Genomic DNA, 121,896 nt, shown 5'->3' on the forward strand with positions numbered 1-121,896 from the left:
ACAAGCTGACGGCCCACCTGATGGAAAGTGGTAACCGTCGCCTATAGACATGAGCAGTACCATGGACATAACAGAGTATACTGTTTCGCCCATGATACCCCCATGCGTTGCCATTCCTGAGGACTCAGGTGTTATTCCTCTGTACCCAGTAAATTCACGCCATATCCCACCCTTCAAACCGAAACACAGCCATGCAAACACAACTGCTTCACGGTTGAAACACGAATGGGACAGAGGTACCCCAAGCAATCGACTTTTGGAGAAACAATATTTGACATGGAAGAAAAAAACATATCTGGCAACCCTGCTGTGTGTGCAGTCGTGACTGATAGTCTCGTTCGATAGTATGTCACAAGCTTTTACTTGGTCATTACACATACAGATACTAAGATAGTAAAGTAGATAAACTGACCACAGACAAACCCCATCAAAGTAAACAAGACATCTTGATATATTTATGTCAATAATTGTTTATTATAGGTTAACACTAAGCTATTCAAATATATAGTACTGCTATAAATGATTCATTTAGGCATGTGGTTCTCAAACATATTCCGTTTATCGCCCACTTTGAGGTTAAAATATTTTGTTCTTCTTCTTATGATGCCTCTCAAATTAGTGAAGGTTATTTTTATAGATGATCATCGAATGGTAATCCCCCTGTGCTGTTGATATGTAATGGCGAGGGACCAGTGATGCGAGGATAGGTGAGGCTGAAGTAGCTTAGTTAGCCTATCGTGATGAATTCTATAATAATTTACTGAAAATCAATTTTCACTAGTTGGGATAGGAAAAACGGATTTGTTAGCAATGGAGTCTATCTATGCCATTGTTAGCAATATACTCCATTAGATTAAACTCCACGCGGTTCCTCTTGGAACCATCGTGATTGATTTATTGTTGAATTCGTCACGACGGGCCAACTGACCTGCTCACTGATGCCCCGCCAGTGTTTACCGATAACGCAGGCGGTATAATCATTCCATTAAAAAAAAAAAAAACTTGGAAAAGTTAATATTTTGTTATTTTATTTTTTCTAGTGGCCACATCGTCGTTACCGTTGTTATCGCCCACTTTGAGAATCACTGTGTTAGGTGTTTTAATAGAGCTACTAGTTACCTACGTAGTATGCTTCATTAAATTCTAATCTCTCATAGTCTAGTTATTATTACAGGATAGTTCGTGGCTCAGAGGTGGATATTTTAGCTTTACGTAAGTAAATAATGTCCCGAGTTCGATTCAAGAATGAGTTAATATTGACATAGACTTTAAAAATTTACATAAGAAATTATTTTAATCTTCGTTCGTGTGAGATATGTTCATTGAGAGGAGATGTAGTAATTAATTAATTATTTAATATATTTTTCTCAAACATGCTTGAAAATGTGAGCATTATTTTGACAATCTTCTTAGAGATAAATCAAAATTGCCGTACTGTCTAAATTCATGCGGGCAGTGGCAGGCAAAAGTTGTATGAAAATCCATATCTGTCGTGTTTTGCGGCCAGATAAATTACTATGTAAACTCATATCTGTCCTGTAATTTAAAAATGGAATGACCTTTTACTTCGAAACATGGCTACCAAGGAGGTAACTAATAAAAGGTTTTTTTTTTTAATTTCGAACGGGCTTGCAAATAGAAGGCTGTTTATTAAAAAAAACAAAGGCATTTCAGGCACCATAATGTTTATGGTGCCTGAAAAATTATTATTGTTGAGATATTGATTGTTTGAGAAAAGTACTATACAAGCCTTGTCCACAACTAGGCATTGATGGACTCACGTATGTGCGCCTCGGCTACGCCTCGGCCCACATTTGCACGTTCGTTCATCAATGCCTCAGTTGCTGGCCGCTGCAGTAATGTACTATTAATTTCAACGCAAATAAAAATGGAATGGTATTTGACTAATCACAAAATTAAAGTGTATATTAAGATTTTTTCAGGGTCGGCGACGCGCACGTGACACCCCTAGTGTTGCAGACGTCCACAGCTTACAGTGACCGTTTACTATTAGACGGGCTGAATGCTTCTTTTGCCACCTTTATGGTTTAAAAAAATGTATAACTTGATTAAAATGGAACTGACCACAATCTATTGAAAAAAAGAATTATAAAACCCGGATAATTATTAAATGACTTAATAATGTAATATTTATAAAAAAAAACTATTTATAAAACTTTATAAAACGACTTGATGAATGTAAATAAATAAAAAAATAAAATAAAAAAATGTAACATGCAAAAGAATTTAAATACAGACCCCCATCCTGATAAAGTTGCTCATTGTTTTGTCAATGTAATTTTTTTTATCATTATTTCAGCCGTTAACTGTCCACTGCTGGACATAAGCCTTCTTCATAAGGGGAGTTTTGTCAGTAGTTACCACGCTTGGCAGGCGGGTTGGCAACCGCAGTTAGGCTTTCAGAGATGTTTTAAGAAGGACGCTGCTGTCTATCCTTTAACCTCCCTTAGTCGCCTCTTACGACACCCACGGGAAAAGAAGGGGTGGGTTATTCTATGCCGAGGCACATACGGCTTTAGTGTAATATTTTCTTGTAATTGTTTGTATTTATAATAAGTTTACTATTGTAATCTTATGGAGGAAACAATAAAGAGTGTGCATCTATCTGTCTAACTTTATACATAAATTAGTGACTGAATGCAACATATGATGATTTTTTTTATGCAACTTGTAATGGCAAACAAGCTGACGGCCCACCTGATGGAAAATAGTAACCGTCGCCTATAGACATGAGCAGTGCCATGAACATAATATACTATACTCTTTCGTCCATGAAACCCCTCATGCGCTGCCATTCCTGAGGACTCAGATGTTATTTCTCTGTACCCTGTAAATGAAGTGCCATATCCCACCTTTCAAACCGAAACAAAGTCATGCAAACACAACTGCTTCCCGGTAGAAATACAAATGGGACAGAGGTACCCAAGCAAACGACTTTTTTACAAAGTCTTCCTCGGGTAAACTGCAACCTGCCAGACATGTTACCCACAAAAAGTTTTTGGAATACTGACCAGTATTCCAAAAACAAAATGTGTTAACAAAATCTAGAATATTAGAGCGTGCTCGGGAAAGGAACAGTTTTTAAAATTTAAGCTGCACCCATTTCAGGAACTCCGAGCCGGCGAATTATTAATTGATTCCAAATTACGGAAATTATTTATTCTTAATCCTGGAACAGAGGGCCTTTGGGAAGTTTTGGTAGAATAAGCTGTTCCTTTTTTTTAGTTCAATTTACTACAATCAAACTTAAAGTAAACAAATTAATAGTTTAAGAGCTTTGGTTTGCTACCACTATAATTAATGTGTATCTATGAAATTTGTAATTTTGTAATTAAACATAGAATATTGTTTAAAAAAGCAAGTGATATAAACTATAGTTTAAAAAAAAAGACCCTGACAGACTTGTATTGACAGAAATACTAAAATCAGACAAATATAAAAAAAAAAAACTTCTTTACTATGTGCGTTCGCATAAAAAATATCAAATGAATTTAAAGATTTGAATATCACTTTATTTGGAAAATGATTATATAACTGGCTAAAGTATTTTTATTGATAATAAAAAAATAAATAAAAAAAAAACAGAATTTTTATGACATAAAAGATATCCTTGTAAACATTTTTGACATTTAGTATATAAAACAAAACATTTACATGTGTATGTATGTATGGCGAAACATGTACTTGTGGTGCTCTATATATATATATATATATATATATATATATATATATATATATATATATATATATATGGGGATTAACGTCGCCATTAATAACAATTCCTACCCGTCCAATCAAAAAGGTTAACTGACGTATCCCATAATTAATTTTTTTTCCATTGAAAACAGTCTCTTAAATATAATATAAATTTAAAATATATAATTTTCGAGGCATAATATTCGTTCACGCTAATTATCGAGTCCGCTCAACCGAATTTAATGACATTTTGTAAATGTTTGTAGCTCTAACTTCAGAGATAGGACGAAAAAATGGAACCGGTAGAGGGAAGTAAGAGAGGAACAACAGTGTACCTAAATAGTTCATGTAAAACCATAGACCATTGTAACTGTATCAGGATAAAATATTGATTAAAAAAATATAAATTAAAATTAACTAATTAAAAAACTATAATCATAATATGAATCACGAAATATATCAGCCACTTTCTACCATCGTGCGGCTCGCCATCGACAGCGAGTTCATCCTCATGTCCCACAGCCTCAACGGTCGCGTACTGCGCGGTTTCAGAGATGTTTCCTCCCACGAACACTCAGGTTGTGGAATTTGCTCCCTGCCGAGGTATTCCCAAGAGACTACAGAATGGGGTTCTTCAAAAGGGGGGTAAAGAGGTTTCTTCAGGGTCGGCAACGCACGCGTAATGCCTCTGGTATTGCACGTGTTCATAGGCTACGGTAATCACTTACCATCAGGTGGGCCGTATGCTTGTTTGCTACCTCAGTGGTATAAAAAAATCAACTAAGTATTCATTTAAATTCAAATTAAAATAATTTTTATTCAAATAGATTTGTTTACAAACATTTTTAAATCGTCATTTGTTAGGATTCACCGTACCTTCAAAAGCATAAACGAAACCCTTACAGGATTACTTCGTTGTCCATCTGTTCGTACGTCCGTCCGTCCATCCGTCTGTCAAGACCCTTTTTCTTAGGAACGCCTGGAGGTACTCCACTCTCCATAGTCAGGCCTGCAATCTTTTAAAGCAGTGAAAAAAATCAAGCTTCTAAATCGACGCAATCAAAAGATACGGCCGTTTATGTTCCATTTATATCGCATATTTTGACATTCGCAAAGGGAATCAAAACCTATAGGGTACTTCCCGTTGACCTAGAATCATGAAATTTGGCAAGAACAATGTCATGTTTCACAAGTAAAGAAAAAAAAAATCCGAAAGATGTAAAATTGTAGTTATTTCCAAAAAAAAGATTTAAATTATATGATTTTGTACGGAACCTACGTTGCGCCGTCTGATTCGCATTTGATCGGCTTTTTTAATCTACTGTGGTACTGTTTTCATTTGAACGAATTCTGAATAATAATCATATGTACTCGAGTATAATGTATTTCGTTTAAGTCGTACTCAGGGCTCTAACGGTTAGGGATACTGGTGGTTCTTAGACCCCCCCCCCCCCCAAAAGGGAGGGAGAAAACAATATGTGTTTGGCCAGAAAGTATTTATCCTAAGAAATAGATGTTTAAATAATGACCTTGTACCTTTATGTATATATATATTTATCACAATGTAACAAACACAAGATAAAATGGGCCTTACAGTAGGCGAATCTGTATCGTGGGCACCCGACAAAGGTTAACAAATCACAATGTATTATAATATAATATTTTAATATGTACTTTACGCTACTGTATTTCACTTGAATTGTTTATATGCCATTATTTATTTTTATATTTCTGGTGCAATAAAGAGTTATATAAATAAATAAATAAATGTAGTTATAATAACAATAGTTATAGTAATAAATATTTAAATAAATAAATTTTCAAATTACGTTATAACAACATTCCGTTTACGTCATAACAGTGCGTTATTTATGCCCTAAAATACTATAATCCAATGAAATATAAATTTATAGTCGGGCATAATTTGAAAACTAGTGAAATTATATTTAAGTTGTGCTAGTATAAATCTCTTGAATCGAGTGGAACGTATGATTATTCAGTTATAATCCGTTTACACGGGTCCAGTGGGCTCCGGCGAGCACCTAATTAAAAGTTAAACACCTAACTCAGATATATAGCCGCCCCTTAAATTTGAAATTTGGCAAATTTTAATATATTATTTTGCGAGATCATTTTGAGAAACAGAGTAGTGATGTTTATGGAACATACGTCACAGATGGTAGGCTTGGCACCTGACTGCGTTTATGTAGCACCCATAGATTAGATAGAGTGCGAGTGGGGTTGCCTATACATACATATTGGTTCCATAGAAGTTTAATCGAAATCAGTTTGGTAGTTTTGTTTTTAAATCGATTAACAACTGAAGTCGATTTTTTTTAGTGAGACACATCTTCAATCCTTAGATTATATAGATAGAGTGTCTCCATACAAATGCTTCGGAAAAAAAAAAGGTCTACTTTTTCATACAATTTTTCGTGATAAATAGTTATGAGTGATACCTTTATAAATTCTATATTTATTTCGTGTTATAATTTCTACATCTTTTTAATGCGTAAATACTCATTTTATTATTTATATATTAAATATTACGTCAAGATACATTTTATGCATAAGTATAAAGAACACTGATTAAAAAAAACGAGTCAGCTAATTTGACAATTAGCTGACAAAAGTTGACCCGTTTTTGAGGCTCAATGCTCTATCTATATAATCTAATATAAATTCTATTATTAGACGTTAATTCTAAAAATATATAAATAACATCAATGTATGTTAACAAATATCTAAATACAGTTAATTCTGTGATATTGAAGTTTAAGATGGTAACACACACACACACACACACACACACACACACACACACACACACACACACACACACACACACGCACACGCACACGCACACGCACACACAGCTTTCTTTTTTCCAAAGGTTTTTGGGACGGGTTCTCTGAGAAAACCGGCAAATTAGTCGAGAATGAAGTACAAATAATAAAAGATATAATAATAATAAAAGAACAAGTAGATAAATAAAAGCAATGTACATATAAAGTGATCGCTGGCAATCCTTTATCGCTGGCTATCAGCATATGTTTTACTGGGTACATATAGTGGAGATTACCGAGTCCATCATCCCAATAGGCCGGAGTGGGGCTGCCCATTCGGTGTTTATCCACAAACAAGCAAGCAAGTAACAACTGCCGATATTACTTGTATTTTCCTCAGCTACTGCTTATCTACGGCCATTTTTGTGTGACACACGAACTACACGAATGGCAGATATGTTTGGAAATATATATATTTTTTATTGCACTAAAACATACAGTAACAACGATAAATTAATAACAATGTTAGCAAAGGCGAACTCATCTCTAAAAGAGATTTCTTCCAGTCAACCTAACATAGTGGCGTAGGAAATAATGAGTGGGCAGGAGTAGTGCTAAACAGAAGTTCAAATAAATATTTACATAAATTATAAAGACTTTTTAAATTTTTTTTTCTAAACGACATAAAAAAAGATGAGGTCCTAAGTACTATTATTATTATTTATTTATTTATAAATTGCTCACCACAGTCATACTATCCCAAAACGTGTAGTGAGCCATAGGTTTATTTTACAAACTGAAAAAAAATTAAACAACTTTTAAAAAATCTCTCTAATTTGTCATTAAAATATCAATATCTGGCTGCTGAGCAATCAGATAATTGAGCAGAGAAATAGCTTGATAAGTTGGAGCAAACTGAGCAGTACAGGTGCGAACCGGCGGTGCCGATAATAATCGTTAGACGTGCAATCGCATTATTATTATATATTTTCAACCAATCAATCAAGGTCTTCTCGTGCCCGTCAGATGCTGCGTGGGCGGGCGAGGTAGGGGCCTCGGGGTATACCCCTCTACCCCGGCTTCAACTCCGGAGGCGACGACATCCCGACCTGGAGGTATATATTTTCATATATTTTCATTTCGTCATTAATGAACCGATTTGGGTAATTCTTTTTTTATTTGAAAGAATTTCATATTGTTTCGATAGAAATTTTATCAGACTCGATTCGGTAGTTTAGTTTTAAATAAAAATAATTGGTTTTTCCAGAATTAAAGTAGGTATTTTTTGTTTTGTAGGTCACAATTTTAAATGATTTAGTTAAAGATCTAACCCCTTATTCATAAGAAAATGAAATATGTACTTAACTAACTTGAAGTATTTTTTATTTTTCCTAAACAAACCATTACAAAATATTGTAATTATATTAGAGGGCGAGTGATGGACAGCAGTGGACCGTGAACGGTTGAAATAATAATAATAAACACGATAATGTATGCCATCCGTCACGACTGTGTGTCAAGATCAGTAAGGGCAATCTCACAGACGAAGGGATGCGATACGAAATGCCCGCCTTCACCCAAGGGATCCCGACTATGGACACCACTCGAGAAATATCGGCCCAGAGAAAAATATTAACGCGATAGCGTGTACCGAGCGAATTAGGTTTTATTGCGACCCCTCGTATCAGTGACGTGGATCTGCTCTTTGTAGCTTGATGTTTTCGCAGATGCGAAACTATGTTATCATGCACTAGTGTTATTGTTATTAATATTGGACTGTATTTCGAAAGCTGTTTGATTTTAAATTGAATGAAATAAATTGCGCGCGATTTTGTTAACTTTTTTTCATAAAATATATTTTTTTTTATATTTTTCTATTTTCTTGATGATAAGCGGTTATCGTAGCCTATGAACGCCTGCAATACCAGAGGTATTACGGACGCGTTGCCGACCCTGTAGAAACCTATTTACCCCCCTTTTGAAGAACCCCATACTGTAGTCTCTTGGGAAAACCATTACATATTGTGTTCTAGAAGAAAAATCGACTTCATTTGTGTTAAAATAGGTTAATTTGATTTAAATGCTGAACTGATGTAAAAGCTAAATTACTAAATTGACTTTGATAATATTTCTATGGAATCAATCTTTTAATGTTTTGTTGCAAATAAAAATAGAATAAAAATAAAATATTCCAAATCGGTTTATATTTGACGGAGTTATGATGTAACATACTCGTATATAAAAAAAAAAGATTTATAACTAAATATCAAATATTCTTTCTAATTCGATTGGATTTCTTTAGTTTTGTCCAATCACAAACTTATGTCGGTTTTGACTACGTTTTGCCTAGTACCACATAGTGAAGGACGAAAAAAATGCCCTGCTTTATGCTTAACTTCTTCTACCCAGTTTCGCTATCTTTTTTTGATATATTTTATGTGCTGGTTGCTGCTGGTGGCTGCTAGTTGCTGTATGGTTTCATCACCATCGTCACATCAGCTGTTATATGTTCACTGCTGAATATACGCCTCCCCCTAAAGGTCCACCTACATTCATTATACCTTGAAATACATTTAAGGTCGTCACTTAATTTAGTAGGGGAGCGTCCTACACTGCGTTTGCCTCTTACGTAGTCATATGTATGTATGCTGTACGGTTTATAAATATTAAAACTATAAAAAAGAATATCCTATTTTCCAAGCACGTTTCATTTTTCTCTAAACACTTTTTCAAAGTATTATGGACAGAACTTTTTACCCAAAAATGTGAAATACACAATGGGGCGTCGCTAGCCTCAGAGGGTAGTGTTGGCAAAACCCTAATAAAAAAAGTAATATCAAGTAACACCATTGTCATATCCCATCCTTTAAACTGAAACACTGGTGTATAAAGAAAGACAGACCAGAGGGAGACTTTGTACAAAAGTCGATTTCTTGGGTACCTCTGTCCCATTCGTGTTTTAACCGTGAAGCAGTTGTGTTTGCATGGCTGTGTTTCGGTTTTAAGGGTGGGATCTTGGTGTGAATTTACTGGGTACAGAGGAATAACACCTGAGTCCTCAGGAAGGGCAACGCATGGGGGATATCATGGGCGAAATAGTATACTCTGTTATGTCCATGGTACTGCTCATGTCTATAGGCGACGGTTACCACTTTCCATCAGGTGGGTCGTCAGCTTGTTTGCCATTCTAAGTTGTATAAAAAAAATATAAATACGTATATCCAAATGTTGCCTGAAAGAGATCGCTTTTAGCGATAAGGTCGCCCATTGTTTTCTCATTGTGATTATTTCTTGTAATTGTTTATATCCAGAATAAGTTTACTATTGTTATCTTTTGGTGGAAACAATAAAGAGTATCTATCTATCTATCTATATTAGCCCAATAACAGATATATTAACTATCAGTTATCCAATATATAGTGGCGGGGTACCAGTAAGAGGTGATAGGTATGGATGAAAAGGCAGGTCGTCATCGTGACGAATTCAAAGTCACGATAGTTTTCAGGGGGAACCGCGTAGAGGTCGATCTGATAGGGTATATTGATAGCAATGGGGACTAACCTCCCCATTACTAACAATCCCTTTTGCCCCTCTCTAGTACATAAGCAGAATAAGTTTGTGAAAAAATCTCATTATTTCAGTTCTGAGTACCCTATTTCTTGTTAATTATTATCACTGATTTTAATCACAACTCCCTTGCTAATTATGGTAGTAGTTGCTTCACTTTCTCTCTCGCTTCCTTTTCATTCACACATAAATTTAAATTTAGAATTTAATTGGAATACTCTTACCACAATTGCAAATTATTGTCTGTACTTCAAACTTGTAATATATAAGATTATTTGTTAACCACAATGAAATTCAAAATGGCGTTTCCCGCCCTTTGTATCTAGTTAAATATGTGACACGTGCAAGAAATATAGGCGAATAGAAAAAACAACATTACGTATAATCCCTTGATCTCCGAGCGGATTAAATTTTATTGTTGTGTGTTCTTGAAATTGCGATACGTGTAATAGTCATAGCGTAGTTCTTTTTAAAGCCATTCCTAAAAAGAAAAGGTGACTCGTGTGTATTGTTTTTTTTTTTTCAAATCTATAGGCTGTTTTTTATGCAACTTGCAATGGAAAATAAGCTGCCTGCCTACCTGATGGAAAGTGGTAACCGTCGCCTATAGACATGAGCAGTACCATGAACATAACAGTACACACACATACTGTTTCGCCCATGATACCCCCCATGCGTTGCCATTCCTGAAGACTCAGGTGTTATTCCTTTGTACCTGGTAAATTCACTACCATATCCCACCCTTCAAACCGTATCGCAGCCATGCAAACATAGCTGCTTTATGGTAGAAACACGAATGGGAGAGAGGTGCCCAAGCAAATGACTTTTGTACAGTCTCCCTCTGGTAAAGGAAATAAAAAAAAATCCCATGGCAATGAAAATGAAAAAATATATATTATGGCAAATATTTCGTGTAATAAGTTGGTTTTATTAATTAAAATTATTAAAAAATTTAAATCGAGTGCACTAGTAGTGAGAGGTATAGCGGTGTTAAGACAGTCACAAGGTTTCTTTGGTACGGAAACGGATCCATAAAAAGTAAATATAAGTTTTTTTTTTAAATAATATCGTTATCTCTCTCTTCAGTCGTATACTTTTGACAGAGTGGTCGCGGTTTTTATAATGGTAGTGGATCGTCGATGAGGCCCTCCTTCGCGATTGAGGTCCTCGCAATGCGTCTCCATCTACTTCTGCTCACAGCCGAGCGAGAACGTTCCACAATAGACTGCTGTGTGGCCGTTTTGATGAGGTCAGTCCATCGCGTTGGTGATCTACCCCGAGAACGTTTGCCTTGTACCGCTTCTTGGACAATTAGACGTTCCATACAATCTTCATTCCGGATGATATGGCCGAAGTACTTGAGAATTCGTATTTGAACAGTCGACGATAATGTCTCTCTGATTTTCAGTATCGTTATAGGAACCTTTTTTTTTTTGTCTGATATTGCCCATGATCACCCACAACACCAGCGGCGATTTTGTGCTTTTAAAAAGAATATACTCTTTTCTTGAAGGTTATGTTTTATTGTAATATTTTCTTTAATCGACTTATAAAAAAAAAAGTTCTCAATTTGTTTGTATTTTCTTTTTTATATTTATTATCTCGTAACTCTGCCAGTTATAAACCGAATGGGGAAATTGTTTTTTTTTAATTGAAAGCATATACTCACAGATTGGTCCCGTAGTTTAAATATCAAAATCGGTTCGAATGTCTAGTTTTGTAATCTATTTACTAATACTATATATAATAATATAAACTATTTATATATAATAGTTTTGTCATAAATGCAGTCAAATTATTTTTGCGAGACACAATTTTAAATTTTTTGATAATCTTTTTATTCTGCGATAATTCTCAACAAATTCCTATTAATGGAGAATGCTATAGAAAAATATTTATCAAGACAATTAATTGTGATAAGGAAATAAACTTAAAAGTGTCTCAAAAATATTCTTTGAAGATAAAGAACAGATGCAATTTACATATTTTATCTTTGTCCTGTTTTTATCGCCTAACACCGCCGTTACTAATTACTGTTTTTTTTTAATACTTCAAATGATAAAAACGTAACTTGGCGTTCTAAATTCAATTTATTTCCATGTTTATGAGAAAAAAAATTTGTGTGGGTGTGTGTGTGTGTGTGCCTGTGCTTGACCGTGTGTGCACGGGGTCATCACTCCAAAACCTTTCTTGCCAATCAGTTGTCGGTTCTTTGAGCTATATGACCAACTCAGACCATTTACTTATTATAATTATAATAATACTGTATTGATTAAAAAAGTTTGAGTGAAATAAAGTGAACATGAACTGCTCGAAACTTTAGCAATTAGGTACGGCACGTTCGAAGTTTGTTTATTGATTTTTAAGGTTTTATACTTAGAGACTTCGCTTGTGACAACATATTTATTTCTAAGATCATATAGGCAGGTCATAAAAACAGGACAAAATTTAGTCAAATAAGTCACTTTGGTTGACTCGATTATGATACATATTTTTTTTAAACCAAAACAATGTGCGGCACATTTCAGTGTTGCTAGTAATTTGATTAAAAAAATCCCAGATGAGATTGATTTTTTTATCTGAAATAGAAAAAATTTACTTAACTTTGGTAAAACATTTGTATGGAGTGACTACATCTACATAATTTAAGAAAAAATAAATTTAATATATAATAATTAAAAAATAATATAGGAAAACAGATTTAACATATTGAAAAATAGATTTGCGATCGACATGGGCGATATCGAAATGGGCGATGACCTTTTTTCTGCCATCGATGTCAGAGAAACCCAATGTATAGATATTGGATCGGTATCCGTTCCCATGCCTACTAAGCAAATATATAATAACATCCAAAAAGAGCAACACGCAAGTTTCTTGCTCGTTCTTCTTGTGATGAGACAGCTTTCCGAACGAGCGGTAAATTAAAAAAAAAAATGTAATGACTATTCAAAAGTGCTTCAATGTAAGTTTATTTGAATAAATGATTTTCTATTCTATTCTATTCCAGTATACGGTCATTTATCAAAAATGATTATCGTTGCTTAACTCTATCAATCAATATGAACCTAAATTTTTATTAATATCTATATATTATTTGTTGTCAAGTACATTATAATATTAATTTTGGTACTCTTAAAAAAAATTTTACCATTGCTTAACCCTATTAATCGAATGCCAATTAATACTTTAGTACATTACTGCAGCAGCCAGCAACTGAGGCATTGATTGAGTCCATCAATGCCTAGTTGTGGCCAAGGTTTGTATAGTACTTTTCTCAAACAATACGCGGAAATTAAAAACACAATTTTACTTTTTAAGTTTAATGACAAATAACGATCAATAATAATTTTTCAGGCACCATAATGTTCCTTTGTTTTTTTTTTTAATAAACAGTTTTCTATTTGCAAGCCAGTTCGTAATTACAAAAAAAAAAACTTTTATTAGTTACCTCCTTAGTAGCCATGTTTCGAAGTAAAAGGTCATTCCATTTTAAGTTACAGGACAGATATGAGTTTACACAGTAATTTATCTGGCCGCAAAACACGACAGATATGGATTTTCATACAACTTTTGCCGGCCGCTGTCCGCATGTATCTGGCCTGTACGGTAATTTTGATTTATCTCAAGGAAAATTATCAAAATAATGCTCACATTTCCAAGCATGTTTAAGAAAAATAAATTAATTGACTGGTAGAGAATGCCATCAGGCATTAAGTCGGCCCTGTAGACATTTTCCAATGTGTGTAAAAGTATAAATAAATAAATAATACCTATATACACACAGCCACCATCATTAATCTATGAATACGTTAATATTTAGTGATGTCACTTTATAATTTAAAAAGGCAAAGACCAGTTCACAGTTCGATGTAGAACTGAACTGAGCAGTAACAAACTGTCGCGAACTCTAATTAGTGACGCGGAACTGTTCCGACGTACTCGTTCAGGATCGCGATGTTTTGGACGCGGCAGCTGCGATTTTCACATCGAATTTGAGTATTCGGTTCGAATATGTATTCAAAAATAAATATAATATATAAGAATATCTACAATATTGAGTTTCGAAAACATTCTTTATTGCACTTGTAAGTTACATATAAAATAATGTATTTATAAATGTTGTGAGCAAGGGTGGACTTATCTCTGACAGAGATCTCTTCCAGTCAACCTAATATAGTGAGAAAGCATGTCGTTAGCGAGCAGCTGAAGTTCTACAACTATTAATACATAAACAAATATACAGTTAAATAAAATATTAAAATATATAATAAAATATTACATAAATACATGGTATTTGGTCATTTGGAGAGGATGGACGAAAGAAGAATTACGAAAGAGATTTATCGAGCAAGAATGAATGGAGATGTCGGTAGGGGCCGCCCTAGACGGACGTATGTCGGCCAAATAGGCGACGTGCTGAAGAAGGGCCAAATTAAAAGTACCCGTAACCAGCGAGCGTGTATGAAAAGATTGATGAATGTGGAAGAAGCGAAAGAGATTTGTTTGATTCGAATTTGGCGTTTGGCGTTCCATTGTTTCTGCCTACCCTAATGGGAGACAGGCGTGACAGATATGTATGTATGTATGTACATAAATACCTATATATAATAAATTTACCTATATATTATTATATTACAATAAATTAATATAATACATTAGAAATTTAGTTTAATGATTTTAAGATTTGACAGTTCAATTAGAAAAATAAAAAATTATAACTTATTTACTGTGTAATAAGATTTTAAGACTCTCATAAAAAGTAAAGGATAAAAAATGGTTATTGTAGGTAATCCCTAAGAGATAGACATATACCATCCCGAATTTTTTTATAGACCTTCTTAACGTGTACGATACTGTAGTACATTATTTTGATCTATCTCGTAGGGTTCAACCAGCGTTTGCAATGTAGGCGCAAAAAATGTGTTTACTACATCACATTGGAAACCTTTTAAAATTATTAGTGTTTTTCTACTATATAATATATGTATTATACATGTAAATTTTCCTCTTAAATCACTCTATCTATAAAAAAAACCGCATCAAAATCCGTTGTGTAGTTTTAACGATCTAAGCATACATAGAGACAGACAGACGGGAAGCGATTATGTTTTACACTATATAGAGATGATATATAGTGATATTTAGATACGTAAAATCGAAGAAACTATAATCTAGCAATTAACAGTTTTTTTATGCAACTTATGGTTTTATGCAAACAGGTTAACTATATTTTAAGTTCCCTTAGTCGCCTCTTACGATACCCATGGAGGGAAGGGGTGGCCCATGGCCTAGACGGCTATGAAAAATAATATTAAAGACAAAAAGACAAGTTTTTACAAATAAAAACTAGATTTAACAAAGTGCATGTGGCATCCTTAAATTATAAAGATAGAGCATCGAGCCTCAAAAACGTGTCAACTTTTTGTCAGCTAATTGTTAAATTAGATGACTCGTTTTTTATTAGTGTTCTATATATTTACATATAACTTGTATTTTGACGTATTATTTAATAAATAAAATGAGTTTTTAAAGATTTAATTGTTAATTATAATTAACAGATTAAAAATATGCATAATTAATAAGACAAAATAAATATAGAAGTTATAAAGGAATCACTTATCACACAAAATTGTACGAAAAAGTTGAACTATATAATTTTTTTTTCTATTTAAGTTTTCTCGGAGCTTTTGTTTTTTTATGGAGACACTCTATTTATATAATGTAAGGTGATATCGCTAATATTGGTACATTTAATAATTAACAATATCCCATATCTAGATCATAGATGGTCGTGTACAGCGCGGTTTCAAAGATATTCTTTCCTACAAACTTTTAGGTTATGGAATGAGCTTCTTGTTGATGTTTTTCCAAGAGACTATAGCATGAGGTTCTTCAAGAAGGTGTAGAGATTCCTCCAGGATCAGCAACGCGCCCGTAATGCCCTTGATATTACAGGCGTTCACAGGCTACGGTAACCGCTTACCATCAAGTGGGTCGTTTACTTGTTTGCTACCTCAGTGGTATAAAGAAAAAACAATAATTTTGAAGTAATGTATGTACAAAGTCTCCTTCACCAGAGGGAGATTTGGTACAAAAGTCGATTGCTCGGGTACCTCTGTCCTATTCGTGTTTCAACCGTGAAGCAGTTGTTTGCATGCATGTGTTTCGGTTTGAAGAGTGGGATATGGCGTGAATTTACTAGGTACAGAGGAATAACACCTGAGTCCTCAGGAATGGCAACGCATGGGAGGTATCATGGGCGAAACAGTATACTCTATTATGTCCATGGTACTGCTCATGTCTATAGGCGACGGTTATCACTTTCCATCAGGTGGGCCGTCAGCTTGTTTGCCATTCTAAGTTGTATAAAACTATAAAACAGCACGTTGTAGGTAGGCAGTTACGTAGAATAATAAAAAAGAAAAACCTTCAAAGATGAATTATCAAAGAACCTTTGACTCAGCACACGTTTTGCGGAAATAGAAATAGGTTTATACGAGACTTTACTATTCATGAATACGGGATTAAGCTTCAAACCATACTAGCCTGCTTTTTGCGTCGGAGGCTAAAAATGACAGCTAGTAACTACATATAAAGATGGAATTAAACTTCTTATTCTCAACCGATTTAAAAAAAAAGGATAAAAACAAAAGTAAATACCTATATTATGTACAACATGAATATGTTATAGTATTTTTTATATAAATTTTGTATACCATCTAATGTAACCATGTTTAATGCAAATAAAGAATCAGAATTAAGAAAGAAGAATTGAACCCGCTAACAAGTTATTAAAGTAATCGCTTTATCCTTTTATATCCTATATATATTCCTAAACAGACCATATTCTAAAAAAAAATTCACTAATATTGTAAATGTGTTTGTTTATTTGTTACTTCTTAGATCTTAAACGGCTCAACCGATCATTATGAAATTTGGCAAAGACAACGCTTTTTTAATGGATGATAATGGAATGGCAACTCCACTTGCGCTAACGGTATACGCTGGCGGAATACCAGTGAGGAATGATAGGTGAGAATAAAAAAGCAGGTCAGTTAGCCCATAGTGATGAGTACATCTGGAATTCAGCACGATGGTTTCCAAGGGGAACCACGTGAACGTCAACCTGTCAGGGTATACACAATATATAGTACGTATATGTATACGTAATGTATAGTACGCAGTATACAGCAACGGGACTGATAGTCTGCATTACTAACTATCCCTTTCCCCCAAGACAACACTTACTACTTGGTACAGCGAAGAATATAGGCTACATTTTTTCCCGGTCAATTAAGATATCCCGAACACGTGGACGAAGTCGCGGGTTAAGACTAGTAGATAGATAATTGGATATTTGATTGTGCTTCCAATGAAAATTTTTTCGATTTTTTTTTAACTCCAAGACAAAACGGGTTCGTTAGAAAAGTTTTTAATAATTAACACAACGTAAAATACTGTAATAATCAGGTTAATTATTCAAAGAAAGAAATTAAAATTGGACTAAATACATATTATCAGACAAGTTATTATGAAATATTATGGGCGAAACAGTATACTTTGTTATGTCCATGGTACTGCTCATGTCTATAGGCGACGGTTACCACTATCCATCAGGTGGGCCATCAGCTTGTTTGCCATTCTAAGTTACATAAAAAAAACCTTTGGTGTGTGGCAAAAAGTTATGTTTTTTTTGTCATTGGGTACCTCTGTCCTATTCGTGTTTCAACCGTGAAGCAGTTGTGTTTGCATGGCTGTGTTTCGGTTTGAAGGGTGGGATATGGCGTGAATTTACTGGTTACAGAGGAATAACATCTGAGTCCTTAGGAATGGCCACGCATGGTAGGGTATCATGGGTGAAACAGTATACTCTGTTATGTCCATGGTACTGCTCATGTCTATATGCGACGGTTACCACTTTCCATCAGGTGGGCCGTCAGTTTGTTTGCCATTCTAAATTGTATAAAAAAAAACACTAACAGTACGAAGTAGCGGGGGAAAAGTTAATAAATTATAAATTGCCACATCTATACGTCTATCCAACGTTTAGATCCATGTCTGGAGTTTGGAAACAAGAAAATTAACTGGCTACAAATTCATTCATTGACATGGGACGCTCGGATCTACCTTCAAGTTGTCATTAATTACGAATATAACATTTTAATGCGGAACTGTGCCCGCCGTCGACCCGTCACAGTTGGCTTTTGATCTTTCATGTGTATTATATGATATATGGGGGGAAGGGGGGGGGGGGATTGCTTTATTGTGTGGTTGAAATTATGTACTCGTACGTGACTCGCCTCATAACTAACTATAAGACTTTATATATCGTGATATCGTGAACAATTAGTTGGGAAGATGCTCCAAGAAACTTAATATAAACAATGAAAATCAGTATCCTTCTTCTGATGCAATATTACTTGTTTTATATTATTTAATTACTATTTGACAATGTGTACTGATGTAAGAGGAGTCATTAATTAATAAATAATGATGTAAATATATGAAAATACTTTTTCGTGGCTGTTGTAACAGGCGATTAATATACAGGTGATAATGTTATAGTCGATTATCAATCGACAGCAGCGTCACTTTTAAAATACTACCAAAAGTTAACAGCGGTTGCCAATCCACCTGCCAAGCATAGCAACTACTGCCAAATCTCGCCAATAAAGTGGGAAGAGGTTACGTTAATCCCCCCCATTCCGGTAACGTAACCTCGCTCGCGCTAACGGTATACGCTGACAGTGAAGGATGATAGGTGAGAATGAAAAGGCAGGCAGGCAGGAAATCAGCACGATGTATTCCAGAGGAAACCGCGAGGAGGTCGACCTGACAAGGTATAATGTTAGCAATTGGACTGGTAGTCCACATTACTAAAAATCCTTTCCCACCGATGGGGTAGTATTAGATCCCATTACTAACAATCTCTTTCCCCTTAGATTGACCGTTAGCTTATAGTCTAATTTACGGTACATAAATACATACGGCATTTCCTATGGCGGTCTTCATAGTTCTATATGCCATACATTGTCTATGACGTGAATACCTAACGGAAAATAATAATTTTAAAAGTTTATTCCAAATTCAACAGCGATTAATTTTAATTCGTTCCAAGAAATCACCACCGGCCCTTATTCTACTTTCAGTGGATGTAAATTATGCCGAGGGCCAGACCGCTTTGTCTAACGTGTAGTATTATATTATCTGTGCTCTAACCAACCTAGTTTAATTATGATTACCCACGGCAATAGACTTGTCTCTTTGTATGCACGAGTAATAACATTTATACGTTGCCCTTGAAATGTTAATGAGCTTAGGATACCTATATTTTTTTTTTATACAACTTAGAATGGCAAACAAGCTGATAGTCCACCTGATGGAAAGTGGTAACCGTCGCCTGTAGACATGAGCAGTACCATGGACATAACAGAGTATACTGTTTCGCCCATGATACCCCTCATGCGTTGCCATTCCTGAGGACTCAGGTGTTATTATATTGTTATATATCACCCTTCAAACCGAAATACAGCCATGCAAATACAACTGCTTCACGGTAGAAACACGAATGGGACAGAGGTACCCAAGCAATCGACTTTTGTACAAAGTCTCTCTCTGGTAATTTATTTATTCATTAAGAATACTTATAACATTATAACAACAAAAGCCATGTTATAAATCTAGTGTGCTAACATACAAAGTTATAATAAATGTATTTAACCCGACTCTAGATATTTCTGAGCCGCTTCTAATATCTTTTTTTTTTATTTTATACCACTGAAGTGGCAAACAAGCATATGGCCCACCTGATGGTAAGTGGCTATCGTAGCCTATGAACGCATGCAATACCAGAGGTATTACGCGCTCGTTGCCGACCCTGAAGAAACCTCTTTACCCCCCTTTTGAAGAACCCCATGCTGTAGTTTCTTGGGAAAACCTCGGCAGGGAGCTCATTCCATAACCTGAGTGTTCGTGGGAGGAAACATCACTGAAACCGTTTTTGGCAGGTTGCTACTAAATATATCAATGATGTTTATAATATTATTTAATAACACCTGAGTCCTCAGGAATGGCAACGCATGGGGGTATCGTATATAGTCCAAGGTAGTGCTATGTCTGTAGGCGACGGTTACCACTTTCCATCAGGTGAGCTTGTTTGCCATTTTTATAAAAAAAAACCGTATATACATATCTGTGTTGTGATATTTTTTCCCAATATATTATAGAATAGGAAATCTGGCGGAAAAACCTTAGTCCATTTACCGTCTCTAAAATTGACTATTCAGTGAGTTCGGACCGTGTAATAAGGCCCTCGTGATACCAACTTGGTTTTTATCAGTGGAAAGTTCACCTTTGTGAGCAGTTTAATATTATCAACTCAAAGTTTTGCCCGTACTAAACGCCGCCCGATTTGGTAGTGAAATGACCAGAATACTCTCTGTGAGGACTAATTTCGACCTAATGAACTTTACTGGATAGAATAGTTGATAGCTATATCGTAATTATGGTATAATGTTGTATTGAAATAATAGTGGTGGTGGTAATTATTGAGGGATGATTAGTATGATGATGTTGGTAGTGACATTTTTATTTATTTATTTCTATAAAAAAATACATCATTAGAATAGAATAGAATAAAATAGAACCGAATAGAATGGAATAGAACGGAATAGAATGGAATAGAATAGAATGGAATGGAATAGAAGAATGGAATAGAATGGTATAGAATGGAATTGAATGGAATTAAATGGAATAGAATGTAATTGAATGGAATTGCAGGGAATTGCATGGAATTGAATAAAATAAAATACAAAACTTTTGTTGTCAGAAAGACACAATTACGACAAAAAATACATTTATAAGAAGTGTCTCATATTAGGCAAGTAGGCAAACAACTTTATGAATTGAGAATAGATATCTTAAAAGATTGTCAGTCGCTTAGTGCTTTGGAGGATACGTGAAGACATCGTCCGATAAGCCATCTTGAGGACTTCGTGTGTAATGAGGGGGGCCTAGAAACTCTCGACACCAGAGGGCGCTAACCTCACACGACTAATAGAACAAGTGATAGTTACAAAAAAGAGCTTAAATTAACAAGTTATTATGAAGTAAATATACTTTTCAACCGACTTCAAAAATAAGGTGATTCTCAATTCGGTGGTATTTTTTATGTTTGTCTCCTCATAACACTGTCAGTTATAAACCGATTTAGAAAATTATTTTTTTATCTAAAAGGATATACTGAGAGATTTCATACAGGTCCCATAGAAATTTTATCAAATTTGGTTTAGTAGTTTAATTTGAAAAATCAAAAATTAAATTAGTTTGCCAGAATTGAAGTAGTTTTTTTTAAAGGCGTGCCATGTTAATGTAGACAGTCTATACCAATAACTGTCTTCAGATCATACTTGCATTGCTTTGTCCACTTTCATAACTCATTCCAGTATAATGGAGGGGGGAATTGTTAGTAATGCGCGCCCAGTCCCATTGCTAACAATATGCCCTATCAGGTCGACCTCCACGTGGTTTCCCCTGGAAACCATCGTGCTGAATCCAGGTGTATTCATCACGATGGTCTAACTGACCTGCTTCTTCATTATCCACCTATCATCTCTCTCTGGTGCCCCGCCAGCGTATATCGATAGTGCAGGCGGGGTCATTTATTTATTTATTTACCACTCCATTATCATCTATTATAAAAAAAAAGTATGATGGAGAATTTTGACTCTTCTCCCAGTCATCATAAGGTCTATCTGATATCTATATCCTTGAAAGATTGGCTTGTATAGTTAGATAGTTACTTAAGGTCGTGTAGTTGTATTAATGAATAAATAGTTAATATGACACGGTACAGTCAACATCAAATTTCAATGAATACATTCTTTCGTAATTCCTACATACCTGCATAAGTAACTCAATAAGTTTATAAGTCTGAATTAAAAAACAAATGCATAAATATGCTCAAAATTATAATCCTTAACGGAGTAGTCAGCATATGCTGGCTGTTGCGGTGGTAAAAGTTAATAGCTGGTATATTAGTGACTGTGTGATCTTTCAAATTAATTTATTTGAAATTATAACTGTTTATTTGTTTGTAACAAGAAAATTATGGTCAAAGATATAGAAAGATATATATATATATATATATATATATATATATATATATATATATATATATATATATATATATATATATATATATATATATATATATATATATATATATATATATATATATATATATATATATATATATATATATATATATATATATATATATATATATATATATATATAAACACACAGGAGGAAACACTATTTGATTGTAAAAAGAACCATCAACATTGGTTTCAAAAAAAGACATTACGTTAGTTACAACATTAGAAGAGATCATTGTTTCAATATTATTTACTTATATTTATAACAAGTTTACTATTGTAATTTTTTTGGAGGAAACAATAAAGAGTATCTATCTATCTATTATCATGTTCATAAAATTTTGTTGTCGACTGTACAATTGCAACGACTGCACCTTATATTATTATAATTACATTAAAATTATTTAAATGGCAATCGATAGAGAAGGTTTTGTTCGATATCTCTTTAGTGATGTGCTGAGTTTGAAATTATTGTCTTGCTAGTCGATAAATCTCTAATTTAATCAGACATTTATCGTACAAAAGTAGTTTTTTCAATGGTGATAATAGATTGTTAACTCAACCTGTGACATCGGTATACGCTGGCGGGGTACCAGTGAAGGACGATAGGTGAGAATAAAAAGGCAAGTCAGTTAGCCTATCGTGACGAATCCACGATGGTTTCCAGGGGGAACCGCGTAGAGGTCGACCTGATAGGGTGTATTGCTAGCAATGGGTCAGCTAGACCCCATTACTAACAATCTTTCTCCCCCTCAAATTTATTTAATATATTTTATATGAATCTATTACTGTCGAAGTTCTCCCAAGAGACAATAGTATGGAGTCCTTCAAAAGGGGGGTAAAGAGGTTTCTTCAGGGTCAGCAACGCGCGCGTAATACCTCTGGTATATTTATTTATTTATTTATTTATTTATTCTTTACTGCACAATAAAACTTTGTACAAGTGGCGAGCTTAATGCCACATGGCATTCTCTACCCGCTAACCATTAGGTAAAAACAGAAAGCGTATGAAGGGTAAATGTGGTGAAAAATATGTAACATAATTATAGCAACATACTGAAATAATTATACATAATAATACATAAGAAATACACATATAACACATAAATACTACTTATATCAATAATAATATATATACTTTTTTTTTAAATTCGGTTGTAGTTACTAATGGTTACCAATCTAGGGCTTTTCTTGGCTTTCTTGATTGAATGAATCCCTTTATAACAATTATGTTGAGAATCGTTAAATATAATACTGAGGTCTCTTGATCCGGTATAAATAAACCGAATAGGCTACAAATCTCTTTTGAGCACTAAACATCTTTACCGGTAGGTTCAAATGAAATATTACAAAGGCGTGCCTAAATTTTAGGTTTATATATATATATATATATATATATATATATATATATATATATATATATATATATATATATATATATATATATATATATATATATTAATAATTCTTTATTTAATAACAATTTACACCTAGTTACATCTACTAGCCACCGAACTAGGCTGAGCCTGTATCTGATAGGAGTTTTAGACTGTACATAAATTTTTACAAACATGCAACAATTTTACATATATACGAGTAATGAATTAATAATAATAACAATTTCAGTCAAAAAAACAAGTAACTATATACAACTCACAATTAATATATCTTTAAAATTCATTTATTTTATAAATACATTTTTCCAATGGAAGAACATGGAGTTTGATTTTTATTATTCTCCAATTTTGGATAGTTTTCATATCCATTGGTAATTTGTTATACAACTTCCTACCCTGAATTTGCGCTCTTTATTGACCACATTATTAAAAAAAGTCTGGTACAAAAGACCGACTTAAAACGCTATTAATATGTAGCATTCTCTTCTAGTCGATCTTTGGCAAAACAGAAATGTAATTATGCGGTGAAAAATATTGGAATTTGTAATACCAATTTTTTTATTAAACTCTTTTTTAAATACCAGAATTTTCGTTGTGTTTCCGATCAAATTATTTATAATATATATGGAAGAGACTTTTTTTTTAAAGTCGGTTGTACCTCTGTCCCATTCGTGTTTCAACCGTGAAGCAGCTGTGTTCGCAAATAATCTTAAATACGCTAATGTTTCTAAAGGAATCCGCACAGTTTGAATTTCCCGAACACGTTTCCCTTAACACCTATTTAATCTACCATAATATTAATAGTCTACATATGCAGTCAAATATGATTGATACATGCGATTGTCATTTGTATGCGTGGGCGATCTGCGAAGTAATTTCCGCGCGGTGTACCACTCGCTTTACAGTCCTAATTCGTCCTCTATTCAGGTTTCTTGTGTGCTCATTTTTTTCAATTTCAATTTCAATTTATTTTATTCGTTACAATATTGTATTGTGTTGAATATTTTTGCAAGTGACAAGAAGATATCGTAAAATATAACAAAACAAAAAAAAAACATGAAACAACAAAATAACCAATAATAATTGTCAAAAAATAACATTACAATCAATTTAAAAGTCATCAGTAAGGCATAAAATAATGAAAGAGTATTTTAAAATTCATCAATTGAGTAGATGCACCTTTCCAACAAAAGAGTATAAAGTTTTATTTTAAAAATTCTCCAATCTTTAATAGTTTTTAATGTGTAATTTATTATACAATTTAATTGAAATTTTGCGCCATGTTTCACTATATTTAGTTGGACATCATATGCAACATTTTTTCGTCTAGAAATCATGCGTATATTTCTCTCTTCTCTTTTCATTTGGCAGACGATTTAACATAGTCTGTAACCACAATCAATACATACAAACTGGGTTAAGAATACTATATTTTGTGAAAAAAGTCCTGCAAGACTACTGCGGAACAATAGTTTATTACTTTTTTGTCGAGCCCTTTCCACATTGTATATATCCCCACAGTTTAATGTATATATCAACCAATGAGTATATATATATATATTCAAAGCATAGCATGATGCATAACTGATTTAGTTATAGTCTAACTCTTTTTTAATTCAGTACAGAATCTATCTTCACACCTAGAAATTTTTCATTAACAACTTTAATATTATTACCATTCAGGTACACTTCCAAAGTATCCTTATTTTTAGAAGTTGACCTAAATAGTAAGAGCACATGTTTTGTCTATATTTAGTTTTAAATTGTTAACAGAAAACCATTCATCTAAGAGAGCTATAACATTATTGATTTTTATTTCTAGGTCCTTTATGTCCATGCGGAGATTATGGCATTGGTATTTCGGCATATATTATAATTGAGTATCATTTGCAACATTTTGTATATAATTAATAAGATCATTGATAAAGAGAATGAAAAATATTGGTCCCAATATAAAACTTTTTATGATGGTCAGTTTTGATGTATATATCATCTCCTGGTTATTTTCTATATTTCTTATTTCGACATATTGTTTTCTATTATTTAAATAAGATTTGAATAGTTTTATTTTATATAGTGTACATTTTTCATGATCAACTGTGTCAAATGAACTTAAATGGAAAAGCCCTGCTACCTTTTTTTTGATAATTTTCCAAAACATCATTATGAGTGTCTCTATAATTCTGCGGGATAGTTTTGATATCCAAACTGTTCGCTTAGTATATTATTTGATACTATATACAAGTCTATTTTTTAAAAGCTTTTCAAATATTTTGGAATGGGTTTGTAAGAGGGATATGGGTCTTTAATTTTTGGAATTATATTTGCAGTCATTTTTATTTATTGGTATAACACGAGCTACTTTAGTTGATCGGGAAAAATGCCTTCTTTCAAACACATGTTATAGAAATGAGCCAGTGGTTCCGCTAAAAGCTCAATATTCTCTTTAATGATAGATATTGGAATGTCATCATATCCACAAGATTTTTTAGTGTTCATATCTTTTACTACTTTTTTTATTTCAGTCGATTGGTTCAAGATAAGTTGTCTTGTACTCTATTTGTGTTGTCAAAATCTTTTCCGCTTTATATTTAGAGCTTATATTCAAAATTCGAAGATAATATTTTAACAATTTCCTGTGGGTTGTCAATTATTTTTGAAAAAGTTTAAATTTTTCATGGTCATGCATCTTTTTGTTTTTATTTCTTTGCTCATTTATTACATTCCAAATACCTTTTTTCATTATTTACATCTTGTATTTCTTTTTGTATGTAACGTTTCTTAGCATTTCTTACAACTCTTCTATATATTTTAATGTACTTGTCACGAAAATCTATAACACGCCACAATCTATCTTATTAATATTATATAAAACTCTTTTCATTGCGCTAGATACCTTTATTCCTTTTGAGATCCATTTAGCTTTATAAGTGTTAGTTATCCTAATTTTCTTTTTAGTTTTCTTAAAACAATGTTTGAATATATTATTAAATTTATTTATAAACGTATTTATGCTCATGTCACTCCACTTTATATTTACGAGCAAATCTTTGAAGTTTTGTTTATTTCTAGCGGAATAAGATCTTTGATTTTTTATTATAAATAATCTTTTGCTCTGTGCATGTTGAAATTTTTCTACTGAAAGATTACAAAAGATTCCTGCATGTCCGTCTGCCAATCCATTATGGTCAATGTAACTATCGGTGACAGAATCGTCTGTTAAATTTATTAATATGTTGTCAATGCATGACTGACTCTTATCTTTTATATGTTATGTCTTCAAAAAGGTGTTTAAAACCATAGCATTGTAGTAAATTTATGAATTCTCTTTTTTGTTTACTATTTTCTAATATATTTATATTAAAATCACCACAAATAATACATCTTTTGTTAAAAAAATAATCTAATAATTTTTCTAAGTATAACATAAACTTATCAAGATTCTTCATATGCAGTCAAATATGATTTGATAACTCAAAAAATTGACCTACTTAAATCCTTGCACACAGAGAGATTCAAATAGTATGCTCAGTATTGGGCGCCTCTCATTTTATTAGTTCTAGTATAGTAGGAAGCCAGTTGAAAATTCTGTAGATCCGAGCAGTGACACTATTTAAGAAGTGTTCGCTTATACAAATATAATGCGCTTTTACATAAATAGTCCAAATAAATTTCTAGGTCGTCTTTTTTATTATTTACACCACACATGTTTTGATGAAATATATTTATATTAATCATATCGCTACTGTTCATTTTTAATTTATATTTACATTTATTTATATAATTTTGACATTGATTATAGCAATATATATAAGTGAACTTAATGAGAAATGAAATTATAAAGATAAAATTGTACCTAGTTTGAAATTCAAACATGCTTATTATACGATTGTATTTATAATTTATAAAAGACTAGTTATTCTGATTCAAAGAAAGAGGGATTTATTAGGTATTTACAATTATTATGAAGGATATAAAAAAATGTTTGTAAAGTCGATCAAATAATATCTTTGAAAGCATTGTTAGCAATGGCTATCCTTGCTAGCAATATATCCGGTTGACCTCCATGTGGTCGCCTGTGGAAACTATTGTCTTGAATTCCTGGTATACGATGGGCTAACTGACCTATATTGGGGGTGGGGGAAAGGGATTGTTAGTAATCGAGACTGAGAATCCCATTGCTAGCAATATACCCAACCAGGTCGACCTCCCCCTCGGAAACTATCATGGTTAATTCTTGGTGAATTCATAATGATGGGCTAACTGGCCTGTTTTCATTCTCATCTATCACCCTTCTCTGGTGCTCCGCCAGCGTATCCCGTTAGCGCGGGCGGGGTTACCATACCATTTTCACCCATAAAAAAAATCTGACCTATATTTTCATTCTCACCTATGATTAGTTAATGGTGCCCCGCCAACGCATATAACGATATGTGCAGGTACATATAGTACAGGTGGGGTTATAATTTCATTATTAACTATCTAACAAAACGAATATTTATTTATAGTTATTAACATCATTGTGACATCGTTCTTTTAATTTTGACTGACAATTATTATTTATTTAAATGTATTTGAAAATTGTAATGTGATGACGATTAATGGTATAAAATGGACTTGATGTATAATGTGAACTATCTGTGTAACCACATATGTTTGTATGCCGTACAGGCTAAACATGTCGAACGTTATTATATTGTCAACATCTGCATGTATTTATACGCATGTTTTACAAATAAATAAATCTTGAATCTTGAATCTTGAATCAAAAAAAAAAAAAAAAACTAAAACTATATTCTTTCAGATGCAAAAAAAAAAAATTAAATCGATCCATAATTAACGAAATTATCAGGCAACAAATATAAAAAAAATTGACCTATTTTAGAATCTTCTCTTTTTTTTTTTAAGTCGTTTGAAAAAAGAGTGTGTAAAAAAACAACCATCCATCATCAAAAACACACCGACGAGTGACGGAATATTTCGTAGAAACATTTGATTTGAAAATGTTTGAATTTAGAATGCAGAATATAAAAAAAAACAAATCGATTACTGAGAACGATCGTTTAAACAGCACATCACCATGAAAGCGAAAATTAGAGACGTTACCGGATGCGAGTAACCTTTGGGCGCCATAAAATACTATCATCTGGTGTTAGCTGGCATGTGACCCCCATCGTGATAGGTTGTTCTAGTGTGTCACGTGGATTTAAACAGTTCAAGTTAGCAAATTAGCTGCGGATTCCTTACTAGTTACGTTTGTTATCTGCCTAATTAACTACAAATTGTTCAATGTACGAATGTGTATGTACCATAGATGAATGATTATTTTCAATATTTATGGATTACGTAATGTTTGTTCCTTGGCCATGGTTGTAGCTAGGGAGGGGCATTAAGGGGCAATGCCCTATTTTAAAAGCCCTAAGAAAATTAGACAGTTTCGCTTTTTCAAAGTCACTTAATTATGGCTTTTCCCTTACCAAAAAGTTCTTTTGCCCTACCTTAAACTTGAGTCTAGCTACAACACTGTCCTTGGCGGTTGTCGATTATTGAGGTTAAGTAATGCTGAATAGCCTGACTAAGGGAAGGCGAGGGATGGGCAGCAGCGTTCCTCTTAAAATGTCCCTAAAACCTTGACTGCGGTTGCCAATCCGTCTGCCAAGCGTGGCAACTGCTGGTAAAACCCCCCAAGGGGCCTCCCCCTTCAGCTGTGGATAGTTAAAGGCTGATATGATGATGATGAATGCTGAAGTGTTTAGATGGAGGGATGAGCGTGTGATGACTAGTTTGGCATTTCCATAATTTCTACTGATATAAATATTTATTATATATATATATAATGTAAATATCATATTTATTTTACTATCCACTGCTGTACATAAGCCTTCTCCATAAGGAGAGTTTTGCCAGTAGTTGCCACGTTTGGCAGGCGGGTTGGCATCCGCATTTAGGCTTTTAGAGATGTCTTAACAGGGACGCTGCTGCTTATCCCTCTACCATTAAGTTCATTACTCGACTCTTACGACATCCACAGGAAAGTAATGGGTGACTAGATATTATATTTACAAACATAAATATCAATTCAATATTTATATTTGTGCATATTTTTTTTAAAGTACAAAAGATTGTAATAAAAAATAATTATAAAAGAGTAACATTAAATCCTTATTAATATTATAAATGCGTGTTTGTTTGTTTGTTACTTTTTAGTACCTTAAGTAATCACTAAGAAATTTACCATAAATTGGTAAAGAAAATAAAAGGGCAACACTGAATTAATATTTAGTTAAAAGAATATTTTAAACATTTTTCCTTTGTCTATAAAAATAATAGAAATTACCGAAGAAAATATTCGAGGTCACTGACATCTCTATTCATAATTCGAAATGTTATATGAATTAGTATTTTCAGAAATGGATTCGTAGCGCGCTTCGTTTAAACTTCACAAACGGCGCGACGCAAAATACAATTAGGTGCTCCTAGACAGCCGACGGTTACATTAAGCTACTCGGAGCTAAAACGGTGTAACTCAGTTTTTATTGAAAGCAACTAAAAGTCCTTTTCAATTTTCAGCCTTTATAAAAATTATATTGAAGTCCTAAATAGTAGCCACGATGTGTTTTAGAATTATTTGCTAAGTAAATTAAAATAGATGGAATGCCTAGTCCAGCCATAAGTTTTGTTAAAAATGAAAATGCATTTTTTTTTTATTAAGTAATATAATATTCCAGTATAGGCCCCATAATATTTATTATAATGTTATATTTAAAAAGAAAATCTTCAAAATTTCGTTCTAAAACTAAAACGAAACATAAAGGCGAAGTGATTCGTTGGTATTCAAATTTTTGTGTAACAAAGCAAAAGAATCCACGAAACGAACCACTTTGAAGGGGAAACTTCGTTGTCGCGGACAAAAAAGGAAATAATTGAATCAACCTGTTTCTAAAAGCTGGGAAAATCCACTGTATGTACAGGTGTCCTATAAAATAGCCGATTGGATATGGACCATACATTTTTAAATTATTTGAAAAAGTTCTCACAATTTGAAAAAGTAAACGAATGAATGAATGATGAGTGTTAAATGAATAAGTTATAAAAAGATGATTAATGCAATAAGGAATATATGGATTATGAATAAGGGATGTGAGAAGTATATATTAAAGTATGAATAAATAACGAAATAATAAATAATGAGGGCTTAATAAAGAATTAACAATGAATGAATAATGAAAGAATGTTGAATGAATGATGAGTGAATAATGAATGAACGACGAATGAATGACGAATAAATGATAAATTAATGATGAATAAATAGATAATAATGAGAGAAAAGCGTTGAACGATAAGTGATGAACGATATATGAATGACGATTGTAATGATGTGAAATTTTAACGATATTTTAATTATGTTTAACAGTACACATGTCTTGCAAAAGTCATATAGTATGCAATAAAAAAATGTCATTCTTAGAATATAAAAGAATTATTTTTAAGATGAAATATAAATATGCAAATTGAATAGCTTTTAAATTCTTATAAAATACAATTGCAATTTGTGTTATATTTCAATAAAAATATGTATAAATATAGATTTTTTTTTTTATATTAAAATCAATGTAATTTAGTCAATTGTTCAGTGAAGCAATCATCATCACGGTTCAATTACTCATATATTTATTTTCTAATATACTTGATCAAGATTTAAAAAATATTTTAGTACTAGAGTTTACCTATGACTTCGTTTACGTGACAGGAATATGTTCACCGGCCCATATATACCCAAGATCACCAATCTCAAGATAAAAGTAACCTATTTCCTTCTCTATCTCAGGATAAAAGTAACCTAAATCCTTCTCTATCTCAGGATAAAAATAGCCTATATCCTTCTCTATCTCGGGATAAAAGTAGCCTATATCCTTTTCTATCTCGGGATAAAAAGTAGCCTATATCCTTTTCTATCTCGGGATAAAAAGTAGCCTATATCCTTCTCTATCTCAGGAAAAAAGTAATCTATATCCTTCTCTATCTCAGGATAAAAGTAACCTATATCCTTCTCTATCTCAGGAAAAAAGTAGCCTATATCCTTCTCTATCTCGGGATAAAAGTAGCCTATATCCTTTTCTATCTCGGGATAAAAAGTAGCCTATATCCTTCTCTATCTCAGGAAAAAAGTAATCTATATCCTTCTCTATCTCAGGATAAAAGTAACCTATATCCTTCTCTATCTCAGGAAAAAAGTAGCCTATATCCTTCTCTATCACGGGATAAAAGTAGCCTATATCCTTCTCTATCTCAGGATAAAAGTAGCCTATATCCTTCTCTATCTCAGGATAAAAGTAGCCTATATCCTTCTCTATCTCAGGATAAAAAGTAGCTTATATCCTTCTCTATCTAAGAAGGAGACTTTGTACAAAAGTCGATTGCTTGGGTACCTCTGTCCCATTCATGTTTCAACCGTGAAGCAGTTATGTTTGCATGGCTGTGTATAGTTTGAATGGTGGGAATGGCGTGAATTTACAGGACACAGAGGAATAACATCTGAGTCCTCAGGAATAGCAACGCATGAGGGGTATCATGGGCGAAATAGCATACTCTATTATGTCCATGCTACTGCTCATGTCTATTGGCGACGGTTACCACTTTCCATCAGGTGGGCCGTCAGCTTGTTTGCCATTCTAAGTTGTATAAAAAAAAAGAAAAAAAAAACTAGCCTATATCCTCTATCTCACGTTACGTAGTATGTGTATACAAAATTTCATAGTGACTGGTGACATAAAATTTAATAGCTTATATTAAGGGGCTAAGAGATAAAAAACAAACAAATAAACTTACTTTCACATTTATAACATTAGTAAGGATTTTTTATACATTCTAAAAATATATTGTATTATTTTATTTAGCAACTCCTTTTGGAATAAACTGGAGATACGAATGGTCATGTCCTCTGTTATTTTGGGCTTGAAAACTATTTTGTTAATTATATATTACTTCAATTTTTATTTTTAAATTGTGTATGGAACTCCATATCGTATCGTACAGAGCAAATTCTATTATTCCATTTTAGAATGGCCGTAAACTATGTTCCATACTTTTAAACTGAACATCACGAAAGCAACAAAACAAAGATTCGCCCATTCATGAATATTAAAAAGAGCAATTTCGTTGTCGAAACTCGTTATCGCCAGCTCTCCCGGCAAGCCCAAACATTAAATTCCAATTGGTACTAACTGTTCTGACTTAATCGAGTTAGTGAAACAACCATACATCCTAATTCCTGTTAGCAATTATGTTTTCCAATTTTCATTTTCCACTTTTGTTGCTTCCTTAATGGATTTCATGTGGAATTGGGTTCTGCTGTGTATTAATGAGATATGAATAATTAATTAGAATCCTATGTCATAAAGTCCGTTTCTAAAGAGGGTAAGGAGTTCACTGTCGTTTTTAGCAGTTTTAATTAGGGCGATGTGGGTGTTCGAACTGTCAGGAGTTACTGGAATTTATAATGAAATTAAAAAAAAAAAAACTTCTCCTCGTTCTATGCATGAGATGAATATTCACTTATGTAGATGGCTGTACAAGAAAATTCCTTGGACTATGAATAAAAATATACTTTAAAAACGGAAAAGATTGATATGAAATTTTGATTTTAAAAATCGAATTATATTATTCGATTTGTTAAATGAAAAATTTTTCGTAAGTGGTTTTGTTTTGCACGCTCGTTGGAATTTACAAATGGAATGTTAAGATTTTAAGCCTAGTTTTTTTTTTAGTTAAAATGTTCAAAGAAATGTTTCCATAAGTTGTTACAGAAGTCGTCCGCGCTAAGAATTGAAGTTTCACGGATTCTATTAATAAAAGTATTATTTAAAAATGGTGTTTATGTATACTACATACATAGAACTTGTTTGCTGATAATGCAGCTTTTTATATCTGAAAGTATTTTTAAAATCGATTGAGTATCCATTTTAAAAAGTATTTCCTCTTTATAATATTAGTACAGACAGATTTTCAAATGCAAAATCGATTGTATCCGTGTGGTTCTGGTTTAGAATAGGCCACCCCTTCCTTTCCCGTGGGTGTCGTAAGAATCGACTAAGGGGGGTCGAGGGATGGGCAGCAGCGTCCCTCTTAAAACACAATGGGACAATGGGACTGGTAGCTCGCATTACTAACAATCCCTTTCCCCTTATTATTTTGTTTGCCATTTTTGTTTTTCTTTTTACTGATAAAATCGTTAATTTTTTTCCTCCAAGTAAATTCAATCAGTCCTCACAATAGGATATTAGTGTAAAATATTTCTCTGTCCCATTCGTGTTTCAACCGTGAAGCAGTTGTGTTTGCATGGCTGTGTTTCGGTTTGAAGGGTGGGATATGGCGTGAATTTACTGGGTACAGAGGAATAACACCTGAGTCCTCAGGAATGGCAACGCGGGGGGTATCATGGGCGAAACAGTATACTCTGTTATGTCCATGGTACTGCTCATGTCTATAGGCGACGGTTACCACTTTCCATCAGGTGGGCCGTCAGCTTGTTTGCCATTCTAAGTTGTATAAAAAAAAAAAAAAAAATTTCTTTTTTACACAAAACGTTCTTGTAAATAATAATAATAAATAAAGGTAAATAGTTTCACGTCAAGTTGAATTATTGAGAGCAAAGCAGACATCCATTCCATAAGTTTGTTAAAGATAGAATGAGATAGGGCTGCAACTAGGTTTTTGTTTTCTTGTCTTAAATCATATTTTATATTTATTTATTTGAAAATTACTCACCACACTTACAGTCTCCTAAAACATGTAGTGAGTTTTACAAACTTACAAATTTTGTACAACATTTTAAAAATATACCAATTTTGTCATTAAATATGTCAATATCTGGCTGCTGAGCGATCAGAGAATTGAGCAGAGAAATAGCTTGATAAGTGGGAGCAAACTGTATAACAAACTATATATATTGTGCTGTATGGTTTCGGCATAGAGTGAGCCACACCTTCCTTTCCCGTGGGTGTCGTGAGAGACGACTAAGGAAACGTAATAGTCGAGGGAGGGGCAGCAGCGTTTTAAAACAAGACCAAAAACTAAACTGTTGTTGCCAACCCGCTTGCCAAGTGTGCTAGTTCCACTTCTTTATGGGTACTGCTGGGGAGGCCTATGTTCAGCAGTGGACAGATAACGGCCGATATGATGACGATGCACAACCACATTGCAATATCATACTTTTAATCTACTTTAAAAATTGCAAATCTATACTTAAAACCTACTTTAAGCCGATTTAAAAAATAGATAATCTATACTTATAATAAATCTGTAGAGAGGTCAATTATGTACATGGAATATATTTCCAAAATAACTATCAGCGGATGATTAGTGATCGATACTGATGCCAAAAATGCAACCAGTAAAATTTTTGTCTGTCTGTCTGTATGTTCGTTATAGAAACAAAAACTACTTGACGGATTTTAACGAAACTTGGTACAATTATTCTTCATACTCCGGGCAGGTTATGGTATACTTTTCATCATGCTACAATCAATAGGAGCAGAGCAGTGAAGGGAAATGTTGAAAAAACAGGAAAAGTTACTCCATTTTTAAGCTTCCGTCGCGTGTGCAGCCTTAATGGCCACTTTTTTAAATGTAAAAATGTCCACCCGCGGAACGTCGGGACGGGCCGCTAGTTCTTAATATGACTCTGTTTTAAGAGATTTCCAAAAGAATATTTTTTTTATACCACTGAGGTGGCAAACAAGCATATGGCCCACCTATTGGTAAGTGGTTACCGTAGCCTATGAACACCTGCAATACCAGAGGCATTACGCGTGCGTTGCCGACCCTGAAGAAACCTCTTTACCTCCCTTTTGAAGAATCCCATGCTGTAGTCTCTTGGGAATACCTCGGCAGGGAGCAAATTCCACAACCTGAGTGTTCGTGGGAGGAAACATCTCTGAAACCGCGCAGTACGCGACCATTGAGGCTGTAGGACATGAGGATGAACTTCCTGTCGATGGTTAGCCGTACGATGGTAGATTATAGGTGATTTCTCATTTAGTCTAATTGTTACGCGATTCTTTGCCAATTCTTAACTAATTGTTTTTGAAAGCAATAAGGTTTGCCCCCGTGTTGATCCTATTTTACTTTTGAGATGATCGAAGTTGCCATTTTTCTTTGCGGAGCAAAAACTGCTTATTGTGAGGCAAAATCTATTTGTAAACACAAGATCAATCGTTATCTGCCTTCTGCTATACATTGGCCTCCTCCATGGACTACCATAAGAAATGGTTCCTAGGTACTTGCAATTGCTGATTTCCTACAATCCATTTGAGGTTGTCGCTCCATCCGTGGGATGATCAAATGGTAGGTTTTATAGGAGAAATCTAGGTGTGGCAGGGATAACGAAAAGGATATAAGGACTCACCGTCTTGTCGTGGGCTATATGATGTCCTGTGCAGGCGCCTTGATTCCTTCCGTCACTTTATCACCAATGTACACACACTAAAATATTGTCTATTAACACAGCACTTCAAATTATGTAAGCGGCAACGCTTTAAATGTTTACAGTTTACAGCACAACAATGTTATTAATATTTTTTTTATACACGTAATTGCTCGTTGGTTGCGGAGGTCGTATTTACCTGTATGGAGTCTCCACTCAAGAACCTTTCTTCCCCATCGGTATTTGTAGTCCTACATGTTCTAAATTACGAGTATTTTCAATATAATGTATCTATCGAGTATAGTAATGTATCAAGACATCTCTTTGTTTTGTTTTTTACAACACAGGGGGCAAATGAGCATGCGGCTCACCTGGTGGTAAGTGACTACCGCCGCCCATGATAACCCACGACACTAACGGTATTGCAGGTGTGATGCCGGCCTTTTAAAAAGGAATATCCTCTTGAATTTGTTTATTGATATGTTTGTGATCACGGTTAAAGTTGTTTTTTAGAGGAGCAAAATGTCTTGGTTCATTTGTATGATTTGTAATTATTTAACATACATACATACATATCTGTCACGCCTGTCTCCCATTAGGGTAGGCAGAAACAATGGAACGCCAAATGCTTCGATTTAAACAAACCTCTTTCGCTTCCTCCACATTCATCAATCTTTTCATACACGCTCGCCGGTTACGGGTACTTTTAATTTGGCCCTTCTTCAGCACGTCGCCTATTTGGTCGACATACGTAATTATTTAAATTAAGGATTTTATTTAAAAAAAATAATAACGTCCTATAAACTCAAAATAACACCTATACCATGTCCATGCATATACAAAATTTCTTGACTTTTTGTAAATACATTAAGACACTAAGATGCAACAAACAAACTCACACATTTTGAATATCAGTAAGAAAATAAGGATTGGTAAGTAACCAGTTTCTGCACCCCAAGAGACACAGCCAAAGGTCGTATCTCCATAATGTTAGCAATGAATAAAAATTACCGTATGAAAACCCTTTGCAGTACCCAAAATATAGTTGACATGGACCCTGGAATCTCAAGACCCTTTAAGCAAGATCAGACAATTTGAGGGTTCGAAACATTTGGGTAATTGTTAGTCCCAATAGAGCCGCAGTGCCCTGAGGATTTGTAACACGCGAGAATAGAATGGCTCTAATAAAGATGGCGTTGATTGCTCTTTCTGAAGCTTATTACGTACTAAGTATTTCCCACGGGCTCCCACGAACCCATTCTCGTTCGTTCCCGCTGGAAATTCTAAAAATTCTTTCTTAATGCTCGCTTATTGAACTACAGGTGTATTCCAGAGACTACAGTATGGGGTTCTTCAAAAAAGGGGTAAAGGGGTTTCTTCAGGGTCGGCAAAACGCGCATAAAAATTCCGGTATTGCAGGCGTTCGTAGGCTACGGTAACCGCTTACCATCAGGTGGGCCGTATATTTTTTTATTTAACTTAGAATGATAAACAAGCTGACGGTCCACCTGACATAAAGTGGTAACCGTCGCCTATAGACATGAGCAGTACCATGGACATAACAGAGTATACTGTTTCGCCCATGATACCCCCCATGCGTTGCCATTCCTGAGGACTCAGATGTTATTCCTCTGTACCCAGTAAATTCACGCCATATCCCACGTGTCGTAAGAGGTGACTAAGGGAGGGCAAGGGATGGGTAGCAGCGTCCCTCTTAAAACATCTCTAAAGCCTAACTGCGGTTGCCAATCCGCTTGTCAAACGTGGCAACTACTGACAAAACCCACCAAGGGGGAGGCTTATGTTCAGCAGTGGACGGTTAAGGACTCATATGATGATGATATGATATGGTGACTAACAAACTCTATCCTCTCGGTATCCATCGAGATGTAGCATTTATATTATGTTGGCCCATGATTTCTTAGTACCGTCAGCATTGTAAGACCCTCTAAGGGGAGGCTTATGTACAGCAGTAGCCAGTTAAAGGTTGATAGGATGATGATGATGATGATCCTTTCAAATAAAAAAATATTTTTTTAAATGTGATGGAGTTATAAGGTATGAACCTCCTTTTTTAAATTCGGTTGATAAAATCATACAAACACAGCTATGGGAAGAGCTACTAGCTTTTTATGTAAATAATAACCGAATAGAGGCTTAATGTCATACAAAAAAGAATAAATTACATTATTATTCTATGATCGATCCTGTACCTACAGCAATTTGCATATTTTCATAATATGAATATTTTTTTTTTATTTTTCTTTCTGTGCCCAAGTTGAAAAAATATAATGGACAACCCTGATGTTAAGGCTTTTATCCTAAATAAATAATGCGTTATTGTGGGGGGACAGTTGTATGGCCACTGCTCTGCTCAACTTCAACTTTGTAGGTAGGGTTGGCACTAAATATATTGCGTAAATTAAAAAAAAAATACTCTATTTAAAAAAATACTGAATACAGATTCTAGGTGTAGCAGAGGCAAAAGTGTAAGTTTTGTCATTATTGTAATAAATTCGAGTAACGAGCTTACCATCCTTTCACTATTTTGTTTTATACTAACGGGAAAGGTCCTTATGGCTTGAAAATCTAAAGAATACTTTATGTTTGTAATATATTTATAATTATTTTATTAATTAAATTTACTTATTTAAAACAAAATGGACGTTTTTGAATTTAATTACAAACCATTTACATTTGAAAAATCTTAACTTTATTTTCAGTAATACTATAATATAATAAGGAATGGAACTAACATATCTTTATCTGGGAATCAAACTTACATATACTATATACTCTGTTATGTCCATGGCACATGGCTCATGTCTATAGGCGATGGTTACCACTTTCCATCAGGTGGGCCGTCAGCTTGTTTGCCATTCTAAGTTGTATAAAAAAATAATAAAAAAATACATCTAAAAGGATAATTATTGTAACGCTATAGAATAATGCCAACTGCAAAAAAAAAAAAATATAAAAAATTGACATTCTTATAGGAAATTTGTAAAAGTATCGAGTGCCAGCCCTATTTACACCTCATATGCGTAAAAGGCTGTTTGAATTTTTATGAAATTGGAAAACTTTCAGTTTTTCAGAAAGTACAAGAACATTGTGTTCTTTCACACTAAGTATTTTAGTTTTAAAAATATTTCTTAAAATACATATAGACACTCCATACTTTACTTATAATAAAATTTTACTTTTTTACATTACTGTCGTCATCATCACATCAGCCTTTAACTGTCCACTGCTGAACATAAGCCTCCCCTTTGGGGGCTTTTGCCAGCAGTTGCCACGCTTCGACAATTGGCAACCGCAGTTAGGCTTTGGAGATGTTTTAAGAGGGATGCTGCTACCCATTCCTCGCCCTCCCTTAGTCACCTATTACGACACCCATGGGAAAGGAAGGGGTGGTCTATTCTATGCCGGGACCACACGGCCAACTATCGTCGTACTAGGCACAAATCAATGTTTTTTTTTAAAGAAACTTGTATTAACTTGCTTCATCTCGGAGTAGAGACCTCATTCCCAGAATTATTGGTGTTTACCCCATATAGGCTTGAAAGTAGGTGGGGCAGGTGTCCTTTGTCCATTTTAGAATTGTCCTTGACTTTAATGGATGATAATGTAATAGTAACCCCGCCTGCGCTAACGGTATACGCTGGCGGGGTAGTAGTAAGAGACGATAGATGAGAATAAAAAGGCAGGGTCAGTTAGCCCATCGTGAAGAATACAGTTTCCAGGGGGACCAAGATGTCGACCTGTCAGGGTATATTGCTAGCAATGGTTACATTCTCACTTAGCACATACATACATTTTATGATATTTCCAGGTTTCCAGGAGAAGTCGCGCGCGGGTCGGCTTGTTAGCTTTTATATTGCTAGCAATGGGGCTGTTAGACCCTATTACCAACAATCCCTTTCCCCCACTACTACCCCGCATTTGGATTCCCTGATGGTTTAATAAATTAACCTTGAAGTGGTTAAAGTTTATCTAAGTAATATTTTGAGGTCGGGAGTTAATCGAACCTATTAGATACTGAGCAGTTACCTTGAATAATTTGGGGTCTAGTTTCTTTAATGACCTTAATGTTTCAGTTAAAATAAATCGTTTATCAAAACTTTCAGAATGATGTACGTACACTTTGAAGATAAATTACCTAATATAATAGAAAATGTTTACTATTTTTACTAAGAATATTGATTTATTTATTTAGAAGGTCACTAACATAAGATACAGCAAAGTATTTCAATACAATACACGGCTTGAAGGTCATAGGCTATTTTTTTATCTCTGCCAGTGAATAAAGTATATATCCCGATATATATGCGTTGCTATTCCTGAGGACTGAGATGTTATTCCTCTGCACCCTGTAAATTCACTGCCATATCCCACCCTTCAAACCGAAACACAGCTATGCAAACGCAACTACTACACAGTGGGATATGGCGTGAATTTACAGGGTACAGAGGAATAACACCTGAGTCCTCAGGAATGGCAACGCATGGGGGGTATCATGGGCGAAACAGTATACTCTGTTATGTCCATGGTACTGCTCATATCTATAGGCGACCGTTACCATTTTCCATCAGGTGGGCCGTCAGCTTGTTTGCCATTCTAAGTTGTATAAAAAAAAAGAAAGGAACAGATATGTCCAAGCAAACGTCTTTTGTACAAAGTCTCCCTTCTATACTACGTACCAGTATATATACTTTTAATATTTTATGCTTATATACTAATCTCTTTGAATCCCGAACTGATAAGATTAGCATCAACGGTTCCACAAAGAAATCGGTGGTCGCATTTAAATTTTGCGTCCTTTGTGATGATTTTAAAGTTTTCTCAAAGCCCGAATCGGCCGCTGCGGCATTATCAGAGATCGATTACCGGTCCCGAATCCATACCATCTGTAATAAGATCTCATTCTGTAGTCCACCGCACAATAGAGGACGCTTTGTAGAAATTCAGCGGTCTTAATGGCCGGGACGTTAATATGGCGCTGGAATTATTTGAGCAATTTTAATGAGATTAATAGATGATAAAACGGTAATTTTTAGAAATTTTGTTTATTTGTCTGTTAATTAGGATAGGTGAAGATAAAGTAGCAATGGGCGAGTCAAATAGCTTGAAGAACTACCCCGTACGGGCAACTGCAGTGTAGGATGACTCGCCAATAGATGGAATGAAGACATTAGATGCATTGGTGGATGCAGGTGGTTCAAGGCCGATCTTTATGGTAGTTTATAGGGGAAGCCTCTGTTTAGCAGTGTACAGACAATGGCTGAGATGATGACAATGATTTTAATTCCACAACCGTTAGTATGTAGGCGACTGCCGACACTCCAAGATTGATTAATGTTATTATTAGTTAACTAATAAATTAATCATCATTATTATATCAGCCTTTAACCGTGTGCTGTTGAACGTAATCCTCCCCTAGGGCTGTTTTGCCTGTAGTTGTCACGCTTAGCAGGTGCATTGCCAACAATAGTTAAGCGGGGGGAAAGTGATTGTTAGTAATGGAGTCTAACTGACCTATTGCTAGCAATACACTCTATCAGGTCGAACTCCACGCGGTTCATCCTGGAAACCATCGTGGTTAATTCTAGTGGAAGTCATTACGACGCTCCTTACTGGTGCCCCGCCAGCGTATACCGATAGCGCGGGCGGGGTTACCATTCCATTATCATTCATTAAAAAAAAACATAGGCTTTGGAGATGTTTTAAGAGGGACGCTGCTGCCGAACCTTCGTCCTCCCTTAATCACCTCTTTCGATACTCACGGGGAAGGAAGGGGTGGTCCACTCTATGCCGTACCACACGGCGACTAATGAACTACAAGCGTCATTTTAAAACTCCGTTGAATAGGAGAGATTTCACTCATTAGCAATATTCAGCTAACGCGGCCGAAAGGATTAGAGGCACTGGAATGGCCACAATTAGGGAATGCACATTGGCAGAGGTAATTATATATATTTTTCGCCTTTGCTGTAATTAAGGTGTTTTACGGACTTTGTGTACTGCTAAATCTTAGATTATTTTATTTTATTTTAATATTACATTTTGAATTAACAGATTGTACCTGGAATAATTAAAATATATTATAGTTATATCACCATGTCATCATTTCAGCCATTATTCGACTACTGCTGGACATAACTTTTGTACAAAGTCTCCAGAGGGAGACTGTATAAAAGTCGATTACTTAGGTACCTCTGTCCCATTCGTGTTTCAACCGTAAAGCAGTTGTGTTTACATGGCTGTGTGTCGGTTTGAAGGGTGGAATATGGCGTGAATTTACTGGGTACGGAGGAATAACACCTGTGTCCTCAGGAATGGCAACGCATGGGGGGTATCATGGGCGAAACAGTATACTCTGTAATGTCCATGGTACTGCTCATGTCTATAGGCGACGGTTACCAGTTTTCATCAGGTGGGCCGTCAGCTTGTTTGCCATTCTGTCGTAAAATAAAAATTGGCATAGAGAACGGTCCTGAGCCACCTGCATCCACTGACTCATGCTTTTCAAGTCGTTTCTCCATCTAGTGGGAGGGGGGGGGGGGTCGTCCTACACTGCGTTTACCCGTACGCGGACTCAAGAACTTTTTTTCCTCATCGGTTGTCGGTTCTTCGAGCTATGTGACCATTGCCACTTCAGCTTACATATCCTTTGGGCTATGTCGGTTATTTTGTGGATATCCTCGTTTTGGACCTTCACGTCGTTAGACTATTATTAGCCGATTATGGATTCCACATTTGTATACGAAACAATATTATGATTATTTTTGGAGGGTAAATAGTTTGCCAAAAAAATCTATGGAGATACCTTAGATTATATAGATAGTGTTTCGCCATAGAAATGCTTCGAGAAAAACTGATCAACATTTTAAAAAAAATTGCGTGATAAATAGTTATGAGTAATTCTTTTAAAACTTCTAAATTTATTTTGACCGATAATTTTGGCATCTTTTAAATGCGTAAACACTATTTTTTTTTTTAAATAATACATCGAGATACATTTGAACTTAATCATCCAGGCATATGCAGCAGCATTCCTATTAAAACATCTCCAAAGCCTAACTGTGGTTGCCAATCCGCCTGTCAAGCGTGGCAACTGCTGGCAAAATACCCAAAGGCCGAGGCTCAGCAGTGGACAGTTAAAGGCTGATATCATAATGACGATGATATATATCATATAATCTGTATCATTCTTTGAAGGGAGCAATAAAGATTTTTGATTTATTCATTCATTCACTATTCATTTAACACTTAAAGATCGTTGTAAAGAACTTCGAAAGGACGTCATTTAAACTAAAACAGCCGTTGATTCTTCAACACATTATCTCTGACGACTGGAACACCGTATAATCATGTAAGTTTCACAATAGTACACTCTTGTCCGTAAACACCTAACGTAATGCGCTCACAATCTTCGTAACTAGCAATATTTGTATACACACGTGCTTAAATTACAGACGCGAACGCCGCGTTTAACTCTTTAAAAAGCAAGGACATTGTTTACATTAATTTTGTTGATGATTGATAAAAAGTAGGTTAGGAAAACCGTGTGGTACCGGCATGGAAGGTGCCACACCTTCCCCATGGATATCGAAAGCGAAAACTAACGGAGCTTAACGATCAAGTGAAGGGTAGTAGCGTCCTTCTTAAAGCATCACCAAAGCTTAACGCCAGTTGCCTACTAGCCAAGCGTGGCAAGTACTGGCAAAAATCCTTCTATTGGGGAGGTCTATGTTCAGCAGTGAACAGTTTAACGACTGATGTGATGATGATGACCCTAGGAAAAACCATGAAGAAAATATCAATAAAAATAACTGTTTAATTTTTAGGTTGTATAAATGCAACGTTGGATAATCTTACTGAGAGATATATAAGAAAAAAATATGCGAAAGGGCTTAATAAGAGCAATAGAAGCTAAAACATACAAAATTGGATGCGGTTTTCGCAGTTGTATTTTTGAAGGTCTAAATTAATATTTGGTGTATCTTCTACCTTGATATTAAATTTAGAATTACTTTATTCCAATATTTTTCTTTTTCAGAACTATACAAGTACGAAATAGAGGGCAAAAGCCAAGTGGTATATATTTTACAGAACCAAATTGTGTTTCAATTTTCATTGATATCTGTTCAGCTTTTTCAACAAGATTGAGTAATAAACATCGAAATATGTTTATAAACATTCATATTTATAATGTTAGTAGAATTAGACATTTTACTACATAAATGTAAATATATTATATATATTAAAACATGAAAATCATATTTCAAAAACAAGGTGATTGAAAAATGACGTAGAATGTACGAGTTCAGATTCCGTCCGCTTCGAAATTTCCAATTAAATAATATTTATTGTAATATAATTTTTATATTTTAACAATATTTCTATACGATATGGAATTCTAAAGCGTCAATGCAGTATATCCAAACCTGCAACCACTTGTAATCAAAGCGTGGCAACTACTGGCAAATCACCCCTTATGGGGGAGGCTTATGTCCAGCAGTGGACAATAAATAGCTGATATTGTGATGATAATGAACTAAGTTTGAGGACCAGGCGATCGGTATAATTGTGTATTTATTGGCACTTAATGTATTCAGGTGGGTCAGAAACGTTCCCTGTGATAACTCGTATGTTTAATAGTTGACTATTAATGTCAGAAACGGTGATAACGTTGACAAACGATATCATTCACCTTTAGACGGGTTCATTTACAATCTGAAGCCGTATGTTTACGCTTCAAATTGGCGGAGGGCAGTAAACGCTAAAGCGCTGCCTACTCTGTTCAACATAACGACAGCATTAGCGGGAATTTGCGCTAACTACAATGCACTGTGTGGAGACTGGGAATTTTGAACTTTATTTATATGTACAATAAGTACGCAAACTTATTGTCCCGTGTGCCATCGTAGTGGGGTCGTAAAAACAATGCTTATACGATTTTCTATAAAGGGTCGTGTCAACAATTACTTCTAATTCCATAGAAGGGGCGATGGGATTAGTAACTCCATTGCTGATAATCACTGTCAAGCATATCTTTACCCGGGAAACCGTCGTGGGTAGTTCTTGGTAAATTCGTCACATTTATTCATTCATTCAATTCAGCCATTATTCGTCCACTGCTGGACATAAGCCTCCCCCATAGACTGCCATAAAGAACGGTCCTAATCCACTTGCATCTACTGACTCCCTGCAATGCATTTCAAGTCGTCATTCCGTCTAGTGGAAGATCGTCCTATACTGCGTTTACCCGTATGGGGTCGCAAATCAAGAACCTTTCTTCTCATTATCGGTTCTTCGAGCTATGTGACCACCCCATTGCCACTTGAGCTTGCTTATCCTTCGGGCTATGTCGATTACGTTGGTACTTTTGCGGATATCCTCGTTTCGGATTCTATCACGCAAAGAGACTTCGAGCGTAGCCCTCTCCATAGCCCGCTGAGTAAATTGAAGCATTTGCATACGGGTAACCGTGTAGGACTATGGTATGTGGTAGAGATTGTCTTGTAGAATTCGTCACGATGCCGATGGGTCAAAATGACCCAACTTTATCAACACCTATTCTTCATTCAGGTGCTGCCAGTATAAAACATAAGCGCAGGGCTATCATTATACTCTCCTCTATACAAATAAATCTCCATACAACTATACTTTTAATTCAATTAAAAGTTTAATATCTAAATGTCAGAAAATTAGTTATTTTAATTTAAAACTAAACTACTGAATCGATATTGATAAAATCTCTATAGGAATGATTTGTAAATATATCCTTTCAAATAAAAAAAAGAATTTTCCAAATCGGTTTTGGAATGACGGAGTTATGACGAAACAAACCTTCTAATTGTTGAAAATTCATAGAAGAAAACAACAATAACATTATTTAAAGCATTTTTCCACAATAACTGTCTTCAAACGTCACACATATTCATACATAGAAGCATACATAGGCACTCACATACACATACATACACACACAAATACACACACACGCACAGATACACACACGCACACACATGTATTATTATTTTGTCTGAAATGTATCTATGCAAAGATCACATTATGTAGATTAGATTTTGTGTGCGAATCTCGATAGCAAATGACCTACGGAAACGTTACCGGGATAAAAAGTATTCCGCGCTCACAATCCAGGGTTATCTGCGTCACCTTATCTGTGTGGCAAATTGTACCCGAGCCCCTTCAATCACGTTTGAGTGATTGAATAAGAAATATAAAAATATCGTCAAAAAGTTTTACGCAAGTTTAGTGTAATAATAATTCGTATAAGAGTATATCGGTATTCGGGAACTTTTTTAACCTAATATTAATATAAATACATCTTATATATAAAATTCTCGTGTCACGGTGTTTGTTACCAAACTCCTCCGAAATGGCTTTACCGATTTTTATGAAATTTTGTGTGCATATTTGGTAGGTCTGAGAATCGGCCAACATCTATTTTTCATACCCCTCAATGATAAGGGTGACCCTCCCCAAAATTTTTTTTTATTTTTTTAACAAATTTTTAACAAATTTAGCATTAAAAAATACACACAACTTTAAATTTTCATCGTTTTACGATCTACCCCTGTATTTTAATCGTGATTTTTATATTTCGCAATAAGTGGTAAAACAACGTTTACGGGGTCAGCTAGTATATATATAATATTCGAAAAGATGGCAATTCTCAAGTTGTCTGTCTGTATTTTTTATGAAATTTATTATTTTAGCTAATTATTTATTTATTTATTCTTTATTGCACAATAAAACTTTGTACAAGTGGCGAGCTTAATGCCACATGGCATTCTCTACCAGCTAACCATTAGGTAAAAACAAAAAGCGTATGAAGGGCAGATGTGGTGAAAAATATGCGACATAATTATAGCAACATACTGAATATATATATATATATATATATATATATATATATATATATATATATATATATATATATATATATATATATATATATATATATATATATATATATATATATATATATATATATATATATATATATATATATATATATATATATATATATATCGATTTATTTATTTATTTTTAATACAAAAATAAATAAACAAATAAATATAATAATACAAAAATATAATATATCTATTATATACTCACTTTACATCTTCCTTTCATTTAAGAGTTTCCTCTTGTCAGTGCAACTAATTCATGCATTTTCTTCCAGCCAGCTCTATCCCATATCTTTGATTTCCCTATACGACATGACTTCTAGCACTTTACATCTTTGCAAGTATAAATATCAAAGACAAGACCTTAAAAATTAAAGATAATAAAATTTCTTTGAGACCGCTACCAACTGGTAGGGTACCTAGGAGACTTGCTGCATTTCCATGCTGAATGGGTATGGAAATGCGTTAACAAAGTATAAAAGACGGACTTAATGCTAGTAACATTCTCTATCAGTCAACCTTTGGGATGAACAGTGAATCAGGAACTTAGTACTTCATTATTGGAATAGGTATGGAAAATAACAACTGATAATGTTTACCTATACACAATAAATAATATATACTACATAAATATAAACGAATATGCATATATTGATGCTAATATCGTCATAGTCGTAGAATACTGACGGATATGTAATATTTGTCAGATCCGTCAGTATTCTACGACTATGACGATATTATGAATTTAACGTTTAAACAACAAGTATAAACAATTAACAAACAAGCTTATGGCCCATCTGATATATATATATATATATATATATATATATATATATATATATATATATATATATATATATTTTTTTTTTTTCATTATCGTGTTATTATGTTTTATTTTTTATTTTTGGCATGTGTATTCGTAAATCTGTAAAGCTCACCAAATATATATATTATAAGTAAATAAATATAAAATATTATTTATATTTTATATTTATTTACTTATAATATATGTATAATAACATAAATATAAGATAAATCCTATCTCGTTCTATTCCATTACTAGAACAGAATGGACTAAAAATATTTATTCTTTTAACAGAAAGATCAGAGAGAGAAATAATACTATATTGCAGCGGATGCGAGTGCAAAGTTGCAGTTATTAAATAGAAAATTTAATTGCTGTATCGAAAATAATAGAACTGTTAGCTAGCTGATTCTCTTATACTTTCGTTCTAGAATTCTCGCCACGAAACGCTGTCGTCGCCAACATAGTATCTAATAATGTGATGTATTGTTAAAGATTTGCTCCTTATCTTTTACCCGCGGCTTCTTTCGCTGTGTCTGGGGGGGGGGGGGGAAGTATTGTAAGTAATGCGGACTACCAGTCCTATTGCTGGCAATATATCCTATCAGGTCGACTACGTGGTTTCCCTTGGAAACCATCGTGCTGAGTTCCAGATACATTTTTTTAATGAATGATAATGGAATGATAACCCTGCTTGTGCTATTGGTATACAATAGCACGGTTGCCAACCCCTGATGTGGGGAGAAAGGGATTGTTAGGAATGGATTCTAACAGTTCCATTACTAGCAATATACCGTATCAGGTCGACCTCCACGCGGTTTCCCCTGAAACCATCGTGGTTAATTTCTTGTTGAATTCTTCACAATGGACCAACTGACCTGATTTCATCCTCACCTATCTTCTATCACTGGTGCTCTGTCAGTGTATACCGATAGCGCAAATGGGGTTGATGTGTGTAAATGGTATGGTAATCTCGCCTGCGCTAACGGGATACACTGGCGGAGCACCAGTGAAGGGTGTTAGATGAGAATGAAAACAGGCCAGTTAGCCCATTATGATGAATTCATCAGGAATTAACTATGATAGTTTCCAGAGGGTACCGCAAGGAGGTCGACCTGGTTGGGTATATTGTTAGCAATGGGATTCTTAGTCTCCATTACTAACAATCCCTTTCCCTCCGCGCAAACGGGGTTACCATTCCATTTTCATCCATTTAAAAAAAACCCTGCTAAGCATAGCAACTACTTGTAATCTCAATCTCCTCCCAATGGGAGGAGGCCTATGTTCACCAGTGGACAGTTAACGGCTGATGATAATGATGTTAATATAATGATGATTGTGTTATAAAGTTACATGTAATATTTGAAATAACTATTACTATATCTAAATTGAGTCAATTTGAATAGATACAATCATTAGTCCCGCAGTAAAGTGGGCCAACTCTAAACATGTAACTTATTTTAATGGGCCCCATGTAAATGGCCCGATACGTGGCCATAAATAAGGGTAGATAGGTAAACGCACCACCTACAGTCTCGAGCTGATTCTATTACGATATGTACCTACTTCGTTTGTATAATTAAACTGATTCAGTACGATCGCTTTGGGTTGTAAAATTATTTTTTATGTAACTTAGAATGGCAAATGAGCTGACGACCAACCTGATGGAAAGTGGTAACCGTCGCCTATAGACATGAGCAGTATCATGGACATAACAGAGTATACTGATTCGCCCATGATACCCCCTATGCGTTGCCATTCCTGAGGACTCAGGTGTTATTCCTCCGTACCCAGTAAATTCACGCCATATCCCACCCTTCAAACCGAAACACAGCCATGCGAACACAACTGCTTCACGGTAGAAACACGAATGGGACAGAGGTACCCAAGCAATCGACTTTTCGACTATCTCGAGGGATACCGAGAGGAAAGAGTTTGTTAGCCATCATATCATTATTATATTAGTCCTTAATCGTCCACTGCTGAATATAAGCCTACCTCTTGGGGGGTTTTGCTAGTAGTTGGCCCGCAAACAGGTTTTAGAGATGTTTTAAAAGGGACGCTACTGCCCATCTCTCGCCGTCCCTTAGTCGTCTTTTACGACACCAATATGAATGGAAAGGGTGGCCTATTCTATGCTGGGACCACACGGCCAGTCATAATGAATCAATTGGACTTACTTTCATCCTCATCTAAAATCCCTTATTGGTGCCTCGCCAGTATATATCAATAGCGCACATGGGGTTCGTATTTTATTTTAACCTATTAAAACAATACTCAAGCGATACCTTCAAAGCAGTCGCTTTATAACAACTTAAGGAAAAAAATTAGCAAAACCATAAATTGAACAAGTATCAACACTGTTAACACTTCTGTATTGTTAGTTCTTTTTAACCGACTTGAAAAATAGAGGATACGTATTTTACACATTATAGGCATAACTTGCCTGCATTTTTCGTTTAACAGAATATCTTTGTCATTGCTAAATTAATTTTTTATATACCTATCTCCGATGTAGTACTAAATATCAGCTTTTTTCTACTTCTACTTGAAAAATTGGGTTTACTTCTGTGTCAGGGGAGAATGCATTGCCAGTAGTGGGGACTAGCAGACCGTTTGTTAGCAATACAATCTTCCAGGCGGTCCTTTGTGGAAATTTGGTTAAATCTGTGGTAAATTTGTTTAAATGAGTAGAAGTGGAATGGTAGATCTGCCTGCCCTATCGGTATACTATGACGTAACAGCAGTGAAGGATGATAGGTGAAAAGGAAAAGACAGGTCAGTTAGTTTATCGGGCTTATTTTTTTTTATGCAACTTAGAATGGCATACAAACTGACGGCCCACCTGATGGAAAGTGGTAACCGTCGCCTATAGACACGAGCAGTACCATGGACATAACAGAGTATACTGTTTCGCCCATGATACCCCCCATGCGTTGCCATTCCTGAAGACTTAGGTGTTATTTCACTGTACCCTGTAAATTCATTGACAAATCCCACTCTTCAAACCGAAACACAGCCATGCAAACACAACTGCTTCACGGTAGAAACACGAATGGGACAGAGGTGCCCAAGCAAACGACTTTTGTACAAAGTCTCCCTTTGAACTTTATATGAATTAATTAAGATGGTTTTTAGGGGCAATTGCTTAGAGGTATTTTTATTTTTTCTATACCACTGAGGTGGCAAGTAAGCATACGACCCACCTGATGGTAAGCAGTTACCGTAGCCTATGTAGGCCTGCAATACCAGGGGCATTACGCGCGCGTTGCTGACCCTGAGGAAGCCTGGTCGACCTGTTAGAGAATATTGCTGGTAGCGGTCCTGTCAGATCTGATTACTAATAATCCGTTTCCCCCCGCGCAGGCGGACTTACTATTCCAGAACCACCCATTGCTCCCATGTTCTTTAAGAGGTCCATCTTTTTGATGATTAAAGTATTTTATTTTTACGTAAGAAAATGTTTATTTTTGTAGTAATTTATGTAAATTTAGTTAGAGGTTTTATTGCTTTGGTCGAACTAGGAAGAGGAAATATCATACAAAATACGACACGTCGACAGTAGGTGTCGTATTTACGTGTCGAGGATGTGTGATCAGATCGAATTTATTGTACGTGCCATTATTAGTTGTACTCGTAGTACATTTTAATTTCGATTTCAATTGCGTGATACCGATCAATCGAGTTAAGCAACGTTCAGTGCGGTCACAAGTTGGATGGGTGATCATGTATGGGGGATTGATAGATAGTAGATCTTTTCTATGCCTTATTGGAAAGTTAAGATGGCTGTTAATTATTTAGGCAAAATGAATTAATTGTAACAAGTTTATGAGTTGTTTGAAATTTTAAGATAATTACGGTGGCGTTATTAACCGCACTCCATCCATTTAGGAGTTGGTCCAAAACACTAGAGGGAGACGTTATAATGTAAAATAAAAAAAATAGTTTTACGTACTACATAGCATTATCTAGTTTTAAAAGAAGTAGATTGCTTGGGTACCTCGGTCCTATTCGTGTTTCAACCGTAAAGCAGTTGTATTTGCATGGCTGTGTTTCGGTTTGAAGGGTGGGATATCGTGTGAATTTACTGGGTACGGAGGAATAACACTTGAGTCCTTAGGAATGGCAACGCATGGGGGGTATCATGGGCGAAACAGTATACTCTGTTATGTCCATGGTACTGTTCATGTCTATAGGCGACGGTTATCACTTTTCATCAGGTGGGCCGTCAGCTTGTTTGTCATTTTAAGTTGTATAAAAAAAAAACTTGTATTTTGACTACAAGATATATTGAATGATTCGATGACAGGTATTTTCAAGTAACTAGTGAATTGTATAAAAACACTGCTTTTTCTTTCAAATCTTTGAACTTTTTTTGATATATCCTTTAAGAACGATAACCAAAGTACATCTGCCACGACATCTGTTTCAATCAAGAATGTTGTTAATATTTTTGAAATTAATTGTATGTAATCAAAGGTTATGGAAAAAAACTATTATTTTCCGCTCCTGTCTGTAAGTTAAAACCAATCCCCACCATTAAAGTGTACTTTTCATTAAATGACGTATTCAGCTGTCAAGTTAGTGTATAGGAAGGCTCTAAATTTTTTGCGTTTCATTTATAGTATACTCTTTCAAAAAGATGCTACTAATTTTGTTTTCATTTTGTAGGTAAAGCTCACCGCTCTCACTTGTAACTTACAACAGATCCTCATCTTCACAGTATACCATAACATAACATGATTACAATGGGCACAGATAATATAATACCATTGCTATGGGGGACTGATCAGACGTCTATTTAAATTTATATTTTTATTGACATTCCTGACTTTTTCTTTTAAACAAATAGTAAATATGCAGGTCACCGCTACCGCTTATGACTTAAAACTAATCCTCACCTATAGGGCAAACCATAACAATATTTAATCCGTTTTAACTAAATGCAATTGACGTTATTTATTGTTCGCCGTACATCCGACCTTGCTACAAGCCTAGTTGCCACGAGTATAACTCAATTTGCTCGCTCGATCAAACTTATGATTACTATGGGCTGATCAGAAACTTTTCTCGTTACAGTCTCTCCGTTCATTTGACAAGTTAGAGCCTTTGATGCCCAAGTTTTTGGTGATGGCCCACTGGATATATTATTAGGGCCGGTGGAGAATAAAAAAAGATGTATGCAAAGTTATGTAGGGAGCTGGCAACACAGAGGTAAAGGTTATGGTACACGTGCTTTTTAATGGATGATAATGGATTGGTAACTCCGCCTGTGTTATCGGTTTACACTGGCGGGGCACCAGTGAGGGATGATAGGTGAGGATGGCGTAGGTCAGTTAGCCCATCATGACAAATTCACGAATGAATCAATCACGGTGGTTTCCAGGGGGACGCGAGGAGGTTAACCTAATAAGGTACATTGCTCGTAATAGGATTACTAATCTCCATGTCTAACAATTTTTTTCCCCCCATTCTAAGAGTTGGTAAGATACTCAGTATGTTTTTTCTAATGAGTGAAAATGGAATGGTAACCCCGCCCGCGCTATCGGCATACAGCGACGAGGCACCAGTAGAAGATGACAGGTGAGAATCAATGCAGGTCAGTTAGCCCACCATGATGAATTCAACAAGAATTCATCAATCATTATGATTTCCAAGAGAAACTGCGTGGGGGTCGAACTAAGAGGGTATATTGCTAGCAATGACCCTATTAGATCTTATTACTGACAATCCCTTCCCCCCAGTATACTATATTGAAAGTATCCTAATGTAAACTTACTGGGGGGAAAGGGGTTGTTAGCAATGGAGTTTGACAGCCCCATTGTTAGCAATTTGCCCTATTAGGTCGACCTCCACGTGGTTCCCCCTGGAAACCATCATGAACAATTCTTATTGAATTCGTCACGATGGGCTAACTGACCTGCTTCATCCTCACCTATCATCCTTCACTGGTGCCCCGCCGGTGTATACCGTTGGCGCGGGTGGGGTTACCATTCCATTATCACCCATTAAAAAAAATATGTAAACTTACTTTTATTATCAGATAAGGGCTACGCCAGTCCTTATTAAAACCATAGTTTAAACTTAAGGGAAGATCTTCTTCTCCGCGAAAAAAATTAAACTACACAGAAAAGTCTATTCTTTTAGTATTCTAGAATTATAGAGCGTATATCTAGGAGTATTTATGAAAGAGGTACCATGAGCATCGCAGTATATCATTCTGCGAATTCTACGATTCTATGATTCCACTTAATAATATAATAATTTTTATTTCGGACTTTTTTGGTCATTAAATATTTATTAGTTACAATATTCTTAAAACTAATGTTAGTAAATTTACATATACAATACACACACACACACACACACACACACACACATATAATATATTAAATAATATGCAGATAATCACCGCTGAACAATTCCATTGGAAAATGCGCCGCAGTGATTAACGTAAACACCGGGCAGCCTGCTTGCTATCATCTTCAGGATGCTGTTGGCGCTGCCACGTACTCTGCGCACCAGGGATGCGCACCTTTTTCGCATCGTGGCATAAAAACAATCTACACGATGCTCTGCGAACATCCCTGACGCGCTACAGAATCCTGGCAGCCCCATCAACACCCTGAATGCGTTATTATATTGGATACGGAGGTCGCTGTAGGATTTTTGGGTATATACAGCCCACAGGCCTGTATTTAAGCCTATAGTGGACTGAAACTTATTTCTATCAGGTGAACTATCAATATTCCCATTCCAAGTTCCATAAAAAAAGAAAAAAAAATCACCAGTATCTAAAACTTCTTGTGCATATGCCTAACGCGTATACCATGGGGAAATGGGTTGTTAATAATTGATTCTAACAGCCTCATCACTAGCTATATACGTTGTCAGATCAACCTCCCTTAGGTCCCCTCTGAACACCATCATACTGAATTCAAGGTGTTTTCGTCACGATGGACTAATAAATAGACCTGCCTTTTCATTCTCGCCTATCATTCCATTATCATCCTTTAAAAAAAAAGCTTTTAGTGTACCATCTACAGGCACGTGTATTACTGCCCTAACTTTTTTACTTCGGTGTAAGTTTAATGGGGCGTATAATTTATTTTAAGGGGAATTTTAATTTTTTTTTATGAAATAATACTTACGGGTTTATTTATGCACATGTCTTCACAAAACACTTTATTTTTTGGTTAATCATCAATTATTTTTCTGTCTAATTAATTGTGTGAAATTGGCTATAAAACATTGTTGTATCAGCTTTTGATTGTCCACTGCCTAACATAGTCTCCCCCATATGAGGGGTTTTGCCAGTAGTTGCCATTGTTAGCAGGCAGATTGGCAACTATAGTTAGGCTATGGTAATGTTTTTTGACAGACGCTGCTGCCCATCCCACGACCATTATGTTCCCTTAATCACCTCTTACAACACCCACGGGAAAGAAACGAGGTGGCCCATTCTATGCCGGGACCTATACAGCATATAACGGTATATATTTTTTTTTTACAAAACAGGGGGCAAACGAGCATGCGGCTCATCTGATAGTAAGTGACTACCGCCGCCCATGATCACCCACAACACCAGCGGCGTTACAGATGTGCTGCCTGCCTTTTAAAAAGAAATATACTCTTTTCTTAAAGGTTATGTTGTCGTATCGGTTTGGAAATACTGCTGCTGGAAGTTGATTCCAAAGAATGGTTGTGCGTGGAAGAAAGTGCCTTAAAAAATGCACGGTGAAAGACCGCCACTCGTCCAGATGATTGGGATGGAAGGGATTGGGATAAAGGTATCCAGACACGATCAACTTAAAGTGAACTTGATCTTTTATATAAGTTTTATGTATTCAATGTTATGATGGAAATTTTCACCATCATGCAAAGAAGGGTTAAATAAGTAAATGAATACCGACTTGATCTTTTGTAGACAGCATGTAAATATACCAAGATATTGCGACACAGGTATGTAGAAAAAACCTGGTGTCCTTTTGGTGATTTACACAGGTTTTTATATGATCCATCTCAAAGACATTAATCCTGTTTTACGATGCCACAGGCTTCTTTTACTTGTTGCCGGCACATTTCTACGAGTAGAGGTATTGTAAATAAATTGTTAAAGTTTACTGCAAAACATGCATCATGAGAAATGAGAAAATTAAAATAAACAAATAGATTTTGTGCTACAGAAAAAAAAAGTAGTTTTCAATAGTATCGTAATCAGTGATTTGGATTTAAAAACCAAACTCTAATTGTCTATACTTATAATAAATCTGTAGAGAGGTCAATTCTGTACATGAAATATATTTTCAAAACAACTATCAGGGGGTGATTAGTGATCGATACTGATGCCAAAAATGCAATCAGTAAAATTTTTGTCTGTCTGTCTGTCTGTATATTCGTTATAGAAACAAAAACTATTCGACGGATTTTAACGAAACTTAGTACAATTATTTTTCATACTCCTGGGCAGGTTATAATATACTTTTCATTACGCTACGATCAATAGGAGCAGAGCAGTGAAGGAAAATATTGGGGAAATGGGAGAAGTTACTCCATTTTTAAGCTTCCGTCGTGTGTGCAGCCTTAATGGCCACTTTTTAAAATGTAAAAATGTCCACCCGTGCGACGCCAGGACAGGCCGCTAGTTTATAATAAGTTTACTATTGTAATCTTTTGGAGGAAACAATAAAGGGTATCTATCTATCTATCTACTGTAACGATTTTGATGAAATTCCTGTAGGACTAATCTGAATTGGTTTAAATTGATTTATAAATGATGGAGTTATGAGGTACTAAACATAAAAAAAACATCACCAAAGCTTAACTGTGCTGTGATGTCAACCCGCATGCCAAGCGTGGCAACTATTGGCAAAACTCTTCTTATGGGGAAGGCCTATGTTCAGCAGTGGGCAGTCAGTTAATGGCTGATATAATAACATAAAAACACTCAAACAAACAAAGTGACTCCCACCAGATGGAGTGACGACCTCAAATGGATTGCAGGGAGTCAATGGATGCAGGTGGTTCAGAACCGTTCCTTATGGCGGTTTATAGAGGAGACCTATGTTCATCAGTGGACGGATAATGGCTGATATGATGATGATGATGAAACATAAAAAAAGCTCGACGGATTTGAATGAAATTTGGTACACAGGTAGATTTTTTTAATAGGTGATAAAGGAATGGTAACCTCATCAGCGTTATCGGTATACACCGGCGGGGCACCAGTGAAGGATGATAGGTGAGGATGAAGCAGGTCAGTTAGCCCATCGTGACGAATTCAACAAGAATTGTTCACGATGGTTTCTGGGGAGAACCACGTGGAGGTCGACCTAATAGGGCACTTTGTTAGCAATGGGGCTGTCAAACTCCATTGCTAACAATCTCTTTCTCCCATACCGGTGGGTTAGGATCCTATACTTTTTGCACCGGTTCTCGCAGGTGAAGCTGCGGGATATAGCTAGTTATTGATATGTTAGTAAAAGTACAAAGTTGTGAACAAACAAACACCTATAAATTGACAGTAAAACATAGTCATTAAATTTGGTGCCGGCAATTGTAATTACAATATAATTTGAGTTTATACGCGGTTACATTGGATGTGTTGTTAAATGCTTGACGTTTGTGTGCGTGCCCATTGTTCAAGTAAATACGTTATTCTTTCAATCTGCCGGTCTACCATGAAATGAAATTCCGAAATTTCGGACTCAATTTCGTGTTTTTGTTTATACCAAAATCGGACCAATAAATGGAGTTTAACATTTCGTTCGTCATACATCCTATCATAAAAGTCCAAAGGAACAATATTTTAACATTTTTAATATTTCCAAACGGCGTGTATTATGTAATTTTAACATCAAATTTCTGTTTGGTTTGGCTCCGAAATTTCGAAAAACATTTCATGGTAGGCCCTCTGGTATCAGATTGTGCTACGAGAAACGGCAATAACCTTGAGTCTCCTATACGATGGTGTGACCAGATGTGAAATTAGTATTAGACATTCAAATTCTTCTGCCATTTGTCTTTCTTTTTATTAATTTTGTAGTAATAAAATTCAAGGATACTTTTTATGTCACTGAAAAAGCAATTAGATTGAGACCAATAAAATACTTGGTTATTGAACAACTGGGTAGTGAGTCAAGAATCTCCTACCGATGGCCTACAATAAAACAATCATTTCAATAGGAATGATAGGGAACTTTAAAGTAATATCTCTTAGGGCAGATCAACAACTAATTGCATGCCCATAATTAACAACGCCATCTAGTGTCTAATTTCAAAACTAAAATTTCTATATAAAGATATATTTCTTAGTTTTTTTGGGATACTATTAAATTAAATAATGATTTGAATATATACATAATTATTGGTAAAAACAATCGCGAGTCAAATTTGCTAGAAGGAGATATCAATTATAATTCCATATTACTCTATTTCTTCGCTGTTAGGGGGAATCCTATACGCTTAATATGAATGTAATGAAGATGAAGTAAGATAGAGAGAGGAATGCTTTTTCTTCCCTTACCACTTTAATTTTTGGTTAATGTAAGCATGTTAAAAGCAATATAAGAGTAGTTCGAGAGCATTCTTTCGTTTCCTTGTACTTTTTAATTAACATTTTCGTATGTTATTTACTTATTTCAGACTAATATTACTTGACTCTAATTTCTAGTTCTTATTCTGTTCTAGTTTAAATTGAAATTATTTAAATTACTCCTAAATTGATTTGAAATTTGAATTCCTTTTTTGTTTCTTACTATTATTAAATTTTAGGTCAGACGTTAGATTGTGTGCCTATAACGTCGTATAACAATGGAAACGTATCCCGCACGTACCTACTTATGGCGACAATGTATTCCTGTGCAAACTACCCGAACCGCGGGTAAATATCGTATGCTTAGCGGAACGAGTTTGTTGTTTAAATCTACATAATGCTGGCGTTGTATTTAGAGATTACTTGATTAAAATTTACTGGATTCTGTTGGAATTCTGACAGGATTTCGCTTGAATAGTTCCCGCCTATATTTTGGGAAACAATTTAATTAAATAAATATAACAATAACGCTTAAAGCCGCTGATCTGTTGAAGTTATGTCGCACGCGTTATTGTGGTATATCGCTTTAGATCAGTGTTACTCAAACTTTTTCATGGCACAAGCTGCTTAGTGTATAAAAATATTTTTACAACTCCTACCCTCTTTTGTTCTTAATTTACATGTACTTTATTATATTACAAGTATCAAATCCTTACATTTTTACTTATTTTTAAATAGACAAACTAGTTAACGTAAAACACAAGGCACACACTTCACGTTAATGAGAGACTCGTGGTTATTTTTTTTTTTATTTTATTAATTCGTGTTAGCCTACCTATATAATAAATATCTTTTAACGAACATTATAAAAATATATGTTTGAACGTTATTTACTTTTTACTTATTTGACCCTCTTGTATTTATTTGACCCGCTTGAAGAGACTTTGTACAAAAGTCGATTGCTTGGGTACCTCTGTCCCATTCGTGTTTCTACCGTGAAGCAGTTGTGTTTGCATGGCTGCGTTTCAGTTTAAAGGGTGGGATATGGCGTGAATTTACTGGGTACAGAGGAATAACATCTGAGTCCTTAGGAATGGCAACGCATGGTAGTTATCATGGGCGAGACAGTACACTCTGTTATGTCCATGGTACCGCTCATGTCTATAGGCGACGGTTACCACTTTCCATCAGGTGGGCCGTCAGCTTGTTTGCCATTTTAAGTTGTATAAAAAAAAAGACGCGTCAGGTGGTCCCGAGTCACACTTTGAGGAACACTGCTGTAGATTATAAATTATGGATTAGTTAAATTGATGACGAAATTTTCTCAACTATATGTATTAAGCATAATCATTAAAGGCTCATCTGATATATAAAATTCTCGTGTCGCGGTGTTTGTTACCAAACTCCTCCGAAACGGCTTTACCGATTTTCATGAAATTTTGTGTGCATATTCGGTAGGTTTGAGAATCGGCCAACATCTATTTTACATACCCCTCAATGATAAGGGAGACCCTCACCAAAAAAAAAAATTTTTTTGACATATTTTTCTATTTTTATTTTATTATGATTTAGCATTGAAAAATACATACAACCTCAAATTTTCACCGTTTTACGATCAACTCCTGTTTTTTAATCTCAATTTTTATATGCCGCAAAAGGGTTGCAAGATGACAATCGAATATGATAATTGTAGTACGATATATTTTCATGTATAGTTCTAGAAATAATGTATATGGTAAAACAACGTTTGCCGAGTCAGCTAGTATGATATAAAAGTATTCACTTGAGTCAGTCTTAAATTACATGTAATTTTTTTTTATACAACTTAGAATGGCAAACAAGCTGACGGCCCACCTAATGGAAAGTACTAACCGTCGCCTATAACAATATGGCAACGCATGAGCGGTATCATGGGCGAAAGAGTACACTCTGTTTTGTCCATGGTACTGTTGATGTCTATAGGCAACGGTTACCACTTTCCATCAGGTGGGCCGTCAGCTTGTTTGCCATTCTAAGTTGTATAAAAAAAAGGAAATGTTAGTAATATTGGTATGATTAATCAGGAAAGTGGGATTTTTGACTGAATCAATGATGCTAAATCACGTGACATACGTTTATATGATTCAGCTTTTCTTGGATTGTTATAATCGAGCTGCCATTTCAAAGAACTAACAATAAAACCGATTATGTTTAAATATAGATAATTATATATTACGTATATATATATATAAATAGAAATCCCAACTTTTTTATCATTAACACGCAATGTCGGTTTATCAAATTGTGTACAAGTACTATGTGGGATGGAGAGGATTATTTTTTTTATCCCGGTAAATGAACATATCCCGGCCTCGTGGACCAGGTTGCAGTTGAAAGCTAGTTAGATATAAAATGTATTAAATTGTGGTATTTTTAAAATCATTAATTTTGTGATATTTAAATCAAATATATACATAAGTATGAGTAGTTAGTAGTAGTTTTTTTTTTGATGGAGTAAAAATGGTATGGTACGGTAACTCCGCCTGCGCTAATGGGATACGCTGGCGGAGCACCAAGTAAGGGTGATAGATGAGAATGAAAACAGGCCAGTTAGCCCATCATGATAAATTCATCAGGAATTAACGGTCGACTTGGTTAAGTATACTGCTAGTAATGGGATTCTCAGTCTCCATTACTAACAATCTCTTTCCCCCCAAGCATGAGTATTATAAACTTATTAAGTGCAATTCAGATCGCGTACTTAGGGTTCAGTGCGTAAATAGAACGTCAAGAAACACATGAATATAGATTGCTCTATAAGAAGCGACTTTAAAGGTAAACACACACACACACACAAACACACACACACACACACACACACACACACACACACACACACACACACACAGAGAGAGAGAGAGAGAGAGAGAGAGAGAGAGAGACGCACACACACACAACAGCGCGTACACGCACGCACGCATATACACACACACACACACACACGACAAAATGATTCGTAGATACATTACGAGTAAATTGAAAGTATTCGAATGTAGAATGCGGAATCGCGTGTTTATATGTAGGCTTATTGAAAGAATTGCTAACAATCCCTTTCCCCCCAAACATTATAGGTAGGCAGTTATACAAATAGTCGAAATCACACGTTCAAAGATGAACCATCAAAGAACCACTGACTCAGCACACGACTTGCGGATTTATCCTTTCTTATCAAAGTCATTCGGCAACGACTGGCAAAATCCACCAAATTGAATACAGCCATAAGAAACACTCCCGCCTCTTATGGCAGTCTGGGGGAGCCATATGTTCAACAGTGGTCAGATAACGGCTGAAATGACGATGACGATGAAATATCGTTTATACATACTAATATATATAGATTTTGTACAAAAGTCGATTGCTTGGGTACCTCTGTCCCATTCGTGTTTCAACCGTGAAGCAGTTGTGTTTCATGGCTGTGTTTCGGTTTCAAGGGTGGGATATGACGTGAATTTACTGGGTACAGAGGAATAACACCTGAGTTCTCAGGAATGGCAACGCATGGGGGGTATCATGGGTGAAACAGTATACTCTGTTATGTCCATGGTACTGCTCATGCCTATAGGCGACGGTTACCACTTTCCATCAGGTGGGCCGTCAGCTTGTTTGCCATTCTAAGTTGTATAAAAAAAAATGGTAATTTCTTTATATACATTTCTTACTATAAAATTGTAATAATACGGAACCGCGGTGGTTCCGCGTCAGAACTGCAACCGCCGTGTGTGGAATGCTAATACAGATGGACCTGCGGACAAAGACTTACGTTCGGACAAAGGATCTACAATGCGGTACACAATTGGTGGATTTTTAATGTTCCTTTTTTAATATACAGCGGAAAAGTTTTGTTTCAAAATGTTGGGAGTTTAATAATTCTCTTATTTTTTTTTTGTGTATAACCCGATAATTTCGCCGAATCTGAACAGATTTTTATCTTTGTACAATTAATAGAGATTACTCCCTTATATTTATTTATTTAAGGCAAACCGACAGTTATAACAATACCTAATTACACACTTAAATAGCTTGAAAAAATTTGACTGCCAATAAAGTTTGCACAAATGTATAATACAAGTTAAGGAATCACAAAATATTAATCTAAATAGAGTATTAACGTAATAAAACATAACGTTTGTTAAAAAAATAACGTAGTCGTTATCTTAAAAAAAAAAGTGTGTGTGTGTGGTCGTGTGTCTAACTTATCAACCAACTGTTGGCACACGCACACGCACACGCACACGTATACGCACACGCACACGCACACGCACACGCACACACAAACGCACACGCACACGCACACGTACACGCACACGCACACGAACATGCATAGGCACATGTACACGCACACACACAAGCGCGCGCGCTTGTACGCATGCACACATTTAGAGATATACACACATATACGACGACGAAATGTTACGTAGATTCTTTACATTGAAAATATTCGAATTTAGAATGTAGAATCGCCCGTCTACATGTTAATGTAGAACAGTTGGCGAAACGATTTTAGTAACATTTTTCACTTCATGCACCATTTAGATGTATATGATAAAAAAAAAATCACATTTTGTGTAAAATCTTATATTATTTGATCAAATTTTAAATAAAAATAACTTTTTATAAGCTTTACTGCTTAAGCTTTTTATTCGTACTTCATACATACATACTTTATTTTCTTAAATTGTATTTTTTTTTTAAATAAGGCTAAGTACATCTATATAACTTTTTCATAGAAATAATTTATTAGACGCAGACATAGGTTAGAAGACAAAAATATTAAATGAAATCCTATTATAAATTCATGTGTACCTGTACATAAAGTTTATTGAAATAAAATATACCTATATAAATACCTATAGTTATCTGTAATGTACTTCTAATAGAGGTACGTTGTTGGAAAGTTCTCGAAGCCCTTTAGCCCCCATGTTTGCTATGTACTTTGGGACACGGGCAGTGTGTTCAGTCTGTATTATAATGGAGGCTGGACTCTGATAGTCTTGTCTTTTAAACGACTTTCAAAACAAACATCTTCATCTGGTGTGTTTTGTTTTTGTTTTCAAGCGACTTCAAAAAGTGGGACGTTCTGAATTTAGCCGTATACTTTTGTTTTATATTTGTTACCTCATAACTCCGTCAGTTATAAACCGATTTGGAATTTTTTTTTATCTGGAAGGATATACTTACGTATGGATAGACGTTTTATCAAAATAAGTTCAGTTGTTTAGTTTTTAAATCAAAATAACTAGTTATGCCTCAATCATTTTTAAATATTATATAACTATGTGTGTATATGTATTTTCATGTGTTCATATTGTATCTGCTACGCCTAACAACTTTTGTGTTCTCCGTTTGTATGTATTACCATAAAATGTTTCATGCCAGGGAGTGGTCCTGGTGCCTTGTGACACGGGTTCTTTGGATACCCGGTTCAGGCACCAGTTCTCTACAACATTGATGTATCTATGGTATTATTTTAAATGTTTCATTGTACTCAAAAGTTGTAAGATAAAATAAATAAACATTATTATAATCAAAGTCGGTTTTTGGTGGAATACAATCTTAAATTATTCATATTCTTTCCTAATTCCTTACCGTTTCTTTGTTTTTAATTCTTAAAAAAATTAAGAATAAGTTTGCTATGATTAGTGTGTTGAATTTTATAACGAGTATCTATCTATATATTTCAATTGTTAAATGTTTTTCTTATTTTTTACATTAAATATAGTTTTTTTAAAGTTTATGTATACGTGCGTGTGTGAGCATGCATGTGCATGCGTGCGTGTGTGCGTGCGTGAGTGCGTGCATGTGTGCGTGCGTGCGTGCGTGTGTGCGTGTGTGCGTGCGTGCGTGCGTGCATGCGTGTGTGTGTGTGCGCGTGTGTGTGTGTGTATGTGTATTTACGATTAGTATTACGTATTTTACGTACAAATATGTACTCGTTATTTACAAGTACATATTTGTTCTTGCATATAATAAGTTCATTTTATGTAATTTTTAATAATTTTCTATTTACTAATAGGGTTTATTGACACAAATTATGTTATTTGTTTTCGAAAATAAATCATCAATTGTACATAACTGGTAACGGAAATATGATAACGATATCGCGAAGTTCTATCTGATATAAGGAGTCGAAATTAGATCATCAAGTTGTAATGATTAAATCATCGATATATTGATAAAAATATTGTTAAATTTAACATTTGAAGTTAGCGCTATATGTATATTATCAAATATGTACGATCATACCTAAATACCATTATAGGGTGTGGTTTATGGCAGTCTATGGGGAGGCCTATGTTCAACAGTACAAGACAGAAAATGGCTGTGATGATAATGATGATATCTAAATAATTGTATACGTATGTGTGTAGTATTTAATGTTTGATATATGTGTGTGTTATAATGCAATATGTTGTTGGTATTCCTATAAATATTTTTTTTTTACTAAGCATGCTTAATATTATCAAATTCCTTTCTAATATTACTATTAATATAATAAATAGGTTTATACGTTTGTTACTCTATGACGTTTAAATGGCTGAACTATTTTCAATGAAATAAAAATATTTTTTCTTTCTTATGTATAATAAAAATGAGGGCCTACCAAATACTATGTTCTTCGGGGGGAAGGGATTGTTAGCAATGGAGTTTGACCCATTGCTAGCAATATGCCCTATCAGGTCGACCTCTACGTGGTTCCCCCTGGAAACCATCGTGAACAATTCAAAATTAAAAAATTCAAAATTCAAAAATCATTTATTCATGTAGGACATTTTAGCCACTTATGAACGTCAAATTCTCGTTGAATTCGTCACGATGGGCTAACTGAACTGTTTCATCCTCACCTATCATCCTTCACTGGTGCCCCGCCATATGTATACCGATGTATATCGGTGTACATATGGCGGGGTACATACCGATAGCGAGTGGGGTTACTATTTCATTATCACCTATAATAAAAAAAAATACTACGTTCTTCATATACCTACGTTATATCATTACATATCGTTGCATCATTACTATGATCAGTTTGTTTACATTTTAATTAAGTTCTATTGAAATAGACTGTAGGTAAACATACCACTTTATCATCGTAGAACGGGCGTAAAAACTTCGATAATTTCTCCTGAACAAGAATATATACAAAAGTAAACAAAATAAAAACTATACGAATCAATCAAATATATTAAACTAGTTTGGACTAGTCCCTAATGTGGTATCCATTCACAAGTTTTCTGAATGATCTATCCATCATCGCCTTCAACCACGTTACTTCGTGGCAAGCAGTACAAACACTCAGCATTATGTGACATGAATTTCTAAGGTCAAATAAGTCAAAGGTCACCGAAAGTGAAGAACCGGTCAAGTGTGAGAGTGGATTTGTACAATGAGGATTCCATATATAAAATAAATCTGTAACATGGGGAATGGTATTTTTCGAACGACTTCAAAAAAAGAAGGGGAGAGAATATTTGTTTTTATATTTGCTACGTCATTATGTCGTTAGTTCTAAACCGATTTTGGAATTTTTTTTTTTATCTGAAAAAAATACAGATTGGACCAATAGAAATTTTATCAAAATCGGTTCAGTAGTTTAGTTTTTAACCCTTCTTTGCATAATGGTGGAAATTTCCATCTTAATTGCATGCCCAAAAATTATATAAAAGAACAAGTTCACTTTAAGTTGATCGTGTCTGGGTGCGTTTTTAATGTCCATTGCTGAAAAAAAAAACATAGCTGTCACATTTATTTTTTAACCATTTTTCCTTTAATTCTGAACATGAATTATATCACCTTGATTTATTTCACCAATAAAAAAATCATGCAAAGAAGAGTTAAATGAAAATAACTTGTTTTGACATAATTAAAAGTTTCTTTTTTTTTTTGTAGAAAACAATTCTATCTTTCTTATATTTTCGGTCATAAGTAAAAAATAGCATTAAATAAAAGATATTTTTAAATGCGCAAATGGAACCTATTGTTGAGACGTTTCACTAAGATTAGTAGATTTATTTTCAAATTTCGAAAAGGTGGCATTGAACGAATAAAATAAATGAAAACTCTTAACTGTTCCCTAAAAATGATCCAGATTATAGGGATACATAAAAAAATATATATATAATATACATAAACTTACATTAAAGCAAGATAAAGAGGCAACAATAATTTTTTAATCCTTAAAAAATTTAAAAATATATTTTTTTTTATTACAATAGGGATGGGCTAATAATATTTAAAACTTTCAAATGTCGAATCGAGAGCGGTTAGTAGTTGTTGGTATTTAGCGCTGCGCGCAACTGTAGCCGACCAGTTGATATAAGGATTCTTTTGTACAATTTTGGTATAGAACCCCAAAAAAGTGCTCGGATTAGCAGATATTCCTCGCTTTTTGATTTCACTGTACCTGTAAATCTAGTACTTGAAATAACGTTTTTATAACAGTTATTCAACAACGTTCCAGACCAGTGAATGTAACACGCAACGAGGTGCGCTAGTCACGGAACGTTTTGTTTGAGAACATATCGATTTTAAGGGCTTGTCAATTGATTTTTTTTTAAAAAACGAACACACCCGCCTTTGTTTCGTATTTATGAATCACTAATCGAGTGATTCATAGATACGAACATGGGTTGTCACTTTCTAACGTTAAAGTAATTTTAAATGGCAGGTAATGTTCTTAAGTTTTGGGTAATACTCTAGGAGTTGTGTTACGTTTTTTTTTCTATCTCTGTTTACGTTATCCGTTTATATTTTCAACTGACTTTAAAAAAAGGAGGTACCCAATTCGGTTGTATTTTTGTAAGTTTGTTACTACATAACTCCGTCAATTGTAAACCGATTTGAAAATTTCTTTTTTTTGTCCAAAAGGAAATGCTTATAGATTGGTCCCATAGAAATTTTATCAAAATCGGTTCCGTAGTTTAATTTTTAAACTATTATAATTGGTTTTATTACAATTGAAGGAATTTTTTTTAATGTAGTTATCAGTTAATTTAATAGATTAGGCCAAAACGCAGTAGAAATTCTAACGAAACGCAAACGTGAAATTATATTTTAAAAATTTAGATGAAATAAGAACTAGACTTAGTATCTTTTTAACTGCTATTCCATATTTTTCTTAAATTTTATAAATATTCATATGTTCTCCAATATCTTCGATTTTAAATAATACCTTGGTATTTAATAATATCTGGGACTATATCGATTAATTCAGATGATTATTTTTTAAAGTTACTTGTGTCCTATTTGTATGTTATTGTCTATGGTGTACCTTACATGTTAAGTTTAAACAATACGTTAAGTATATATAAACATCTTATACGTTAAGTTAGGATATAACCTACTTATAATTTCATTCTATACGTTTAACCGTTTCAACATAATTGAGTAACAAACGCACAAATATGTTTACATACTTTCACAATAATAACATTACTAGTATCAGAAATATACGCATTATTATACAAAAATCTACAGAAAATTTCTTAATTTATTTTAAAGCAGACTGTTTCTAAATTGTCACTGCATTACGTCCCAAACAATACGTACCAAAATATATGAAAATTGAGTTTTGAAAATAATTCAATATGTGCGGTTTATGAGACAATTTTTGTATACTCATAAAAGACAACGAAGCGGCTGTTTCGATCACGTACGTATCCACTATTCATGTACCCCAATGCCAGGGACGTGCCAAACCGTAGCAGCTAAACCGCGACTGCAATACAAATGCGAGCCCTTGAGTGATTCAACTGAGGTTTTCCTGGACAACACTATTGAGTACTAGCATTAGTATCGGGAGAGCCGGCGTTAACGCATGTGCGCGCCGATACGCGATCACAGTGATCTGGATTAGTACGGGTGCGTTATTTGTGTCACAGCACTATTTCCAATTTTAAATTTCGAACCAAACGCTCTTCACTACCAATAGTTTCGCACTCAAAATTCCGAATTCTAATTTCAAATTTGTATCGAATTGTATCTTGTAATTTCTTCAAGTCTGATTGGATTTCGAAATTTAAAATTGTGACTTCGCTTCTTTACAGTTACCTATATTACTGTTACGTGTCCCTTCGCAAATCGAAAATACAGTGCAGAGTTTTATATATTCTCGCTATACAATTTTGTACTTTATCCCAATCGCTGTAAGAGCCAAAGTGCATTAAATTCGAAGAGATGCATAAACGTTTAACGGTCACTGATAAGTGCGATCGATGACCTTAAAAGCTAAGTTATTATGCGGATGGAATTTCACGACGACAAAGATCTCGTGTATTGTTACTAACGTTATAATTGATACAGGATAACGTTGCGATTGTGAAGCAGTTATTCTAAATGACTTTTTTGTAACTGTTATTGTGATTGATCGGACGGCATTGTGACAATAACGGCATTGTCACGCTGAGCCAATTTTCGAGTGCACCGTGAAATTAGGGCTTTTGCATAGTGGATAAATAATAATATTTTTGTGTGGTTTAAATGAGGAGGGGGTTCTTGATTCGACTGAACAGATTTTTGCAGAGTAGGATTTTATTTAACAAAGTAGAATTTTCTCATTTCGGCTATATTTTATTGTTGTGCGACATACTTGTCAAATTTATACCGATTTTGACGATAATATTTTTTTAATCGATTTTATCGTTAATTGACAACTAACATGGGGGATGTTAGTAACTTTAAGACTACTTTAAGATACTATAAGCAATTTGTATCAAGAACAAATTATACAAAATCATGCATTTTAATAATTTTCATTAGTTAAAACTTTTAATTTTCTTAATTAAATTTACATGTTTTAACTAACTTTTTAAAAAAGAACGAGGTCCTCAATTCGACTGTATTTTTTTGTTTATTATAAAATATCCGTAACTCATAACTACGTCATTTACAAACCGATTTAGAAAATTCTTTTTTTAACTAATTTTTTATAATATTGGTCTCGTAAAAATGTGAAAATCGGTCCAGTAGGTTAAAATTAAAATAACTGGTTTTGCCACGACTGTCATTGTTCTTTTCTTGGTGGAACACAATTTAAAATTATGGATAATCAATAAAAAATAAAAAAAAAAAAAGTTTTTTTTTATTTTGCCTCTGCTTGTTTATAAAACAAAGGTGTCTCTAATCTTGTCTTCATTGGACGTAAACACTTCTAACGTGCAACGAATTCAAATTAAGAACGTGAAGTTATTCCTTATTAGCTTTTACGATTGATTTGTTTATAAATGCACTTATAGTTTTGTCCATGACGTTGACCTTTTTTTTAATTTATCTTTTCTTAATTTAAATTTTCTTTTTTTTTTTAAATCTGTCACTACTATTCTATTGTTCCTGTGTCTTATTTTTTGCCTTACCTATCAGTAATATATTATTGCTGTCCACTGCTTGTTTTCCTGTCTTTACATCAGTTTTCTCAAACAATAATTCTGTTTTAATCGAAATTAATTAGAATATACCCAAACCAATAAATGACCTGATTATAGATAGTCTAGTCTATCCGTGCGGATATAGAATGAGCCAACTCTTCTTTTCCCGTGGGTGTCGTAAGAAGGTATTAAGGGAACTTATTAGTCTAGAGATGGGCAGATTTTTTGATTTGTTACTAATTTTATTTAGAGAGTTTTTTTTGTGATAATTGCCTCGATTCGAAGGCGGCGTTTCTCTAAATCTATTTCTTGATCGTATATTTTAATTCAATTATAACGCAAAATTAGTGATTTCTAAATAGTCATAAACAAAGTTTATAAATTTTTTAATTTATTATTAAATTAAATTGTTAAATTAGTTCATATTGATACTTGCAATAAGTAGAAATCAGTTCAGGGTACGATAGGGCTGATATACCTGAAAAAGGTATAAAATAAAAAAAAAAAGATTCGCTTAGGATTAAATCAAAATTAAAATTTTATAGATACATTTATTATAATGGTGTCACAGAAACTAAACTATACTAATGTCAACCAACTTGGTTGTTTTTTCATTAAATCATATTGGAATAAATCACAGTATGTTGCAAACTTCAGACAGTTTTAAATTTTATAAACTTTTTATTGTATTTTACACATAAAAATATATAATAATATATATAAATATAGACATATAAAATGTATGTAGTATAAAAGACAGTATAACCGGCAATCTTTTAAAGACAACGTTTAAAAATTCTTGTGACTTCTATTGCTCTTAGTAAGTCATCTCATGTTAATTATTGTTGTATTTATTCTATGTATGTTAAAATTTTATTGCATTTACATCAATATACTTCGTTATTAATGTAGGTTAATGAATCCTATACTTTGTTGTTGTTTTTTTTTTGCAATTATGAATTGTCTGTGATTTAAAAAAAAAAAAGAAAAAATAACAATGAGTAAAATTAAAAACCGACGTGGTGTCAAGCAATAATATTGACATGTCTCGTCGTCGTGTAATGTTTTTTTTTTAATTACATCTCAACGGCGCGTGGGAACAATTATTAACGCGTAAATAGAACAAAGAATGTTATGTAAACATGTTTATTGGAACAAACATTCGTATAATTACTCGTATACATAAGTTGTTTGTTCTCTATGTAAGTAAATAAATATGTATTATAGAGATTGCGTGCGTATTAATTTAATATAAATTAATACAATTATTTCATGTTATCGTTGTGGAAGTTTCCGATTTTCGTTTGAGTCAATTAGTTGTGGAATTTAATAAGAATTTCATTTATTTAGTCGACTTTGAAAAATTTGGATGGTTGCTGGGTAAATCGATACATTTTGCTCGTTTTTTTTTTTTATATACAAGATTCCCTGCTATTCAATTAACTCTTATTTTTATTGAAATAATTTTATTACCACCAGGCATGTTTTATCGCGCCCTCTAGCTCCGAATTACCATCGGGGTGCAATCGTGAACATATTGCCTAATAAAGTCGTACATTCGATTGCCGGCCGATCAATTTTAGGAACAAAATAAAATAAAGTTTACTCCCGTTTAGTTAATTATTGTTAATTATCACAGTTGTTTCAGTATAAACAAATCCGTATACAATATCCGTATACAGTATACAAAAAATAAAAATAGCAGGCGAATTCAGAACCTCGTCCTTTTTGTTTTAGTTTAAAAAATATCTATCTTTTTGTAACTTTTTAGTGCGTTGCACTATGTCTATGTTTGTAACACAGAGAAAGTAACCATTATGATATTTATGAGTGGGCAGTGGCCTGGTAAATCTTGAAAATGAATCGATGCAACCACTTAGCAGTATCAACGCAATAAAATAAATTAATATTCATAGTATATATTGCTAGTATTTATAATTTGCTCCTATCTAGATTATAAATATCGATAGGTGTCAAAAAACCTATTTAATTTATAATATAAAATTATCAAATACGATGAATTGGTTGCATAGAATTTATACAAACTTTTTTTGTTCGAAGTGACGTAGGTCTGTTTTGTAATTATTAATAAGCACAGATTAAAGATAAATGTTATAATATTAATGGATTGTAAGCCTATATTTAAATAATGTAACCAACCTAACCTTCGCCTTGCATTCGGTTCAACGACACGAACTTGAAAAAAAAGCAGTCCTTTCGCCACCTACGATTCATTGTATGCTAATTATATAACCCAGTTAACTAGTACAGTATGCATCGAGTAACATATATTTCGTTCCCATTTGCGCGCCAAAATGTCTTTGACTGACCTATGAACTAGAATGAACTAGTAGTTTTGTTTATTCACAATGGGGAAGACAAAGGAACGACGTTGCACAGCTTTATACAATAGACTAAGACTATCTATAGTGTTTGTGGTAGTTTAGGAATTAAGTTTCTTCTTTTACATAATCGACATAATAATTGGTTGTAAATGATTGATAACTGTTTTTTGTATTAAATCGGTAGGTAAGCAACATAAAATAAGTTTTGTTAAAAAACCGTTTCTTTTACAGAGTTCTTTTTTTTTCGTTTTATTTGTTTCTGGTCTTTAAAAGTTTTCTATAACTTTTTACTATCAAATTAATAATGCCTAGTTAATTCAGAACTGCGTATTTTTTAACAAAATTAGTTGAGTGAGCGATATCATTAGAATGTTTTTTTTTTTATATTTTCCATAGAAATGAGACATTTTTTCGCATTAAATTATCTTATATCTTATATTAACTTAAAAGTTAAGTTAAGTAAAGACGAAGTCACGGGTAAACCCGTGACTTCGTCTGTGTCACCAGAATGTGTACATTGACCGGGCTATTCTTTCTCATCTTATATAGTGTTTCTACACCAAATTTCATACTGATCGGTTAAGCCGTTAAGACGTTATGAGGGCACAAATTCACTTTTACATTTATAATATTAGTAAGAATTGTTCAGTTGTTATTGAAAATTAACAAATTAATTCTGACTTTGTCGTACGTTGATTTAAATGTCCCTTAATAATTTTAAAGAGGAGGACAGGGGTCTGGTGACATATCACAAAATCTAATTAAGTGGGAAGGCATTGAGTCACGTCACGTCTGGATTTCACGTCAACTTTTATTCCATTTTTGTTCCATCGAAATTCCATCCGTGTGGTCCCGGTATAGAATACGCCACCCCTTCTTTTCCTGTGTGTGTCGTAAGAGGCGACTAAAGGAGGGCGAGGGATGGACAGTGACGTCCCTCTTAGAACATCTCTAAAGCCTAACTGCGGTTGCCGATCCGCCTGCTCAGCATGACAACTACCGGAAAAACCCCCCAAGGGGGAGGTTGTTCAGTAGTGGACAGTTAAAGGCTGATATGATGATGATGGGGAAGATAATATTGTGAAGTGAAATCAATTAATATATTCGCCAAATTAATTTTTTATACAACTTAAAATAGCAAACAATTCGACGGCCCACCCGACGGAAAGTGGTAACCGTCGCCTATAGACATGAGTAGTACCGTGGACACAACAGAGTACACTGTTTCGCCCACGATACCCCCCATGCGTTACCATTCTTGAGGACTCAGGTGTTATTCCTCTGTATCCAGTAAATTCACGCCATATCCCACCCTTCAAACCGAAACACAGCCATGCAAACACAACTGCTTCACGGTTGAAACACGAATGGGACAGAGGTACCCAAGCAATCGACTTTTGTACCCAAGTAATCTCTTTCAGACAACTGTAGAGGATATAGTACACATTTCAGATATAGTATATATGTATATACATACAACTAACCTTGGGGTAGATGATATAGTATATAATTAAAACAAATCAATAAAATAAATCAGTTGCAGTGCCAAGAGCAGAACAGTCCCTATAGGCAGCACTTGTTCCCAATCGAGATAAACAGACAACCGGAAATTCTTAAAATTTACATATATATATATATATACACACATATATATATATATATATATATATATATATATATATATATATATATATATATATATATATATATATATATATATATATATATATATATATATATATATATATAAAATTATTAAAAGACCCTATTAACTGTAATACTTTTTTTTATAATTTGATCACCTTATCATGAACTCTTTGACGTGAACAAACATTATCTTGACATGATTAAATTAAACTCTGAATATACTATACATATATTTATTTAATCCACTTATTAAAATTTAAAATAATCAGGACATGTCCAAACTTACACACAGATAATAAATATATGGGGGGCTGTCAGCTTGTTTGCCATTCTAAGTTATATATATAAAAAAAAAAAAAAAACTTAGCGATAGGCGGTCTGCCTTTTGTATCACTTCTCGTTAATATTTACTATATTTATTATTCTTTACTTAGTGCAATAAAGTGTAAAATAAATAAAGAAATATATATTTTAAAATTTATGGTCTGTTACTGCTTAGCAGTTTATATTTACACAAATTCATTATTTATAAAATTAAGCCTTTTGAAAAGAGCAACAGCCGAATTTCTTGCCCATTCTTCTTTGCTGAAATTGCGTTCCGAATGGGCGCTAATGAAATAATGACTATTCAAAAATGATTAAATCTAAATTTACTTGAATAAAAATATTTCTTTTTTCCTATAAGTTTATTCTGGTAAAAAATAAAAAAAATAGTGCAACAAATTGGATTTTTGTTCATTAAGATCGAATTTAATATATGATCTAAAAGTGATCTATTCGTTGGTTTCTTTCAAATCCACACATACGAAGTCACGTGCAAATGTTAGTTTATATATTAAAAATTGCATGTTAAATCTTTGTACAGTATTATACTTAAAATCGAGTTTTACGATATTTACTTAAAATTGAGGGCACGGCTTTCACATTAATACATTTGATATTACAGTTAAGAATTCGTTCAGGACAAGATAAATATTTTACTGTATCATTTTTACCGTAACTCTGTTCGTTTCCGTAATCAAAAGTTATCAGATTCGTGTTGAGTATAGCTGTTTCAATAGCACGACCCAATTATCACCGGTTCCCGTGGTAACATAGGAATCTTCCATAGTAGATGCGATGCTACCGATGTGTAATATACTTTATTAAAAATGTTATGTATTTTTTATACTACGAAGCTAAATAAATGGTAAACAAGCATACAGCCTGTCTGATGGTAACAGTCACTGTAGCCTATGGACGCCTGCAACACTAGAGGAGTCACGTGTGCGACCGTGTTGCCGACCCTGAAGAAACCTTAATATGCCCTTTACGAAGAACTCCACACTGTAGTTTTTATAGCCTTACTAGTTCAATCAGTCTGTCGGTGGGAGCATTTTTTTTTTTTCTTTTTTTAGGGCATAGTTTTTAGTATTTTTTTTTTTATTTTTTACCTCATAACTTTATTATTTATAAATCGATTTGGAAAATTCTTTTTTATCTAATAATATTCCATAGAAATTTGATCGCAAAATCGGTCTAATAGTTTAGTTTAAAAAAAAACGACAACGGGGTGGGGGGAGGGATTGTTAGTAATGCGGACTACTAGTCCCATTGCTAGCAATTTATATATTCTTTATTGCACTTGAACAATACATATACCGATTAGTTTAACAACTTGTTAGCAAGGGAGGGCTTATCTCTGAAAGAGATCTCTTCTAGCCAACCCAGTGTAATTACCACCTCTCCTCCCTCGGAAATCTTTTTTTTTATACAACTTAGAATGGTAAACAAGCTGACGGCCCACCTGATGGAAAGTGGTTACCGTCGTCTATAGACATGAGCAGTACCATTGACATAACAGAGTATACTGTTTCGCCCATGATACCCACCTCCCCCTCCCGTGCTGTACTCGTCACGATGGGCTTACTGGTCTGCCTTTTTATTTTCATCTATTATCCTTCACTGGTGCTCCGATAGGCAGGCGGAGCTACCATTGTAGTACCATCCATTAAAAAAAAAAAACATACGACATGCTATTTATAGAATTTTATCCAACTTGTAATGTAGTAATATTATGCTGGTTGGCCCGCATACATAATTTGAATATCTCGAAGAATATATACAGACAAAAATAGATATATTTTAATTATATATATATTTTTTACTTAACTATGAAATATAAACAGTCGACAACCCACATGATGGTGAATGGTGACCGTCGGCAATAGACATGAACGGCAACAATGAGACTATCAGAGAATGGTGTCAATTGTCACCGTCAATGTCAAACATGGCATAATATCAACCGGCCTATTTATTATGAGACCTTGTATGGGATCGATCTGTACATTTAGTACATTTGTTCAGGTAATAAAAGAGAATTTGTTAAATCGATTTGCAACTGACAAAGTTGGGGGGAAAGGAATTGTTAGGGAAAGGAATTATCAGGTCGACTTCCGTGCGGTTCCCCCTGGAAACCGACGTGAGCTAATTGACTTTTCATTCTCACCTATCATTCATTTTCACTAGAGGGAGACTTTGTACAAAAGTAGTTGATTTAGGCACCTCTGTCCCATTCGTGTTTCAACCGTAAAGCAGTTGTGTTTGCATGGCTGTGTTTCGGTTTGAAGGGTGGGATGTGGCGTGAATTTACTGGGTACAGAGGAATAATACTTTAGTCCTCAGGAATGACAACACATGGGGGTATCATGGGCTAAACAAGATACTCTGTTATGTCCATGATACTGCTAATGTCTAAAGGTTACCATTTTCCATCAGGTGGGCTGTTAGCATGTTTGCCATTCTAAGTTGTAAATAAAAAACAATGGTATGCGTTAACGGTGTACGCTGGCAGGGCTCCAGTGGGGGATGATAGGTGAGAATGAAAAGGCCGGTCAGTTAGCCCATCGTGATGAATACATCAAGAATTCAGCACGATGGTTTCCAGAGGGGACCACGTAGTGGTCGACCTGACAGTGTACATTGTTAGCAATAGGATTGGTAGTCTACATTATTGACAATCCCTTTCTCCCTATTTTATATTGTACCTGGTTACTGTATTTTGATTTGGTTACATGAATTCTTCATTCTATTTTCATTTAAGAGTTTTTTCTTGTCGGTGCAACTAATTCATGCATTCTCTTCCAGCCAGCTCTATTCCAGGCCATAGCTTTGACCTCCCTATACGACACGACACCTAGTGTTTCCTTTATCTGTCCCATGTAGTTATTCCTCGGTCTTCCCCTTCCTCTTTTGCCCTCTATTTTTTCTTCTACTATGCTCTTTAAAAATCGTCATGTCGTATAAAATGGCCCAGCATTTTGCCTCTCCTATTCTCTATTGTTTATATTAATGTTCTTTTCTTATTCACCCTTTTCAAGACTTCCTCAATTGTTAATTTTTCTGTCCAGCTTTCCATTCTTCTCCATGTCCACATCTCGAATTAAGTCAAGTATTTTTTTCTTTCGTTTGAGTGATAAAGCAAAATTATTAAAAAAAAAAAAAATAAAGAATTCCATTTACATCGAAAAATGAGTTTAGAAATTTAGATAAAAGTGAGTTTGTTTGTTTGTTATCTGTAGAGTTTTAACGGCTTAACTAATCACTGTGAAATTTGATATAGAAAATGAATGAATGAATAAATAAAAGCTACTTATATTCTGATCAGTAGACATATCCTGGTTGCATGAACGAAGTTGCGGGTAAAAGCTTAATATGGTAAAGGGTGAGGAGGGGGAGGGATTGTTAGTAATGCGGACTATTAGTCCCATTGCAATATACTCTGTAAGGTCGACCTCCACGTGGTCCCCCCTGGAAACCATCGTGCTGAATTCCAGGTATATTCATCACGATGTGCTAACGAACTCGCCTTTTTATTCTTAAGTAATAAAAGTTTGTTTAGAATTTTCAAAGATATCTTTTAATGTAGCTACATTACTACATAAAAAGATTCGCGTGAACTGAGAAATTTGATTCTTGTTTAAATAGTTTAAAAATGAAAACATTTCTTCCAAAATTGACTCGATTAAGTGTCAAATCCAGAACTATATTCAAGTTAAGCAATGTGCCTACCACTAGGCCATACAGGTCATCTACAATTATGTCAGTCAATAATTTGTATATATCTTGGTATATATAAATTTATATATAATAGTGCGCCACCTACCCTTTGTCTTGTTCTCAATGTCCTCTACCCAAAGGTTGTGTGGAAGAGATTGCTTATCGATAAGGCCGCCTTTTGTATCAATTTTCATTAAAATTAACTGTATTTACTATTTTATAAATGGTGCAATAAAGTGTAAAATAAATAAATTTGATAGTTTGTTGATAAAAAAAAATATGTTATTATATATATTGAAAATTAAAAAAAAAATCAGTACGATGCTATAATTATGTCGCATATTTTTCACCACATCTGCCCTTCATACGCTTTCTGATTTTACCTAATGGTTAGCTGGTAGAGAATGCCATGTGGCATTAAGCTCGCCACTTGTACAAAGTTTTATTGTGCAATAAAGGATAAATAAATAAATAAAAAAAAATAGTTAATACTAAAAACAATTACAGTTTCAACAAACAGACGTATAAAAACAAACATGCTTTGTAGATCTATTTGAATAAATTAAATGTACCGACCACCGAGTTAATAATATTCAAATTTAATGGAAACTGCATTAAATTTAAATTCATTAATTCACTTTTTAAATCAATTGTGTGAATGAATAGAGCTGGTTTCGAAAATAATTAAATAGTTGTCGGTATAGAATTTAAATAAATAAAAATTTCCTCTTGAAAAAATGGATTCGATGTTTTCCAGTTTTTGTCACTCGACTTTTGTGATGATCAGAAGAAATTAAATATTTATTCTTTTATCAGTTCGACTTTATTATGTCTGTTAACAATCCGATCTAGTTTCGCACGGATCGACAGAATTTTCGAATATGACATGGAGACTGTAACTTCCTAAAAATGTTTAAATTCGGTTGAGTAGTTTTTAAGTTTACTCATTAGAAACAAACAAACAAATCTTTCCTCTTTGGCGGGAAAGGGATTATTAGTAATGGAGACTGAGAATTCCATTGCTAGCAATATACCCAACCAGGTCGACCTCCTCGCGGTTCTCCTTGAAAACTATCATGGCTAATTCCTGATGAATTCATCATGATGGGCTAACTGGTCTGTTTTCATTCTCATCTATCACCCTTCACTGGTGCTCCGCCAGCGTATCCCGTTAGCGCAGGCGGGGTTACCATACCATTTTCACCCATTACAAAAAAAATCTTCCCTCTTTACAATATTAGTATACAGTAGAGACTAGTATGAACCAGTCTCATGTTATGAGTAGATATTTTGTATGTAGAAATAAAAATTTAAATGTCTCAGTAAAGGGGAATGAGTGGTCCTATTGCTAGTATATTCTGTTTTAGTGACTTCCACGCGGTCCCCTCTGGAAGCCATTGTGGTTAACCCTTAGTAAATTCACGATGAGTCAATTGATCTGAATTCTCACTCAACATTCCTTACTTCACTCACACCCTGTCAGTGTGTACCGATAGCGCAGGCGGGGTTACCATTCCATTATCACCCATAAAAAATCATAGCTTAGATTATAATTCGATTTCTATTAAATAGAATAGAATAGAAAACATTGCCAGTAAACACACAATCACAATAGAAAATATAGAAAATACATATACAAGAAGTGTTCCATACTAGGCAAAAGGAACCGGCTCAGCTGATGCTGTGAGTGTCCCAGCGCAATGTGAACAGTGAACAGCACTGGTTGTCAGCCAATCGGTCTCTTAACGGAATACAACAAAAATGCAGGGTACCACTGTAATTGCCTCTTACAAGAATTATTAAGGGGGGTAAAGAGGTTTCTTCAGGGTCGGCAACGCACGCGTAATACTTCTGGTATTGCAGGTGTTCATAGGCTACGGTAACCACTTACCATCAGGTGGGTTACCATTAGACGAGCTGTATGTTGTTTGTCCCTTTTGTGGTATAAAAAAAAATCGCGCCATTTTCTGGTGTTGCTAGTAGTATAATAGTTATAATATTTTAGTATCCTAATCAAACACGTTCTGATGACTCATTTAAACCTACGTAGTGTGTATGAATCACGGCGTCGTTTGATTCGCACAATAATAAAAAAGTTGGGCTTTTATTGGCGTTTATAGAGATACATTTATTATAAATATTAATTAAAACAAGTTTTGAATAATGATGATGCAAATGAATATAATTCCTACCTAATTCTGTAATATAACTATGTATTTATATATTTATGTGTATTATATAAAACATATAAATATTTCTGAACAAGGAAATAATATAATACATAAAACATAAATATTACAACACATAATTATTTAGGTGTAATATATATTAAACAATATAATCACTTATACACCTATATCTTGAAAATATAAAGATAATTGGATAATATAAAGTGAATAATTCTAGTTTTATGACAACATAGATAATGGTACTCTATAATAATATAAAAAAATATATTGTCTGTTTGTTTTAAAAAAAAAAAAACAACTTCTTTTCAATAGAAATTAATCGGTAATAATGATATTGCCTCTTAGACCTGTATTTATTATACACATTTTTGTTTCTTTGTTTATTATTCACCTTCGTATGACTTGATGCTTAACCTTTGTAAGAGTATAAATAAATTGTATAAGTACTTACCTATCTATTATTTAAAACAAAATATCAAAGGTTTTCTACATAAAGAAAAAGATTAGAACGTTATAATTTTTAAAATTTAGAATTTGAAATAAGAAAAAAGAATACATCAGAATAAATGTTTATATGTAAATCTAATTTGGAATATTAATTTTCTTTTTTTAATTGCTAACAAACTGGTCGTAGAGGCATAGCTCGAGTGCATTATCGGAAGCGACTTAAATTATATCTCTTGACAAATCACAGGCGCGGCACTCAACAACGAAACACTTAGTAGATAACGCGATAACACGACTTGACTAAAACAAACAATTTAAAAACAATTAAATTAATCTGTCACCTTGACCGTCCTACTAACATGACCGGGATAAAAAACTGTGCTAACGATTTTATTAAGCTCAAATAATTCCAGCACCGACATTCCGTACAATACGGGTATTTTGTAGCGGTTGGCCTACAACCCGCCATATATAAAAAGATACTACAGAGATGCAACTCCAGTTTGTTCGTGACGCCTCATTGTGAGGTTTGGCTCACAGTATTATTTTTTTTATTTTTTAGAACCGACATGGGGCTTCGAGTGTGGCCAGTAGTCGTCGCGGCGGGACTGATCGCCATAGCTGAGTGCGCGCCCCCAGGTAAACCTAGCCTGGGTTGGGGCGAGCGCACTTTCGCCATTGTAGAAGTCAACCAAGCCGCTACAGCGTACAACCAGCTCGTCAAGAAAAAGGATGCCGCCGACGTCTCTGTTACGTGGAACGTTTGGTCTGGAGATCCAGCTGAGAAGGCGAGGGTTCTACTCAATGGAAAGGAGTACTGGACTGGCGCAGCAGGAGCATCAGGGTCGGCGACTTTTAAAGTGAAGAAGGGCGGGAGGTATCAAATGACGGTTGAGCTTTGCAATGCCGATGGCTGCAGTTCTAGCGACCCCACCGAGATCGTAGTGGCTGATACCGATGGTAGCCATTTACCGCCCCTAGATTTTACGGTTGGAGAGAAAAACAAGTTGTTCAAACAAACCTCGGGAAAAGTGGTCGGCGCGTACTTCGTAGAATGGGGAGTGTATCCCAGAAAGTTCCCAGTTGATCGTGTTCCGATTCCAAATCTAACCCATTTGTTGTATGGTTTTATTCCAATTTGTGGTGGTGACGGTATCAACGACAGTTTGAAAGAAATCGAAGGCAGTTTTCAAGCCCTTCAACGTTCGTGCAGTGGCCGCGAGGACTTCAAAGTGTCCATTCATGATCCATGGGCTGCTTTACAAAAACCTCAAAAGGGACTCTCTTCATGGAACGAACCCTACAAGGGTAACTTTGGTCAGCTAATGATGTTGAAACAGGCCAGACCTGACCTCAAAATCCTGCCATCAGTAGGGGGATGGACACTGGCTGATCCATTTTTCTTCTTTACTGACAAATCAAAGAGAGATCGTTTCGTGGCTTCTGTGAAAGACTTCCTCCAGACATGGAAATTCTTCGATGGTGTTGATATCGATTGGGAGTTCCCCGGGGGCAAAGGCGCCAATCCTAACCTTGGTAGTCCTAAAGATGGTAAGGTGTATGTGCTGCTCATGAAAGAACTTCGTGAAATGTTGGACGAGCTCTCCATAGAAAGTGGAAAGAAATATGAACTCACCTCAGCTATAAGTGCCGGCTGGGATAAGATTCAAGTTGTTGACTATAATGCTGCTCAGAAATACATGGACCATATCTTTTTAATGACTTACGACTTCAAGGGAGCCTGGTCCAATGACACATTGGGTCATCAAGCATCTCTATACGCTCCTGCATGGAATCCAAAGGAGACTTACACGACGGACTTTGGAGTTAAATTCTTGTTAGCTCAAGGAGTGAATCCTAAAAAGATTGTAGTTGGCGTTGCCATGTACGGCCGAGGCTGGACTGGAGTCCATGGCTATGAAAACAATATACCATTCACAGGAAATGCTACAGGTCCCGTAAAAGGCACATGGCAAGATGGTGTAGTGGATTACAGAGAGATTGCCAATGAAATTGCTATGGGAAAATGGGAGTACCATTATGATAATGTTGCACAAGGTCCTTACGTGTTCAGACCATCTACTGGTGATCTTATAACATATGATGACGCGAGGTCAGTTATCGAGAAAGGGAAGTATGTAAGAAACAACAAACTAGGAGGTCTATTCGCATGGGAAATTGACGCTGACAATGGTGATATATTGAACGCAATGAATATGGGGCTCGGTAATAGTTCGTGATAATTAAAAATTGTACTAATTGTGATCGTAAATGTAAGTGTTAGTATAAGTAATTGTAATGTTGTAATATAAAGGTATGAAAGAATGTGAACGATTATACATTTAACTACAATATCTTGTTTATTTTAACAATTATCACACCTAATCAGTAATATTAGGTCATTCGTCTATGGAAATATGATAATCATTGATAAGTATGACAATGGGAAATAGTATAATAATCATTCTATGATAATATTAGTGTGTTACCATTTCAAAAGAATAAGGTATTGTGTCTCGTATGTCAGAGATTATAATTTCTTATATTTATCAGTTATTAATTTTTTTTTTATTAATTTTCTATATTCTGACATTTACTATTATGTTTACTATTACGCCAAAATGTACTTTTTTCTCATTAATTTAGTTTCCAATTACCTTTTTTCCATTAAGTGAATTTAATGGTGAAGGGATAGGCAATAGCGTCCTCTCTTTAAATATCACCAAAGCCTTACTGCGGTTGCCAACTCGCCTGTTAAGTATGGCAAACCTCTTTATTAGAAGGAGAAAAATCCATAAGTTAGGTTTAATATTTTTTTTACGCAACTTAAAATGGAAAACAAGCTGAGGCCCAATTGATGGAAAATGGTAAATGTCGCCTATAAACATGAGCAGTAACCATGGACATAACAGAGTATATTGTTTCGCTCATGATACCCCACATGCGTTGCCATTCCTGAGGACTCAGGTGTAAGTTACGTTTTAGTAAATATTTTCTATGGTTTTAGTAACCCACACTATCAAAAAATCAGCGGATTAACTGTAAAAAATACAAAAAAATGTATAAAAAACCAATTCATGAAAAAAAAAAATTAAATAAGTAACGTAGTCGTGTACACGAGTCATAGAAAATTGTATCACATTGTAAATTTTGTATGTTCAACTTGAGTTTATGTAGTTTTTTTTTTAATTTAGCCTACTATAATATTCAGAAAAGAACTTGTCCGAACTAATATTCATAATTTACAAACATCTCAACAGTCAAGTTAAAAACTTAAACCTTAAAAAGTTATTTCTTTTGTATCATTTTCTTTATTAAAAACAAGAAAAAAAAAAAAGTTTAGAAAATATTTAAAGCGAAATAACAATATAAATATAAAAGTTACTTTCGATGAAATAACATATTGTGAAAAATCTGAGTTTTTTTTTTCACCGAAAGAAAATTAAAAAAAATTTTGAAAATTGCTACTAACATCTAATATAATAACACAGTATTGACTATCCACTATAATTAACAATAAATTAAATTGAATATCCAACTATAAAGCCTCATTGAGGTTGCCAAGCGTGGCAACTACTGGCAAAATCCCTAAAGGTCTCCCTCTTTGGAGCTTATGTTCAGCAGTGGACAGTTAAAGGCTGATATAATGATGATGATGGTAATGAGTGTCCACTTAACTTCAGCCAATTACATTGTTGCAGTTTGAGAGAAAATTCATAAATTAATAATATTCAAGCATTGCAATCGCATTTAATAGAAAGGAATTTTACTTATGTCCAATACAAATACATTTGTATTGTATGGCATAAATTAAAGAAGGTCATTAGTAAGATATTATGGATAAAGGCGATTGACACTGGAATCATTCTGCTTACTCCATAAGCAATTTGGGGTGAAGGTACAGATTTTTTACAATTTAAAATGGCAATCGAACTGATGGCTTCTTGAACTAAAATGGTTAAAACTTACTCATTAGGCTGAGATGTTCTAAAATGACCTTGCCAAAATGCTTTGGGTATCACAGAGTACACTGTGATGCTCAAGGCATCTATTATGCGCAGCTGTTACTGAGGAATACGCTATGCCTTGCCATGTGAATCCAGCAAAGGAAGGAGCCATCTCGTCCTTTCCCATAAGTGCCGTAAGAGGTAACTAAGGGAACTAAATGGTTGAGGGCTGGCAGTGTCCCTCTTAAAACATCACCAAAGCCTTACTGCGGTTGTCAACCTATTTGCCAAGCGTGACAACTACTGGCAAAACCCCTCTTACAGGGAAGGAGTAAGTAAGTCGTTTAGCAGTGGACGACAATTTTATATTTTCATATTTTACTCAGTTTAACATTTCAATTCTGAATTGATAATACAGTTTCAACAAACATCCAAAAATGCTTTCTATTTTGGGTAGGCGCCGTGGGTGCTCTGACTTCTATGAAATTTAAGTTTGCTTTTATATATAAGTTTACATAGATACGTAATATAACAGACAGTTCCAGTTGTATTGCGTGATTTTTTTTTTAATAGATGTTAATGAAATGGTGACCCCGCCTGCGTTATCGGTATACACTAGCGGGGCACTAGTGAGGGATGATAAATGAGGATGTAGCAGGTCAGTTGGCCCATCGTGATGAATTTGACAATAATTAATCACGATGGTTTCCAGGGGGAACCGCGTGGAGCTCGACCTGACAGGTATATTGTCAGTAATGGGAGATATTCGCAAAACGTATTTGATCCCGAGACACTTTTGATGTGTGTAATTATAATATATATATATATATATATATATATATATATATATATATATATATATATATATATATATATATATATATATATATATATATAGGCTGAGATTCGATGTCAGGATTCACTATAGGTGATGGATACCACTTTATATTTGGCGGCTCGTCAACTTCATTGTAATTCTAAGCCATATAAAAAAATACAGTGAAAATACATGGCATATACTTAGATAATATGTTAATAAATGCCATTTGGATCCATTGTTATTTTTAAAAACAAAGGTGTGACATAAAAGGTGCTATATCAATTGTACGATTGTTTGATATGAAGACAATGCCCGCCTCTGAGCCATTGGTCAAACAACAAGGGATCGGAAAGAATGGCTTGATGTCGTATTTAAATTATGCGGTTAATATAAAGAAATATATCTTTATAAACACAAGATCTAAATAAATATGAATGTGATGGTAACTTTTAGAGTTTTGTGTTGCATGTTCTATATTTGTTTGTATCTATAATAGTTTACTACTATAATCTTTTGGAGGAATTATATAGAGAATCTATGTATGTATATTTACCAGAGGGAGACTTTGTACAAAAGTCGATTGCTTGGGTACCTCTGTCCCATTCGTGTTTCTACCGTAAAGCAGTTGTGTTTGCATGGCTGTGTTTCAGTTTGAAGGGTGGGATATGGCGTGAATTTACTGGGTACAGAGAAATAACACCTAAATCCTCAGGAATGGTAACGCATGGGAGGTATCATGGGCGGAACAGTATACTCTGTTATGTCCATGGTACTGCTCATGTTTATAGGCGACGGTTACCACTTTACATCAGGTGGGCCGTCAGCTTGTTTGCCATTCTAAGTTGTATAAAAAAATCTATGTATCTATGTATAAGTTATGGGGATTTATTATAATTAATAATTTCCCTTAATGATCGTATTAATTGATGTCTCTAACGAACGGTCCTAAACCACACTCATCCATACATTGCCTGCAATGTATTTGAGGTCTTTTTTTTAATGGGTGATAATGGTATGGTAACCCCGTCTGCGCTATTGGTATACACTGGCGGGGCACCAGTGAGGGATGACAGATGAAGATGAAAGTAGGTCAGTTAGCCCATCCTGACGAATTCAACTAGAATTAGTCACGATGGTTTCTAGGGGGAACCACGTGGAGGTCGACCTGACAAGGTATATTGCTAGTAATGGGGCTATTGATCCCATTACTAACAATCCCTTTCCCCTCTGTATTTGAGGTCGTCATTCCTTCTAGTAAGGGTCCTACACTGTCTTTGCTTGTACGGGATCGACACTCAAGAACCTTTCTTCGAGATATGTGACCAGCCCATTGACACTTCAGCTTGCTTATCCTTCGGGCTAAGTCCATCACTTTTCTTCTTCTGCGGTTATCCTCATTTCGGATTCTATCACGTAAAGAAACTCCGAACATAGCCCTTTACATAGTTCACTGAACAACTTGAAACATCTGCATACGGCTAACCGTCTCTAAAAACCACAAATGTAACATTGTTTGTAAGTAGACATTTAAGAAAGTACATTAATATTAAAGGAATTAAGAAAATATTGGAATGTCAGAACAAACCCTTTGAAAAATGAATTAGCAAAGTTACAGAGCTACACATACAGTAAATTTTATCAGATGGAGACTTTGTACAAAAGTCGATTGCTTGGGTACCTCTGTCCAATTCGTGTTTCAATCATGAAGCAGTTGTGTTTGCATGGCTGTGTTTCGGTTTGAAGGGTGGGATATGGCGTGTATTTACTGGGTACAGAGGAATAACACCTGAGTCCTCAGGAATGACAACGCATGGGGGGTATCATGGGCGAAACAGTATACTCTGTTATGTCCATGGTACTGCTTATGTCTATAGGCGACGGTTACCACTTCCCATCAGGAGAACCGTCAGCTTGTTTGCCATTCTAAGTTGTATAAAAAAAAATATTTATTTTGAAACCAAACTGAGTCGTTGAATAAGAAACGCGTGGAGGTCGACCTGATAGGCTACATTGCTAGCAGTGAAGCTGATAGATTCCTATTGCTAACAATCAATTTAAGCAATTAATAAATCACTATGAAATTTGGTATACTCGTTTTATATGAAATGGAAGAATATAGGCTACTTTTATTCGAGTCTTGTGGGTTATGTGATTACTAACTTATGAATTCCCAAAATAATAACTAATTCAATAAAGTATTACTTAATATGGAATCGCGCTTGAACTTTCGCTAATTTGACGTAGCTTTGAACTGAGAGGATCTCTCGCACAACCGTCAACGAGACCCTATTTTTTTTTATACAACTTAGAATAGCAAACAAGCTGACGACCCACCTGATGGAAAGTGGTAACCGTTGCCTATAGACATGAGCAGTACCATGGACATAACAGAGTATACTGTTTTGCCCATGCCCATGATACCCCCCATGCGTTGCCAATCCTGAGGACTCAGGTGTTATTCCTCTGTACCCAGTAAATTCACGACATATCCCACCCTTCAAACCGAAACAGCCATGTAAACACAACTGCTTCACGATAGAAACACGAATGCGGTACCCTTAGTAAATCTTATAAAATAGGAAGCATTACAAATGCCCCTCAGCTACGCCACTGGTTAGAGGTATCAGCGGACCATGGCACCCTTCGTAACTTCCCCATTGTTTCTCTGTATTATATACTTACATGATTTATATAACAAAATATTTAATCGTTAATTCATCTCATAAAATAATTAAACACAATTGTTCATAAAAATAATGAGTGTTGAGTAATTTTAAGGAAGAAATGTTATCATAAACGGTTACGTGGTGTTTCTTTACCGCGAATTAGGTGCGGTTATTTACTTCGATATGAACACAGATAGGCGCAGTTAGATAATATAGTAAAAAATGTATTTAATTGATAATAATATTTATAACTAGCGTCGCACGGGTGGATATTTTTACATTTTAAAAAGTGGCCATTAAGGCTGCACACGCGACGGTACCTTAAAAGTGAAGTAACTTCTCCCGTTTTCCCAACATTTCCCTTCACTGCTCTGCTCCTATTGATCGTGGCGTGATGAAAAGTATACTATAACCTGCCCAGGAGTATGAAGAATAATTGTACCAAGTTTTGTTAAAATTCGTTGAGTAGTTTTTGTTTCTATAACGAACATACATACAGACAGACAGACAGACAAAAATTTTACTGATTGCATTTTTGGCATCAGTATCGATCACTAATCATCCGCTGATAGTTGTTTTGGAAATATATTTCATGTACAGAATTGACCTCTCTACAGATTTATTATAAGTATAGATAACTCAATTTATTAACACTGTCCATCCACCATTCTATTAGGGTGAAGGTTCTTTTTTTTAATTAAATTTACATGCGCTTTTTAATGGATCATAATGGAATGGTAACCCTGCCTGCGCTATCGGTATACACCGGCGGGGCACCAGTGAGGGATGATAGGTGAGGATGAAAGCAGGGCAGCTAGCCCACCATGATAAATTCCACTATAATTAATTAATAAATTAACCACGATGGTTTCCAGGGGGAACCGCATGGAGATCGACCTGATAGGGTGTATTGATAGCAATGGATCAGTTAGATTCATTACTAATAATCCCTTTCCCCCTAATAGGTTGAAAGTAGAGCACGAGGGTGGCATGTGGTTCTGGCATAGAATAGGCCACCCCTTCTTTTTCCATAGGTGTGGTTAGAGGCGACTAAGAGAACTCAGGAATGGCAACGCATGGGGGGTATCATGGGCGAGGCGGTATACTCTGTAATGTCCATGGTACTGCTCATGTCTATAGGCGACGGTTACCACTTTCCATCAGGTGGGCCGTCAGCTTGTTTGCCATTCTAAATTGTATAAAACAAACAACTTAATGGTCGAAGGAAGAACAGCAGCGTTCCTCTTAAATTTCTTGAAAAATTAAATTTAAAATTTCTTAAATTAATATAAATTTAAATCTTCCTGGGTAATATTGTAACAGATCCTAGACTATTTCTAAAGTGAAAAAAGTGTTGTCCTCCTCTCTCCTACTTGCTGTGCCCAACACTGTCCATAATTGAAATGTTGAATGTTGGGTCGTTGAGATCACTACTATTCCTTTTTGGCATCTTTTTTTTTTTTTTATTAACACGACAACGCGATGTATTATGTGCGGAGCGGTGAAGCACTAAATTGCGAATGAACAGGAAATGAAATGAACGGGCTAAGTAGACTATGTACCTACCGGGGAATAAAAAGAAAAAGGAAAAAGGGGGAATCCCTCTCTCAACAATAGTGCAGGGGCGGTGTCACTTGTGCGTTACTACATGTTGTTTATATTCTACAAATAATAATCTCGAGGACGAAGCGCGAAGTATAATTGAAATGTTATCTACTAAGTATATTATGGAATGCAATATACTTAGTAGATCAAGACATTTTAGAAGGGTGCTACAGAACAATTACTGAATAAACACGTTCATATTATTAATTTTGTTATTGTTCAATTTGTTCCAAAAAAAAAATTTTATAAAAAAAAAGTATGTACATAATCTATGATTACGAAATACATTCAATGGAACAGTCCATAGACATTGTTTCGTGAAATAAACATAATTATAAAGAAATACTGCACTAGATGTGTCAAAATACCCGTATATGCACAGTTGTAGTAGAATTGGACGGTCGAACTGTGTCAGTGTGTTTGAACAATAGCATTCTAGTTCATGATCAATGGTGTGGCTGTAAAACGAGCGGTTTGCCCGCGTGGATTGTAAAGCTTCCTTTGTCCTAAATTAGGGTATAATGTACTCGTGTAATAAATCTCATTAAAATAGGTTTAATAGTTTTTGCTTGAAAAATCTATAGACCCATCCATCCATCCATACTTATACATTTTTACATTTATAATACAATGAATTTTAATTATTTTATTAAATTAAAGTAAAATGAAATATTAAAAAATGTATGAATGTTCATTGCAAGATGATTCAGAATAGAGCTGAGAGTTTTAATCAATTGCATCACGAATTATATCCAAATAGGTTAGTGATACAAAATTATTAATATTACTATTTAACTCTTCTAATTTGTTTTATATTTACTAATAAGTCAATCCTCATAATTTGTTAGTAGTCACACGTGTATTGTATTAGCGGAATCAAATAAAATAATTCATCTAATAAAAACCAGTACATTATTTTTCCCTGTGTGACAACTGTCAGCCACATTTGTAATTCCCATTGGGTACAATGTATTTCACACAATAAATGGCTAAGTTATCACATAATATATAGATCGTCATATCATTTTAGCCGTTATCATTGTTGAACTTAAGCTTCCCTCATAAAAGGGTGTTTCAATAGAAGTTGCTATGCTTGGCAGGTGAGTTAGCAACCGCAGTTAGGCTGTGATGATGTTTTCAGGGGTACGTTGCTGCACATCTTTTGACCATTAAGTTCCCTTAGTCATTTCTTATGACACCTACAGGAAAGGACGGGGTGACCCATTCTATGTCAGAACCACACGGCTAACATATAGATAAAAATCGAAATACTTTGAATTAAATTGTTACAGGAGTCCATAGGCTACTTTCATCGTTTACCATGAATGTTTACCGGGAATTAACGCGATCGAGATTCAACGAACTTACTTTGGACGAACTTATTTGGTTAATTATCGTCGCTTATAAACCATAAACCGGGAAAAACGCTTGTTTGCCACCTTTGTCTTATAAACAAAAATTTAAAATCTGTTTATTCAATCATAGTTTCCGCTCCGCTCGTCGCTCTGCTTGTGAAGTCGCCTGTGTAATGGCCACAACTATTTGTTGTGCAACAAGTTTTTATCAATACCGGTATATCCACCCGTACGGTGTCAGATTGAACTAACGGTAGTACTAAATGGCGAAGAGTCATCCTGTTGGTTCGTAGTTTATTGTTTGATTGGAAATAAACTGCTCTTGATAATTTTGACATACAAGCTGTGTCCTGCGGCGTTGCTCGCGTGAATATGAATTATCCTACTTATTACGTTAGGATATGTTTGTAGCAAATTTTTGTTTTTATACAATTTAGAATGGCAAACAAGCTAACATGAGCAGTACCATGGACATAACAGAGTATACTGTTTCGCTCATGATACTCCCATGCGTTGCCATTCCAGAGGACTCAGATGTTATACCTCTGTACCCTGTAAATTCACGACATATCTCACCCTTCAAACCGAAACAGACAGAGATACCCAAGCAATCGACTTTTGTACAAAGTCTCCCTCTTTACAACACAATTTATGTCTATATTATTGTCATATCAGACGTTAACTGGCCATTGCTGAAACTCTCATCCATAAGAGGGACGTTGCTGCCATTTTTCGACCATTAAATCCACTTAGTCGCCTCTTACGACACCCACGTGAAAGGAAGGGATGACCTATTCTATGCCGGGACCATACGACACTATAACTACATAAATATATGTAAATAACTATGAAATATGTGTTATTATAAAGTCGTACAGTTCTTGTAAATGTGTCATAAATATTTACCGTTATTATCAAAGTGACCCGACCTTATTTTTATCACTGTTTGGGGTCAAAAATTTCCCTCAATGCATTTATTATTTTCAGAGATATTTCTTGGGTGCATGGCATACTACTACTGTCCATGCGTCTCGTTCGTTTCTATCTCGTACATCTAGGTTGCATAATGAGCTCCCGTCAGCAGTTTTCCCTTTACAATATAATATGGGGAACTTCAATAAACGTGCCAACAAACGTTTAAAAAGACAGCAACTTACAAGCAACTCCTTTGATGTTGCAAGTGATCGTGGGCAACGGTAGGCGCTTCCCATCAGGTGAGCCGTCTGCTCGTTTGACTCCCTAACAATAAAAAAGAATATGGATGCTCTACCAGATGGTAAGTATGTGAGGTCACCACAATACATGAATGCACGCTATTTCAAAGACAGGGGCTAAGGGATTGTTAGTAATGGGGACATGCGGCCCCTTTGCAAGCGGAATTTTTCATCATATTTTGTCTTCACCTGTTATCCTTCATTGAGGCTCCGTCAGCGTATTCTGATAGTATAGGTGGGGTTACCATTTCATTTTTATTCTATAAAAAAATTTTAATTACTATAATTTATTGGTAAATAAGATATGCTGCCTGTGAGAAAGACAAAGAATTTGGACTTTTCTGTCTCTTATTATTTTATACTTAATTACATGCAGTAGCAAAATCATATCTATCGATTGGAATTGTTCACCACCGTTGTTTAGATCGTTGTTGTTTAAACAGCTGACAGAATACTCATTCTGCCTTCTTAAGCAGGTGGTAGAATGCTAATTCTGCCCCCTTGGACAGGTTACAGAATGCTTATTCATTCCCCTTAGATCGATTGGAATTGTTCGCCGACCTTGTTTAGATGGTTATTGTTTAGGCAGGTGGTAGAGTGCTCATTTTGCTCCCTTAGACAGGTGGTAGAATTTTATTTCTGCCCCATTAAACAGGTGGTAGAATGGTCTTATATCAATTTTCCTCAACTGGCCTGACCGTAATTGAATCCGGGACTCGGGATATCAACAGTATACTCGTATTATTATGAGTAGATTGATAAAATTTATAAACAATGACCTTGTGGGTTATTGTCAACAGTTTATATCAATAATGATCTCACAACAAACTTAGACAAAACGCAGTAAAATGTGTACAATGTAAACATACTTAATATCTACTGTTTTTGCATATATATAATAAGTGCATATCACTATGGGTTTTTTCTTTCTTTTTTACAATACAGGAGGCAAACGAGCATGCGGCTCACTTGATGGTAAGTGACTATCGCTGCCCAGGGGGAAAGGGATTGTTAGCAATGGAGTTCGACATCATATCAGGTCAACCAATGAAACCATCGTGAACAGCAGAGCTCCTCTTAAGACATCACCAAAGCCTAACTGCTGTTGCCAATCCTCTAAGCATTGTTGTCAATCTATCTGCCAAGCGTGGTAACTACTGTCTAAACTTCTCCAATAGCGGAAGGCCGTGGGGAATGGGATTGTTAGTAATGGAGACTAAGAATCCCATTGCTAGCAATATACCCAACCTGATCGACCTCCTCGCGGTTCCCCCTGGAAACTATCATGATTAATTCTATTAGAAAATGGCGCCTCAGAATCGACGCCAATATCACAGAAACTTAACTGTTAAATAATATAGAATGAAATAAAATAATTACCAAAGGTTAACTGAAAGAGATCGCTTTTGGCGATAAGATCGTCCATTGTTTTTTCAGTGTAAACATTTCTTGTAATTGTTTGTTTGTATCTATAATAAGTTTACAACTGAAATCTTTCAGAGGAAACAATAAAGAGTATATCTATCTATCTATGTCAAGTATTGAAAGGTCTGCTTGGGTACTCCTGTCCTACTCTGTAATTAACACCCAGTTTATCCGCTAATATTTTCACCCAGTGTTTTTGCTGTGATGCTCGTATAGCTATTTTGCTTTGTAGGGCTATGAAATTACAGGGTACAGAAATATTTTAGTCTTAATTTTTATTATCTTATTATATATTATATAAGCTGTATCCTGCGGCACCGCTCGCGTGAATGAGTACCATATGTGGTAAGTAAGGATATGACTTACCCATATACCAAATTTTATTCAAATCTGTTTGGTAAATTTATGCGTAAAATAGTGATAAACATACATCCATAATTACAAATTTATATGTCTATAAAATGTCTCGTCGATTTTTAAATATTTTAGTTATATTTAAAATCGCTATTTCGATTTAATTACACGTAAGATAAACCGGTTATTATTATATTAAAATATAAAACCTTTTTTTATACAACTAAGAATGGTAAACAAGCTGACGGCCCACCTGATGGAAAGTGGTAACCGTCGTCTATAGACATGAGCAGTACCATGGACATAACAGAGTATACTGTTTCGCCCGTGATACCCTCCATGCGTTGCCATTTCTGAGGACTCAGGTGTTATTCCTTTGTACCCTGTAAATTCACTGCCATATCTGCTGCTGCCCTTCAAACCGAAACACAGCCATGCAAACACAACTGCTTCACAGTAGAAACAGGAATGAGACAGAGGTGCCCAAGCAAACGACTTTTGTACAAAGTCTTCCTCTGCTAAGAAACCTACTTATAATTAAAAAGAATAAGGCAGCTAAATTTCTAAATACTAAATATAACTCCGATAATTAGCTAATAACAACATAGTATATTATAATTCAATTTAGTTATACAAACATATCAAATTTATCACCGTCAAATGGGATACATAATTAGTCAATTCTCGTCATTTAACGTCACTCGATTAATCGAATACCGATGCGAATATAAAGAGATAATTTTAAGATTACCGGGTCAGTAAGATAGGACGAGTGTTTAAGGCTAGTTCTGTAATTCGACAAAATTCGAAAGACAAATTTTTAATATGAAGTGCTTGTTTTATTTGTGTGCATTTGTTCTGGTCGGGTTGGCGCTAGGAGATACGAAACTGCGTTCGCGTGGCTGTATTTACGCATTAGGGAGATGTAAGTGTATTTAATAAATGTGTAAGTAAATTTACGTGTATTTTACCAAGCGATTATAGAATTGGAATGGAATTGCCGTGTGGTTCCGGTATAGAATAGGCCACACCTTCCTTGCCCGTGGGCGCCGTGAACTGTACAAACGTCTTTTGATACCTATCTCTATCCTTCTAACTTCATCATCATCTTAACAATCTTTAACTGTCCACTGCTGGGGGGAAAGGCATAGTTAGTAATGGAGACTAAGAATCCCATTGCTAGCAATATACCCAACCAGGTCAACCTCCTCGCGGTTCCGCTGGAAACTATCATGGTTAATTCCTGATGAATTCATCATGATGGGCCAACTGGCCTGTTTTCATTCTCATCTATTACCCTTCACTAGTGCCCCGCCAGCATATCCCGATAGCGCAGGCGGGGTTACCATTCCATTTTCACCCATTAAAAATAAAAATGTCCACTGCTGAACATAAGCCTCCCCTATAAGGGGAGTTCTGCCAGTAGTTACCACGTTTGGCAGGCGGATTAGCAATTACAGTTAGATTTTTACATATATTTTAAGAAGGACCTTCCACCATAAGTTCCCTTAGTCGCCTCTTACGACACTCGCGGGAAAGGAAGTCCATTTTATACCAGGACTAATACGACGATCAATTTATTTATTTATTTATATGCTTTTGTACATTTTCTTATAGATATTAGGTTATACCAAAGTGTAAACAGGCCAACTTATCCCTTGAAGGGATTTCTCCCAGTCCAAAATTTGTTATTGAAGATAATTTTTTTTTATACAACTAAGAATGGCAAACAAGCTGACGGCCCACCTGATGGAAAGTGGTAACCGTCGCCTATAGACATGAGCAGTACCATGGACATAACAGAGTACACTGTTTCGCCCATGATACCCTCCATGCGTTACCATTCCTGAGGACTCAGGTGTTATTCCTCTGTACCCTGTAAATTCACGCCATATCCCACCCTTCAAACCGAAACACAGCCATGCAAACACAACTGCTTCACGGTTGAAACACGAATGGGACCGAGGTACACAAGCAAACGACTTTTGTACAAAGTTATTCTCTGGTATATTGGTTGATAATAATTACTCGATATATGTTTATAAGTGTATGTACCTACTATATATTAATGATAACTGGAGTCTTGTTCGCACACTAACTTATACGCAACCTTGATTATGTCAATACTATTTTATTGATATTAGCTTTGTTTACGTTTACATAACGTTTATGTATATATGTGTTTTATTGGTACAAACTTTAGCCTGGGATTTTGTACAGACGATCTTTATGAGAAGGAAAATTAATTTAATAAATCACTATAGATGGCGCATCAAGATAAAACATACACCGGACTTTAAGTCACGTAACATTAAGGAACACTTCTAGGTTTAAAAACAAAGGTTTCAATAGAGTTTTTTTCGCGAACGTTCAAGCTGTGGAATGAGCTCCCCGCCGAGGTTTTCTCTAGAGACTACAGTATTTGGTTCTTCAAAAGTTGTGTGTTAAAGTTTCTTCAGGGTCAGCAATGCGAACGTGACACCCCTAGTGTTGCAGGTGTCCATAGGCTACCGTGACCGTTAGATTATCTATGGACGGTTAATATGATATTAGATGGGGTGTATGTCTGTTTGTCAATTTCATGGTATAAAAAAGGAAGGGATGGCCCATTCTATGTTGGAACTTAACGGAAATTAATTGCCATATAGTCCCGGTATAGAAAAGGAAGGGGTCTTTTCCCGTGGGTGCCGTAAGAGACAACTGAGGGATGGGCAGCAGCGTCCTTCTTGTTTTAAACCACCTGCCGAGCATAGCAACTATTGGCAAAATCCGCTAAGGGAGAGGCTTGTGCTCATCAGTGGACAGTTTAAGGCTGATATAATAATTCCTTTTAAAAATGATTGTTTCCTGTAAAAATGATGATAAGAAAAAATAAAAAATCAATACTGTATCATTTCAGGTGTAAGAGAATGCGAGGAAGGCACCCATGGGTATGCAGTCGGCTGCGACTTCATAACCCCAGAACCCACCTGCGAGGAGCCGAAGCCAGTTAAAGACACGCGTGCTGGCCTCATCTGTGACTTCTCTGCTTGTTACTGCGACCCGCCTACTGTGAGGGATACGAAGACCAAGAAATGCGTACCCCTTGAAGAATGCCCGCAGAACTAAAATGGGAAACCATATTCTCTATAGTGATGTGACGAGTCAACAACTTTTGCTATTCGAATATTTTTGATACTCGATAAAATAAGAATCCCGACTCGGGTTTGACTCGAATAGTATCTCTCGTACTCGAGTATCTACTTGTACGGATATTCGGATACTTTAACATAGTCGATTACTTTTTTAATTGAACTCTAAAGTATATATGTAAAAAATAAATGATTCAGCGATTTGATAAGGTTTTTAATAATTAAAGAAAATATTACTAAAAATTTGAAATAGTAACAATAAATTACAAGTATAATAAACATACGAGTATTATAAAGTATTCGAAACCTAATAATATAACAATATAAATATAATATGTGCTTATGAAACATTTAACAATAAAATTACTCGAAACCTTAACGAAGTGTTATGTATTTGATCACTGTATTCAGGGGTTCCCAAACTTATTTTGCCTACTGCCCACTTTGAGAATAAATTATTTTTAGCAACCCCATTTTTTCACCTACTTAAAAACCACTATTATTCAAATTAAATTAATCAATTATTGTAAATTATTAGTCAATTAATTTAATTAAATTAAAATTTAAATGTTGAGCTATATTATCGGAGATTAAACATTAATTAAAGAGAAAATTGCAGATATAGTGCTGTTTGCGGATGATACTTCGTTAGTGTTTAAAATTGGACGTCAAAGTAATCAATTAGACGATGTAAATTGTGCTATGTCTGCAATATTAAATTGGTTTACATGTAATAACCTATTATTAAATTCCAGCAAAACAAAGTGTATAAAATTTTTTTTTAATGTAAGACTAATAAATACACAGTTATTGCTTAATGATGAAATAGTAAATTTTGTTAATGATACAGTTTTTTTAGGTATAACAGTGGACTCGAAATTACAATGGGGGCCCCATATTTCAAAATTGGCCAGTAGACTCAGTTCTGCTGCATATGCAATTAGAAGAATTGACAATTAACAACGTGGCAACGGCTAAACTTGTATATTTTAGTTATTTCCATAGCATAATGTCTTATGGCATACTGCTGTGGGGTAAAGCAGCCGATATAAATACTATATTTGTTTTACAAAAGAGAGCCATACGTTCTATTTATGGTATGGGTTCGAGAGAGTCATTACGTCAGTGCTTTAAAGACTCAAATATCCTCACAGTTACTTCACAATACATTTATGAAAATATTATGTATACACGGAAGAACTTAGAGAGTTTTAAAAAACTCAAAGACTGTACAAGTAGAAACTTACGCAATATAAATAAGCTTATTTTTAAATGCCGTCTGCACAAAATCAGTAATTCATTCTATGGTAATTAGCATAAGATTTTATAATAAACTGCCGGAATCTGCATTAAATCTGACAGAGAGGCAATTCAAATCTTATATTAAACAATTTTTATGTAAGAAAGCCTATTACAGGATAGACGAATTCATAGATGACAACATATCAAGTAAATAATTAGTTTATTAGCATACAACGTTATAATTTTATTTTCTCATTTCTTTCTTGATTTAATTGATTAATTTTAGAAATATGAAAGCGTAGCGGTTTTTTGTATTAATTGCCGCATGCATTCTTATGTAAAATGTGAATACTATAACTATCAGATGGCAATTGTGAGAAGCTTTGACGTGGTCTAGTGTTTTGATTAGTCATGCTCACTAAAATGTCCAGACTTGTGGCGGCGTGGTGGGCCTGGTCATTGGGCTCCCTAAAATATGGTCGAGCGCAGTGATGGCTGGCTCATCCGTCATACTCGTGAACGGGTGCTGCTTGTAGGGATGGTCTGCTCTAATCACTATGACTGATTTCCTCTTATTAATTGTTTAACCAGTTGGTTATGTATTCAATATTTTTTTTCTTTTTGAGTATTTAATTGAATTAGTGCTAATTGGTGGTTTGTATTCACACAATTAAACTTGAAAATGTAAAGTAATAATAAAATTATTTAAAAGAGCAACACGCAAGTTTCTTGCTCGTTCTTCTTGTGATGAGACAGCTTTCCGAACGAGAGGTAAATTAAAAAAAAATGTAATGACTTTTCAAAAGTGCTTCAATGTAAGTTTATTTGAATAAATGATTTCTATTCTATTCTATTCTATTCTAATTCTAAACGAGCCTCTACACAATGCCCTCATTTTTTTTCTGGGTAGGCCTGTAGCGCCCACAAGGGGGCGTTATCGCCCACTTTGGGAAAGGCTGCTGTATATTGATTATTCGATTACCTTATACCCAATTTTTTTAATGGATAATAATCGAATGGTAACCCCGTCTGCGCTAACGGTGTACACTGGCGGGGCACCAGTGATAGATGATAGATGAGAATGAAAAAATCAGGTTAGTTAGCCCATCGTGATAAATACACTTGGAATTCAGCACGATGGTTTCCAGGGTGGACCACGGGGAGATCGACCTGGTTGAGTATATTGCTAGCAATAGGGTTGTGGTGTAGGGCCCTTTGATGACTCCTAGGCCCTCACCAACTCTGTATTTATCCGAGGTTCACTAATGTTTGTTGATGGTGGGTATACAGTAAAAAATGAACTTACGCATACACGGAGCGAATGCAGTTTTTAGACAATAAAATGATTTATTTGCGTAGCCCACAAGCACATAAACAATGACAATACAATATAGGTGAGATTATACAAATAATAATTTAAATATAGGCAAACACAGTGCATACGTAATACGCGCATTGGAGAGTACCCGCAAAGTTAGCGGCGCTGCCAAAACGTTGCGGCCGCAGTCGGCCGCTATCTTCATGCACTTCGCTTACAGTGTTGCCGCAATGTTTATAAGCGGAGCGGAATTAATGAATTATTAGAATGTTTATATTATTTTTAGTTTATATTATTTTTAGTTTCGATTATTCTCCGCTACATCTTCCCCCCGACCAGACCGTGACTACGGTCGATAAAAATCAGGAAATTGTACTCTTCTGCCACTTCTTGTTCTCTTTTCTTCTACGAAAGTTTTGGTCGCAGAAGGAAGAGGTGATGACTGCGTAGGTGGAAGTTCTTTAATTTGAGGTTCCTTCATTATGTAAGCTGGCTTTAGTCTGTCTATAGTGACATTGGTTTTCTTGCCTTGGAGGTCTAAGGTAAAGTACTTGGGTTGCCTGTTAAGAACTTTAAAAGGGCCAACATATGGTGCTTCCAAGGAACTACGAACTCGATCTTGCCGCAGGAACACGTGAGATGAAGTAGATAAATCTCGTGGTATGTAAAATGGCGATGATGTAGATGTGTGCCATGAAGTCGGTCGTGGTGTTAACTTGGTCATTTGAGAACAAAGACGGTTAGCGTACTCGGTGACATCGGATGTTGTGTAGTCATCTTTGGGAGACAAAAACTGACCTGGCAAATGGATTGGTTCACCATAGACCAGTTCTGCAGGAGATGTTTGAAGGTCTTCTTTATAAGAACTGCGCATCCCGAGAAGTACCAGAGTGGGTGTAAGAATACCACCATTTTGGCCAGAGGAACCAAGTTTATGGTTCGCCCAGGTGGAAAGTCAATTTACACTCTCAAAAATAACGACAGATGAGACCAAATTTTGTTATTTAGTAGCACAATTAGATCACCAGTACGCTGCTGAGGTGAAGGATATAATTACCAATCCACCCTCCACTAATAAATATGACAAACTTAAATCTGAGCTCATCAAACGTCTTTCAGCCTCTCAAGAAAAACGCGTAAAGCAATTACTCATACATGAGGAACTCGGCGATCGTAAACCATCGCAATTCTTACGTCATATGCAGAGTTTGGCTGGTCCATCAGTACCTATGGATTTTTTGAAAACCATTTGGTCCAGTCGTTTACCACCAAACATGCACATCCGAAAATTCATCACGCTCAGACATGTTAAAAAAAAAATATTATTAATCGCTCACCGCTTATGATTTGCGCCAGGTTCTTATAAGTTGGACTTTGTACCTGCGTCAACAACTGTTGAATTTGAAAATTTAAAAAATAATATTTCGCTGAATATGATACACGGGGTCACCACTGTGGTGTAGGGCCCTTTGATGACTCCTAGGCCCTCACCAACTCTGTATTTATCCGAGGTTCACTAATGTTTGTTGATGGTGGGTATACAGTAAAAAATGAACTTACGCATACACGGAGCGAATGCAGTTTTTAGACAATAAAATGATTTATTTGCGTAGCCCACAAGCACATAAACAATGACAATACAATATAGGTGAGATTATACAAATAATAATTTAAATATAGGCAAACACAGTGCATACGTAATACGCGCATTGGAGAGTACCCGCAAAGTTAGCCGCGCTGCCAAAACGTTGCGGCCGCAGTCGGCCGCTATCTTCATGCACTTCGCTTACAGTGTTGCCGCAATGTTTATAAGCGGAGCGGAATTAATGAATTATTAGAATGTTTATATTATTTTTAGTTTATATTATTTTTAGTTTCGATTATTCTCCGCTACAGGGTCTTTAGTCTCCATTACTAACAATCCCTCCCCCCACATTTAGTACCTATTAGGTTCTCGAGTGAGTATGCCTCGGCACATCACTAATTTTTAAACCAGGAAACAAGCTCACCATGATTAGAGAGTTTATTATATTAATGCATTAAGAATGTAACTGGTATTTTTGTACTATTTGGACTATTGGTTATTTAAATGGATATAATTTACTAGTAATTCATTTTTGACAATTCGTTCCAATGGGATTTGAACCTGTTATACTATGGAAGTCAACTATTAGTCGGTAAACCTCATTCTTTTAGGTCTCATAAAAAATGTTATATTCCTACTGCAATATAAAATTATAAGTCTATATTTCCTCTGCAAGTTATTATTTATTAATAATAAAGTTAATTTAATTTTTTTATTATTATTGTTTTCATATACAGGGTGAATTCGAAATCGTTAGTATTTTTGAAAGGGAAAAACGAAGTGTTTCAGCAAAAGCGAACATTTTCATCAAAGAAATCAAAAAGAGTCGAAAAACGACAAATATCTTGAGACAAGCGTGACTGATGTGTATGTATGTATCTAGAGCCTCGCATACTTTTTTTTAATGGGTAATAATGAACTGGCCATCCCGCTTGCATTAACAGTATACGCTGGCGGGGCACCAGTGAGAGATAATAGGTGACGACGAAAGCAGGTCAGTTAGCAGGACGTGACGAACTGCACTAGAATTAACCACGATAGTTTTCAGGGGGAACCGCGTGGAGGTCGGCCTGGTAGGGTGTATTGCTAGCATAGGGGCAATTAGACCCCATTACTAACAATCCCTAGCCCCCCTTGCCTCGCATACTTACACGGCGCGTTTAGCTGTTGAGACAGTATGGTAGACTAAAATTTATTTGTAGTATTTTGAATCGATAAATTAGTTTTATGGACCGATAACTATTGTATTTTTCTTTCACCCATTATTTTGCGTGGCAGAATTTGAAATGAGGATATCCGTAAAAGAACCAAAGTCACCGACCTAGCCAGAAGGATAAGTAAGCTAAAGTGGCAATGGGCTGGTCACATAGTTTCGAATCGACAACCGATGGAGAAGAAAGATTCTTGAGTTAGGCTTTGGTGATGTTTTGAAAGGGACGTTGCTGCCCATCCCTTAAGTTCCCTTAGTTTCGTTTTCAAGTGTGATAATGTAATGGTAGAGGTGATATACCAACCGCGCTATCGGTGTACACCGGCGGGGCACCAGTGAAGGATGATAGGTGAGAATGAAGCAGGTCAGTTAGCCCGTCGTGACGAATCCAACGAGAACTGTTCACGATGGTTTCCAGGGGGAACCACGTGGAGGTCGACCTAATAGGATATATTGCTAGCAATGGAGCTGTCAAACTACATTGCTAACAATCCCTTTCCCCTCCAAGTTCCCTTAGTCGGGTCCCTACGGGCCTGAAATAGGTGGCCCGTTCTATACCATTCCATTATTAGAGCCAGTGACTGTAGGACAGTAAATATCTCCCGCTGTCCAGATACTCGTACCGTGAGAGGTTTCCTTAACGAAAACACACGGGGATTTATCTCGATTATGTTTACTTATTACTATATTCATGTTCATTCCTTCCTATACATCGCCGTGGAATGTTTACTCATATATCAAGGCTTCTATGTCTTAGTACTGAAGCTGCCAAGTTATTTTATACCTTATCCCTTCGGTTTAAGACTCAGTAAAGAAGTGTAACGAGGGAAAATATCTTTCAGTACTGCGAATAAAATGAATACGTAGAAAGAGCAAGATAAACGCGTTGTTAGTTAATTTCTGTTAGCTTTTGTTTAGTTTTGTCCAAGTAATAATATAATATTATTTACTTTTGCCATGTATTAGACATTGTTTGACTGGCATATGTATCTCTGAAGTGAAGCAGCAGCAATATGATTCAAGCTTACATTATATAGATAGAGCATCGAGCCACGAAAAACGGGTTAACTTTTTATCAGCTAATTGTCAAATTAGCTGACTCGTTTTTTTTATCAGTATTCTATATATTTACCCATAAAATGTATCTTAACGTGTTATTTAATAAATAAAATGAGTGTTTACGCATTAAAAAGGTGCAAAAATTATAAGACAAAATAAACATATTTCAAATCCCTTTTTACTTCTCAACTAACAATACAAATAATTTATATTCATTAGTATGTTTATTTATATTGTTCTGAAAATCTGAAAGTGAAAGGGAGGGAATTCCCAATTTATTCCATTTCCAAGTCGGTTACAAATAGAAACAGTAACATTCTCGTCAACCTATCACGGTGCAAAACGTGTGACATCAGAAAACAATAAAAGGATATCGAATCAAGACACCCTGTAGGTTTACGGTTCGTAACGCATTGTCGCTTTTAACGCATCCACTATGAGATCTCGAACTCACTTCACTTATACATAGATAGATAGATAGATACTCTTTATTGTTTCCATAAGATACATTGATATAAAAAAATTAAATTTCTTATTGGTATAACATATAAAATATAATTATTTATCTTTCTTGACAATATTGGATATGTGCCTAATTAAATTTATTGGTCTGATTTAAATCTATTTTTATTTGACATTCATTTTGAATAGACAGATAGATAGACTCTTTATTGTTTCCTCCATAAGATTACAATAGCAAACTTATTATAAATATAAACAATTACAACAAAATATTACACTAAGAAAACAATAGGCGGTCTTATCGCTAAGAGCGACCTCTCCCAGGCAACCTTTGGATGGAGAGGAGTAATTATAAACAGTTTGACTGGAGGCACGAAATTCTGTTAATTTTTTAAATACATATGGAGATACGTATACGTACAATAATGGGAATACATAAATATATATTTCAAGTTACTAATACATACTTAAATACATCCATATGTAAATATATAAATACATATACATAGAAATACATACATGTCTTATTTATTTTAATTTTAATATGTATAACGTACATTTATTAAGGATCTGGAGTATTTTATATGAGTGGTTTTTAGTGTTCTGAAAATCAATTAGTATTCTAATTCAATTAGTAATTCGACCAATACTCTTGTCCAGCTATAAGCGATAGAAAAAATTAAATAAATTGTAAAATTTTGTAGTTCTCTCATAAAAACGTACCTTACTTTGAAAATAATAATTAAAATAGTTAAACATTAAAGCAAATAATCTTCATAGATTTAATTTCCCTTTTTTTTTAATCTTTTACGTAGCAAATTACATTTAAATACGTTTAGCTGTTCAAGTATTTAGTATTTAGTGATTAAGTAGCAAACATCTAATGTTTCTTCGTTAAATGGAAGGATTATCGTGGCGATATGTGGAGCAAAACAGAATACTAACTGCAATTAATAGAATTATGTGATAATAGAATTAAGAAAAAAGAAAGATAACTCACCTTGTTGTTTATTTACGTCCGATTAGATCGGCATCGACTGTTGAAAGTTGAGGATCCATTCTTCCACCATATTATGTCGCTTATGGTCCCGGCAAAGAATAGACAACCCATTCCTTTTCCGTGTGTGTCGTAGATTGATAGACAGATAGATTGATTTATTTGCTAGAAAAATTGTTTTTACGGATATTGATTTATTGTGAAGTACAGATGTTCGCCTTATAGTCTAAAGCATGCAAATTAATTGTTGGCCATGTACAAATTACATTACATTTAATAGGCGTTAGAGGCGACTAAAGGAAGGCGATGAATGGGCAGCAGCGTCCATTTTAAAACATCTCATTCTACTGTTAGGATGAAGTCATATATTTTTATCTATAATTAATTGGTCGAATAAGCAAATATATTAATTAACGTTTTCAATCGACTTCAAAAAGACAGAGGTTCACGGTCCGGTTGTATTTGTTTTACATTTGTTACCTCATAACTCTGTCGATTTTAAATGGATTTAGAATATTTGTAAGGACATACATACATATTGGTCCCATAGAAATTTTAATGAAATCGGTACAGTAGTTTAGTTTGTTACATCAAAATAACTGATTTTGTCACAATTGTTCCAATAAAATTGACTTGTTTTTTTTAGGACACAATATTAAAAATTATGTTTACGTATATTTTGAAGTGATAAATTAGTGAGTTGCAAGCAAGCGTTAAGAGCCGCGTGCCCTTTACTACCTTTCCCCTTCGATCCTCACACAATCGCTGGTAATTCGATTCTCTGAGAATTCCTAGTAACGATTTAATCGCAGAAACAATTCACTTTATTCGAATACCTACGTGATGGTGTGTCTGGAACTGTAGTCTGTATTAAATGTGAATAAAAGCGTCCAAATGTAGCTGTAACGAAACTATTTTTATTATTCATTTATTTAAATTTTAATGCACGATAAAATTGTATGTACATAAGGCGGATTTAACACCGGACGGTGTTCTCTACCAGTCAACCATTGGGCGAACCGAGAAATAAGTAGGCGGTGCATTATTAAATTAAGGAAATATAAAAAGTAATAATTAATATATTCATATAATTACACTTAAATGAACATACACACAATATGTCAAATAAACATATATATGTATATATATATATATATATATATATATATATATATATATATATATATATATATATATATATATATATATATATATATATATATATATATATATATATATATATATATATATATATATATATATATATATATCGTCACCTTTATGGTAAACTTACGAAACTGAAAAAGATACATTTTACAGGGGAACGTTTTAAAACATTAGAATGCAAATAACTTTTGGCAGAAGACTACTGTAAAAGATCATGCTTACATTTTAGTTTTAAAATCCGGTTTTTTTATTGAATGCGCTTAATTAATTATTATTATATTACAAGTATCAGAAATAAATGCATATTCGTTACTTTGTACCTTCATACATAGAGTTCCTAAGTATTGAATTATACAACAGCAAATCTACGAAAGTGGCAGTTTCGTAAGTTGCCAAAGAAAATAATTTATATTAATATCTGGCAAACTAACGAAAGTGCCACTTTCGTAAATATACCAAGGTATATTAACGAAAGTGCCACTTTCGTAAATATACCAAGGTATAAATGACGTGTATTGGAGAAAACTTCAGTTTAAATAACAACGTTATAGCAATCATTCATGTAAAATAACTAAATTAAGCTTGATAAAATAATTATTGAAATTTTAAAATTAAAGTGTTTATTATAGAAAATACTATAAAAATATGCTAAGTAAGTTTACTTTGGGTATATCATAAAAATATATTAATAGATTCGAGCTTCTTGATTTCTTTAACCGTTAAAGATAGAAATTTGAAAATAAGCCATAATAAGTAATATGACGCAAAATATAGATTTTTAAAGAAATGTCAAATTTGAAAAAACTGCGCATTCGTAAATTTGCCATAGAGGTGACGATATAATAAATACATACATAAATATTATTATAACAAACAATTAACTGTATAAGAAGAGCAAATAAAATAATCTATGACTCAAACTGAAATACGTAGGTGGTGCATTTTTGAATACAGGTAAAATAAAACAATACTATTTTCTATTACGTTAAAGTTCAATATTATTTTTTTTTATAACAAACTCTTAATATGTTAGTTACAGGACTAGTAGATGTATAGATATTGTAACTGAAATATATAGATATTAGGTGAATGTATATTTTCCTAATAAATATCCGTAAAGAATCTGTTCAGGTACCTTAGATAGATACTCTTTATTGTTACCTCCAAAAGATTACAATAGTAAACTTATTATAAATAAAAATAATTACAAGAAATAATCACAATGAGAAAACAATGGGCGACCTTATCGCTAAGAGCGGTCTCTTCCAGGCAACCTTTGGATGGAGAGGAGTAATTATAATTATGTTATTACATTTAAACATTTGTATCTAAAATAATATTATAAAGTAGAAACATTTTATTTTTGACTCGTAATGGAAGGACTCAATAATTAAATAGTACTCCACAAAAAGAAATCGGCTACTATTCAATGAAATAGACTCAGGGCCGTAGCTAGACCCAAGTTTAAGGTTAGGGGGGAAAGGGATTGTTAGTAATGGAGTCAAATAGCCCCATTACTAGCAATATACCCTGTCAGGTCGACCTCCACGTGGTTCCACCTGGAAACCATCGTGACTAATTCTAGTTTAATTCGTCAGGATGGGCTAACTGACCTACTTTCATCTTCATCTGTCATCCCTCACTGGTACCCCGCCAGTGTATACCAATAGCGCAGACGGGGTTACCATACCATTATCGCCCATTAAAAAAAAAACCCAAGTTTAAGGTAGGTCAAAAGAACTTTTTGGTAGGACAGAAGTCATAATTAAGTGACTTCGAAAAAGCAAATCTGTTTAATTTTCTTGGAACCTTTCATTTTAAGGTAGAGCATTGCACCTCAATGTCCCTTCCTAGCTACGACTATGAATAGACTAGGCCATTTCAGGATGACTTTTAAAGATGAAATTTACACCAGATTTTACGTTACACCATCACGAATATAACTGTGAAAATCTCATCCAATTGGATGCAGTAGTTTTTGGGTGATGTTGGAATAAAATTCAGACAGGAGACAGAAAAAAAAAAACAAAAAAATATTGTTTTGGCTTTCAATTCTTTCTAGCTTTTACTTTGTATTGTCACTACTTTATTAGGGGGTACCTGGTGTCAACAGTGCTCCATATGGGGTGGGATTTGTGACTTATATATCTAATAGCAGTCTTTATAATGTACGGGGAGTATCATGGGCGAAACAGTATACTCTGTTATTTCCACAGTACTGCTCATGTCTATAGGCGACGGTTACCACATTCCATCAGGTGGGCCGTCAGCTTGTTTGCCATTTTAAGTTGCATAAAAAAAATTAATAGCATAAAAAATATTCTTATACGATTAATTAAGGATTTAAAGAAAAAATATCGACAAATTTATTATATAATGGAAATCATTAGGGCGAGGGCGGGATTAATTTATTTAATCTGAGACACGTTTTCTTAGATGAAAGAGAATTATAAATGTCTATAACTAATAATATAAAAAAAAAATTTGATCCTTATTTATTTTCATCATGCCCAGCCCTTGTTGCTTGCAACTTATTTCTATTAATTATATATATATATATATATATATATATATATATATATATATATATATATATATATATATATATATATATATATATATATATATATATATATATATATAACGTAACAACAACTTATATGTCTAAGACTACTGTTACATAGAGGAATTTCGATGGAATATTGACTTTCATCACCCACTTCGTTTCACACTTAGGTGCTGGTTCAGGGCTCCCGTAATTCGCTTATCGTTGTCTATTTTTCCTCGGTCGATATAGATATGCATACATAAACAATAAAAATAATAAATAATAACCTAAACTCACCCCAAATAATCGAAGATTGTTAATATTTTCAATAACTGCCGTAAAGGTCGATGTTTGTTCCCGCGTCCAAGTCACACACACTGGCGTAGACAAAATAAGTTTGGGAACCCCTAATCTATAAAAAGAAGTTACACTAAAGCTATTTGACAATAGATGGCGTTGATAAGCAACACTAAACCAAAAAAAAATTGAGCAAAGCTCGTTCATCCAGGTACTTATTATAAAAGAGCAATATATTTTTTCATTCCATTTGCACAGACCAGTGTCACTTTCGGCTGGGTCTTTCCCGGTACCGTTCCGTATGAGTTATGACCCGCTTTATTGCGTTCTGACCTGGGGTCAGGAGTGGCGTCATCTTGTGTCCATGTTGCGGAACATTGGCATAAATTATAAAAACTAGCCCTGTGAGCTACAATTTAGGTAAAAAGTTGAATAAATAAAAATAAAAATCCTCACTTTATTACTTTACTCAGAAATGTTCATTCAGGTACGGATTAATGGTTTTGATGCCATCATTTGTAAAAAACCCTGTGGTCCCGGCATAGAATATGCCACCTCCTCCTTTCCCGTGAGTGTCGTAAGAGGCGACTAAGAGAGAGTGAGAGACGAGCAGCAGCGTCCCTCTTAAAACATCTGTAAAGTTTAAACTGTGGTTACCAATCCGTCTACTAAGTGTGACAATTACTACCAAAACCCTCCAAGGGGGATGCTTATGCTTAGCATTGGTCAGTTAAAGGCTGATGTGATGACGATGACTACCAAATTGATCTTGTAGTCTGACATTAAATGGATTTGAATTTGACATTATATTTCTATTAATATTATAAAGTCAGTGAGTGACCGCGCTAACAAACGGTCGGTGCATTAAGGAGCTGTTAAAAATGGCCTCTAATGTGATTAAATGTAATTCGTGTAATGTAGTTATAAATGAAGTATTAGCGTTCATTATAAACAAAGTGGATGTTATGGACGAAAAAAGTATACATTTAATATGTAATAGTGCTTTCTCACCGGAGGACATATCGACCGCAAAAAGTATGCTGTTCGACTCAATACCGACTGCAAAACGCAAGATACGTCGCAAGCAGGGGAAGAATGTGCGAGAACTGGACGATATTATAGATCTAATAAAAAGTACGAACACCGAGGATATGCCTATTTTTGTTGCCAAAGATTTGCATAAACTCCCGCCGGTCACATTCGACCATGTAGATGTTACGGGTCTTTTAAAAGATATTGTAATGCTGAAAACTGATCTTAAACACGTTCATGAAAACTATGTCACTGTCGATGACTATAATCAGTTGAAGATGGGTATGGAAAATTTAATGCATGCGTCTGTCATAAATGATTTTCAATATATAAACAAAAAGCGAGGAGCGCAATTTGGAAACAGTTTTACATGTGATAGTGGGCCTATGGGATTGCAAAATATTCCTGTATCTAATACAGATGAAAAAATTTGTGACAACAAAATCTTATCACCGCAAAAAAATACTAAAAGTGTGATGGAGGGTACAACACAAACTTTGGATTATGAGAATCAACAGCGCATGACGGTATCAATCGAAAAACCAGTTTCGAGCGCGACCTACCATGAATGTAAAAGTCACTGGAGTGAGAAGGAATCGAGATCGATCACGTACTATGGCAGAGGTACTAAGCCCAACTAATACGAAAGAAGGAGAACCAATAGTAACAAAAAACGATTGGACGTATGTTACTAAGAAAAAGGTTAAGAAATACAGATTTATAGGACACAATTGGGAAAGGCGTCTACGGATGCGAACGGAAGGTTTAAGGCAGCTGAAATTAAAGTACCACTTTTTATATCTAACGTATCAAAAGATACGAAGGAAGAGGACATAAGTGAGTACATAAAAAAGAAGACAGGTGATATAGTTACTTTACATAAAATAAACACGAAAAAAGAAAGATCTTACAATTGTTATAAATTGTTTGTTTCTAAAAATAAAATACAGCAGTTTTTGAATGATGAAATTTGGCCGGATGGTATATCTTTCAGACGTTATGTCTACCTAAAACATCCAGTTGGTAAAGGTGAAAATAATAATAATAAAAATGAATAAGAAAAAAGATATAACGCAATTTGTAACTTATAATTGTAAGTCAATTAAGCGTTCTATTGAAGACGTTAGACGCTTGTGTCAGACTACTGACCTGGTGGCACTTCAAGAGACTTGGTTGCTTCCACATGATATTCCCTACCTAGGACAGGTTCACGACGAATTTGAATATACAGGTAAGTCGGCTGTGGATACATCCGCGGGAATACTTCGTGGAAGGCCATACGGCGGCGTAGCTCTGTTATGGCGTAAGAACGTGTTTCACGAAGTGTCTATTATTCAATGTGAGAGTGTGAGACTTGCGGCGATTAGGGCCTCGATCACTGATCGATCTATACTTGTATTCAGCGTATATATGCCTACCGACGCAACTGACAATTTACCTGAGTTCGCCCAGTGTTTAAGTGAAATAAATTCGATTATTCAGAGTACGGATGTTGAAGCTGTTTATATACTGGGGGACTTTAACGCACATCCCGGTGAATTATTTGCTAATGAGTTATCTAATTTTTGTAGTGATCAAAACTGGACATGTGCTGACATTGAATTATTAGGACTAGACTCACAAAGTTATACATTTATAAGTGACGCTCATGGCTGTACACGATGGTTGGACCACTGTATTATTACACAGGCGGCCTGGAGTACGGTTACAGATGTAAATGTGGGTCGGGATATTTATTGGTCGGATCATTTGCCATTAATTTTGAATTGTGATCTTAGTGTTGTCAGACAAAAAGTGTCACTGACGACACAGTATAATAGTTGTAAGATTAAATGGGGTGAAAGAAATAATGATCAAACTAATAGATACCATGATCTATGTAACAGTAAATTTAAATTAATGCATTTTCCGGAAGTTTTTGAATTATGTGCCGATAAAAGTTGTAAGTTACCGGAGCACAAAAGCTATTTAGACAAAATGTATTCAGATATTATTAAAGTGCTAACAGACGCCGCTTTACAAACTAGTTGTGTGTACGGTAAATGTGTAAAAAAGAATGTAATCGGGTGGAACAGACATGTCCGCGATGCATACAGGGAGGCCAATCTTAAATATCAAAAATGGATCTTTTATAATAAACCACAGTGCGGGCCTGTATATAAAGAAATGTGTTTAAGCAGGAAAATTTATAAAAGTAAATTACGATGTTGTCAAAATCATCAAGAGCAGATTAAAATGGATATCGTGGCTTCACATCACAGATCTAAAAAATTTAATAAATTCTGGAAATCAACAAATAACATCAATATAAGGCCTGGTCTGCCTGCTCGTGTCGCGGACTGTAGCACACCTGAGATGATAGCAAATATGTTTAAAAAACAATTTACAGTTGTTTCGCCATTGGGACCAGCGCAATCAACAATATACGCTGAATGCGATGGAAGTGAGGATCTGCTTCGTTTTTCTAGCGCTGAAGTGGCAAATGCCATTCGAATGATGAAGCGGGGTAGGTCTCCCGGATATGATGGACTCAGCATAGAACATCTCAAGTATGCCGGAGTGCATCTTCCGCGAGTTTTATCAATGTTCTTTTCCTTTTACTTAAGTCATGCGTATTTACCCATCAAATTAATTAAAACGGTGGTTGTGCCAATTTTAAAAAATAAAACTGGTGATATCTCTGACTGTAACAATTATAGACCTATTTCACTGGCAACTGTTGTATCTAAGGTGTTGGATAGTTTGCTTGACTCATATTTGAACAAACATCTACATTTACATGATGCTCAGTTCGGTTTCCGTCCTGGGCTATCTACCGAATTGGCAGTTCTGAGTCTTAAGCATACTGTGCAGTACTATACAAGCAGACAAACGCCGGTATTTGCATGTTTTCTGGATCTTTCCAAGGCCTTTGATCTTGTATCTTATGATATCCTCTGGGAAAAGCTTAAAGACAATAACGTATGTAGTAGACTTATTAATATATTGAAGTATTGGTATACCAATCAGGTAAACAACGTTCGGTGGGGAAATGCGCTTTCCGAGGAGTATAAGCTGGAATGCGGAGTGAGGCAAGGTGGTTTAACCTCGCCCAAGCTCTTCAATTTGTACATAAATGATCTGATTGTTGGACTCAGCAGTAGCCGTGTTGGATGTCACGTAGATAATGTCTGTGTCAACAACATTAGCTATGCTGATGACATGGTGCTGCTGACTCCAACGATTAGAGCCCTAAGACAGCTTATGTATATGTGTGAGACGTACTCAGCGAGTCATGGGCTAAAATACAATGTAAACAAGACAGAGTATTTGATATTTAAGGCCAATGGTAAATGTCCCACGCACGTGCCCGATATCCAATTACACGGAGCAAATATAAAAAGAGTGCATAAATTTAAATACCTAGGGCACTATGTTACTGATGACCTTAAAGATCAAACTGATGTCGAAAGGGAGCGTAGGGCATTGGCTGTTAGATGTAACATGTTGGCTCGCAGGTTTGCCCGTTGTAGTGAAGAAGTAAAAATCACACTCTTCAAAGCATACTGCCAAACATTCTACACGAGCAGTCTGTGGGTTAACTGCACACAGGCCTCACTCAGTGCCCTACGAATCCAGTACAATAATAGTTTTAGAGTGCTGTTGGGGCTACCTCGCTTTTGTAGCGCTTCTAGCATGTTTGCTCAATCTCGCGTAGATGACTACTACGCTGTAAGGAGAAAGAGGACTGCATCATTGCTAAACAGGGTTAGGACAAGCACCAACAGCATTCTAAAAATAATAGGCGAGAAATATAACTCGCCTATAATTGGGCATTTCATTCAGATGCTGATCTAGTCGGCCGGGTCACATCTGGGTGAAATGCTTAATTAAATCAATTTGTTTTTCTTTTTTTTTTTTTTTAATAACATAGTTTGTAAGAAAATTGTTACTAACAAATTTGGACCGCATTGTAGTCTGCATAATAAAGTATTATTATTATTATTATATAAAGAGGATAGATTTGATTATTTGTTCCATAAGATTACAATAGTAAACTCCCTATTAACAAGGAAATATTACATTAAGAAAATTGTAAGCGACCTTATCGTTAAGAGCGATCTCTTCCAGGCAACCTTTAAATGGAAAAGAGTAATTATAAACAGTTTGACTGGAGGTACGAAACTCTGTTCGTTTTTTAAATACATATAGAGATATGCATACGTACAATAATGTGAATATATAAATGTATAGTTTAAGTTACTTAAATAAATTTCTTACTTATTATTAAAGTTACATTTTCAAAGCGGCTTCTGGGGCTATGAGGTAACGAATATAAATATTATATACACATGTCGAAAGTTCCACAACTTTTCTTTCCTATTAGACGTCGACTTTTCCAATTATGGCCACCCCATTTGCTATTTTAGCTTACTTATCTCTTGGGTTATATCGGTCACTTTGATTACTACACTTTTTGATAACACACTTATTCGTTTAAACGAACTGCGGTTAAGGGGGCCGAAAAGAAAACACGATCCACCATCTTGTGACGGCGGCCATTTTGAAAATATTACAATATTGAGTAGTGCCTAATATTTGTCGCTGACGTACCTATTTATATTTTTTTTATTTTATATTTCATTATTTAAATAAATGTCTTAGAAACATGTAGTGTAATCGGGCCAAAGTACACTTACTTTTGGTCGCAGTAACTTCTCATTTCATTTATTCGTTTATCATGAACGATTGAATCGTTCATTGCCTGTCTGGACAGTAACAGATAGGTACACGCACCGCGGGGTGCCATCTTGCTGACAAATTGTACACCTTTATTATATATATATATATATATATATATATATATATATATATATATATATATATATATATATATATATATATATATATATATATATATATTATATTCTGTAATTCACTTTTTAAATAAATGTCTTAGAAACAATATTGTCACCCGAACTAAAGATGTGTGCATAATTTTAGAACAATCGAATGGCTAAAAGTTGTCAGTCAGTTTACAAGATTTGACCTAAACAAACTAACTAACTAACATGCATTGCAAGTTAACAGCTTGTAAAATGTAATTAATATTCATTGCAAGTTGCAATACTAGTTGAAATTTAATAAAGTGTAACAATATACATAGTAACGTTGCAGTCTCTAATGCGAGACAGCGTTCAAGTGCTACTAGGTATGTACTGTAAATGTGTGAAGTTTTACATTAATTTACAGTTTCTTGCATGTCGTCTGAAGACATGACGTGGCCAAGCACGAATCTTTACTAAATAAAGTAATCTTAAAGTTAAATTATGTTTTTTTTTCATGAATTTATTTTTACTCATATTGAAAAAGACGGAAACCAGACTTACCAGAGAGAGACTGTACAAAAGTTGTTTGCTTGGGCACCTCTGTCCCATTCGTGTTTCTACTGTGAAGCAGTTGTGTTTGCATGGCTATGTTTTGGTTTGAAAGGTGGAATATGACTGTGAATTTACAGGGTGCAGGAGCATAACACCTGAGTCCTTAGGAATGGCAACGCATGGGGGGTATCATGGGCGAAACAGTATACTCTGTTATGTCCATAGTACTGCTCATGTCTACAGGCGGCGGTTAGTTACTACTTTCCAAAAGGTTGGCCGTCAGCTTATTTGCCATTCTAAGTATGCATAAAAAAAGGAGATTGAGAATCTCGTTTGTAAAAATTGATTTTATTTTTTTATTTTTCTTACCTCATATTTATAACTCATAGTTTTTTTTTTAGTTTCTTAACTCCTTCAATTTTATCTGATAAGATATACTTACAGATTGGTCCCATAGAAACTTGATTAAAATCGGTTCAGTAATTTAGTTTTTAAATCAAAATAACTGGTTTTTTAATACAATTGCAGTTTTTTTTTTGTGAAACACAATTTCTTTGTGAATAAAAATATCTTTATTTCCTTGAACAAAATAAGCCTATGGTACAATATAGCTATGACTCCACACTAGGCAAAGCCTGTCTCGTGGAAGTCAAAGCAAGTAATTTTACAGTTACGGCGCGGCGAACAGGGTTAATCTAATTATACAATGTATAAATTATTTGATATTAAATTATTTGGTGAGCTTTACAGATTTACCAATGCACTCACCGAAAAGTATAAAATCAAACATCATAATGATATTTTTTTGCGTTTAAATTGCAAAACACTGGCTGAACCCCATGAGATAAATAAAAATAATGTATTACAGTATTGTACACTTTAAAAAAGGTCAACAAAAAAGTCCGCGATGGTATATGTCTATCTCTTAAGGATAATCCACAATAATCATTTTTTATCCTTTACATTTTACGGGAAAAAATGGTTTATTTATGAAGTGATTTTAAGCATTACAGCATTAATTTTTATCCAATTAAGTACCTTAAATACATTGTCAATTTAATATAATATATATATGGCCAATATGGCCCTTTACAGCATGTAATTTAAAAGAATATTTCCCAAGATATTACAGTTTTAAAATGCTGGGACATAGCAGTGCGGCGGTACCGGCTCGGCCGGCGGGACGTGCCTATAAGTACCGCGATGAAGGCCATGCTTCGCTCTATAGCACTTTATTATGTTTGTATTGTCTAATGACAAAAAAGTTGTAAACGTTGTTTTTAAGGACATTCTGTGGTAGGTAGGTATATTTAGTATCAGCATTGCACCCGTGCGAAGCCGAGGCGGGTCGCTAGTATATAATAAAATCGTAATTGGTCGCTGTCTGTATATAGAAGATATATAAGAAAAACTATAATAGGGGGGCTCTATGAACGCAATAGAACCCAAAACAATGATTTGGTGTGTTGCTAGCAATGGATCAAATAAACCCCATTACTTATAAATTCTTCCCCCCAATACATGCGTGGACTAGTCCCCATAAATGGCAACCGTTCCTGAGCATGACAGATGAGTTAGTCATAATAAGCAATGATGTATTGTAATGTTCTCAGCTCATAATAGGATTAGAAAAATATATTGGTTTCGGATGTTCTTCCCATATCGTGTAATCGTGTTCCATGCATATATGTCAATCACTCCTGATTCACGCCTCGAGCTGTACATGGTCTGTCACATTTGAGAGGCAAATATCTTGTATTTCTCAGAACTAACCACTTTGAAGTCCATTAAGCCTGAAGATAAATCCTTGCTAATATTATAAATGTGAAAGTGTTTGTTACCATATATTGTCTTAATGGCTTAACCAATCACAATGGGGGAAAGGGATTGTTAGTAATGAGATCAAATAGTCCCATTGCTAGCAATATACCCTATCAGGTCGACTTCCACGCGGTTACCCTGGAAACCATCATGGTTAATTCTTGTCGGATTAATGAACATGTCATAGTCACGCAGGCAAAGTCACGAGTAGATGCTTGTTTATAATGTTTGGACAATAATAATCATCACAGAAGGTGAACACGACATGTGTTATTAACAAAACAGCAGATTCACAGCTTTAAAATGTAACCTACATCTTGTAATATTCTAATGAAAATACGACGTGACCCTTGCACTGAGTTTCAGCCGTCTCACCTCTGCTTTTCATTAGCAACCCGGTTATGCTAAATTCGTACAGAGATGAGCTTCTAATTTTGAATTAGTTATTTTTTAAACCACTTAAAATGACAAATATTTAATTGTAGGTTTAATTGATTTTCAGTATATGAATGAATGAAAATGTATACACACAATAAATGTGTGTGCGTGCGTGCGTGCGTGCGTGCGCGCATGTGTGCGTGTGTGTGTGTGTGTGTGTGTGTGTGTGTGTGTGTGTGTGTGTGTGTGTGTCGCCATGTGAGCCCCGGCATAGAATGGGCCATCCCTTCTTTTCCCGTAGGTGTCATAAGAGGTGACTAAAGGAGGGCGAGGGATGAGCAGAAGCATCCCTATTAAAAGATCTTTAAAAGCCTAATTGCGGTTGTCAACCCGCCTGCCAAGCGTGGCAACTACTGGCAAAACTCCACTTATGGGGAAATCTTATGTCCAGCAGTGGACAAATATAATATATAATTATAATATATAATTATAGTATATAATTATTAAACATATTGCTATATACATATTTGAACAAAACTGTGGCTGAAAAATATTTTTCAGAATATACACTAAAATTATATTGCATGTTATAAATTTAGTATTATATAATAATTTAAACTTGTACAATATTTTAAATAACAACATTAACAACAAATTATAAATAGTCTCCCAACGCACCACATCGAGGCTGCGTACCCAAAACACTGGTAGCATTACCTCTTTGGATCGCCAAACTTGTCTTTTGCGCAAAGTAGCTACCAGCTTTTGGGCCACCGAATAGCCTCGATAAGGCGCGTTGCGATCTGTTGATAAAAATGCTTAGCATCTGGGCCTCACGGGCTCATGATCTCTACAGCAAATGGTAGGAAATAACGAGACCCCTCCAAATGTGAGTATTTTTGGGGGGAAAGGGATTGTTAGCAAAGGAGTTTGACAGCCCCATTGCTAGCAATATGTCTTATTAGGTCGACCTCCACGTGGTTCCTTGTTGAATTCGTAACGATGGGCTAACTGACCTGCTTCATCCTCACCTGTCATACTTTACTGGTGCCCCGCCGGTCTATACCGACAGCGCGGGTGGGGTTACCATTCCATTATCATCCATTAAAAAAAATGTGAGTATTTACACCTCTTTATATTATATACACGCTTATTTACAGAATGACATAATTTGTACTTTATTGTTAAATAGTAATAAAATGAAATTAAATGAATTTATTTTGCTAGAACGTAGGTAGTTTTCAATGAAAGAGATTTATATTTCACATATACATTCTGCCTCTATGTCGGCGTGCAAATTATTAACAATGTCAAAAAAATATTCATTGTACACTATATTTCTTTTCATTATAAATCAAATACATACATAATTTATTACAATAAAGAGAAAATAAAACTTAACAGCTAAAGTGCCAATTACATCTTTAGTATAGGTTGTCAAGTACATTTTTTTTTTAGTAAAATATTCATTAATATTATAAAAACTATTAAATAACAGCCAATCCTTAAGTTTACATTTAAATACAGTGTGAGTTGTTATTTCTTTAATGTAATTTGGTAGATGGTTGTATACTTTAATAGCCATGCAGTGTGCATTTCTTTTATGTAAATCTAACCTACACTTTGGTACAAATAATTTATCATTTGGTCTGGTTATACGCGTTCTCGAGTCTGATACTCTTTTGAAATAGTCAGCATGTTCCCTTACGAATACACATAGGTCTCTAATGTACATACATGGCAGTGGGAGAATATTTAATTAAAAAAAAAAAAAAAAGGCGACGACTTTCTCTAGTACTGACATTGAATCGAATCTAATTTATTGTAATTGATTTTTTAATTACTATTATGATTTTATTATTATTAATCGAATGAATAATTGATGTAATGTTAAGTAGTAATAACTCGTACCTAGCCAATAATGAATTTACATGTTTTATATTATAAGGCGAACATTTGTACTTCACAATAAATCAATATCTGTGAAAACAGTTTTTCTGGCAAATAAATCTTATATTTAAAAATAAAGTGTCTTATTGCTTATATTATTTTTTCTTAAATAAAATAGTTTCTATTTTATAATATTAGTAAAATGTGAACGTGAGTTTGCTTATTACGTTTTAGTGTCTTATCAACAAATTTTTGTAAAATTTCGTATCCATGTACTATACGGAATGAAGATGGAGGAAAGATTGTTGACAATCACGAAGCGGATAATGTCGCAAAAAAAAAGAAAACAAAAAAAAAATATTTCGCGCGTAACAATACCAGTTACAACAAAAACATAAACAATTATAAACTTAAAGAAAAAGATATTTCAATTAATTCTGTGTTTCAATCCATGACCAACATAACAAATAGAATTTTACAAGGGGAATTATCAACATAATGAAACAAGTCTACTGGCCAACATTTCATCGTTACTATAAGACCCGCCTCACAAATAGCCTCTCAAGTACTTATTATCGACCAATAAAACATAGGACAAACGTTTTATCGCCTGGAGAGCCGGTGTAATCGTTGTCTTTTTTCTCTCTCTCTGCGTCTAAGGCGTGTTACACGAGAGTGGGTGCTTTGATTTGTAGACTCGTCGTTCTATTTTTAAATGTCTCCAAAAATGAGTAAGTAGGCTCTCGATTCGTTTGTAGTTTTTATAACTATGTCAAGCAATTATGTTGGCAATACTGAATGGAATAATAATATCGCGAATATAATGCTTTTGAAAGTATATTTTGTATTATGTTCCATTTTCTTTATTAAAACGTTTTTACTTAGAGAGGTACACGTTGGTGGTTTCGAAACTTTGTCTTCAGGGGCATTTATTTAAAAATGAAGTAAATAAGTGAGTAGTTCTAAAAATCTCAAATGTAAACCAACAGGCATATTTCTTTACCTTTTTTTCTCAGCTGAAATTGCATGCGCAACTGGGAGGTTGTTAAAAAAATGACAATTCAAAAATGCTTATAAATAAATTTACTTGAATAAAAAAGATTTTATTAATATTATTATTTACTAATATACGATATACTACCATGTGGCCCCGGTATAGAACGGGCCACTCCATCTAGGGCCGCAGCGTCACTTTTAAAACATTACCAAGAGCTTGGAGTGCCGCCTGCACTCACCCCTGCACACGCGTCCGGTGAAGTTGTCAAGACCATTTGCGGTCAACAGAAATTACAGTTCGAAAAAAAGTATGAGTGACGGTTTGCTGTGTGGTATTGGTACAGAATATGCCACTACTTCCTTTCCTGTGGGTGTCGTAAGAGGCGACTAAGGAAACATGGAAGAGGGATGATCAGGAGCATACCTCTTAAAATATTTCTAAAAGCCTAATTGCGGTTGACAACGCGCCTGATAAGCGCGGGAACTAACAAAATCTCCCTTATGGGGAAGGCTTATTGTTCGAATATTTATCGAGTCAACAAAACCAGCTTTTTCTACAAATTACTCAATAGTTAATCCCATAATGCTTATCGTTGTTTAAATATATACATGGATATACTATATTGTATGTATGCTTATGTATTATATGTGTATTTCTTATGTATTTTAGTATGTTACAATAATTATATAATAATTTTACCAGAGGGAGACATTGTACAAAAGACGTTTGCTTGGATACCTCTGTCACATTCGTGTTTCAACCGTGAAGCAGTTGTGTTTGCATGGCTGTGTTTCGGTTTGAAGGGTACGATATGGCAGTGACTATACAGGATACAGAGAAATAACATCTGAGTCCTCAGGAATGGCAACGGGCGAAGACGATTCATGGGCGAAATAGTTACTCTGTTATGTCCATGGTACTGCTCATGTCTATAGGCGACGGTTACAACTTTCCGTCAGGTGAGCCGTCAGCTTATTTGTCATTTTAAGTTATATATAAAAAAATGTCACATTTTTCACCACCTCTGCTCTTCATACGCTTTCTGTTCTAATGCTTAGCTGTTAAGAAATGACATACGACATTAGGGTCGTCACTTGTACAAAATTTTATTGTGCAATAAAGAATCAATAAAGAAACATACTCACTATCACATTCAGGACTTCAGCAACACCATCTATGTATTTCGCTCGATATACCCAGTGTAACAGAGGCCTTACATGTAAGGGACAATTTAACAGTTCATCCCACCAAATGATAGCTATTATTAGTCTTACATAAATCGATGGGTAGGCACGATTACAATTTATAGTACTCGTATAGATAGCGCGGACTATTTTCCGGGGGCAGTTTTATGGGTGTGTTGACGGTTCGAGCCGAACTGAAGGTATGGCTGGCTGTAATTTTTTCATATTTTCACTAAAGCTAGATTTCTTGTGATTGGTTTTTTTTTATCATCATCGTCATCATCCTCGTCTTACGACTACATCATCAGGGTTTAAGAATAAATAACATACTACTGAAAGTAAATTTAGTTATGTTCGGGGATGCTCGATTAGTCAGTCAAGTCTTCCCGAATTCAAAAGGTGCTTTACTCACATTTTGAATTCTACATAAATG

At 34.8% G+C, this 121,896-nt stretch overlaps 4 protein-coding genes across 6 annotated transcripts; 3 read left to right on the forward strand and 1 right to left on the reverse strand.

Moving 5' to 3' along the window:
- The first annotated feature begins 68,091 nt into the window (after positions 1-68,091).
- On the forward strand, positions 68,092-82,751 carry LOC113510236 (chitinase A-like). 3 transcript variants are annotated; one of them, XM_026893684.3, is made up of 2 exons: positions 68,092-68,228; positions 80,962-82,751. In XM_026893684.3, exon 2 carries the CDS (start codon positions 80,969-80,971, stop codon positions 82,637-82,639), a length of 1,671 nt encoding a protein of 556 aa, XP_026749485.1. In that variant the 5' UTR covers positions 68,092-68,228; positions 80,962-80,968; the 3' UTR covers positions 82,640-82,751. The 3 variants fall into 3 exon arrangements, with proteins under 3 accessions (XP_026749485.1, XP_026749487.1, XP_026749486.1); XM_026893686.3 differs by having other exon boundaries at positions 68,210-68,228; positions 80,940-82,751; XM_026893685.3 differs by lacking the exon at positions 68,092-68,228 and adding an exon at positions 80,682-80,835.
- Positions 82,752-94,528: 11,777 nt separating this feature from the next.
- On the forward strand, positions 94,529-97,295 carry LOC113510237 (uncharacterized). The gene is made up of 2 exons (XM_026893689.3): positions 94,529-94,710; positions 96,685-97,295. The coding sequence occupies exons 1-2, from the start codon at positions 94,611-94,613 to the stop codon at positions 96,891-96,893; spliced, it is 309 nt and encodes a 102-aa protein (XP_026749490.1). The 5' UTR covers positions 94,529-94,610; the 3' UTR covers positions 96,894-97,295.
- A 2,527-nt stretch (positions 97,296-99,822) lies between these two features.
- Positions 99,823-100,350, reverse strand: LOC128201969 (uncharacterized). The gene has a single exon (XM_052900576.1). It carries the CDS (start codon positions 100,348-100,350, stop codon positions 99,823-99,825), a length of 528 nt encoding a protein of 175 aa, XP_052756536.1.
- Positions 100,351-111,570: 11,220 nt separating this feature from the next.
- On the forward strand, positions 111,571-113,901 carry LOC128202017 (uncharacterized). Its single transcript, XM_052900798.1, has one exon. The coding sequence runs from the start codon at positions 111,733-111,735 to the stop codon at positions 113,668-113,670; it is 1,938 nt and encodes a 645-aa protein (XP_052756758.1). The 5' UTR covers positions 111,571-111,732; the 3' UTR covers positions 113,671-113,901.
- The last annotated feature ends 7,995 nt before the right edge of the window (positions 113,902-121,896 follow it).

Source organism: Galleria mellonella, unplaced genomic scaffold, assembly GCF_026898425.1.
Source record: "Galleria mellonella isolate WM207_F2 unplaced genomic scaffold, CSIRO_AGI_GalMel_v1 utg1267, whole genome shotgun sequence".
Taxonomy (NCBI): Eukaryota; Metazoa; Arthropoda; class Insecta; order Lepidoptera; family Pyralidae; genus Galleria; species Galleria mellonella.

Excerpts from the sequence above, each read along its gene's own strand:
- LOC113510236 (XM_026893684.3), top strand. The coding sequence starts at position 80,969 with ATGGGGCTTCGAGTGTGGCCAGTAGTCGTCGCGGCGGGACTGATCGCC.
- LOC113510237 (XM_026893689.3), top strand. The coding sequence starts at position 94,611 with ATGAAGTGCTTGTTTTATTTGTGTGCATTTGTTCTGGTCGGGTTGGCG. Across the intron at positions 94,711-96,684 it reads TATTTACGCATTAGGGAGAT|GTGTAAGAGAATGCGAGGAA; the intron begins GTAAGTGTATTT and ends GTATCATTTCAG.
- LOC128201969 (XM_052900576.1), bottom strand. The coding sequence starts at position 100,350 with ATGCGCAGTTCTTATAAAGAAGACCTTCAAACATCTCCTGCAGAACTG.
- LOC128202017 (XM_052900798.1), top strand. The coding sequence starts at position 111,733 with ATGCATTTTCCGGAAGTTTTTGAATTATGTGCCGATAAAAGTTGTAAG.